The sequence below is a fragment of the Pinus tabuliformis genome, chromosome 9 (genome assembly GCF_031772625.1).
Source record: "Pinus tabuliformis cultivar Carrire ecotype Pingquan chromosome 9, CPIR1, whole genome shotgun sequence".
NCBI classification, from domain to species: domain Eukaryota; kingdom Viridiplantae; phylum Streptophyta; class Pinopsida; order Pinales; family Pinaceae; genus Pinus; species Pinus tabuliformis.
The window spans coordinates 767,943,569-768,087,747 of record NC_142307.1 but is presented as its reverse complement, the minus strand read 5'-3'; the positions used below and the strand labels follow the sequence as shown (position 1 = coordinate 768,087,747).

At 39.1% G+C, this 144,179-nt stretch overlaps 1 protein-coding gene across 4 annotated transcripts; it reads left to right on the top strand.

Moving 5' to 3' along the window:
• The first annotated feature begins 34,005 nt into the window (after positions 1-34,005).
• LOC149150991 (lactoylglutathione lyase family protein / glyoxalase I family protein) lies at positions 34,006-143,872 on the top strand. 4 transcript variants are annotated; one of them, XM_089439638.1, is made up of 8 exons: positions 34,006-34,159; positions 34,476-34,604; positions 34,745-34,806; positions 69,108-69,168; positions 69,318-69,394; positions 69,574-69,644; positions 70,036-70,125; positions 143,495-143,872. In XM_089439638.1, the coding sequence occupies exons 2-8, from the start codon at positions 34,512-34,514 to the stop codon at positions 143,593-143,595; spliced, it is 555 nt and encodes a 184-aa protein (XP_089295764.1). In that variant the 5' UTR covers positions 34,006-34,159; positions 34,476-34,511; the 3' UTR covers positions 143,596-143,872. The 4 variants fall into 4 exon arrangements, with proteins under 4 accessions (XP_089295764.1, XP_089295765.1, XP_089295763.1 ...); XM_089439639.1 differs by having other exon boundaries at positions 34,017-34,159; positions 34,473-34,604; XM_089439637.1 differs by lacking the exon at positions 34,006-34,159 and adding an exon at positions 34,166-34,335.
• Positions 143,873-144,179: the final 307 nt, after the last annotated feature.

Below are 144,179 nucleotides of genomic sequence, written 5' to 3'. Positions count from 1 at the left end.
CGACAGATTATTTCACGAAATGGATCGAGGCAATTCCCACCAGACAAGCTACTGATGCGGTAATCATTTCATTCCTTGAAAATAACATCTTGTCTCGCTTTGTTTGCCCGAATAAGTTAATCACTGATAACGCAACAACTTTCAAATAAAAAAGAATGATAGAGTTTTGTCATAAATATCACATCATTTTGGGTCACTCAACTGCCTATCATCCTCAAGGCAATGGATTGGCGGAATCTTTGAACAAATCATTGGTCAACATCATCAAGAAGCTGCTAGAAATAAATATGAAGAGCTGGCGTAAGAGGTGGGTCAATGCACTTTGGGCAGATCGGGTCAACCAGAAGAAATCCATTGGTACGTCACCATTTGAGCTTGTTTATGGAATTGATACAGTATTTCCTACCTCTCTCGCTGCCCCGGTAGTCAAACTTCTTCAGGAGGCCGGCAGTGAAGAAGATCCGATGCAGAAAAGGTTGAATCAAATGGTCCACTTGCAGTAGACCAGAGAAGAAGTTTTCAAGAACACATCCAAATTGCAAGAGAAAATAAAGAAAATTTATGACAAAAAGGCCAAGGTGGACAAATTTCAGTCGGATGATGTGGTGTTGAAGTGGGATGCAAGGAATGAGGAGAAAAGCAAGCATGGTAAGTTCGAGAACCTTTGGAAAGGTCCCTTTAAAATTGCAGCATATCGGGGTCAGAATGCCTTTCTTCTGAAAGAAATGAACGGGGAAGAGTGTCCAGGAGGGCCGATCAATGGTTGGCTGCTCAAGCGGTACCATTTATGAGTTATTAACATTGCTTCCACTATCATTGTAAATACCATTTTTATTTCAGTTTGGTTTGAGTTTGTCAAGTTAGTCTTCAAGTCATTTCAATGTCGAGTTTGAGTTAATTTTTTAGTCATTTTAGTTTCATAAATGAGTCAGAGTCCTGTGTTGTTTGTCGAAAAAATGACTCCATAGCCCAATGGACGAAGGCACTATCTAGCTCTTCCAGAGATCTGCTGTTCTTGGCACCTCCAAGGAGTTACCATCCCCCATTGGAGCCAATGTTAGAGTCGGTCTGGTCAGCCTTCTGTCAGAGATCAAAACTATTTATGCATTTCATTTTTTTGGAGTCCCGCTCCATTCACTCAGCTGCATTCCGCTAGGGGCATGCCATAATCTGACGGAAAAGGTCATTGCTAGTCATTCCCCCCATGTCTGGCTCCTGCTGGCTTAGGTCTTTTGTCAATGATCACCAAAGTCTATGACAGTCAAGGTCTGGTCCTTTAAAGGACAAAAGTCATTTTCGATAGTTAGATCTAGGGATTAATCAATTTGGTCCCCAATCATGTCTAGTAAATCCATGCAGGCGAGAGTGAGGCCCTTGCACAGTTATGATTTAGAGATTTTCATCGTCATGTGGATGGACTTCGACTCTTCTTCAAAACTCTGTTTTGAAGAAAAGTAAAACAGTGTCATTTGTGATTAAATTTTCAACAACAAAAAAAAATCGTCAGTTGATTTCTTCAGGTGCAGGCATGGTTTCCGTGGCCGAATGTCCTGTCATGCAATCCCTGCAAAAAGTGCCGAAAATTTCATCATTTGAGCTAAAATTTCAAAGGGAAAGTGAAAATCAGTGTTGCTTTAAGTTAGTGAAAAAGTGTCAAAACATAACATTAGAAAAATGGGTTTTTGGAGAAGCAAAAATTTAACCCATGTCTTCCAAGTCTTTATATACAGGTTTTCACCAAAATCATAGGCATTGTGCAAATCAAGTGCATAGGGAGAAATTGCAAAGTGTTTGAGAGGCAAAGTGCGTGTTTGGAGAGAGTTGGAGGTAGTTTCTAGGAGCGCGACGCATATACACAGGGGTGCGGCGCACACAGAGCCATCCCTCAGTGTATTTTTTCAACGGGCGCGACGCACACCCACAAAGGGCCAAAACTGTGCCAAATTTCCTCAAATTTCTTGTGAAGCCACTCAAATTGACAGGTAGGCTCTAAGACATGACTTGTTCATCAAAGTTTATAAATGATATGGTGGTTTATGGCTATGTTTGAATGCAACAAAACTCATAAAATCAACCACAAGAAAACACCAAAGGCCATTGTTGCTAGGGTTGCATAATTGTGGTATTGAGGCCAAGGTTCCATTTTCACCCACCATTTTTCCCTCACCTACCATTTTTCCCTATCCTCCCTTTCTCATTTTTCCTATTATCCTTACCCTAAAAGACTACCAAACCCTATTCTCTTTCCCCTCCTCTTATTTGTCAACATAACACCCCAAAAACCTACCCTATCAAATACCCAAACCCCCTACATATCCCTAAACAAATTTCTCCCCATAACCCCTATTCCCATCACATTACTCCCCTCCTAATACTCCCTTTTGTTTCATTGTTCCCCTTGGTGGCAGATATCACAAAAGCACCCAGCTTCACACCATCATCAAAGGGCAACCCAAGTACAGTACACACAACAGTCATGGCATCTGAGCATTCATCAGAGTATGATATGGAGACACAGAGTGATTCATCCTCGGAAGAACAGGCTCCCCGGAGACATCACAAAAGTGGCAAACATGTTAGGGATGAGCCAACCACCCTCACTGAATTGCAGGTCTGCCCTTTTGCTATGTCATGTTTCCATCATCTATCATGTTTTGAGTTTTGTCAAAGGGTGGCTAATGTTCGAGTTCATCATGAGTTGGCCCGTATTTTTGTGCTTCACCTACATGGAGATCACTCTATCTTGGCCGGGGTCACCTTCACATTGACACCCAAAACTGTCTCATTAGCAACCAGTATACCGAATGTTGGAGAACCATGGCACAAGAAATAGAAAGTTGATCGGCAGCATTATGAGCCTTACATTAAGGCCAGTTGCTTGAGGCACCTCACAAGAGTCTTTCCATTCAGATATTTGAAAGATGAATATGCTCCACTCATGAAGTTGATCATGAAGTACTTCAGCTGTGAGGGGAGGTTCTCTCGTCTATATGCCTATCACATCAGGTTGCTCATGCACTTTACCAGGGTACGGATGATGAACATCCCATTTTTCATTTGCAGGAACATAGAGAGGATGAACACCTTCATGCAGCACAAGACCCCTCAGCAGCAACTTAACAGTGTTTATCACTTTGCTCTTATTAAGATTTTGGTGGTTCATCAACTGGGATTGCAGGGCATTACTTGGGATGATTTCATCTCCCGTGACTTCTTCAGCACTTCACAGGTATTATCAGAGGTTAAGCAAGAGGGTGAACCTTCTCGTCGGTATGAGCGCCATGAGACTGCTAGTGTGCCGGTTTTCATCACATATCAGAAAGGCACCAAGCGTTTGTTTGCAGTGGCAAAGCGAGTGTTATCTCCACCCGGGGTGGAAGGGGCCTCGCTTCCTCCATTAGCATCACAGGAATAGGACAAAGGCAAGGAGCCAATGCAGGATGAGGGGCCTTCAGGTGAGCCATCAGGTGAACGAGAGACCGAATTTGTTCTCCTTCATGATGATGAGACAGATACAGAACCAACAAGTGCACAGCTCAAAGAGATCATCCAGGAGCAGCAATCAGAGATCGAAGCCTTATCCCTTGACTTGGAGAGGGCTAAGTGGAACATGAAATATCTGGAGCAGAGGAACAAACAGCTTGAGGATCAGTAAGCGATCATGGAGCTACACAAAGGAGAAGAGTTGAGCTCACGTCATTGGAGCAAGAGATCAATGAGGATCGGGAGGCCAATCTCGAGAGAGTTAACATGCACTTGGAGAGGCTACTGGACAAGGCCGACAAGGACCATGCATTGCTGAGACACATGGCTTTCCACTACATGGCGCGAAACAAAGTGTGCAAGGCCCGAATCAGGAATTTGAAGGCGAAATTGAGGAAGGAAATCAAGAAGCAAAAGAGGCAAAGGGAGCTCGATCGACTTCAGATATTGGCTGAAGCCTCTTTGGCCCAACATAACACTTGATAAGGAAGCTCCAGCCCAAATTTCAAGAAATTTGGGGCAATTTTGGTCACATGGCAAATTTTTGGTCACAACACAGGTTTTTTCTCCCTGTGCGCCGCGCCACTGGCACGACGCTTAGGATTGGGAGCTCCAAATCACAAATGTTTGCATTTTTGGATTCATCATGGAAAATCACGACTACTGGAGCTTGGACAAGAAATTTGGGCATGATTTGAGTCTCCAAGAGGTCAAAAACACTCAAAAAATGACCTCTCTGCCCCTATTTTGACACAGAGGAAGCAGTCTTGGGAGAATGAAGATTTGGAGGGGCAAATGAGCACCAAATTCATAAATTCCACTTGGGTTAGAAAGTAAACAGGCCAGGCTTTCCAACAAGCACACTTGGGCACAATTTGGACTCCTACAGGTACCTCGAAATTGCCTCCAAAGTGGCGCGGCGCGTATAGATTTGGGCGCGGCGCATATAGAGAAAAAGGCCAAAATCGCGCCCGTTTCGCGAAATTTCGATTCGTGACTTTCTCCAAGTGGGCCCACTCATCTACATTTCACTTTTTCGACACCTAAGGTGGCATTTAAAGTATTTTCACTCCAGATTGGCTTCCATTTAAATGGCAAAGGAAGGCAAACAGTCACCCAAGCCATTTGTCATGTTTGTAACGTTGCACCTGTAGCTAATGGTTGGCTTTTCCACCTCCATTTTGTAATGATTCGAGTAACTCCCCAACCCTTGGGCGTTTTATCTCTTCATGGCACATTCTATATATTGTATGCAAACCATTTGCAAAGGGTTGGTTTGCTTGTAATTTCTGGGAGACTGTGGGAGAGAAACTCAGTTCTTCGTTGTATATTTTGATAGTGGATTAATGAAAGGCAGTGGCTCTGTTTCATGAGATTCATGTGGTTGTGAGTGTAGCAAATGTGTCTCTTATGTTTCATATGCATTTCGTAATGTTTCACAGTTCATTTCATATTCATTTCCAGTGAAATTTTCTAAGTTAGATAAGGTAGAATTCATTTTTATTGCTCTGCTTGTGGGAAAATTTCATGTTCAGTGTTCTTCTTCTGTTGAAAAGGATTCATGTACTTATGCCCTTTTCACCCTCCTAAGCAATTCCTCCATTCCGCATTATTTCAAACTAAATTGCTAGACTTTCCGCCTGTCTTGCCTCACGAAGTAATCTGTGCCTTTGTATTAAATTCTCTGCTCATTGTTGTCCGTTGGTCCCATACCATCCAAGAAACTCAGTCATTCATAAAAAAATTGCTTCTTGTATCCATATTTACTTACTAACCTAAGATCAATATTTCATTGTTAGTCATCTCACACCATTCCGTTTACTTATTCGCTGAGCGTGACTCGGAGAGTGCCCTCTCCTGTTCTGGTAGGGCTAGCTACCAGACTGAGCGTGGTTTGTGGTTACCCTGAATTTTGCCTTCCTTCAGCCTAAGGCAGATTTAGGTGCTAACACCACCTACGCCACTGGAAGATAATCTTCGAGCGATGTTGAAAGTACGGGATATAGCTTAATCCCAAGAAGAGCCTTTTTGAAGTGTCTAAGGGTAATCTCTTGGGCCATATTATCACGAAAAATGGGATTAAGGTAAACCCAGAAAGGGTCAAAACTATTATGCAAATTCCCTTCCCAATGAATAAGAAATCTACGCAATCCTTAATAGCTAAGATCAAATTTCTCTGCAAATTCATCTCTGATTACGTTCAAATTGTCAAACCTATGCAGGAGATGGTAAGGAAGGACACAATATATAAATGAGACAATAAGGAAAATAATGTGTTTTCCCACATCAAGCAAGCAATCACAGAAGCACCAACCTTGTACAACCTATCTTTCAATAAATATTTTATGCTCTACACCTTCGCTTCTGATACTTCTCTCGTCGTCATGCTTACATAGAAAGGTGATCAAAAAAATGAGCAGTTAAAATCTTTTATGAGTGCCAACCTACAAGGACCCCGAGCTTAATTATCTTGCCATTGATAAACAAGCATATGCAGTCTATAAGGCGGTAAAGCACTTTCGAGCTATCTCCTAAAGAACCATTGCATTATCTTTGTTCTGCACCCAGTACTTAGATCATTGTTTGTCCAACAAGAGCTAGGTGAGAGAAGAGAAAATTGTATGATTGGTCTGCAAGAGTATGACTTAGAATTCAAACCAGTTCACACCATCAAGGGCCATAGTTTATGCCAACTAGCAACAAAATTAGTGGATGCAAAAGAAGATGATCCGTCTAGTTGGGAGCAAGAAATCGAAATGTATAATGTTGAGCGAGCCTCCCTGACTTCTATTTATAACTCTTGGTATGTGGATGTGTGGTGGTATCTCGAGGATGGCACTTTTCCCTCTCCCTTATTCATATGACAAAAGAGATAAGTTAGATTAAAAGCATTGTCTTACCAGTTGGTGCATGGGGTGATTTTAAGAAAGCACCATAATGGAGTATTGATCGGATGCTTAGAAGCGCAGGATTCAGAGAAAGTATTGCATAATCTCCACGATGGACCAGTCAAGGGACACTTTATCGGTGACACAACAATGCACAAGGTTATGTAGGTTGGTTTTTATTGGCCCACATTATTCAAATATGCTCACGCATATGCCCACAAGTGTCTGGTCTGTCAGAAAAGTGTCGGTCGAGGAAAGAAGTCAGTTGCCCCATTGCAACCTATCATTGTGGAAGAACCATTTCATTAATGGGGCATAAATGTTATCTGTGAAATATTTTTGCACTCATCAAAGCAACATCGCTACATTCTCATTGCCACAAACTAATTCACACAATGGAAAGAAGCAGTGTCACTCAAGCAGGTGAATGATCAGGAAGTCATCAATTTCCTTTAGCAAAATATCATTTCCATATTTGGCGTTCTGACTTCACTTGTTTTTGACAATGCAACATACTTTTCATCGTTAAGATTATATGATTTTGCATTTGAAAATGGAATTGTATTGAAACATTAAGCTAATTACTATCTATAGGGAAATGGTCTTGTTTGGTCCACAAATAAGAACCTTATTTTCATTATGAAGAAGATTGTTTTCTCTGAACAGAGGAACTGACACTCTACTTTGGTGAATGCCTTATGGGATGATCGAGTCATGCCAAAACCTTCTCTGAATATGTCTCCTTACTTCCTAATGTATGGAAAAGAATTCATCCTACCCAGAACATATATTTGTCTGCCCTTAAACTTTCACAAGAATCTAAGCGCAATCCATGCTTATTGGTCCACAGTAGGATAAACACTCTCTTCAGCTTCTTTGTGTGTGGTTGAGTTGAAAAGAGTCTTGTGACACTACAACATTTGGCTAACCTTTGGTCCTGCTTCTTTGTGTTGGTTATATATTTTGGTCGATGATGTTCTAACGAAAAATACCATCTGTCTATAAGGAGAGTTTTGTGTCGAACCATGACACCTATATCTATTCTGGAAACCTTATTCTCTTACTCAATTTCTTATGTTTCAGTGTTTTCACGCGTATCCAATTAGTAGAGGAGGAAAAGGGGGTAAACTCAAATGAGAAAACCTAAATCAGAGGTCTCTATATGCTTCTCTAAAGGAACAACCTCTTTTGCTCTCAATAAGTCGGGATCCCTCTTACATCCATAAAATGAATAAGTGCCTATGCACAATCCTATTTAAATGTATAAATAAAGGCGAAAGAAGAGAAAGGCTTCCTACACAGAGAAGTGAAGCAAGCAAATCTATCGGGATACTGTCCAAGCTCGCTGGCAGTGGATAAATGTTTGTGTTCCTGTAGTGACTCCATCAGGGTACTGTCCAAGCCAGTTGGCAACAGAGCAACACTAGAGATGAAAAAATATACTCTCAAAATCTAAAGCTCGCGAACTACACTACCCTTTCTGATTTGAAACATTGCGATATTTCTTAATATTATGTTTGTGTTTAATCAAGAAGGCACAAAGGGGACCATGTTTATTTGCGGGCTCAGTGGGGAGGAAAATATGATTTGCGTGATAAATCAATACTCCCTGAATAACTGAGACCCTACACAAAAGAGTCAACCCAGACATAGAAGCTAGATTTCAACTATAGTGTCGCCATGTGTTATCACTACTACAACACCCTCCAAAATTTTGGCCTACACCCAAATTTTGGAGCCCACCATGATCTTGCATACTCTCGTCGCAAACATTGAGACTTATCGCATGTGTTTTCTCTAAGTGTTTTGCTCCCATTCGCAAGAAACTCAAAGTGTCGTCTTTTCACATGTTAAGTGTCGCACAATGTACAAAATCTTGTTTTGTTGGTTTAAAGGGCCAATATTTGTGTAAATGAGTTTATCTTATCATGTAAATATTTTTTGCACTCATTTCCAAAGTTTTAAGCACTGTCGCACAAGTGTCATCACGACTGTCGCAAAGTGTATCTTCGGTGTCACACTTGTCATAAGTCGTCTCAAAGTTGTCACACTAAGGGAAGTATGTTGTTCATGTGTCCTGTATGATATATTTTGTTGTGTCGTCAAGTATTCGAAGTGTGTGACACATTAAAGTCTTATCATTGTTCACATCAGCTTAACATATCCCACACTTAGTCAAATTCCAGAAACTCTCCGACCAAGCAACTTAGCCTCATCTAGCCCTCCTGAACTGCACTTCGCGCAATATCATCCCTTTAGCTACAACCCTACCTCTTGACACTGCACAATGTGCAGTTCCTAGCTCTTAGGACTGCACACTACGTAGTTTCAGTGCTCATGCCCGAACCTTGACCTCCAAAACTACACAATTCAACCCTCCAACCTGGCCTCAACTGTGCATTACGTTGTCTCTAGCCTCAAGCCTAGCCCTTGAGCTCCTGAGTTGCGCAATCACTCGACCTGCTCTGCCTCCTAGACCTGAGCAGTAGGCAAAATCAGTGTTCAACCCCTCAGCCTGGCTCACTTATCTCCCAAACTGCACAATCTGCTTGCTCAACCCAACCTAAACTGCGCATTGCGTAGTCTTAAGGCTAAGCTCCACCCCTAACTTCTTGAGTTGTGTAATTTCACAGTCACCAAGCCTCTCCCTCAGCCTGCCACCTGGTTCCGGCTCACTCAATGGATCAACATCAACATCTTAGACTAGGGGTTTTATCGGAATGATGTCATCTTATTATGAGTGAATTGCATATGCATGTACTCTATCATACCATGACAGGATGATGAAGAAGGAGATGAAGAAGGGAATCATGTTGGAAAACATATTTGTAGTTGATTATGCAAAATGATCAATCAAGAGAAAGAAAAGGGACACTAGTTTGCGACCGCAATTCAAGACTTGATATCACTGAAGACTCCTTACCTCTAAGCCATATGGGGGTGGAAAAAAGAGTATTCTCAAGAATACACATAACAAGGAGAAACAAGAATGGCTTGACATTACCATGTCATCATGTAGTCCATGTCAGCAGTGTCATGTCATGTCATGTCATGAGTCATCATATGCCACATCATTCTTGTGGATTATGTAATTTCTTATTCGAAAATGTATTGTAAAGTGGAATTCCAAAGGACATATACAAAATATGAAGAGTTATGTAAAGTTAAAAAGTCATAGGAAGTCAAAAAATCATAAGGGTAGTCAGAGAGTCAGAAGGGAGGTGAAACATTACCCCATTGTTTATATATACACCCTGATTGTATGAGCAAAGGGCTTTTCACCTTGGCTCCTCGCGCAAGGCATCAGATAGACAAAACAGTTTTTTTTGGGAGCCAATAGTGGCTCCAACGCTCCACCATTGTAGTTAGTGGTGTTTGTTGTATACATGTGTCTTGGGACTTTTACTTAAGATATGAAGCCTGATGGCCAACCCATTCTTCATGCATGGATTATGGATGTTTTTAAGACTGTCCTGTGAATGTTTATGATTCATGTTTATTTTCACCTGTTCTAAAGTAGTTGAACTATTTCAGTTATTTTAGTGCTTATCATATTGAGAATGTGTTATTGCGGTTGCAACGTCCGTCACATCTCTGTGGACTATTCCGTTGGATGTTAGGAAAATATCTCTTGTTTGTGTGTGTGTTTCTACCAGCGCGGTATTATTACCTCTCTCTTAGAGCCTCACCTTCTTTTCCCTCCGCAGCAGAAGAACATTGACACACCTACAACTGAACACTCACCAGGCACAGTTACTTGCTTTTCGAAGGCACATATGTGTTCCTCTCTCTTGCTGACAGTGAGAGCGAAGGGAAATCTTTAAGAAAATCGTAATTGGGTCATATTTCTGATGGGGCTTCTATCCCAAACGATGGGACCACATATCGGGGAGACCCCTTGAATGTTGGCAGGTCTAGCACTCTCAACATCATACTAACGTAATAATTAGGAAATAGCTATTATTAATAAATATTAATCATATTATTATCAGTAATAACTATATTAATTATTAGTCATGATGTTATTGTTCAGGAATATTGTCATGGTTGGTCATATGGATGTTACTAGATGGATTTTGTGGGATCATAATATTAACAGTGGTAAGGCTAATGGATTATTTATGATTGGATTTGTTGATTAGGCATTGAGTTAGTGATTATTGTGGTGACGTTTATTGTGCTATGGAAACTCTATAGCAGTAGCATAAAAATGATAAATACCATGAATATCAAACCTAGAAAAGGAGATTTTGGAGAAATTTCGAAAGATGAAATTTACTTGTGAAAGACCAAAATGTGTCTATGTTATTACAAAGAAAGCTCATTGTGTGGAGTGCGAAGGACCTCCACAAAATGAACTCACTCCTTACCTCTGCACAATTATCTTTGTTGACGCCAACTGTGCCTTTAAATTGCATAATAGCAATATGAAATTGCACTTAATTTAAACCTTTTTATAGCACAATTGTCACAAGAGTTGTCGTGGCTATATAGAACTAGGTGACTAAGAGTGTTGTGCGGAAAAGATGGCATGTGCACCAAGTTGACCGACTCAACCACTTAAAACCACATTGAGATCCAACACGTCATGCTTACAACTAATGGAAACTAGGGTACACCAGCCTCACTTGCTTTGCTCCCAACGAAAATTCAGAAGCCATGCTATGAAGCATGTAAAACTAATTGCCAAATTATCTCACATATAATCATCAATTTCTTACCAACTCTTAAAAGTTATTGCAGCAAAATGTGACAAACTAAACATTTATTCTTGATGAAACAGTAACATTTGATATAATAATTTAACAAACACAACTACACGTATAATTATTAGTTTATAATTATTGATTTTTCATTTGTTCTAGATAAAGAAGCAAGTTTTCATTTCTTATTGATCTCCCACCTCAAAGAAGTAGAGGCGTTGAGCGGTGCTGATTAGATTATGCTCATGAGATTGATGGTGGAACCGCTATTGTTTCGGGAGGAGTGGGTTCTACAAATTACACACATGCTTCATGAGAATCCGGACCCAGACGCAAATGAGCACTCTTAAACGAACGCGGATCCAATTCTGTGTATGGAAAAGCCTATGGTAAATGAAAAACAAGAGGTCTACATTCCTCAAATGTTCTCACACAGACCTTACCACCATGGGAAATTGGATAAATATATTGACTCGTCGTGTGGGGGAGGAAAAATTGCAACCGTGGAGGCGTACACAGGGAATTCTACAGCTAAACTCTCCAAGAAGCTGCAGAACTGTGGGAGGCGCTTCAACTCTAGAACTGAATTCATGGAAAAGAACCTACAGTAGATTGAGCATTTCTATTATTGGCCAATTAGTAGTAGTACAAAAGGCGAGTACTCTAAGAACTTCGCTATCATGATAGTCGTAGATTCATCGTTTCTTTTATGTTTGTTGATCAGTTTATCAGACAATGATCAGTCCACGTAACGCGATGACATAATGAGTTTATACTCCTATCTCAAGCACGATATTCTGAAGCTAGAGAATCAAATCTGACTGGCCATGTTGGAGGGAGTTTTTGAGGAAAGGAACATTGTTGCAGACTGCAACTTCCATCAGCTGTTGCAGACGACGTTGGCAGATCTCTCTCCTTTCCCGCCGCACAAAATGGATATTGATGAAGTGGCAAAGGGGGAGAATTTGTTGGGTTTGCATGTATGCATTTATTTAAAAATTTATGGATATACAAACTGGTGAGTGACGCCACCAGAGGAGTGCACCATGGAAAATGTGGAACGACAATGGTTTTGCTACATGGGCCTCTTGTTGTCTTACTATGGTATGAGAGTACGCTTGTCGATGGAATTAGTGTTGAGGGGTGAGGTTAAATTCAAATCATTCTCCACACTGCCCAATAAGATTTGATTTGACAGATACTTCGCCACGCTCTACCTCCCGCAAATCACTATATCATAAATGCACACCGAAGTGGTGTTGATGAACATGGTTTACTTGGAGTTCAACAACCCCACCACTAATCTAAAACCTACGAAAGGGGATTTCAAAGATTTGGGATAAATTTTGGAACACAGGAATACGATTGTCTTGTCTTACTCAAAGTGATAGTTTCGTTCTCCAATTGCTTTACTTCCATATCTCCATGAAATATTGCCTTCTCTAATGGTTATAAGCTACTCAAAGGATCACCGAACTATCTTAGAAAGCATGTATTCAGTTTGATTCCTCTGAGGCCATTGTTTCATTGCGAGGCTTCCATAATGCAAAGCCTTGAAATAAAACTCTATGCATTTTGCAATTCATAATTTTGCAGCAAAAACTCCTCTTTTCCCTTTTTAATTTTGTATATGTAAATGTTTTCCCATGAAATTCGTGTCAAATTTTCATTGCAACATAAAGGTCAGAGATTTGAACCTAGTACCTAATGCATTAAAATACTTTAAGAAACTTACTTGGAGACATATTCATGTGTTCATTGATTTTTTGCATATAAATAGTTTTATCATGTGTCCCAAGGATACATTAATCCATATAAAATATTTATCCATGCAAGGCAATGATCAATAGTTGGTTCAAGTGGATGATCAACCACACTTACACTGACACACGACCCATACTCCTATGGGAGGTAGTAGTGGGGGAATGATAGTCGAACATAGTCTATGGGTGGGCAAAGTTAATTAAGAGTGAGTCGAAGCCTATTAGCTGTGATTTTAGAGTAGGATGCATAAGCAATAATTATTTATGTGGAAATTACTTATTCTCTGATAGTTGGTCTAAGGTTTAAGTAATGTAAATTGGAGGTGGAATGCTATCTCCTCTACCTAATGGATCCATAATGAAAAGGCAGGGATGGGCGATTGGTTCGACTCTAAGACAAGCCCTCAACGAGACCTATGAATTTTGGGTTTGGTACCAAGCCTATTTATCTTAAGCGAGTATCCTGAACAGAAAATATCGATAGTGAGTTGGATTAAATCCTATTCTGATGTGAATTGTGCTAATTAATAGCTTGTTCACTCTATATAATAATATGGAATGATCTGAATTGGATCATTATACTGTTTTTATCCATCTCAATGCATTTGGAGTGGAAAAAGTAGAGGAATAAAGTCACAAGACCGTTTTTACCAGTGGGGCCCAGTTTGGCGAAACAAGGTCTGAAATTTGGGGGCAAAAATTTGCCACTTTATCGTGACACTTTTTTATGCTATTCTACACACATATACCTTTCCAATGATGCATTAATCAGAGTCCATATGCAAAAGTTATTCCACTCAGAAGTTGACCTACTTGTATTCACACCTATAGTTCAGGAGGATGTCGCGTCAGCCTCCATTATTCATGGAAAACGGTATAGCCATGTGTTTGTGATATAAAAGACCCTAGAAGATTCTATTTTGTAATGCTAGGTAAGAGTTGATGTAGTCAAACTTAACCACTAGTAGGCTATTGGCCTGTGTTATAATCAGGCCACTAGGAGGAAGAGGCATTCCATTCTTTCGAGAACATTTTGTTCCATACTTGAGCAAAGATAGCCATGAGAGATAGGAGATAGAGCACACATAGAGGATTTGTGCACTGTAGTAGCCCACGGGCCACAAGCATTACTTCTTTGTACCTGTGTCCATATTTCTAAACAGAGAAAGAGAGCGAAGCAACCTCACCTTTCAGCTGGGTTTTCTCTCGAAAGGGTTTCCCAGAGATCATATCTTGTGTATCTGCTTATTTTTCATTCTTCACTTTTATGCGTAATTTTCATTCGCATGCATGCACTACTTACAGTAAAATCTATAGATCTAGAAATTAAATAAAACTGTAATAGTGTAGAATCTCATATTTTTAATATAGTATTATCATATATGTTGTGATGAACTGTCCAATGGAATATCCACGACAATTTACGCATCATTTGGTATTAGAGTAGGTTTCTTTGGATATTTGCAGGAAATCTAGGTCGACGGGGTTGAAAATCGTAAAACCCTAATCATGGTCGACAAATCCATAAACGAACCTCATGATCCTGCAAAGGTGAGGTTTTCATGACTTGAACGACAAGTCGCAGATATAAACTGCAATGTAAACCTCATCATGGCATCCCTAAGCAATAAGCTAGGGGTATTTGGAGAGGATGGGGGTTTGAATGTAGAGGACAAATGAGAAGGGGGATCAAGATGACACGAAAAATCAACTGAAGAAAAAACGCAGAAGAGATCAACCTAGTTCGAGTGTCGTGAATCAATCCTTGTTCAAAATAGAAGCAAAATTCCATATCAAGCCGTACCATGACGAGATCAACGCTCTAAAGCCGAACCACTGGTTTCAACAACTGGAAGTTTATTTCAGCGTCCATCAGATCAAGGAAGGGAAAAAGATCTCATTCGTGCAGCTGAAACTAGAGGGCCATGCATTGACTTGGTGGGAGAGCCACACAGAGACCTTAAGGTTGGAGGGAGAACCTCCAATGACTATGTGGGAGGATTTTAAAACCCTCATTAAGTCATAGTTTTATCCCATTTGGTACGTGGAGGACCAGTGGATCCGGTGGCATTACTTCAAGCAAAAGTCGGGCCAAAGCGTGCAGGAGTACACCACAAAATTTAGAAAGATGGATATAATGTTGGGTATCTCTCCAAAGAACCTAGATGTACTCCTCAAGTATTTGGGGGGTCTGCACCGCCATTTTCATGATCAAGTGATGTTGTTCAAGCCCAAATTTGAGGACAAGGCTTGTGTACATGCATAGTACCTGGAGAACATAGGCCTGAAAAGTGCGCAATCAAGTGGATCGAAGCAGAAGGAGCAACATGAAGCTTCTAAGGGGGAGAAGAAGAAGAAAAAGGGGGAAAAGATAAAAATAAGGCAACCATAACACACCAGTGTAAAGATCCTAGCAACCACTGCAACATTGATGGTCGTACAGAGGAGAAGTGCTGGAAGTTGCATCCAAAGCTTAACTCGAAGAACAAGAAGAAAAATATCATGGCCATTGATTTGAGCAACCAAGTTGAAAGTATCTCGGACATGGATGAGAAGATCGTCTGTACATCAGTGCAGAAGGAGGTGAATCTGAGTAGCCTTTAGCAACAGGAAGAGAAAGAAATGACCAAACTCTTCCATATAGAGATACAGGTAAAAAACATAAAGATTGATGCTCTGTTTGACTTAGGATCGCAGGCAAATCTCATTGTAGAAAAGATAGTCAAGATGTTGGGGTTGGAAGTTCGTGACCATCCAAACCCATATCCACTGATATGGGTAAATAAGGATGTAGAGCTGAAGGTAACAAAACTGTGCAAAACTAGGTTTGCTACCAGTGTTGATTTTATTGATGAAGTAGATATGGATGTGGTTCCCCTTTATGTATGTGGAGTTGTGTTTGGGAGTCCATACATGTACATGCGTGATGCAATATGCATGAGGAGAGTTAACCAGTATTGGCTCATCAAGCATGGAAAATTGTTCAGCATCAATGCCCACAAAGGCAAGTCGAAAATTTCACTGGTAAGTGCCAACTAAGCTAAGAAATTGATCAGTTCCAGCGAGAAGTATGTTTTATTGTTTTAAATAGAAAGTCAGTCTGAAGAGGAGTGAATAAGAGGAAAGGCATCCCAGGAGGGGTGTACTAAGAAACAAAAACAACAATTGGAAGAGTTGTTATAGGCATACAAGGATGTTTTCCGAGGGCCTAAAGGGTTACCACCTAAGATAGAAGTGGAGCATTAGATCTAGATATTGCCAGAATCCCCATTGCCAAATATTGGGTTATACAGACAGTCTGTTATAGAAGCAAGCGAGGTGAAGAAACAATTGCAACAGTTGTTGGAACAGGGTGTCATTCGACCGAGTACATCACCATGTGGGTCACCCATCATCATTGTGCCAAAGAAGGATGGGACTTGGCGGATGTGTATAGATTACATGGTGTTGAATAAAATCACACTCACGAACAAACACTTGCTGCCAAGATAGATGATCTGCTAGATCACTTGCAGCAAGCAAAGTATTTCACCAAGATAGACTTGAATTCTGGATATCACCAAGTTCGAGTCAAAGAAGAAGATACATGGAAGACCGCCTTAAAAACCAGAGAAGGTTTATATGAGTGGTTAATTATGCCATTTGGCCTATGTAATGCACCAGCTACGTTTATGAGATTAATGAATGTTCCCTTATTTAGATTCATTTGCTATTGTTTATTTGGATGATATACCAATATATAGTGCTATCTCGGAGGACCATATTTCACATTTGATGCATGTGTTGGAAACATTGAAGAAGCACCAACTGCTAGCAAATCTCAAGAAGCATGAGTTTGCGCAGTAATCCTTGGTGTATTTGGGGTATGTGATCGGTGGAGGAGAGATGAAGATAAATCCTCTGAGGATGGAGGCCATTATGAAATGGACGGTGCCTACTAATGTTTTTGAGGTCAAGATTTTCATTGGGGCAACACAATACCTGAGAAAATTCATAGCCTCGTTTTCAGTAGTAGTAGCACCACTCCATGCCATAACAATAAGTGGAAAGAGTTTCCAGTGGGGTAAAGGTTAGTGGAGGGCTTTCAAGGAGTTAAAGAAGAAGGTCAATCAAGCACCAGTTCCGGAATTACCAAAATTGCCATGACCTTTCAAAGTGGAGACAAATGCGAGTGGGTTTGCTATGGGAGTTGTCTTGATGCAAGGAGGAAGGCCCGTTTGCTACCATTCTGAAGTATTTCATGGGGCATTTCTTAACTACCCTACCTATGATAAGGATATTTGTACCATGCTGCAAGATTTGAAGAAGTGGAAGCATTGTCTGATGGGAAAGGAGACAATAATCCACAAAGATCACCATCCGTTACAGTACTTGCAGGCCCAAAGTAAGCTACATCAGACTAGGCATTACAAATGGATAAGGTTTTTACAACAGTTTCATTTCGTGATCAAGTATAAGAAGGGTAACACAAATAAGTTGGCTGATATGCTTTCAAGTCCACCCAAATCAAAGATTATAGTTTTGGGGACTCTTATACACATGGATCCATTCACTCATGATGCATACAAAGAGGAATATTCAAAATATAAGGACCTTAAGGAGGTGTATAAACATTTGTAGAGTCAGAGTCATGTGCACGATGACGACAACACCATTGACTACCATCTCCAGGATGGGTTACTCTACAGGCTGGATAAGCTATTTGTTCCTAAAGGTGAGTGTTTGCAGTTGATTAGAGAGGCTCACACCTCCAAAGGTATGTGTATTGGCCCAAGATACAAGAGCAGGTATCTAGGTTCATAAGAGGATGCATGCTTTGTTATACCAACAAGCCCAATAACAAGAAGCAGGGTCTGTATAATCCCTTACCTGTACCTACTCGTCCTTGGGAAAGCATTTCCATGGAATTTGTGGGAGGTTTATTGACAACCAAGAAGGGACATGACTATATGTTCGTGGTAGTATACAAGTTCAACAAGATGTGTGTTCTGATGCCCTATAAAAAGATCATCAGTATACAAGAAGCAACAAACTTATTCTTTGGACAGGTCTAGGTGCATTTTAAGATACCAAGGAGCATCATCTCAGACAGGGACACAAGATTTCTCAATGCATTCTGGACTGCATTGTCGGAGAATATGGACACAAAGTTGAAGAGATCTACAACATTCCATCCACAAATAGATGGGCAGACAAAAGTAGTCAACAGGACTTTGGTTGAACTTTTGAGGGGATACAACCAAAAGCATCCGAAGACATGGGATGAAAATCTGGAATATATACAACATTCTGATAATAGAGCAGTCCACACTTCTACAAGAAAGTCCCCATTTGAGACTTATTTTGGATATTTGCCACCTTCACCTTTGGATATTGCATATGGGCAACAAGAAGGAGTGAGGGAAGATCTTACATGAGATGCTTTGAGGGCTGAAATTTTTATAGAGAAGATCATACGTATCCATCTACAGGTACAGGAAACACTGCAAAAGTCAAAGGAGAAGTATAAGGCCAAGCATGATCAACACAAAAGAGAAAAATCATTCAATGTGGGAGAAAAAGTATGACTACAGTTGAACAAGGAGAGGTTGCAGGGGCTAGGTAAGAAAATCAAGGCTCTAAGGTATGGTCCCTTTGAGATAATGGAAAAGGTGGGTGATAATGCCTATCGACTCATTTTACCACCATATATGCGCATTTACTCTGTTGTGAATGTAGAGAAGTTGAAACTCTATGAGCCTTCCATGTTAGATCAGGAAAAGGAACATATCCTATCTTATGTGGAGATTTGGCATCGGACGCTTAGGTAGAGTTGACAGAAGATACTGTTTTGCATAAGAGGTCCAGAACTACAAGGCAGGGTTAGCATGAGCTTTGGCAGATTAGGTTTAAGGGACAACTTCCAAGCAAAGCTAAATTGTACATCAGAGAGAAGGCGGAGGAAAATTTTCCTCACTGCATTAACTAAAAGATTGTGGGGACCAAAAGCCTCCAAAAATGGCGAGGTGTGATCCGAATTGGATCAGTATATTGTTTTTCATCCATATGTATGCATTTGGAGTGGAAAAAGTGGAGGAATCAGCTCATGGGACCGTTTTTACCGGCGGGACCCAGTTTGACGAAACAAGGTTTGAAACCTTTCGAGAGCGTTTTGAGGCATCAAGCGACGTTTTTTGGGGGTAAAACTTTTTGTGGTATTGAAACACCTTTTCATGTTATTCTACACACAAAAACCTTTCCAACGGTGTAAGAAGCGCGTCAATTGGAGTCTGTATGCAAAAGTTATTTCACTGAGAAGTTGACCTTCATGTTTTCACAACTATAGTTCAGGAGGATGCCATGTTACCGCCCATTATTCATGGAAAAGGGGCTAGTCATGTGTTTGTTATGTAAAAGACTATAAAAGAGTATTTTGTAACTCTAGTTAAGAGTTGATGTAGTCAAGCTTAACCACTAGTAGGCTATCAGGTTGTGTTATAAGCGGGTCACTAGGAGGAAGAGGCATTCTATTCTTTCAAGAGAATTTTGTTCCATAGATGAGCAAAGATAGCCAGGAGAGATAGGAGGTAGAGAACACAAAGAGAATTTGTGCACTGTAGCATCCCATAGGCCACAGGCATTACTTCTTTGTACCTGCAACCATATTTCCAGACAAAGAAAGAGAGCAAAGCGACCTCACCTTCCCGCTAGGTTTTATCTCGAAAGGGTTTCCCAAAGAACAAATCTTTTGTCTTGTGTGTGTGTGTGTGCTTATTTTTTCGTTCTCTACTTTTTTTGCATAATTTCCATTCACATGCATGCACTAATTATAGTAAAATCTACAGATCTAGAAATTAAATAAAATTGTAATAATGTAGAATCTCAGATTTTTTATATAGTATTATACGATCTGTTGTGACGAATTATCCAGTGGAATATCCATGGAAGTTTATGGATCATGGAACCTCACTTTATAAACCATTATTGAACACCTTTTGAGTTCTATTGATCTCGTTCAGTTATGCAGTCACATTCCCTGCTCACTCTCATAACTATCTACCTCTCTGGAGCATTGAAATTGAGGCCATTTGTTTGTGTAGTGCTTTCCACATCTTGGGAGGATGCTTGTGCGAGAGGCCACATGTGTGAGAGATATAGTGTGCGGGAGGATGGGAGACAGAGTGTGTGGGAGGATGCATGTGTAGAGCAAAGAACACAAACATCCGCACAAATCTCTTAGCACACAGTGGTAGTGCCTCTTTTACTATGAAATAAATTGCATTATGACTTTCATTATGAAAAATATAAATTGCATTATGACTTTCACTATGAAAACTATTTATTATAAAAAAAGAATATTAAAATATTAGCAAATGTTGTTTATACACCTATATCTAATGATAATTATATGAAACATGCTTTTTATTTCACAAGTAATGCTTCCTTCCCATGACATCTAGGACCCACAATAATTAATAACAACTTCAAATATCAATGACTAATTGAAAGACGTTATTGAGTGTAGAGTTAGTTGTGTGGAGGAGGTGTGTGCCAAGGAAGTTGTGCAGAGGAAGCGTGTGCGGAGATGGTTGTGCGGAAGAAGCGTGTGCGAAGAGCTCTCACTGAGTGGAAAGCTTTGTGCAGGTGGTTGTGTAGAGGAAGTGTGTGTAGAAGAAGCATGCGTGGAGATGAAAATGCAAGTACGTAATCAATTAATTTGCCATAGCGGCAGAGGCAGGGACTATGTCGCATTGCAACTATTATTCTTGTTTTAATTATATTTGTCTTTATTTGTCATTTATGCCATTCTTACCTTTCTATGCTCTTGTACCTACTTTTGCACTACTCTTCTTTCATGTTTTGTTTCATCCTTCCCCTTATTATTTATTTTTTTGTTATAATTTCTTACCTTTTAGTCCCATTTATTTATTTTGCTATTTCTTATCTTCTTCCTCTTCCTTTCCATTATCTTTCTTATTATATTTCTATTTTATCTTGTCTACTTTCTTCATACTATTGTGTTTACTATTTATTTGACCCTCTACTTCCTATCTCCCACTGCTTTTAATATTCTTCATATACCTTTTATTGCGTCGAGAGGCGCATTTCTACAGCGTAGTATGACCTTTATGTGTAAGTATGTCACGTTCTCAAAATATAATAAAATACTTTTCGCTAATGTCAACGAAAACATTCACTTGAATATTAAACTATATATAACTTGAATATTTAGATTATACTGGGCCATTTTTAGTTATTAACTAGTTAACTAAGGGATTAGTGAGTTCACAACAGTCTTAACTACTCAATTGACCTTCAACTGACTCAATTATTGACTAGAGCTCAGTTAATTGAGTTCAACTAATAATAACCCCACTATATTTCTAAATTTTAGCAATCAACCCATACACAACTCTACTTCTAGCCTATAACTTGAATTTACTGACTTGACTAATAGACAAGGCAGTGCCACTCTAGGTAACTGCAATCCAAGTCATCCTGTTGATGTGGAAAATCAAATTTCTCCATTTGACTAAGGCATTAGTCAAATGAAGCGTTTTCTTGCTACAATTTTAACACTCCATCTTAACAAGAAAAGGGTTCTACACAACCCTAATCTCGCTCATGTAGGAATGTACTATAACAAGACTCCCTCTCACTGTTGTTATCGCTATTGCAACAACTGCAACTGAGAAGTATCCTAAATACTTAATCGATTGTGTCTCTAAGCTGCTACTGTCCCTCGAGCACTTTACATTGTCTACTGGGAAAATTGCACTGTGCCTCCTACACTACTATTAATATTGTTTTGTGCTCCTCAAGATCTGATTACAACTAGTCTGCAACTCTCGTTGAAGATATGATTGCATCAACTGACATTGATCCTCCTGATACTAAATATTGTGGGCCCTTGTAGTAAGGGTAATGATCCATGAGAAGAGTATACTGCAATTGCTACTCCTCTCCTATGGACCCTACCCAAATCTTTGCAACTCTGGGCCTAAGGATATACATCGTCCCACCTCACTCTTAGATGTATAACTACATGCATGGCAAAATCTACCTTTAGATTGTAGATATTTTTCACTCTAACTCTAATTTGTTTCACTTGTCCAATAAAAACATGCTTCAGAAATGCTTTTCCCTTACTGAACGCCACATCATAAACTCTGTCCTCCAATACAACTATAGAAATCATTTTTTTCTTCAGCCCAAGCACATACATTACATTTTTCAAGTGAAGATGGGAGCCTGACTCCCTCTTAAAGGTGACAATACCAATTCCTTTGGTATTATACCTCCCATAATCTCTAAATTCTATGTGCAATTTGAGATCCTTCTCCTCTAGGTTACTGTAGAATTCCTTGTTTCCTGTCATATCATATGAGGCACCAAAATCTAGGTACCACTCACTCCCTCTTAATGTGCTTGCCATGCAACCAAAGAGGGTGAAATCTAACTTAAATTGAGATTCCAGAGAATCTTCTTCTGCTCATGTTGTAGTTTCCTTGTTCGATTTCTTGTGCGGACACTTGGTTGCATAGTGTCCATATTCATGGCAGTGCAAACATTGTATTTTGCTAAGGTCCTGTTGATGCCTCGAAAATCGCTGCATCAACATCGGGGATAACCACCCGGTCCGGACCTTAAAGGCAGCTCCTTTTCCGTTTGGTATGGTGGCTCCGACTGGATATAATGGGACCAGTTTCCCAATGATTGGTAAATGGGATGAATAAATGATTGATTTTCTAATATCTAACGATAATGGATGAATGATCTAATTTAAAAGTAAAATATAAACAACTATTCTATCCCGGGAAATTGCTGCTTTTAGTGTAACTTTGGATGGTCTTCATTCACAAACAGGCATATAGATGACCTTTGTTGGTAAGTAAAGATGTTTATTCATATGATAATTACTAAGACCAAATAGTTGAACAAAGCAATCAAGCAAACATTATTACACTATTTCTCATTTATATCATAGACATATACATGAGTAAAAGGATAACAGTCCTCATACATCCAATAGTGAAAAGTACAAGGCTTGTTGTTAAAGCACATATATATATTCAATGATAGAAAAATTTAAACGAATGCAAATTCATATAAAAATGAGAGAAGAGCATAGATAATAGTACCATATGTTTATTCGAGTCACTCCCAATATCAATCGCATTCACATTCCTTTTTCCAACTTAGAAAACACTTCCATAAGAGGCAATAGTGCACAGATTATCAAAGCTTTCTTTGTAAAAAATCAGAATACTGGCCCAGTCTTTATAAAAAATAGATCAGAAGCACAATAGTGTGACTTCCTGATTTGAGTTTATACAAAAACTGAGGACCCTTTCCAATGCATTGAAAGGGCCTATAAATACTAATTAAACTAACTAATTACAAAATAAAACTGCTAATAAATTGGTACAACTATGCTATGAAGATCTCCTCAAAATTGGCTTGTCTTTAGTCGGCAGCATGATTCATTGCTTCGAATGATCTCCCTTCGGCTTGAGCTGGCATATTTCTAACATCGGTTGCAACTCTGGGGGGCGGCTTAGGCGAGAATTCAGTTGAGCTGAGTATGTGGCATCTTGTATCTCGGGGATCATACAACTGATAGCATCAGTTAAACACTTGAGCGCGGCCCTCTGACTGTATGGCTTGATTAGGAAAAACCAAAAGGTATCCCAAGTTAGACTTTGGATGCCAGCGATTAATCTTCCTTTCTTTTCCAGCTCCTGGTTGCCTGTTAGTTCCAAGGCTTTGGCCGATGTTAATTTTCCTGGATTACACTGAGAAATCATATTAGACAAATAAAGAGTGTCGTTGACAAATTCAATTAAATTGCTAGTAGATAACCGACATCTCGAGGTTTCTCTTTCTGCCTTCATTAATTGAGTCTGCCACTCTAGGAACAGGATGTCTTTGTGTGCTTCAATAATTTTGGGCAGATCCGAAGCCTGTCCTTCAAGGGAGTCTTGCCAGGCGAGGAAATTGGTTAAGGTTTCATCGGCCTGTTCCAATTCCTGTCTGGCTTCAACTGATTTATCCACTATAGCTGTAGTAATTTCACAAAGAGGTTCAGCCAAAGAAATTTTATGACATAGCAGTCTCAGTTGTGTAATCAATGCTTTATTGATTTGCAGAGCTTCTATTTTGAATTCTGCTATTTGAGTAAGGCTCCTGAACTTTTCCACTTGTTGCGACAGTTGAGCGATTTGCTCATCCTTAGTCTTGCTCATTTGTTCGTTCATTACCTTTAATTTGGCCACTGCTTCAGACAGTTCCTTCTGTTTCTGCACTGCACTGGAATCTATCCTCTGTTTCTCTTTGTGTAATTGCTCAGTTAATTGGTTGTTGGTCTATCACTGTGCTGCTAGCTGTTGTTCCAATTGATCTATTTTCCGCTGTGCTTCGAACACCTGCAACTGCAATGAATCAACCATTTGATCTTTTTCCTTGAGGAAACTGCTCACTTCCGAAGACTTATCCATTGTGGCTGCTGAATATGCTCCGACATACTGGGAGAGTTTTGTAAGGTCATCGGAAGGGTTCAGTTCCTCCTTCCACACCACGTTAGCCATCTCTGTTTGATCTGGCAAAAGGGAAGATTGATCAAGTCTTTTCCTTTTCCTCTGTCTTTTCACCATAGCCCTGTGTTTAGGGCTGTAAAAGACGTCTAGTGGTGGTATGTCTTCTACCTATAAAACAATTTGATCTGATGGATCTCTGGGGATTATTTCTACATCCTTACTACTGGGTAGGCCGCTGGTTCCTTCCATCAGAACCGTAGTTGTGGTTGTTTCTTGGCTGACTGTCACTTGAGGCTTGCCGAATCCTGGTGGAGTCTCGGGATTATTAATAATAGAGTCAAATTGCTGCCACTCCTGGAGGAGTTTTGGATCAATTTGAGTCTCCAAATCAATAACTTCACTGTCATGCTTCTTCCCTTTTTCCTGCTCCTTTCCTTTCTCCTGCTCTGTTTCTTTTTCAGGAATTTCTTTTGTAGCAGGAGGCTCGTCAGTACTCTTCTGCCCAGGCTCGCTTGACTTAGTTGTTGGTGTAGTGGCCAACAAGTCCAGAGGCAAAGTTTGCAACCTCTGCTCTCTGAGCCTATTGAATTCCACCAGTGCTTCATCATTATATCTCATTCTAGCCAATGTTTTAACCTGAGACAAGGATTCTGCTGAAGAAAATAAATCATCAAATTGATCTTTTTCATGGTCAAACTTGGTGAGTTTGGCCTGTTCGAGCACATTGTAGGCAACCTTCCGGGGATCGAATTGCCTACTAGGGATGGTCGCAAGGTTGAGCACATTAATTTTTCCTACCTCCTTCTCAGCATGTTTCCAATCAAGTATGGTGTAAACACCACATCTTAAAGGGAATACGGGCCATAGCTGCTTTTTGGAAGTCCTAAGAGTTTTGGACGTTCCAGCGGTTGTGATTTGGTAGGCTAATTCACGTGCCAACAGTTTATCGGGCACATATAATGGGAGAACATGGGGTTTTGTGGCACTGCCAAACACCCGTATATACGTGAATTTTTCTTCCCTGAACCAATTCCCCACTGCAGTTAAATCAATTTCGGCCTCCTCGGAAATTCTTGGGGCAGGCATATTAAAGATAGCATAATAAATGGGCAACATAAAACCATTACAGATTTGATATAAGTGGTCTTTGTAATGTGCCTTTCATAACATCTGATGGTAGATGTGAATTGGTTTGGGGTCCTGTGGCGTCCACCTCCACCCGAGTATCGGATATTCATAATTAAAACAAAGCATATCCATGACATAAGCACTGTAATAGAAGGGAGGGACAGTCCGGGTAGTTTTGCGTGAATTGAATCTAAAATAAAGAATTGCAGAGGCTAATTTATCAGACAATATATTGGCCCAATCCATGATATAACTACTAGTTGCTGCTTCCATTAAAGGAACCATTTCGATATCAAATCTTGCAGAATCATGCATCCCCCATATCCTACACATCATCGCCCCAGCGTAATAGTAAGGAGATGCTAAGGAATCCATAGAGTACTTACCCGATGACTCGTGTTTGTGCTTTGCTGGATTCTGTCTCCATTGTCTGATTGGGGCTGATTCCGTCTCATTTTCATCTCCGAATTTCTTTAGAAAAGCTTTGCTGTATTTCTTCTTCGGCTCGGGCAAATGGTACATTTTTCTCAAGTCGCCAGGCTGAAACAAACCGAAAACTCTTCCATCCACCGTGCAAAAAGTCCTGTTAGAAACAGGAATTTGTTCAACCACCCATGTGACCACATCAGTGTAAGGGAGAATTTTCTCCCGAGCTGCTATCCTGTGTAGAAACAAGTTGGCCAAATCCTTTAGCGAAGCTTCTGATTTGTTGGTTGAGTCTGCAGTCGCTTCTTCTTCTGTTTCCTCTGGTTCTTCAGCCTCAATCAGATTATAAATGCTTTGCCAACTGGTATTTCCCAGGCCGAGACATGTAGTGTCTGAAATCAATCCCTTCTTGCTTGGTCCTGGGTCACTGGTGGGCTGGATAGTAACTGCAGGGGCTGCTGCCGCAGCGAACCTCTTAGATTTCTTCCCCATTTGCTTACAACTTGAAACTTCAGTGGAATTCTGCACAAGGAAGGAAGACCAGCGTGATACAAAGAAACAGATAGCAAGAGTCGATATGAAAGAGTATGAATAAAAATCACGATAAAAATTGCCGCAGATAGAATCTAAGTGGAAAATCTTGGCATAACTCCTTCATTAATTGGCCGCTTCATCTGCCAGTCATGATAAGGGAGCTTTTAAATAATCCATCATAACATATATTGATTCAAGCGTGGCTTATATTTTGGCGGTTAATCGCATTTGATGATTGGCGTCGTGAAAAGGAGGATTTACATAATAATCCAAAATATCGTTCAATCACCGAAGGTGATACAATGCATGCCAATCTTTATTATGTTTAGAAATACGCGCCCAGTATTTAATGTATCGTAATCAGGGCAGGGCTTGGGTTCCTTTATTTGTGCCATTGTGAATCGTCGATCGCCAATAGCGATACGCCTCATCACGTCGGGGGATTTGAGGGTGGCTCAATTAACGCAACACTTACCAATGCCGATTGCCGATAGCGATGCCTTTATCGCATCGGAGGATTTGAGGGTGGCTCAATTAACGCAACACTTACCAATGCCGATTGCCGATAGCGATGCCTTTATCACATCGGAGGAATGGGGAATGCTTTATAGGTGATGTGCTTTGTCTTTCCCCGATATCCGATAGCGATTTCCCTTTTCGGATCAGAATTATTCAATGTGCCTTTACTTATGTTTCTTTTTTTATTGCGATATGCGATCTTGTGATCGCTTTATCGCAATAATAAAAGCTTTATAATTTGTTTTTTAAAAGGGCGCTTTTCTCATGGTTTTCAAAAGGGAAATCATATTTCAATTGGACTTTTTATGAGGGTTTTTCCTAATAATAAGTAAATACCAATTTATTCACATATTTATGTTTAAAAGGGACCCATTTCCTATTATGATTTCAAAAGAAATTTTTTATGAAATGGGGGGTTGTTGTACAGCACAACAAGTCCTTCATCTTGCCATCTTTCTGGATGGATTTTGCCTTGCCTTGGGCCTTCACCTTCGACCTTCTTTCCTTCGCCAACTAGAGCATAATCTTCTTCCTCATATGCAATGGATGTGACACCATCTCTAGTGTTTCTTTTGATCTCCTTATGCACCAAATCTAACCAAAGTCTCTCTCAGTCTGGTAGCTTGTCTCTTCCATTAATTGAGTCCTGATAGTTGTGCCAGGATTTCGAATTGCCAAGGAGTGTTAAGCTCACAAGTTTAGATGATGGCACATTTTCTCCTACTCCTCCAATTTCATCTCGAACCTGAGTGAGTCTAGAGAGGTAATGCTCCTGAGTTTATCTCTCAATGCCAAGTTCCTAGCATCACTGCTACTCTAAAATAGATCTGTGCGAGTTTTCCACTTTGCAGAATGAGTCTCGTTTCCATGCAAGTTCAAAACCACATTATCTTTGACACCCTCCAGAATAACCCTCTTGGCTCTTGTTGTGTCTTTCTTCCACTAAGAAAGTACTTGTGCATTTGATGTTGCTGGTCTTGGAATATCAATTTATGCATATTCCCTTACTCCATTATCTTTGAGGAAAACTTCCATCCTATCTTTCCAAGCACAAAAATTCAAGGCGCCCTTCAATGCATACTCAAGCCTTAATCCATTGAAAAACATTTTTCCCGCACTGAAGAGAATCTGCACAAAAAACTCTGCAAAGTGAATTTTCTCTTAGAGGAGATCCATAACAAGGTTTCTATATAGTCTTCCGTAGCTCTATACCATGTAGAAATTGCAAGAAATTTTCTACTGCTAATGAAATCGAATTGAAATCAAGAGACATAAATTTCATCTACTATTAATGTCTTGCTTCAACACTAAAGCACATCCTGCACTGCAAAATTGTTCTCTTTCTTCCTGACCTGCTCTGGCCAACACTTAGCCAATTCAAGCCTCAATCAACCTCCTATTTCTGTGCACAATCCTGGAGGAATTAAGCTCTTAAAAAATAGGGAAATTCATTATTTCCTTACGCAAATCCAAGGGGAATTGATCATCTTCTCAGTGAAAAAGCACTGTACACTCAACAATATACAATTATAAATACAAATGTGCCTTTTCCATCGACTCAACTAGGAAATTCGAATTCCATGCATGAATGGGTCTATTTTTAGCTGATTGACTAGTTAACCAAGAGATCAGTGAGTTAACAACAATCTTAACTACTCAACTAACCTTCAATTGAATCAACTAATGACAAGATCTCAGTTAACTTAGTTCAACTAACAATAACTCCACTAGATTGCTAAATTTTAGCAATCAACCCATGCACAACTCTACTTCTAGTCTATAACTCAAATTTATTGACTTAATTATTAGACAATGCCATGTCACTCTAGCTAATTGCAATCCAAGTCATCTTGCTGATGTGGAAAATCAAATTTCTCCATTTAACTAAGGCACTAGTCAAATGAAGCATTTTCTTGCTACTATTTCAACAATAGGTTCTACACCTAAAAGTGACGTTTTCATAATCCAGTGGTTTATGAACTTCTTCGCCCTCACACGTCAGGATAAATTTTTCTAGTAAACCTTCATTGAAATCCACTTCTATGTATATTCAGACAAATGTGATGATCTCTTAAGCCAATATGTTGTTGTATAGTTTAATGAAGCGACCTATTGAATCTTTGATAGCTACTAGGATCTTTGATTGAATCTAATGAAGAGGTGAGTTTGGGAGCCTTACCCAAACTGCAGTGGCCAAAGATTTCATAGTGGTCAGATTAAAATCTAAAAACCATGGCTGAACTGAAAGACCAACTTGGGCCCAAAACCAAGGTCCTTGGTCAAAAACCTTTTGTTGATCTTCCTTATTTTTAAAGCAACGACAAAAAATCACTTCGAATAAAAAACAACTCAACATTTTGGGCCTATTATGGTGAAGCCGATCCCAGAAGGCAAATGACGAGGGCTAAAAACCCTTAAAATGACAAATAATTGCCCTACGTTTGTAATTTGCTACCTTAATATTTGAGAGAATAGTGTTCATTGAAAGCTTTGGTGTGTCCTTAGATTGCTCGATAAAAAAAGATTGACCTAAGAGTTCTTTTAGAATCTGAGAACTAAGATTGAGAATAAGGGCATCCTTAAAGGATTTGAGCGTCAAATTCGAGGCATCCCCTCTGCCCTTGGCACCACTATTTAGACCTGCAACAAGAGACGTGGATGCATATTTCTTGATGCCATAATTTATGAGACAATTCTCCATTTTGAGTTGTCTGCCTTAAAAAAGGAGCCTCATTGACCTCATAGGAGTTATTGTTTGCTTCTGAATGCTGGCAGCGAGCATAAGAACATAACCCTCTTATTTGACCATGATACATAAGGACTCCTCGATAGGGACCTAGAAAAAATGGGGAGTTTTTGAGAAGCCAAAGTCCTAAATCCTTGATTTGTGGGGATTGAGTCTTGAACAACCCCCACAGGAAGAAGAGAAGCCTCAACTGGTTGGAAGGTTTTGTCAAACACTTTGTAGGTAATCTAATAACCACGACGAACATCTTGTTCATGTATTTTCACGAACAATTTGCTGTAATCCATCCTACTCATGCAAAAAGTCCATCTCAAGGAAAGCTTTTTGAAGGATCCCAAATAGACCTGGGGACCAAGTCAGACTGGAACATTATTACAAACATTTTTTATGCCAACCCATTCCTGCCAAGAGAAACTTGGACTGGAATTTCATCAAACATTTTGTAAGTAAACTCCCCACACTTTCATCAACACTCTCCAAGGGCCTTACCAGCACGAAGGCCTTTGAGCTACTAGGAAACTGCCTCTCAACCCACTGAGCACCCCTTCTACCAGGCCCAACACTTCCAACCTGGAGACGTTGGCAAACTACAAGATCTCTTTTGTGATAAATAATATTCCACCATTTTACTATAAATTAGATTTATTTACTTATAACATCTTTGAATTATTTTATAAAAATAAATTTATATAATTAGATAAATGGTTCTTTCAGAATAATCACATTAGTGTTTTCAGGGTCAACGTTTTGAACCATCCATTGTGGTTCATCAACAAGATATAGATGGTGGACTTGATCTAACAAGAGAAATAAATAATGTGGAGATGTTGATCCCAAAAATATTGATGTGATTGTTCCGAGAGAGACATTTATCTAATCATTATGAATCACATTACAGGAGGTGGAGATTGGAATTAAGAAGCTGAAAACAGGAAAGACAAAGGACTTGGTTGAACTTCAAGCAGGGTATCTAAAATGGGGAATGAACACTTTTGCAACACACATAATGGAAATATTCAACAACATCATTCAGCAAGGATTCCCAAGGGACTAGATAACTAGCCTAATAATACCCCTTTTTAAAAGTGGAGACATTAATAATCCTTCCAATTATAGAACCATTATGATAAATCCTTTGTTTGCAAAGCTTTTCGGTAGCATGGTAGAAAATATAATTAGTAAGTGGACAAAAGTAAAAGAAAAGAGGGCAAAAGGATAAGCGGGTTTTAGGCAGAAGCATTCTACGGTGGATCATGGTATGACGTTGAGACACATTATTGAAAAGGTTTGGGAGGACAAAGAAGAAGTATTCTGCTGCTTTGTTGACTTAAAAAAGACATCTGGCACAATCCCTAGAGATAAGTTATGGAATAGGGTGGAAGAACTTGAAATTCCTTTACATTATAGAGTCGTTATCCATAGACTTTATGAAGAGGTGAAAGTCAAAATTAGAACTTCAATGGGTATTTCAGAAAGCTTTAGAAGTGACATTGGAGTCAAGCAAGGTTGCTCTCTATCCCCTACTCTTTTTGGTTTATATATTGATAAACTGGAAGAGTGGCTAAATCTGCAAGGTGGAGACAGTGTTCACTTGGGGGAGTTTGTGATAAAGCTTCTTTTATATGCTGATGATCTTGTATTGATTTCTAAATCAGCCCATGGATTGCAGATGCACCTATATTCCCTTGAGCATTTTTGTAGAGCAGCGGGGATGCAAGTCAATACTAGCAAGACCAAAACAATGATTTTCTCTAATAAAAGGAAGTAGAGATAACATACGTTATTCTTTGAAGGCAACATTCTTGAAGAAGTAACTGAGTACAAAAACCTCGGGATTGATTTCAACAACAAACTTAATTAGGAGGATTGCAAAAAGAAGAGAATTTTAGGAGGGTGGAAAGCATTATATGCTCTTCAAAACAAATGTAGAGAGGCAAAGTTATGGGATTGGAAAATGATTAAAGTGCTTTTTGGACTCCTAGTTTGTCTAGTGATGCTATATGGGTGTGAATTGTGGGCTAGTAGCACCCCCATCTCAAAATGGAAACAAATTGAGAAAATCCAAAAACGCTTGATCATGAGCAAGTTCAAAATAAAAAGTTCAGTACCTTATGAGATAATGTTGAGTGAAATAGGAACAACTCCCATCGAAGCAAATGCTATGGTGCAAATCATAAGATATCTAAAAATAATTGAGCAAATGGGAGTAGGTAGATGGCCTAATGTTATCTGCAATGAAGGCATGAGTGAAAGAAAGAAAACATGGATGAGACAAAACTACACATGGATGTAAAAATGGAATATCTACCTCAATGCTCGTCCCACAAATAACAAGGAGCTAAAGAATTTTGTTATGGAGAAGTTTAGTAAATGGGTATGGGGAAAAGAGTTGATTAGAAAGAAGAAGTATTGCATTGAGGAATTCAACCCTATGTGTGATCTACAAAAAAAAGAGTTCATTGGAGCTAGCATTCCGTAGAGCGAAAAGGTTTTTATTGCTCAATTAAGAACTAACTTGCATCAACTTCGGTGTGAAACAAGATGGTGGAAAAGACCTAAGGAAGTTTGGGAAGCACGAGTGTGTACATTTTGTACGTCTGGGTCAGTGGAATCGAAAAAACATTTCATTTTGGAATGTGATACGTCAAAGACATCAGAGAAAGTTATGCGAATATGTTAGCATACATTTCTTAGCATTGTCTTTTCAGCGAGGGGATTATTGGAAGGTTGGGCCAACTCATGATCAATTTGAATAAGAAAAAGATTGAATTGCAAAAGAAGAAAAACAAGGAACTAATTGTCCCATACTATGTCTCAAGTTTCGTCGAACTTTAACCTTGATGTTCGAATTTTGACGAACCTTAAATTTTTTTTTGAGTCATCGAACCTCATAGCCTTTGACCAAGTCCATAGATAAAAACTCATAACTTCATGTCATAACTCAAGCTTGTAATTTATCCTTGCAGTTTCCATTTCCATGCCATCATTTTTTTTAATGTTCATTTCTTATTATTTTTATCCTATAATTCATTTTAAATTAATATGTGTGTATATATATAACAATGTTTTAAAACTCCAACTCGGGTTCGGAACCGGCTGAGGGTCGACTCTGACTCCAACTTCGATTCGGTATCAACTCAGTTGGTTTGATTTCAATGACTCGGTCGTTGTAAAAAATACATTAAATATTTTTTTATTTATGAAAAACATAATTTTAAAGATTTTCATTCATGTTTCCAAACACAAAGCATTAGAATATAGAGAAAAGATAACATATGATCAAAGTAGGCTCATGAATATATCCCTTATATCAAAATGGCACACAGTGCACTGTCCAATACATACATGATATAGAGTTCAAAACAAAAACACATAACTAAGGAGTGTCTAAATGACCTCTACAACAAAAGTAAAATATCACTAGTCACTAGTCACTAGTAACTACTCGTAATTGTTAGAGAAGCCAACATCATCTGGCTCAGACTCTGAATCAAAGTCAGACAGGGAAACCCATGGCTCGTCCTCTTCATCACCATATCCAATTGCAACTGTAGAAGTAGCAACATAAACATAAAACTTAAAACAAAAAAAAGTAAGTTTGGAGTCCACTTTCCCTCCAAATGCGCTGTTGACCAAGTTTGATTGGCTTGGCCGGTTTAAGTCAGACTCGGCTAAGCTAACCCCTGCCTGGGCTGGCTCAACACAGAAACTGGTTCAATGATCAGTCTGTTATCGAACCGGCTGAGTTGCGGTTAAGTAATAGATCGACCATTGACCGACTCGGCCGGTTCGGTAACAGATCAACCATTGAACCGGTTTTTGTGTCAAGCCGGTCTGCGCAGGGGTTCAAGTTGGTTAGCTCGATCGAATTTTAAAACATTGATATATAGACGAACCTAATGACAAACCTCATCCAAAAATATGAATTCAAACTGAACCTAACCATTGTCGAACTGGAACCATGTAAAGACAAAGACTATTTTTAATCTCATAGACATTAAAATATCATTTCATTTCATTTAAACTTAAATTCAAAAAATTATATAATTTTTAATTCACTTAAATTAATGAGTTCATTTAACATATAATTTTTTTTATCTATTTTTTAATTCGCTTAAAGTACTATCCCATTGTTTTTAAGGAGATCACTTCCATCCATAGAAAATATATCAAAACCCTCACAAACAAATTGGTAGAAAATAACTTTTCACGATTTTTGACCATAATTTTAAACTACAAAAAATTAAATCATGAACCGAAAACCGAAAAATGTAATGACGTCTAACACATATATGCTATGATATGCACATACCACCAACCAATATAGGTATTCAATCAGCAACTTCCTCATTGAGAACTGAATAATAACGTTGAATAATATTTTGCTTCAGTATCCATCCCTCAAGAATTTGACACTTGCATTGTGTGGGCAATAGTTTTATCACGATCAATTGTAAGTTTCCTAATCTAATGGCTATGGCTATCTCCGCAGCTCGGCTCCTTCCAATCCGTCATTCTCGTCTCCTGCTTTCTACCTGCCCTCCCGCTGCCTTTGCTATTTCATCCGCCGATGCCAGTTCCAATTTCGGACATGCTTTCCTTGCCCCTAAATTCATTACATTTTTCAATGTGACCACCTCAAACTCTGAGCTTGCATGCATCTACAATGTTTGAACAGTTGTTCATTGTTTATATCACTTGATTGCAGATTTTTTCCCGCCTTGTTTCTTTCTGCTGAATTAAGAGTCGCATTTTGACTTGTGAAGCAGCAAAAACAACAGCATAGATTGAAAACGTTTGCCACCATGGCCAGCCAAGGTAAAGAGATTTCTGCCAACAATCCAGGGCTTAGTGACAAGCCAGACGAAGCTACAAAAGGGTATTTTTTGCAGCAGACGGTAAGCAAATTCGTGAAGTAATTATTCTCTAATTAACTTTAGGCATCTGAAACTTGGGTATTTGCTCCTTTCGCTTCTCCGATTATATGTTCCGTTGAATTCCTAAATTAGAGTTGTTTTTTTGGGTTTCTGGATTTCAGATGCTCAGGGTCAAAGACCCGAAGGTCAGCTTGGATTTCTATTCGCGAGTCTTGGGCATGAAGTAAAATACTCGCAAGGCCTTCCACTTTTCATTTTCCATGTCTGTTATTTCTTTGATCTTTTTTCTATGTAATTACAAGGCAAACTGGGTTTGGATTGCTGGTTACCTACTAACCTAGACGCTTTGTATGTCCATTTAATGATCACTTTAGTTCCCTTGAAGCCACCAGATGCTCTCCTATAGAAATAGAAATCAAAATTAAAATTGGAAATTTGTCACTGTCCATGAAATGGCAAAGATAGGTCAATGGACACAACATGAAGGAATAGGTAAAAAGAGAGTGCATAGCACATCCCCAGCAAAGAGAACAGTAGTCTAAATAAGAGTGAGTGATAGCTAGCAAAAGGGTGGAGCAAAGCAGATAGCCCCTCAACAAAGAAGGGCAGCTAATTGTTTTCATCCTCTGAACTAGTCAATAGAGATGCCAACACCAAGAGATGGCTGAATAATGCCCTCGGGTGAGACGCCCAGGCTAATGGGTCCCTGTCCCCTGCCCCTGGGGTATAATACTTGTAGGCCTCAACCTTCCTGCTGGTGCTCCAGAAAAATGTCAAAGAAGAAGCAGAGACAGCCCTAGCATCCATGATGTGGAATATATCCGCTTCTCTTGGCTGTTCTCCAAATAATTTTATTCGATTCCTGCCAACACCCTGCACAAATGATCAGACACAGGGTTACTTTGCCTCACTCTCTATCGACAGTTTTCCGAGTTTCCTCAAATAATCAGCAGGTATATCAGCAAAAATATTCAAAACGACAGATAGACGGAAGACTTGGGAAAAATCAGAGCAGGAATTTACTGAAGAAGGGCCAAAAATCAGCAAAACACCATTGTATCACATATCAAAAAATTGTAATATACCTTTGGAAGAATTACCCTTAGTGCACAATATTGATCTAGGGTTTTCAATGAGTACAATAGAGAATTGTGTTCCGTAACAGCATTACAACACTCATTAAGCTATGAAACAGTATTGCTCATAATTGGATACATAGTAATATAATGAAGAATTTAGGCAATCAATTGAATCCACAAACCGGGGCTGATTCATTAAGCAATTACAGACTTAGAAATTCCACAGATAACATTATAAGCTTAGCTTACTAGACTGTAACTAACCCTCACAGTTTTAGAGTCCAACTCAACTATGCTGTCGCAAATCATGCCAACAGTCCTCGCTGGTTGCTCCATACTATTGATTGCCCTGGCTGCCTCAGACCCAATCAGCCAGCACCCCCGTAAACTCCTGCAACCCCCTGTTGTGCTCTTTTCTACAACCTGCGGCCTCAGAAATAACCCTTTGATCCTCCACTGTTACAGGGTAGTGGTTCCCGGCTGTTTTCTACCCAAACAGGCCTGTATGGGTCCTCCTGCTGCCTTAGAGATAACGTCCGCTGTAGTCTCCGACCTCGCTGTCAATGGGGTTCCACCCTCGCTGCCTCAAACAATGATTCGCTGACTCAGCTGTGCTGCCCAGGAAAATAACCTTCACATGCCTCAGGATTATCTCACTGACGCAGATGATGCCTCAGAGGTGGTTCGCTGCCACAGATAATAACTTGCTGCCACAGAAAAAGCCTTAGAAACAATTTGCTGCTACAGACACGGCCCTAGAGACAATTCGCTGCCACAGATGATGCCCTAGAGACAATTCATTGCCTAGATAATGCCCTAGAGACAATTTTCTGTCTCAGATGATGCCTCAGAAATGGTTCACTGTCACAGATAATGCCTCAGAAATGGTTCACTGTCACAGATAATGCCTCAGAATGATGCTCCTTCAATAAGAACTTTGGCCTGTAACCAGAAAGGAAAAGGGATTGGCTAGGGTGGAATCTTTTCCCACCGAAACCAATCAGAAAGAGGGGGTTTTAAAATCCTCTAAGAGTCTCTGCCCAAAAATTAGAAATAACAACAATCCATGATGATCACATTGAATCTCCTCTCTCCTTTTAATAGATTCCCTCTGGGGTTTCCTCTCCTAATTTTAATTTTGCGTGGCTAACAAGTTTCTCTCCATTTGCCCCAAATTATTAATGTTACCCAAGTAACATCAAATAATGGGTTCCCCCCTTTACAAAAGACTATAACCCGCGGGGTTAAATAAGCTAATTCGCCCTCCCCTGGAAATTTAATTCGAAGAGGACATATCCCTCCTTCCCGGCATTGCTTGCCCTCAAGCAATTGCAAATTTGAGTGCTGCAAGATCTATTCTCCTTCCCACGTAGCGCCTTATTCAAGCAAATCCTTCCACCTAATGAGATATTCTGAGATCACTCTGCCCTTAATCCCCTCTCTCGGACAACCATGATAGTTTTGAGAATCAATTCTTAGTGCCCTTCCTCGTCCAAAGTGGGTAGCTCAGCTGAAGCAGTGAGCTGTTGATTGGCTACCTTCTTAAGCATGATAAATGGAAGACATTGTGTATTTTGCTTCCCCCCAAGATTGCCTCCTAAAAGAGGATTTGAACATTGATGCAGGAGCATGAGGCTTGAAGACAAAAGACTTCGAATTTTATTCCAAAAATACAAAAAAAGTTTTCAAGCAAAGGAGTGGGATCCTTTAGCTATCACTTTACAAAGCTTTCTAGATAGGATTTGAGCTAGAATTCAGGGATTTGAATTATCTTGTAATTAATTCAAGTATGTAGACTTAGTTGAGATTCGTGAGGAGAATATCATGCACATTAGATATTATCTAGGATTAGGCAGATTTGATCCATTAATTGAGGATCTGATTGTTGTATGTAATGGTATTTATGTAAGTTTTGAATTAGTGTAATGGGATATCGCTGAGGAGAATTTGATTGTAAAATTTGGAATCTCTCTGTATCTTTGTGTATATTGCATGGATGGTCAATCTCGAAGGTATTAATTTCCTTTGAAATATTTTTGAGTTCTGTTGATTTCCAGTTTGGGCCCTTTAGAACTAGATTCTGTATAATCTTGTGTTATCGCGTTTAAATCTTCACTCATTGTGTATTAAATAGTCTGGACATGTTTTAAGAAATATAACTTACAGATAGGGTAAACTTGGCGGAACGAAAAAAACCCCGACAAAATTCGTGGGAACCCCAGGAGAAGATCTAAACCGTCTGATCGACAGGGAACAGATCTAATGGTGAGCGCATGCTAACAAGCATGGGCATTAATTCCAAAAACGGATGCGATAAATTATAAAACTGAGTTAATAGCTCAATTAATCGTGACCGTCCGCTTGAAGGAGTTAGATCTGACGGTGATCGCATCGAAAAATGCACGAGAGTTAATATAAATTTTGGACGCAATATTTTATCGACTGTGGTTTAATCCAGTTGAATTCCGGATCGATCATAGTCGTTCATTAAGAAGGGACGAGATCTGACGTATATCGATTTGGAATATGCATGCGGGTTAGCTTAAATTTCGGACCCGAGAAGGTTATGAACTGCAGTTGTATTTCCTTTTGGTTCTGTGGGAAAGGTGAAGGTTTGCCATATATCGGGTAAATTAACCAGTTCTGCTATTTTAGTAGAATAGCTAAAACTAGAGGTTGATGACTGATTCTCCAAAGGAAACCCGAGAAGAAGTTCCACCCGAGCTTGAGGAGATCATTTTTGGTTTTGAATGATTATCCTTAACACCTGCAACCAACCCACCATTAGTGGTATCAGAGCAGCTTTTTGACACTAAGCAGGATCTCAAAAATCAGAAAAAAGAAATCCAACATGGCTTTCAGAGTTGGAGGAAGACGTGGTGGTGGTCGAAGAAGAGGAAGACTAGTTGCAAATGCTGAAGTGTTGGAAGTTATGCAACAGATGCAAGCTAGATTAGAAGCAGTTGAAATGGGAAATCAAGGAGATGCAGGTACTGGAGATGTCAATGAGCCTAAAGTTGAAGCTGCAGAAGAAGAGGAACCTGCAGAAATTACTCCTGAAATGAGATTTTTTAAATTAGTGTTAGGATCCACATCTAAATCCAGACTTGAGGGTTCAGTTTATACAGGAGGTTTAAACCCTGAAGAGTTGATAGACTGGATTATTGACATGGATAAATTCTTTGATTATGAATAAATGGAAGAAGGAAAGAGAGTGAAATTTGTTGTCACAAAATTGAAAGGACATGTAGCACTTTGGTGGGATGGAGTGCAGGCAAAAAAAAAAAGAAGACTTGGTAAGCAGCCGATTAAAAAGTGGAACAAGATGGTGGCAAAGTTGAGAGGTAAGTTTTTGCCAAGTGATTATCAACTTTCATTATATAGACAGATGTAGAATCTCAGACAGAGGTCTTTGACAGTGAAAGAATACACAAAGGAATTTTACAAAGTGAGCATAAGAGCTGGACAAATTCAAGATATAGATGAGAAGGTTGCAAGATACATAAATGGTCTCAGAATGGAGATCCAAGATGAGATAAGTGTGCTGTTTCCTAAAACAGTAGAAGAAGCTTATCAGATGGTATTGAGGGCTGAAGAAAAACTCATGAGGAAGCAATCTACCAGAAGTAGAGGTACTTTCCGAGGAAGAGGAAGTCAAGGTGGTAGAGGAAGATCTACAACACCTAGAGATGGAGCTAGCAGCAGCTTGAATTAGCATACACCCACAAAAGGTGATGCAAGTGGCAAAAGGAGTTTTTTCAGAGGAAGAAGAGGCAGAGGAAGAGAAATCAGAGGGTACAGATGTAACTGTTGGCATTATGATAAAGGTGTTGTCCTTGATGGCAACTCACTCAGATAAAGGATCATAGTACAACAGGTTAATAGCAAAGAAGTGCAGATCAGACTACACAGAATGAAGAAAGAGAGGTATACGCAGGTTCACCTTGACTAAGTTGCGTATACACGTAGGTTCACTGTATACAAGTCGTGTATACGGACATACGCACTTTCACAGAAGCAAAAATGCGTATATGTTGGAAAACTAAGCTTTTGATCCTTGGTATTTGGTTCAAGGTATTTTGACCCATGGTTTTGGTTCGAGGTATTGACCCTAGGTATTTGGTCCAAGGTATTGGTCCTAAGTGGTTTTGGTCCATGGTATTGAGAAATGCCCAAAACTATAAAAGGAGGAGAAGATCATTAGGCCAAGGGTGCAAGTATCGAATATTTGATGAAGTGTGAGATCTAGTATGTAGGTTATTGGGTTATGGTGCATTGCTAGATCTGAACCAAGGATGAACCTTAGTGGATGATGAGGGATTAGATCTAATGATGGATCGGGATCTTAAGGCGTAAAATGAACTATCATTATGTGTTTTGCTCATGTATATTCTAGATCTGAAGACTAACGCATATATTATTCTGTAAATGTTATGATCTGGGTATAATTGAAGTCTGGTATAGCTGTAAACTTATGAATTAACATTTACAGATGTATACACTAGTTGGCTTTGACAAAAGCGCATACACACGTTGGTTAGACACAGGGAAGTAACGTATACCTTGTGAAGAATGTTTCAGTTGTTTTGTTTGCTGTTACAAAGGTTCTGTTCTGGTGACTGTATTTTGGTGACAGTATTCTGAATGATCAGATTCAGGAGTTTCAGTGATTGGTTTATGTACTTGATGATTGTATTGCAACTATGATGTTGTTGATGGGTCCAGTATGAAAATTGGATGAAACGTGGCCTTCAGATTATGGTGTTGTGTTCCAGGAGTATCCAGTCTGAAAATTTATGAAATGTGGTCCCTGGTAGAAGAGTGGAGTTTCCTGTAGGGTGACACCTACGTACTAGTAAACATATCGGCTAGTACAAGAACTAGGGGGTTGTAGCTCCCTTATCGTAGTAGCTGAAAACGAGAGAAGGTTGCAGCCTTCTACAGGTAGAAGCCTGCGTACTGGTATAAGTCTGCATCAGTACCAAATTTTAAACAGATTTTTCTCATTATTAAAAAAAGATAGAGACGACAGCAGCAGGTGGTTTTTCCCACATTGGGTTTCCACCTTATATCTTGGTGTTCATGTGTGATGCTTATGTGTAATGCTTTATTCTGCTTTTACTGCACTATCTAATTAATATTTGACATACTGGTTAAAGTTCAATGCACGATAAATTGGATAAATCAAAAGTTATCTGCATATATGCTGGTTGCTTTAATAACAGTGGTGTATACACGTTGGTTCACTTAGCTAAAGTAGCATATACAAATTTGCTTATGGAAATGAAATATTATTGATTTACAAATATTGATTCACCCCCCTCTCTCAGTATTATTTCCAACAATTGGTATCAGAGCAAGTCCTTCAGAAGAAGCTTGATCGCTTGAAGGAAGATCCATCATAATGAGTAATCAAGAAAGTGGGGGATCCATCAGACTGCCAATCTTTGACGGGAGTAACTTTGTTTATTGGAAGATAAGAACCACAGCTTATCTTCAATCGCTTGGAACAGATGTCTGCGAAATCATGGAAGGAGGATATACATTTCCATCAACAATTCCTACAAATACGGCAGGTAAAAAGCAATATGAAACCAATGCCAAGGCTGTCAATACATTATTGGGAAGTCTGTCACAATCAGAGTTTGTCAAAGTTATGCAGCTCAAATCAGCCAAAGAAATATGGGACAAAATCATTCTAAGCTATGAAGGAGACTCTCAGGTAAAACGTGCTAAACTGCAAACTCTCAGAATTCAATATGAAACTCTTAAGATGCACAATGATGAAAGTATAGCTAGTTACTTCTTACATATAGATGAGGTTGTTAATTGCATGAAGAATCTGGGTGAAGAGATAAAGGAAGCTACCTTAGTTGAGAAAGTTTTAAGATCCTTGTCTGCTAAATTTGAAACAAAAGTATCTGCCATAGAAGAAAAACAGGACCTACAGACTATTACTATGACACAGCTTCACAGAATCTTAATTGCCTTTGAGATGAGAAAAGGAGGCCCATCGGATATGAGAGAAGCCGCATTTAAAGCTTCAGCAAAAGGAAAAGAACTCAATGAATCATGACATATTTAAGAAGAAGAAGATGAAGTAAACTTTGTCAAGAAGTTTCAACGGGGTTCTGGAAGATTTAGAGGTAAACTACCTTTCAAATGTTTTGCCTGTGGTAGAGTCGGTCATTATGCTGCCAAATGTCCTCATAAAGATAAATATGATAAAGGGAAGGAATCTGCAAAATGGAATAGAAAACAAAGTGTAAGTAAAAAGAGTTACTATACTCATGAAGACAGCGATGGTTTATCAAATAGTGATGAAGATGAAAATAGTAATGACTATAGACTTCTAATGGCTTATGAAGATGATAATTTTTCGGATGCTTTAGAAGAAGATGACCTTCATGAAGAAATCTCTAAACTCAAAATCTTTTTAAAAGAAAAGAATATGATTATAGATACCTTGACATATCAACTTGCTAAAAGAGAAAAACACAATGAAAAACTAGAATGTGAAATTGTGGGTCTAAGAAAGGATTTTGAGAAAACAAAATCTCTCTTAGATTTGCTAAAGGATCAGAAACCTTAAATGAAATTATCAAAGTGCAGCATTCTCCTCTGATAAAGGCAGGTCTTGGATATAATGAAGAAGCATCTCAATCACAGAAGCCGTCAACCTTCACTAAAAGCTATCTTGATGCAGCAAAGAACAGTGAACAGTATGACAATCGTCAGCGAAAGCATAAAACGGATCACCAGGTAAATCAGGTTCAATTTGCTTCAAGGATAAACAGAAGTCACAACCAACTTCAGGTAAATCATACTCAATTTGCTTCAAAGATAAATAGTAATTACAATTATCAGGTAATAGATTCAATAATCGCAGGAACTTCTTTAATGGTCAATGTTTCTCATGTCATAATTTTGGACACAAAGCTGCTCAATGTGTTGCTTACAAAACCATTATGATTAGAGAAGCACGAAATCAAAGGAATGTGACAGGGATCAAGAAAAGTTCCTATAATAACTTTCTCTTCTTGAAAATGAAATTGAATGTTCAATCTGTAACAACTTTGGCCATGAAGAATCTGAATGCAGGGGTAAATTTCGGCAAATATCTCAAAAGGAGTAAACTCCATTAAATCCCAAAATATGGAGAAAGAAAGAACCACAAACAGAAAGATGTGGTATAGCCTTGTATGCAGAAGGACAAGAAAACTAGTGGTACATCGACAATGGATGCTCAAAACACATGACAGGTGATAAAGAAAAACTTCACTCATATAATGCCTTAGAAAATGAAAAGAATGTCTCATTTGGAAACGACACTCCTGCTGTCATAAAAGGTAAAGGCTCTGTTTTCTTAAAAGAAAAGGTTAAAGCTGAGAATGTTATGTATGTTGATGGTCTAAAGCATATCCTGTTGAGTGTCAGTCAAATGTGTGATCAAGGAAATGAAGTGATGTTTCGTTCAAACAGATGTGTTGTTCGTGAGCTTGATACAGGAGAAACCCTGATCAAAGGTACAAGAACTCCAAACAACTTACACATACTCAAGGGAAGACAACAACAATGCTATCTAAGCAAAAATAATGAAAACTGGCTATGGCACAAAGGATTGGGACATTCAAGCTTTTCTCAAATAAGAAAAGCACGCAGATTCCAGGTTGTTTGTGATCTTTTAGATATCAACATTCCTGAAAATACAATATGCAAACCATGTCAATTCGGTAAGCAAACCAGATCTTACTTCATTGAAAACGAAGGGTTAGCTAGTAAGCCTCTTCAACTTGTTCATACTGATTTATGTGGACCATCAAGGAAAAAGTCACCTCGTGGAGAAGAATACTTTATATTGTTCATTGATGATTTTTCCAGAATGTGTTGGATAGGTCTTCTAAAGCATAAAGATAAAGCATTTGAAAAGTTCAACGCCTTCAAAGCCTTGGTTGAAAATGAATCAGATCGCAAAATCAAATGCCTTAGATCTGATCGAGGAGGGGAATTTACCTTAGATGAATTCTTTGATTTTTGTGAACAACATGGAATAAAAAGGTAGTTCTCCAATGCAAGGACTCCTCAGCAAAATGGAGTGGTAGAAAGAATGAACAGAACTGTTCAACAAATGGCTCGAGCTATGCTAGATGAATCTAGAACTCCTGCAACCTTCTGGGGTGAAGCTGCATTCGCTGCCGTCACTATTCTCAACCAAGCAAATGTTCGGGTAAACAACACTCAAACTCCACATGAACTTTGGTATGGTAAGAATCCTACTGTAAAATATTTTAAAGTTTTTGGAAGCAAATGTTACATCAAAAGGACTGATGAAAAACTTGGTAAGTTTGAACGCAGAGCAGATGAAGGTATTCTTCTTGGTTACTCTTCCCGAAGTAAAGGATATAAACGTTATAATAAAGGACTTGGGAAAATTATTGAAAGTATTGATGTTGTGGCTGATGAAGCATGCAAAAATCCAAAAGAGATAAAAACCGAAGATTATGACAATGATGAAGATGAGGATTATTTTCCCACATCAAATCACACTGATTCTGAAGAAGAAATCAATGAAGCACTAGAAGAAGAAATAACGGTAGAAGAAAAGACTCCGTCCAGGTATGTTCAGAAAAATCATTCAAAAACTCAAATTTTAGGGGAAAAAGAGGCATGTGTGCAGACAAGAAGAACTATTACAGAAGTTTCAAGCGATCTAGCATTACTATCTTCCATTGAACCTCAAAATGTAAATGAAGCATGCAAAGATGAATGTTGGGTCAAGGCCATGAATGAAGAACTTGAGCAAATTGAAAAGAATAATACTTGAGAATTAGTTCTTAGACCTCATGATAAGAATATCATAGGAACTAAATGGATATTCAAAAACAAGCTAAATGAAAATGGAGAAGTTATTAGAAACAAGGCTAGACTTGTTTGTAAAGGATATGCTCAATAGGAAGGTATATATTTTGAAGAAACTTTTGCACTTGTTTCTAGACTTGAAGCCATAAGGTTGTTTCTAGCTCTTTCTGGTTTTCAGAAATTCAAAGTATACCAAATGGATGTAAAATCTGCCTTCCGTAATGGAGACTTAGAAGAAGAAGTCTATATTGAACAACCAGAATGATTCATTCTTGGAAATGATGCAAAACTTGTATGCAGACTCAGAAAGACTCTTTATGGTTTAAAACAGGCTCCAAGGGCCTGGTATTACCGTCTTGACAAATATCTCCACCTATAGGGTTTTTTAAAGGGGTCAGCAGATAGCAATCTATATACAAAGATTGACACTGGGAAATTACTAATAATTGTTGTTTATGTTGATGATATCATCTTTGGTAGCAATGAAGAATCCATGAGTCATAATTTTGCTTCAGCAATGCAACAAGAATTTGAAATGTTCTTGCTTGGTGAGCTTACCTATTTTTTTGGTCTACAAGTTCAACAAAATAAAGATGATATTTTTCTTTCACAAACCAAATATCTCAAACAGATCTTGAAAAATTACGGCATGGAAGATTCTAAACCAGTATGTACCCCAATGGTAGTAGGATGCAGTCTCACCTCAAATGATGAATCAACAGCAGTACATCAACCAACTTACAGATCCATGATTGGCAGTCTGTTTTATCTAACAGGTACCCGACCTGACATCGTGCATGCAATAGGAATAGTTGGAAGATTCCAAGCAAATCCAAATGAATCACACCTTCAGGCAGTCGAAAGGATTTTCAAATATCTTTAAGGAACATAGAACTTTGGTTTATGGTATCCTAGAGATACAGATATTACTCTTCATGCATATATAGATGCAGATTGGGCAGGAAGTGTTGATGACAGAAAAAGCACTAGTGGTGGTGCATTCTATATGGTTTTCAGGTTAGTGTCTTGGTTCAGCAAGAAACAAAGTTCAATTGCATTATCTACCGCTGAAGCAAAATACGTGGCTGCTGCATCTTGTTGCACACAACTCCTTTGGATGATGCAAACTTTGCAAGACATTCAGATCACATATACTCCACCCATATCCATCCTATGTGATAATACAAGTGCCATCAGTATTTCAAAGAATCCAGTAATGCACTCCAAGACCGAGCACATACCCATCAAATATCATTTTCTACGTGAACAAGTGCTTGAACAAAAGGTCAAATTGGAGTATGTTCCCTCCAAAGAACAGGTTGCTGATATATTCACTAAACCACTGCCCAGAGACATTTGAATATCTCAGACAAAAGTTGGGAGTAGTTGCTGCATCATCTTGCTGTTAAATCTTATTTTTCAGAGAAAGGTTGTTAGACGCAAGTTTCATGAAGTGTAATCACGGACATACGCGGATTTCTGTCGACACAGTTGCGTATATGTGGGTTTGAAGAAAAGCAGTAGGCTAGACTAAAAAAAGGGGTCTGCTATGGTTCTGTCAATTATCTGCTTTGTTTGATGATGGTTACAATCTGCTGATAACATGTGGAAATATATTGGTCCTCATAAAGTTGTTGATAACTTGATGTATATCTGATTGATGATGATGTTTTGATATCTCTTTCTGACATATGCAGTGATTAGATCTGATAGTGAACAGGTGGAACAGGTTCAGGGGGAGAACATGCTATGCTTCTAATAAAGCATTGTTGGCATTATGTTTAGAAGTCTTTGGTACCTAATCAATGATGATGAGTTCTTACTTTATGATGATAGGATGATACTCACATATGTTGATTATCATGGTTGATGATGTGGGATGTTCCCTAGTGATGATATAATGAAGGTTCTTGTGGAAAAATCATGCAATTCTTGATAATGATGTCTATGGTTTTTCACATACATATGATATGATGTGAATGATTTTGTGCTACCGCTTGGAGATATGACATATGCTTAGTTGATTCATGGAAGGTTATGATAAGGGAACGAAGCAAGTTGATCTTGATGAGATCAAGAGGATGAGTTGATATATGCTGACATACTTTGACATAGGTTGATGATATTTTGGGAACTAATGATGGACATATACAGGTTGCTGGTCTGGATGTTGTTGACAGATGCTGCTGATGGTGCAGATCATATGATAGTTGCTGATGACTATCATGGTCTTGTCTTAGATATTTGGTCTCTGTTATATATGTCATGCATATCATTTAATGTAAAGGTCATGAAACGACCTAATTTGTAACCCCACTATGTATGGGATGGATGATGTAATGTTTCTTGTTTTTATCATGTATCAACAATTGGTATATCCCCACTTGGTTGGGTGGATGAGTCAAATTTGGTATATCCCCACTTGGTTGGGAGATGGATGTATGTATGAGTCATTGGTGACAGGAAGGTCTGTATAGAGTCATGTTATTCTTTAGAAAATCTTTTTGCAGACTTTGCTTGTGCTCAGGGGGAGCATGGACTCGATCATGGGAGCTCAATCACTACACTTCAGCATATTAGAGAATTTAGCATTTACGCAGGGGGAGCATGACCCTTTGCCCTTGATGTCAATGGGGGAGATTGACTTGGTGTTGTTGTTACCATCAAGTCCAAAGGGGGATATTGTTGGCATTATGATAAAGGTGTTGTTCTTGATGGCAACTCACTCAGATGAAAGATCATAGTACAACAGGTTAACAACAAAGAATTGCAGATCAGAATACATAGAATGAAGAAAGAGAGGTATATGCAGGTTCACCTTGACCAAGCTGCATATACACGCAGGTTCACTGTATACAAGTCACGTATACGTACACACGCACTTTCACAGAAGCAAAAGCGTGTATATGTTGGAAAACTAAGCTTTTGGTCCGTGGTATTTGGTCCAAGGTATTTGGTTTGAAGTATTGATCCTAGGTATTTGGTCCAAGGTATTGGTCCTAAGTGGTTTTGGTCCATGGTATTGAGAAAGGCCTAAAACTATAAAAGGAGGAGAAGATCATTAGGCGAAGGGTGCAAGTATCAAATATCTGATGAAATGTGAGATCTAGTATGCAGGTTATTGGGTTATGGTGCATTGCTGGATCTGAACCAAGGATGAACCTTAGCGGATGATGAGGGATTAGATCTAATGATGGATCGGGATCTTAAGGCGTAAAATGAACTATCATTATGTGTTTTGCTCATGTATATTCTAGATCTGAATACTAAGGCATATATTATTTTGTAAATGTTATGATCTGGGTATAATTGAAGTCTGGTATAGCTGTAAAATTATGAATTAACATTTACAGATGTATACGCTGGTTGGCTTTGACAAAAGCGCGTACACACGCTGGTTAGACACAGGGAAGTAGCATATACCTTGTGAAGAATGTTTTAGTTGTTTTGTTTGCTGTTATAGAGATCTGGGTTCTGTTCTGGTGACTGTATTTTGGTGACAGTATTCTGAATGATTAGATTCAGGAGTTTCAGTGATTGGTTTATGTACTTGATGATTGTATTGCAACTATGATGTTGTTGATGGGTCCAATATGAAAATTGGATGAAACGTGGCCTTCAGATTATGGTGTTGTGTTCCAGGAGTATCCAGTCTGAAAATTTATGAAATGTGGTCCCTGGTAAAAGAGTGGAGTTTCTTGAAAGGTGGCACCTACGTACTAGTAAACATATTGGTTAGTACAAGAGCTAGGGGGTTGTAGCTCCCTTCCAGTAGTAGCTGAAAGCGAGAGAAGGTTGCAACCTTTTGCAGGTAGAAGCCTGTGTACTGGTATAAGTCTACACCAGTACAAAATTGTAAATGGATTTTTCTCATTATTAAAAGAAGACAGAGACGACAGCAGCAGGTGCTTTTTACCCACATTGGGTTTCCACTTTCTATCTTGGTGTTCATGTGCGATGCTTATGTGTAATGTTTTATTCTGCTTTTACTGCACTATCTAATTAATATTTGACATACTGGTTAAAGTTCAATACATGATAAATTGGGTAAATCAAAAGTTATCTGCATATACGCTGGTTGCTTTAATAACAGTCACGTATACACGCTGGTTCACTTAGCTAAAGTAGCATATACAAATCTGTTTATGGAAATGAAATATTATTGATTTACAAATACTGATTCACCCGCCCGCTTAGTATTATTTCCAATAGTAACAAGCTGGGACACAGAGCCTATGAGTGTCCAGAAAACGTAGGAACAAATCAGAGAAATGTAATTGTTGCTTAGATTGAAGAGGAAGTAGAAAGGTGCGAGAAGAAGAAAATGTACCAGAGAAAGGGGAATCTTTGGTAGTTAACAAAGTTTGTTAAAGCCAGCAAAGGAAGTTGTTGAACTAGCACAAAAAAAGACTTTGTTCAGGACTGTGTGCAAGGTTCAAGGAAAATGCTGTCAAATGGTAATTGATAGTGGTAGCACTGATAATTTGGTCTCTACAAAAGTGGTGGAAAAGTTGAAATTAAAGACAAAGAAACATCCAACACCTTACAAGGTGTCATGGCTTCAAAAAGGACATCAGTTGTTAGTGAAGGAACAGTGTGAAGTGGAGTTGCAGTTGTGCAGATACAAAGACAAAATTCTGTGTGATGAGATGCCTATGGATGTGTGTCACATATTGCTGGGAAGACATTGGCAGTATGATAGAGGAGCTATGCATGATGGGAAAAAGAACACATACAAATTTGGTAAAGATGGTATTAATCATACATTGTTGCCTATGGAAGAAGAGGATGCATTAAGAAAATCTGATCCAAAGACTATTGCTGAGTGGAAAGGAATACTTGCAGCAGATTGAAGAGGATGAGGTAAATTTTGCATTGATTTGCAAACCCAAGGTAATAATTACTTCCACTAAAATTTCTGATTTGCCAATTGAAATTCAAGGGACGCTGGAAAATTATTGTGATATCATTCTAGATGATTTGCCTAATGAGTTACCACCCATTAGAAAAATCAGTCATCATATAGATTTGATTCCAGGGGCAAATCTGCCAAATAAAGCAGCGTCTAGGATGACTCCCACAAAAAATGAAGAAATCAGAAAATAGGTTCAAGAATTGTTAGATAAAGGACTAGTTAGAGAGAGTTTGAGTCCTTGTGCAGTGCCAATAGTGTTGAGTCCAAAGAAAGATGGAGGCTGGAGAATGTGCACTGATTCAAGAGCAATCAACAAAATAACAATCAGGTACATATTTCCTTTACCTAGAATTGAAGATTTGATGGATTGTTTAAGTGGAGCAAGATATTTTACAAAGCTGGATTTAAAAAGTGGGTATCATCAAATAAGGATTAGAGAAGGTGATGAATGGAAAACTGCTTTTAAAACAAATGAAGGACTGTATGAATGGATGGTAATGCCTTTTGGGTTATCAAATGCTCCTAGTACATTTATGAGGCTTATGAATGAAGTGCTGAAAGAATTTATTGGTAAATTTGTAATAGTATATCTGGATGATATATTAGTTTACAACAGATCTAAAGAGGAACATATGAGACATCTGAGTTATGTCTTACAGAAGCTGAAACAAGAAAAGTAACTGCTAAATTTAAAGAAAATTTCATTCATGAAGGAAGAGTTGGTATATTTGGGCTTTGTTGTTTTTGCTGATGGATTAAAGATGGATTCAGAGAAGATAAAGGCAATCATAGAGTGGCCTTCATCGAAAAGTGTTTTTGAGGTAAGAAGTTTTCATGGTCTTGCTAGTTTTTATAGAAAATTCATAAGGAATTTTAGTAAGATCAATGCTTCTATTATTGACACTATAAAGAAGGATAAACAACGATTTAAATGGATTGTTGAAGTAGAAAAGAACTTTGAGCTGTTGAAAAGAAAGATCACTGAAAAACCTATTTTAATTTTGCCTGATTTTAATAAACCTTTTCAAGTGAAATGTGATGCTAGTGGAGAAGCCATTGGCGCTGTTTTAAGTCAGGAGGACAGACCTGTAGCTTATTTCAGTGAAAAACTGAATGAATCAAAGAAGAAATATTCTTCTTATGGTAAGGAATTTTATGCAGTTGTGCAATCATTGAAAAAGTCGAGACATTACTTGATGTCTAAGGAGTTTATACTTTATTCAGACAATCATGCATTACAGTACATTATGCAACAACCAAAGCTTAATTAGAAGCATGCAAAATGGGTAGAATATCTCCAAAGTTTTAATTTTGTATTGAAACATATAAATGGCCAATCAAACAAAGTAGCAGATGCCTTAAGCAGAAAAAGTATCATAGCTCAGGAAAGTCAAATTCAAGTGTCTGGTTTTGATTTTCTTAAAGAATTGTAGGAGAAAGATTTAGAATTTAAAGAGGCATTTGAAGCTTGTAAAAATCCTGTTTTGTTAGACAGAAGTAAGTGGCTGGATTTTTTCTTGCAAGAAGAATTGTTGTTTAAAAGAAATCAACTGTGCATACCAAATTGGTTTATGAGGGAAAATTTAATCAAGGAGAAACATAGTGGTGGACTTGGAGGACATTTTGGTGCAGACAAGACTTATGAGCAGTTGAATCGGTTTTACTTCTGGCCAACGATGAGATCTGAAGTGGAGAAGTATGTGAAAAATTGTAAACTCTGTCAGTATGCAAAGGGAAGGAGCCAAAACATAGGTTTGTATGTTCTATTACCTATTCCAGATAGACCTTGGGATATGGTAAGTATGGATTTTGTTTTGGGTTTACCAAAAACTCAAAGGGGAAATGATTCAATTTATGTTGTGGTTGACAAATTTTAAAAAATGGCACATTTTATTCCATGCTATAAAACTAGTGATGCTACTCACATTGCTAATCTGTTTTTTAAGGAGATTGTAAGGTCGCATGGATTACCTAAGAGCATTGTTTCAGACAGAGACACCAGATTTGTTGGTCATTTCTGGAGGACATTGTGGAAAAAGCTTGGTACTAAACTGAGTTTCAGTTCAGCTTATCATCCTCAGACTGATGGACAGACTGAAGTTGTAAACAGAAGCTTGGGTAATCTTCTGAGAAGTCTTGCAGGTGAACATCCAAAACAGTGGGATCAAATTTTGGCACAGGCTGAATATGCTTATAATGATTCTCTTAGTAGGAGTACAGGGCAGAGTCCATTCCATATAGTTTATGGAATGCACCCAAGAGGAGTGTCTGAATTGAGAGACTTGGGAAAAGCTGAAACGAGAAGTGCTAAAACAGAAGATTTTGCTTCAGAGATTCAAGCAATACATGAACAGGTAAAACAACAGTTACAGGATAGCAACGTAAAGTACAAGAACAGAGCAGACTTGAAGAAGAGAAGCTAATTTTGAGTTTGGAGATTTGGTTTTAGCACATCTGAGGAAGGAAAGAGTTCCAAAAAGGGAGTATAACAAGTTAAAATTTAAGAAAATTGGACCATGCAGAGTCTTGAGGAAAGTTTCTGCAAATGCATATGAAATTGAATTACCCCTTGACATTGGAATATTTCCAATTTTCAATGTTGCTGATTTGTACAGGTATGAAAGTGGAAATGCAGATGATATAGCAAAAGACAAGGAAGAACAAGAGGTTGATTGGGTAAAACAGTTACCTACAGTAAAGGCATTGCAGCCATAACAGATTTTGGATAAGAGATTGTTTAAGAAGACAAGAGGACAGGAGTATTTTCAGTATTTGTTCAAGTGGAAAGATCAATCAATTGCTGATGCTACTTGGATGACAGATGCCATGCTACAGAAGTTGGGCAGTTCTGTAGAAGATCTTATGGACAGGAGCCCATGAAGAATTTTGTCTTCGGGAGTCTGATGTAGGAGCATGAGGCTTGAAGACAAAAGACTTCGAATTTTATTTCAAAAATACAAAAAAAGTTTATAAGCAAAGGAGTGGAATCCTTTAGTTGTCACTTTACAAAGCTTTCTAGATAGGATTTGAGCTAGAATTCAGGGATTTGAATTATCTTGTAATTAATTCAAGTATGTAGACTTAGTTGAGATTCGTGAGGAGAATATCGTGCAGATTAGATATTATCTAGGATCAGACAAATTTGATCCATTGATTGAGGATTTGATTGTTGTATGTAATGGTATTTATGTAAGTTTTGAATTAGTGTAATGGGATTTGGCTGAGGAGGATTTGATTGTAAAATTTGGTATCTCTCTGTATCTTTGTGTATACTGTACATGAATGGTCAATCTCGGAGGTTTTAATTTCCTTCGAAATATTTCTAAGTTCCGTTGATTTCCAGTTTGGGCCCTTTAGAACTAGATTCTGTATAATCTTGTGTTATCGTGTTTAAATCTTCACTCACTGTGTATTAAACATAGTTTTAAAACTCCGACTCCGACTCCGACTCGGCCGAGGATCAACTCCGACTCCGACTCTGAAACGGTAATGACTCGGCCGGCTCGATTTCAATGACTCAGTCGTTGTAAAAAATACATTAAATATTTTTTTATTTATAAAAAAACATAATTTTAAAGATTTTAAACATAATTTTAAAGATTTTCATTCATGTTTCCAAACACATAGCATTATAATATAGATGGAAGACAACATATGATCAAAGTAGGCTCATGAACCAATCCATTATATCAAAATGGTACCCAATGGCAATACATAGTCAACTGTCATACATGATCAAAGACTCAAAACAAAAAACACATAACCAAGGAGGCTAGAAATGGCCTCTACAACAAAAGTAAACTGTGACCAGACTCTAGTACTAGTACTACAGCTACTGGCTAGTAGCTACTGCCAAAGGAGCCAAGATCATGTCGATTAATCTCTAGATCATCATCAGAGTCAGACAGGGGGCCCCATGGCTCCTCCTCATCATCATCATCTCCAACTGCAGCTGTAGAAGTGGTACCACTAGCAGGTTGTGCAACTGAATCAGATGCAAGCTGAGATAAAGTAGATATGCGGCTGTCTAAGTCACATGACACGAGGACACGAGACACGGAGGACACGTAAATACGAGGTATTCAATACGAAACACAGCGACCTGGAAACAGGACACGGGGGACACATTTTATATATATTTAATAAATATATATATATATATATATATATATATATATATATATACCGAAATATAGTTTTTTATCCATATTAAATTGCAGGTTGCAGCTTATCTAATCAAATTAAAATATAATTACTTCTCAAAGTTCATAGTTCACTTTAAAAAAATAAATAGAATCAAAATTTACAACTTACAAGCACATAAGAAACTAAGTAGTAAGTACTTACTACTAATTAATTATTTGATATTAAATCAATTTAGATTTATTTTAACTCTAGATCTACCAAATTTCTAAAAAGATTAAATTTTCTTTTCAATCTTAAAAAAATTAGACATCAAAAATTTAATCAGTTTCAACACTAAATAATTCTGAAGTTAAAATAAACCTAAACTAATATACATTTTTCCATATTTTATGTGAAAAAAGTTACCATTACACCTTATCAAACCAACTTACCTCCACACCATCATTTTAAACTCAAAATTATAAAAATTTTATTTTAAAAAAGTCACACGTATCAGCATAGTTAAACAATTCTAAATATCGCAAACTGTTCATATTTAAGTTGAAAAATTTTACGACTACAACCAGTGAAACCAACCAACTTCCACATGACCCTAAGGACAAAATCACTTCACTTTGATAAAGCTTTACCATTTTCCGGTTGGACACTATAAAGTTAAAACAACCCTTCCAGTTGAACACACCTCTAAACCTCGTAGCCAATGCCGAATTTGATGCCAATTTGTCGTCCAATGAGAAATCTGTGCAGTTGTTCGACTGATCCATCACCTGCCTCGACAATCCAACTGACTCCCCAGCGGTTTCTGATAAGTACCAAATCACATTTTCAATAGCTCTAGGTATGTACTGTGGTTTTATGATTCTCCATGGGGAATTAGGAGGCCAACCATTGAAGACTACTATTAAAATTTAAGCATTTGGATCCAAAACAGGAGTTGCAGCCCAAAGAATCCGTGGGTCTTTTTTGAATTCAATGAAATGTTCAGTTTGCTAAATTTCATATGTTTTATTTATTTTTAAGGGAATTTTTGCATTATATAAAAAGTTAATTTATTGAGAAGAAATGTCTAAGATGGGAGAATCTATGACAGCTCCAGACAACCGAAAATAACTCGGGGGCCGGAATAGACCAACGCTTACGCTATAAACCATGTTTTTTTTTCAATACGTATTCAAAACATCGAAATACGTTAGGGCAACGTATTTTATGTACGAAATACGCGTATTCAAAATTTATGACACGAATGGAAAACGTCGAATACGTATTCGATTTTTATGACACGTTAAAAATCATATTGGACACGTATTAGGGCCGTTTTCGTGTCCAATACGTAAAATACGGGACACGGGACCCTAGGGGACGTGTCCTGTGACTTAGGCGGCTGTGCTTCTGTCGTGGCTGAGCAAAGGAAGCACCTACAACTGGAGTCCTTGCTAGCTGTGAGACTGAGGCTGGTGGATTGGGATCTGCATTCAACTGAACGACATGTTCAAGTTCAATTGATGTCTCGATATCTAAATCTAAATCAAGATCCTCATTAGGATCAAACTCTGCTGGAAGACTCTCCACTACCCAATCTGATGTTGGATCAATGTCTTCCAACACAATGGGATCTGAATCAGGTCTTTTGTTCAGCAAATGGTTTCGTCTGAGCCGGAGGTTGTATTGGACATAAACTAGATCATTTAACCGTTTTTGATCCAAACAGTTTCTCTTCTTTGTGTTACTTGGGAGTAGGAGCAAAAACGGGAGAGGGAGCGACATTTTCAGAAGCTTCCGGTTTGGGAGTGAATCCCAGAGGAGTTCGACAACCAATGTCACTAACATCAAGGTACATAGAGGGATTGGTGCTCTTGATTAAATATGAGTTCCATACCCTAATACATGACAAAATTCACTGGAAACATTGCAATCCTCCAATCCTGAAATCCTGAAAAACTGATAAGTCTGCTGGATTTTGAATGAAATCTAAAATTCTACTTTCTCCATATGAAATCCAATGAGGTCGAAACCACTCTCAAATATCCTGAGTCATTTCATGGTAATGTTAAAAATTTAAGTAAAAGGATGAAAATGAAGTTTAAGGAGAATGTCACTTTTACTTTAAGAATTTAACATTACCATGAAATTTGAATCGCATATCAATAGTAGAGAGCATTTGAGTGTGTTAAATAGGGTTTGGGAGGGGGAAACAGACCCCAAATAACATTTAGCTAATTCATAAAACACCTTGAAGTCCAAACCAATCGGCAAACCCCTTAAAATTTCATTAAAATAATGTTAAATCGCTGTTTTAGTGGGTTATGGGCCGCTGTTTGTGACTCGGCCTAGTCAGTACGGGAAACGGCCGAGTTGGCCGAGTCAGCCATGACTCGGCCAACTGAGCCGTTTTTTGTACCGAGTCACTCCGGAGGGCAATGGAACGGACCAACTCGGTCGTTTCCGTTTCGAAATGGCCGTTTTTTAAAACTATGGTATTAAATAGTCTGGATATGTTTTAAGAAATATAACTTACAGACAGGCTAAACTTGGCGGAAGTGCAAATTCTTGGCGGAACGAAGAAAACCCCGACAAAATTCGTGAGAACCCGGGAGAAGATTTGAACCGTCTGATTGACAGGCAACAGATCTAATAGTGATTGTGTGCTAACAAGCGCGGACGTTAATTCCAAAAACAGATGCGATAAATTATAAAACTGAGTTAATAGCTCAGTTAATTGTGACCGTCCGCTTGAAGGAGTCAGATCCGACGGTGATTGCATTGAAAAATGCACAGGAGTTAATATAAATTTCGGACGCGATATTTTATCAACTGTGGTTTAATCCAGTTGAATTCCAAATCGATCATAGCCGTTCATTAAGAAGGGACGAGATCCGACAGATATCGCTCCGGAATATGCACGCGGGTTAACTTAAATTTCGGACCTGAGAAGGCTATGAACTGCAGTTGTATTTCCTTTCGGTTCCGTGGGAAAGGTGAAGGTTTGCCATATATCGGGTAAATTAACTAGTTCTGCTATTTTAGTAGAATAGCTAAAAGTGGAGGTTGATGACTGATTCTCCAAAGGAAACCCGAGAAGAAGTTCCACCCGAGCTTGAGGAGATTGTTTCTTGTTTTGAATGATTATCCTTAACACCTGCAACCAGCCCACCAAACATACTATAGAGTTGGAGGAAGGGGCCAAACCCGTAATCACTGAGCCATTTCGGCATCCAAAGGAATTTAAGGACGAGATAGAAAAGACAATCCAAGAATTGTTAGCAATGGGCCATATTAGACCCAACTCAAGTCTGTTCGCTTTGTCAGTGGTTCTGATTAAAAATAAGGATGAAACGTGGAGGATGTGTATTGACTACTGGCTAAGTCACCTGACACGGGGATTAGGGACACGTAGGATTCGGGATTCGTGGTGTGGGATTCGGGACACGCTGACCCCCCGGAACAGGACACGTTAGGACACGTTATATATATATATATATATATATATATTAAAAATTAGATATTATCATATTTCTTACACAAATTTTAATTAATGATACAAATTTATTGATTTCAAACATAGATCTTGATTCTTCATCTATAGCTATGCCTATTAGTAATTACTAATTAGCATGCATAGTACATACAAAATTCAAATAAATGTCAGTGGTACTGGTCACATAAATGATAAATTTATTAAAAATTTAAATCATGATTCATAATTCATAACTGAAAGACAACTTACAACTAGATTTCACCATTTTTTTTAAATGGTGCAACCCTTTCAAAAGAACCAGATAAAAACTGAATCAATCAAGGTGGCACATCATGCTTGTTTGACCTCTAAATATCAACAATAATATTTGACCACTTTTTTCTCTGTAAATAACGTTGTTCCCTCCAAGACCAGATTCAAGATGAAAAGATATAATGTTGTCCAGACTCCAAACCTTAGGGTTATATATCTCACATCTATACTCAGGAAAAACTGAAAGCAACCACTTCGTCAAATGCTTGCTTTGATATTAAAATATTGAACTCCATGCCAAATCTCAAGCAAGGAATCTCAATGAACCAAATCCCATTTATTATAGCAGCATTCCTTTAGCAGCATTTAGCATCTCAGTGAAGCAAGGGTTGTTCAAATTTTGCTCTTGAATATGCAACTACATTCAAGACAGAGGCCATATTTCATTAGAAAATCATCCAATCAATCAAAGAATAAAACCACCATTTCACACAGTTAGGATATGGAAGATACTAGAATAGGCCTTTCTTTTCTGGCAACTTATAATCGATTCATTAATCGCCAATCTTATGAACAGTACAAAAGAATGCTGAAAACTCTGGCTTGACACGTCCCAAAAACAGGGCACGTCCCAAAAATTGCGACACACATTGCAAATTTGGGACACGTTATAGGACACGACGTGTCCTGAAGTTTGGACACGAATCCGCAGAGAATCGTGTCGGATTCGCTGGATTCGCGATTCGACAGGGCTTTTGGACGAATCCGGTATCTTAGACTACTGGGTACTCAACTAGAAGACCATAAAAAATAGGTATCTTATCCCCAAGATCAATGGGTTACTGGATGAGTTACATGGGGCAATTTATTTTTCAAAGATTGACCTATGATTAGGGTCTCATCAAATCTGGGTTCAAGAGCAAGATGTGCCGAAGACAACATTCAAATGCCACTATGGACACTTTGATTTTTCGTCATGCCATTTGGTCTAACCAATGCTCTCACCACATTGCAATATTGCATGAATATCATCTTCAACAAGTAGTTAAGAAAATTTTTTTTAGTATTTTTTTTAGGACCTTCTCATATACAATAGGACATGGGAAGATCACTTGGGGTACTTGGATAAAATTTTGAGCACAATGCAACAACAATCACTCTATGCCAAGGCATCAAAATGTGCATTTGGGATGACGAAGATTCTTTATCTGGGACACATAATTAGCATGAGAGGAGTATAGGTACATCAAGAGAAGATTCAAGCAATGTTGGACTAGCCAACAACCTAAGAATTTGACCTGTTGCGAGGATTTTTTAGAATTTGTAGCTATTACTGACAATTCGTCAAAGGCTTCTCTCAACTAAGCACACCATTAACAAATTTGACAAAGAAAGGAGCATTCAGGTGGACAAAAGAATTAGACAAAACATTCAATAAGCTCAAGGAAGTAATGAGCTCATGTCCAGTACTAGCACTCCCCGACTTCAGTCAACCCTTTGTGTTAGAATGTGATGCATCAGGAGAAGGAATAGGAATAGTTTTAATGTAGAAGGGCCATTTAATTGCATTTGAGAGTCGGAAACTCCAGGACACAAAGAGACTTTACTCCATATATGACAAGGAAATGCTAGCTATTATGCACACCTTGGCAAAGTTCAGGCAATACTTGGTGGGAAACAGGTTCGTAGTGAAGATAGACCACAACAACTTATGCCATTTCTTGGAACAAAAGGACCTGAACGAATGACAATAAAAGTGGGTGAGCAAGGTCCAGGCTTATGATTTTGATATTGAATACGTAAAAGGGAAAAAGAATATTGTAGTCGATGGACTCTCTAGAAAACCAACAACACATTCTTTGATGGAGCTTACAGAATACTGGAGGACTCACCTCTTAGTGGAATATTCCAAGAACAAATTCACTCGTGCTTTGACCTTCTTGATAGGTTTGAAGGAGTCTGTTGACTGCTTCTCCTTTCCTGAACTTGAAAGCTGACTCCGTCTGAGCTGCTCAACCTTCAGAACTTTCTTCTCCTTGTCCTCTATCACTGCTTTTCTTTGTGCCATTGCTCAAATAGGCTGGCCCTTTGGCCTATACATGTTTCTCACTATAACTCCTATGACATGTCCCTCATCACAAATAGATCCATTGGGTCTGATCAATACCTTTTGTTAAAATTATCAACTAGGGCCAACTTCCACCTTAGGACAACTCATATGATTGAGATGCTTATTGCATTGGATTCCTCTTTCGGAGAGGTACAATTTTGATATAAAGATCATCTCATTCTGATAAGTAGAAATGGAATTTTGAATTTATTCTTTCTGATGGAAAAATTTTCAAGGTCGACCTCAGTTAAATGTAGGCTCATGAAGCCCAATGGATGGGTCTCCTCACCCTCAACGAATTGTATAAATAGGAGTGACCCTTCTCTCATTTGGACACTCACTCATCTCATCACATCATCTTCTCTCTCCTCTCTTGATTGGTTTGTACAACTTGGAGGCTCTTTTCTCTTTGCACGTGTGGAAGGAAGACTATTTTTGGAGGCTGAAATTTTCCATGATTAGGGCGGCATTGACTAGTGTTGACTTTAGTACTTTGACACCAATGTTGACTTCTGTTTTGGGCCAGAACTTCGATATTTTTAGGCCGCATTCTTTGGCATGCAAATCGAGGCATTTAGGGACAATTTGACCACGTTGATTGCAACATTGACTTCTTGTTTGACTGCAGAAATTACAGCGAGCATTGTTTGGGTTGACCAAGCTGTTTTGGGTTGACTTTCATCCTCTCTTGAGGCCGTTGTATTCTGCTATTGACCAAGCTAATTTCAGGTTGATTTGGGGCAGCTTTGACCACCGTTGACTTGCTGGTTAGGGCTTCATTGAGTACTGATTTGACATATCTGTTTTGGGCTTGTACTTATGATATTTGTACTCTCTCTCCTTGCTGAACTATTGAAGAATAATAAGAAGAATTGATCAAAGGGTTTCCCCACATTGGGGTGTATCCCTGACATCCGCCACATCTTGTGTCCTCTTGTCTTGACTTGTCGCATATGATTTTATGTTCTATCTGCATTTACTATCAATGATTATACATTAATGTGATTGCTACTGGATATAATTTGAAATTGTCATTGGGCTACTAAAGAAACATCGATGTAAATTTTGCTTAAGCATAGAACATACCATTGCTATCTAAAATTAACACCTTTCCATCTTGGAATGCTACACAAACCTTTTCTTCTCTATCATAGAGATTGAGAGCAAACTCTAGTTGTGTTCTGGCATCCACAACATGTCCTTTACTTCCATCCCGCCTCATGACTCAAGTTTGAATATCATTGTTCCAACCCCGCCTCATTGCATGTTGGTATCAACACCAAACTACACACAGTTTTGAGTCCCACTTGGTTAGGCTGTCAAATTGTTCCCTTGCTCATGTCATATGTCTTCTGGCTTCGTTGTCTAGTACCCATGCACCTACTGGTAATGTGCATGAGGTAAGCTAGGAATCAAGTATGAATTCGATTTCAAACTTCCTTGAAAACTTCTCCCCTTTCCCCCTTTCTTCCTCTCTGGACACTGTGAAGCATAACCTTCTGTCTTATTACAAGCAAAACACTTGACCTTAGTCAAGTCCTTCTTGGGCTGTGAGGTTGACTCCTCACCCATACTACTCTAACATTTGCTCCACATTCCCCAACTGGCAAGAGCAAAACTTTCATCATCCCCACTCTTTTGCTATTCTCTAGATAATGATTCTCCTAGTCCCCTTTCAGGTGAAGTCATCTCACAGTACGTTCCATTCTAGTAGCTTTTCTTGTGCTAGAACGCCTGTCACAAAGGTAGCCCTAAGTTTTTGAGAACCCGCTCAGGGCTATCCTTACAAGCTCATCATCTGGCAAGGCTACCCCAAGAGCTCCAAGCTCATCTCAAACTTGGTGAATCCTTGTGAGGTATGATGCCGTGGTATTTGATTTAGTCATCTTGGTATTCCTGAGCTTCTTCCTTAACACCATTTTCTGATTTTTATTGTCACTCTGATATAGACTCTTCAGCGCAATCCACATGTCATGGGCGCTATTCTTCCCTGATATGTGAGGGATCACGTGATCCTTCACCCCATCTATGATGATACATCTGGTTTTCGCATCTTTCAATTTGTGGGCTGCTAGAGATGTAGCGTTTGAGGACTGACCTATGCCAATGATTATGTGTTTTGATCACACTCATGGGCTCAACCACACCTTTGGCCTGCCTAATTGCCTCAACTAGTCTACTCGATTTGTTGCGTGGTTGGCTTGCTGGTTGTTCTATAACCTCCAACCCACGTGGTGGCCTATCATCCAACTGTCTCCACAATCTGCCTCACCTATGCCTATACTCGATATAGTCTTCCTATCGTGCCTATCGCTGTTTGCATTATAGTTGCTTGACCTACTAATCAACCAACTCTACTGTGACCCCACTTGATCGATGTTTGGCACAAATCTTGCTTGTCACCCTATTGCTGTGAAAATTTCTGAATTTAACAAACCAGAAATACTACTGTAGTAAAATGATTTGCATTACCTACTTGTGTTCTTCATTTTAACAAGTAATTTTCAGAAATATTCAGAAAATATTAATGCAAATACACTGCAGCCTACATCCCTATACAGATCAAGTACTGAAAAATAAATGAGACAACCACACAAAGGACACACTTATTTTTGGACTAAACACCCCCGGAAAAACCCAATGTGGGAAAACCGGTGTAACAGATATGAGGGTTTTATTATTAAGTAGATTTCTAAATACAACTAGGGTGCCAAATCCGACTCACCCAACAAAGGATAAACTCGGTAGAAGTACCTCTATTAAGAGACAAATATTTTGGTGAATCCAACAACTGGATGAACAAACCCCACAGGTGATTGCGCTGTCCCCAGTGTTGTGCAGCGATAGCTACTCCCAACTCTGCGCTGGAACTGCGTCACCTCCTCTAGGAGTTGCGTCACCGTCAGAGTGAGCCTTCCTGGCTCAGAAATCGATCTGTTGAACTGATGCCCGATTTGCCTCACAGAAACCCCAGCGTTGCCTCTAAGTGACTGCGTCAGCTCTCTAGCCTCTGCGTCACCCTTTTTGGAGCTGCGCTATCTCTCCCCGGTGTTGCGCTGCCTCTATACTATGTATTCTCGGCCTTGGACGATAGTCCCTCTGCCGAACTGCCCCTTTCTACACCAGAAGCTCACTTCGGATTTCTCAGCAAACCACGCCCCATAATTTTGATATAGCTCAAGTGTTTCTGTCACTGTGTGTGTTCTCCAACTGACCCCAAGCCTTCCTTTATACTTTTCCTTTTGAGAAATCAACAACTGTGATCTAATCTCTAATCAACAACTAAGATTAAATTAGACTTGATCCTTGTCTCTTAGAAGCTTCTCACCCATATTTACATTAATTCACTTTAATTATTTTACTTTCCTAAGTTTTAACTTAGGCACCATTAAAAATAATTAATTATTTGAATAACATGCACTTGGGGTGGAATTTATCCAAACGATTTCTGGGTCTTGGAGATCTCATGTGTTCTAACCCCTCCACAAAATTTCGGAGCTAGAGCACATCCGATGCTACCCAAAAATCAACACTCCCTTTTAGCGAGGAATGTGCTCTAACAATACTTCCCAATAGAAGTATCACATTGATCCACGACATCGGTCCTTTGTGCTGCTGCAATCTATACTGCTGCCCATGACACTGCCACTGTCACTGTTGCATCTGTACTGCAACTCCCTCTCAATATGCTGCATCATGCTGCCCATAGCATTGCCACTGCTAACTGCTGCACTACAACTCAGTTGCTGAGAAGTAAGCAACTGAAAAGCCACCCAAAAGCTGACATGTTGGTCAGTCTAGATGCCCCTTGACGCTGAAGCTATCTCTACTGCTAATTTGTGCTGACCCTTTGATGCTACTACGCTGCTGTTGTATCTACTTTGTGCCTTCCGCACTGCTGCAACACTCCACTGTGCTGCTTCAGACTTTGGCACTCTAGCTTTGCCACTATTGCTCCATCATCCCTCACACCAACTGACTCCCGTCATTCTACTACTGTCATTAAGGGCTCCCGTAGCCATATGTGATCCAAGAGTTTGGGAACCTCAAGGATCTTGCCCTTTTATGTAGACCTCCCGACTACAGCTCAATATCGCCCCACCTCTTCTCTAGAGGCGCATGAGCACTCATGGCGCGATCCTCATTGTCCTTTTTGTTAGCTTGCGTTGGAGCAACCTTTGAGTCAAACTTCTCTTCTTTGCCCTTCTTCTTTTGAGGGCACTGTGTGGCAAAATGACCCATTTCTCCACATCTGAAGCATCTGACTTTGGATATGTCCTCCTTCCGTTTTTGCTGCCCTTGCTGTCCCACTGATGCGAGAGCTAGATCCTCCTCTTCCTCCTTGAGTCTGATCCCTTTGCTGCTACTTCCTGCCTTGGTTAATCCTTTGATCTCAAACTATCGAAGAGCTGCTCACATCTCCCAACTGGGAAGAGAAGCCCTGCCCAAGACGCTTTGGACAAAGGTTTCCCAGTCTTCAGTGACTGCATTTAGGGTAGTCCTGACCATAAATTCAACATCTGGTGTAGACCCTACGGAAGTTAGCTGGTCACGGATCCTTCGCAACCTGAGAAGGACGGGATCGATTTCTTCTCCCTTCTGCATCGAAAACTGTCTCAGCTGACTGTCAAGCAACATTTTTCGCTGAACCGAAGTTCCTTCTTACAATGTGGTCAAGGCCTCGCACATTTCCCTTGCTGTGTCTTTCTCAACAATATGTGGGATCACATGATCCTTGACCTCGTCCATGATCATGCACTTTGCTTTTGCCCGAGCCTCCTCATACTTCTTGAGAGGATCAACATCAACCGTCCTCAAGGCATAATCCTTGATGCAATTTTTATCCAAAACTGCCAGGATCCTGGCCTTCCAGATGACGAAGTTGGATGCTCCATCCAACCTGTCCTGATCCCTCAGTCCGTTAACAACCATCTCTGCTCAAATGAATGTCGAACTGGTTCTCTTCTCCTTCTTTCGCTGTTGTCCCAACAAAACTCGGATCTGGATTTATTTGGTGCTAGAAATCCTCTAAGGAACAAACTTCCTCTGAATTTCTATTTCCTTCACGAAAATCCTTCTGCCAACCACTGTCGAACCACCCCTCTCTGATCTCTCTTTGCTGTTGCTCAGCATTGGATCTAGATTTCTTGGCAAGAAATCTTTCGAGGAAATGATTCCCTCTACTTTGCTTCTACCCCACTAGGTATTGTTCTGCACCAACAAAATCAACACCCCACTAGCAACTCTAGATGAAATCTGTGCTGCACCTCTAGCCACGACAACTGGAAAAATGAGACTCAAGAGTCATTGCGGTGGCCTAGTAACCATTGCGCTGCCCTCTACAACAACAACGTCACCCAATCAGGCTAACGCAGGCTCTGTGTGAGCCTCCCTTGGTGACTGCGTCACTCCTCTGCTCTCTTGGCTTGAAACTGCGCTGTCTCTTGGGACAACTGTCTTCACTCACAAATTTTTCCTCTGCCCTTTCTCTGATGGCTTCAATCCTCCTTGATCTGTAATTGCTTTGATACCATGTAAAAATTTTTGAATCTAACAAAACATAAATCTTATTGCAGTAAACTGATTTGCATTACCTACTTGTGTTCTTCATTTTAACAAGTTATTTTCAGAAATATTCAGAAAATATTAATGCAAATACATTGCAGCCTACACCCCTATATAGATCAAGTACTGAAAAGATAAATGAGACAACCACACAAAGGACACACTTAATTTTGGACCAAACGTCCCCAGAAAAACCAAATGCAGGAAAATTGGTGCAACAGATATGAGGGTTTTATTTTTAAGCAAATTTCTGAATACAGCTAGGGTGCCAAATCCGGCTCACCCAACAGAGAATAAACCCGACAGAAGTACCTCTATCCGGAGACAGATATTTTGGTGAATCTAGCAACTGGATGAACAAACCCCACAGGTGATTGCGTTGTCCCCATTGCTGTGCAACGATAGTTGCTCCCAGCTTTGCGGTGAAATGCGTCACCCTCCCAGTGAGCCTTCCTGGCTTAGAAAACGATTTGTTGAATTGATGCCCAACCTGCCTCATAGAAACCCCAACATTGCCTCTAAGTGACTGCGTCAACCCTCCAACCTCTGCGTCACCCTTTTTGGAGTTGTGATGTCTCTCCCCGGTGCTGCGCTGCCTCTTTGCTATGTATTCTCGGCCTTGGATGGAAGTCCCTCTGCCGAACTGTCCCTCTCTACACTAGAAGCTCACTTCAGAATTCTCAGCAAACCACGCCCCAAAATTTTGATCTAGCTCAAGTGCTGCTCTCACAGTTTGTGTTCTCCAACTAACCCGAAGGCTTCCTTTATACTTTTCTTGTTGAGAAATCAATGACTGTGATGTAATCTCTAATCAACAGCTAAGATTAAATCAGACTTGATCCTCATCTCTTAGAAGCTTCTCACCCATATTTACATTAATTCACTTTAATTATTTTAATTTCCTAAGTTTTAACTTAGGCACCATTAAAAATAATTAATTATTTAAATAACATGCACTCCGGGTGGAATTTATCCAAGCAATTTCTGGGTCTTGGAGATCTCATGTGTTCTAGCCCCTAAACCAAATTTCGGAGCTAGGGCACATTCGATGCTACCCAAAAATCAACAATTGTTGGCTCACTGTCTTGCCCGTCGCCTTGACCGATCCAGTTGCTGCTTGTGCTACGCTGCCTCTGGGTTCTCTTCTTCAAGCCTCTGATTGTTTTGTTACTGATTAACCCTACCAGGCAGCCGTCGCCTTCTCGACACTCAATCTTGTCGGCTTGCGACTAATCCTTACTGCCACTACCTTGACTTTCTCCCGATCAACTGGGTTGTTTGACAACCCACTTAGGGTTGTCGACCCTTCTTTTTTGCTTGTCACCTTATTGCTGGCTCACTGTCTTGCTCGTTGCCTTACCGATCCAGTTGCTGCTCGCACTACGCTGCCTCTGGTTTCTCTTCTTCATGCCTGTGATCGTTTTGTTACTAATTGACCCTACCAGGCACCTGGTCGCCTTCTCGACACTCAATCCTGTCAACTTGCAGCTAATCCCTACTGCCACTGCCTTGACTTTCCCCTGATCAACTAGGTTGGTTTGACAACCCACTCAGGGTTGTCGACCCTTCCTTTTTTTTAATAACTTTAAAACACAACTCAACCAAAATTGTTTTACGACCCCTTAAACAAAATTTCCTCTTCAGCAATGCAATGGTATTGTACGTTCGATTTCCTTCGGCCTCCCTTTTTATTTTTTCTGCTCGTATGAATGTAGTTGAACCTAGCCTCGACGATGCCATACTAACCTAGCACTTATAATTCAGTGATCAATGCCTCATAGTTTATGCTATGATACTACATTATATTTCCCTACAAAACTAGCATTTGGTATTCAATTCTCAGCAAATTATAGATTCTACTGATTAATTGCACAACTAGGTTCCTAACATTAATAAATTCAACGAAAGCAAAATATACCAATCTCAATCACGAAATATATGACACAACAAATTCAACCTGATCACATTTCTAAGTTTCTTCATTAACTTTTAGAATTTACTTGGGCTCTCGTCCCATGAAAATGGCCCTACTAAGAAAATACATACAACAACTGGATTTGATCCGGTTGATCAAGCTCTCCTTGGTTGATCAACATCTCCTTGTTTCCCCCTTTGTCAGACCCAACACACTAGAGTATCACACTCTTCACTGAGATGCCTCTCTTAGTCTTGTGTTGTTGTGTGGTGTGTCTTTCTCCTCTCCTTAACCTTGTTTTTATAACTTTACATTGAGATAAATCCCTAACCCTAATCTCCAAAGTGATTGACAACTGAGATTAGATCTCGTCTCACTGGAGATCAAGGGCTGAGATTAAAACGTAATCATTAACGTAATTAATTTACTTGTCTTAAGTTTACTTTAGCTCAATAAGCCGACATAATAATTATGTACTTTTCCTAAGTCTAACTTAGGTTAAGTTACAAATGCAACTTGCTCACACTTAGAGCAAGTGTTCTAAGGAGATCTTGGGTGGCTTTTGCACGCCTAAACACTTAGGGCTATGTAGAAGTACTTGCCCGAGCTACAATCATCAATATTTGCTACAATGAATTATTATAGCATGTCGCTGTGATCTTGATGTACTTGTCATGGAGTTTTTTTGCTTGTGTAATATATGAGTTGGGAGACTTAGTGTTAATCTTAAGGTCTTGGTCTGAGCTAGACCTAGGGTTTGTGGGATGAAACTCCAAAGCAAGATTTGAAATGCTAGGGAGGAGAGAGCCTTTGTTACAATGAACCATTCAAGTATGTTCTTGTAATCTTGATGCACTTTTCTTTGTGCTTGTGTCATACAGGACTTGGAGGGATGAAAACTTAGAGCAAGATATGTAATTCTTTGATGCAAGTAGAGTTTGTGTGATGCATGCTTGGTGAATATTCTTGATAGCTTGTGGAATGCAAGTGGGAGATCTAAGGGTGAACTTGTTGTAGAGCCTTTGGTGTGGCTAGATAGCTTTGTGGGATCCCTTGCCAGGCCTTCATATTGTCGGTTAGGGTTCACTGTTGATGTTGGATGCCCTGGCTAGGATTTGGGAAACAATTGGAGAGTCCTTGCTTTAGATGAGGAGGGGACTTGTTGTACCAGCTTGGGATGAATGGAGGTATTGTACTTTATCTTCAATGTAATATATGAAGTATGATATTGCCGTCCTAAATTAATATACTACAGATCTGAAAAATCAGACTTTGGTTTCTCATTGTTATGGTTAGCTTCGTGGCTGTTTTAATGAGCTGATTTGTTGGGACAGTCAGGCTAAAATGTTATATGTTTTAGCATGCCTAGATGAATTTAGAAATCACATTTAGTGCTGTTAGAAATCTGTGATGTATGTGTTGGTTGAAATTGTGCCTTAAGAGCTGTGATATTCATCTCTCCTCCAAGTACTTTTTCATTGTCTATCTTTTTGAACTTGCCTAGTGAAAAGGCTGAACAGAATTAAAGTATTTGCTGCTGTAATAAATATTTCAGATTTAACCCTAAGGTTGAAAGTTTTATGAAATAGATCCAGGGAACCTCAAATAAATGAGGTGAAATTTTTGCAGTGTTTAAAGAACAGATTTTAAAAGTTTCCACGAAACCAATTTGAGGAATCTCTGGTGATATTAGTGAAGTTAGTTAACTATTATACATCTGCTGGAAAATACTTGGTGGTGGTGCTGACTCTGAGTGTGTCTGATCCTTCTCTGAGATCTTGTCACAACACATTCTGATACCTTTGTGGGACATGATGAGGAGCAGTGTGCCTCATTCCTGCCCATCACCTGGTCTGTTCTTTTTCTTTATAGTGAAATTAAGTAGATGCTAATTTCTGTGAGGCAGAACTCTCTAGCTAACTGGAGCTGATGTAATTTAGATTAGATGCATGTGCCAAAGTATTACTGTATATATAAAGTGGTATGTACAGATGGACTGATTTTGCAGGGGCAAAGAGTCATTCTATGATACACAAGCACCTAGGCCAAGCCAATTTGTCTATCCAAAACATGATTTCTATGTTTAATGGATGAAGATGTGTTCTAATCATAGTAGTAGCTAAATTATTTCCAAGTTCAGATTATTGGTTTTCATAGTTTGGTTATTTTTAATTGTATTTGACTTGTCACCTTGTATTATGAATTCAGATTGCTTAAAAGATTGGATTTTCCAGACATGAAGTTTAGTCTCTACTTTTTGGGGTATGAGGTAAAGTATGATCCTATATTTCTGTGATTCTCTGAGAAGATCTGGATTCTGTGTTCAGATAATATGCACATTTCCATCTTCTAATTTCTAAAGAATTTTCTCTGAGTAGTTATTTTGCACTGGCCTGATAATGTTAGTTTTCTGAACAGGATACTGATGCTGCACCTGCAGATCCAGTGGAACGTACTGTCTGGACTTTTCAGAAAGTCGCTATTGAGCTTACACAGTAAATTAGATAGACCCATTTGGTTGATTTAGGTTCAATTATTCATAGCTTTGTGTTTTCAGATAGTAAAGCGTGCAGTAGAATCTAGATGGTTATGTAACACACCATTGTACTTAGGGAGTAAGTTAAATGCTCTTTTGACTGGCTTAATAGCTTCTTTTGATTTAATTGGCTTGCAGTAACTGGGGAACTGAATCTGATCCTGACTTTAAAGGCTATCATAATGGAAACAGTGAACCACGTGGTTTTGGTAAGAGACTTTCACCTACCATTTTTGTCATGTTATTGATTTTTTTTTCCAAATACAGAGAATGGTAGTTTTTTAAAGAAGTCTCTTGTTCAATGTCAGTATTAGACTGGAAAACTAGTCCTTCATCGGGAGCTTCAAAGCTGACTCTTTTGTTTAATTCTAAGATAGAAATGAGAGAAGGCATTCATTCTCATTGGTTGATGTGCTAAACTATGCTTAGATCTACCATCTCTTGTTCAATATCAGTCTTACTCTAGTTATTCACTATGGGCTTCAAAGCTGACTGTATTACTTAATTCCAGGATAGAAATGAGAGAAGGCATTCATTATCATTGGCTGATCATTTGAAACTATGTGTTACAGATACCATTTCTTGTTCATTTTCTTGCAGGACATTTTGGCATTACTGTAGATGATACGTACAAAGCCTGTGAAAGGTTTGCAACACTTGGAGTTGAGTTTGTCAAAAAGCCAGATGATGGTATGTATACTTTTTGGTTTTAGAAGAAAGAGCAAAATGATATGAAATAATATCAATTTGACATTTGAACTATGCATGCACACTATAAACTGTAATATTTTCATGATAATAAATGGCTTTGGAGTTTGAACAGTTCTATTAGTGACAATTACTTATGGTTCCGTATATTATTACAACTTAGTGGAACTTTCTACCACAGATAACTTTAGCAGGGTGTTTTGTAAAGCTTTCTCCAACTTTCATCAAATCACTCATACCATAATATGTTAAATGAAACAGTGATTTTCACAAACATGGTTTTCCTTATTAGAAGAAAGTTTTCTGAAGGCTAGCTTCATTTTGATCTAATTTTTGGTTCTTTTCTGCTAAAGGTTGATAAAATTCCATTCAATTTTTTAGTTAGTGGCAGATGATGTTTTTAATGGCAGGTTAAGAAGTATATCCAGTGCCCTTCTGTGGCAAGGGAACAAATTTGGAAGTAACAAAAATGATAATTCAAAGGAAATTACTATGAAGATATGGTGTTGAAATCAATTGGTGGGTAACCACAGGAACTAACAAAACAAAGCACACATCAAAGAGGGAAACATCTGCAGAAGCAATGGAAAAGCTGTACTACTGCTCAAGAAAGAATGGCCGCATGCAGTACACTACAATCTGTCAAGCAATGTCACACTGGCCTTTAGCTATCATTGACAAATGACTCTCTAGAATCTTTAAATAATGCTGATGGACCAATGAGTTGAAAACATGTGGATCAAGTGTTGTGCATACCAAGAATAGGACTGTTGTATCACCCATGCACAAGACAGAATGCTGACCATTAGATGAAAAAGTACAAAAATATACTAGAAAGCACACTTGACTAGTGCATTAGACCAAGTTATTTTTAGGCAACTTCCTCATGTGAAATATCCTAACATACCCCTTAATGTCAACTTGGTATAGGACGAAGGATTTACATAGTGACAAAAGGAGAAAGGAGGAGGCATTGCACCTATCCCCCTTGATGATTACTTCCTTCACATATAACGTCAACCGAAGATGTAAAAGGATGTGTTGTTAGGGGCTTATTTTGTAGGACACTAAATGCTAAACCTGGATGCTAAGCAATTTGGAGAAGAAAGATGTCCAGAGGATGGCAGTGCTGAAGTTGAAACGATCAAACAATGCTGCATATGAGTTTTCCGAGCAAACAAAGAAGCTGTGTTCCAATCAACACATGTGCTTAGATGACATCCCATTGTAAAGGGCACTTGTACAAATGAAACAAGGTTGCTACCGTCATATTTGAAAGCGATGAACTAAAAGGAAAAAAATGTCAATGATCCACGAAAATACTTCAAACAACCCAAGAATACTGTAGAAGATGAAAGTGATTTTACAAAGCTGTTGCAAGTGTTGAAGATCAAACAGTGCTTCAAGGAATCAAAGAGCACTGTTCTGCCTCTTGGAAAAGTGCTAAAAAAACTCATCAAGTGCTCCTGATAACACATGGGCCAAAATGCATGCACATTGCATAGAAGGAAGCAACACAAATCTGCCATTATAGCACTTGGGAGTTGAATGTGATTTGATGAAGTTGGAGAACAGTGTCAAATATCAACAAGGATGTTCCAATCTATGTCACAGGGTTCGGCGAACCTGAAGGTTCAGGTTCGAAATTCGCCGAACCTGAAAAAAAAATTTGAAATTCGTTCAGGTTCGCCGAACCTGAAAGTCGAACCTGATCGGCGAACCTGAACGAATTCGAACCTAATCGAACCTGATCGAACTTGAAAATCGAACCTGAAAAATCGAATTTGAAGATCGAACCTGAACGTACTTTAAGGCGAATTTCAGCGGTTTTTTTGAGGTTCGATGGTTTTTTTTTGGCAGTTTTGGGTCGCACACCGGTTTTCTTCATCGCTTCCCAGCCTGTTTCTCATTCCGTTTCCAATTATGTGTTAATAATTTCATTGCTGCGGCTGCCTAGCTGTTTAACTGTGCTGGTGTAACTATTTTGGATCCTATAATTAAGTTTTCGATGCACAACCAACTCGAACCCGAAGGAATTCCATGGGACACGAAAGATTCAATAAACTATGTTCCGTGGGAAGCGAGCAATGGAATTACGTACGTCATGCTACTGTTTGTAATGGTGAAGCTATGACCCACTGAATCTACTATGCTGACTTTACTCTGGTTAAAGTTTTATAGTTTAATTAAGCGTGTTGCGTTTTAGAGCCTCGGTGATGTTAGAAAATAACGTTAATTATTATATAAAAAATAATTTATACATATATATCTTAAATTTTGATTTAAATTTTCAAATACAAAATATTGCTAATTTTATTATACGATGACGATGACAAGATGAAAGAATGGTTTACAGCTTTAGAGTTTAGTGTTGAAAAAATATTGTTATAAATATATATATATATATATATAGTGTTGAGAAAATATTGCCATAAAATATAAGTAAATAATTATATATATATATATATATAAAATAATTATATATGAGATAATGTTTCATTCCGTCTTCTCTGGTTATATACCATTTAGTGCCACTGTCTCTAGTCTCTGCTACTCACTGCGGATATTTATTGGGAAGATAGATGGAAGGCATGAATAATATAGGATGGCGGTGGTGTACTTGGATGACGTTACTGCTGTTATTTAATGTAATTTCAATTTCAATTTCAGTTTCACCTTCCGACCATAAGTTATAACAGCATCGTTGAAGTTCAGCTCCATTAAGTTATTGCAAACAGAATAGATTGTTGGCAGATACTCAAGAATAACTTCCCAAAATCCTGACAAATACTGTTTATGGATCGATTTTGAATTTTCTATTATTTTGTCATATATATATATATATATTGAAAAATATGTATAGTCGAACCTAATGCCGAACCTCATTCGAACCTGATCGGAAAATTCGAACCTGAATCGAACCTAATCGTTGTCGAACTCGAATTCGAACTCGAACCGTGTGACATAGGTTCCAATTAATGTGCCGAAGTTGAAGAAGATTTGTTGCAGAGGGACAAAATGACAAAACATTGACAATGATCAAGGCTCCAATCATACAGTGGTGTCAACATAAAAAGGCTGGAAGAGATGGTCGACATGAAATGATCAGATGTAGATGTAAGAGCATCGAAAAGGCAAGAATCTTCCAGTGATCATATAAAGCTAAAAAGATCGTATGCATATGCATGAAAAGGAATAAAAAGTCAGACAATGATAAACACAAGTTCTTTAGGAAGAGGTGCTAGCATTAAAAGGGCTAGACAAGGTGCTACATGAAAAAGAAGCAAACATTTAAGTTGATGAAATGGCTAAAGTGCTAAGTTGATGTGAAAATTTCTAAACTGAAATTCAACTACTGTAGCAACTGATTTATTTCATCTACTTATTATTCACAATAAGTTATTTATGAAATCTCTTTAGTAAATATTAAAATAAATTCTACTGCAGTTATCACACAATTACCTAGAGAAAAATACATGCACAAGAACCAATCACATCAACATAGTTGTTTTTGGACAATTGTCCCCGGAAAAACCCAATGTGGGAAAACCGGTGCAGCAGATGAGGGCTTTATTAATCTTCAACAGCAATTGCTTTTACAAGGAATGATTTTACAGAGAAACTGAAAGAAAACACCTGAGACTTTCCCTTTGAGATCTTCTGACACTTTGGAGACACTGCTCCCACTTCTGCGTTACCCTCGCGTCACTCTGCGTGGCCCAGCGTGGCTCTGAGTGGCTTTGCGTCCCTCTGCATTAGCTTGCGTAGGCTTTGCATCTCTCCTCTGGACTGCGTCTCTCTTTGCGCTGTCTCCCACTGTCCCTGCGTCACCTCCTCCTCTGTCACTGCCTGCTGCTGATGCCCTCCTCTTCCTCCACCCTGCAACTCTCCCTCTGAAATCGATCTCCTCTACTTGAGAATCGATTTTCCTTGAGATACTAAGTATCTGCCGATGTGTCTCCAAATGATCCTCAAGTCTTCTCTTATACTTTTCCTGTTGACGAATCAACGACCGAGATTAAGTCCCTAATCAACGACTAAGATTAAAACAGACTTGATCCTCGTCTCTTAGAAGCTTCTCACCCTTATCTTTATTAATACCCATTAATATTTTTATTTTCTTAAGTTTAGACTTAGGAACCCATTAAAAATATTAATTATTTTAATAACTCCTCATTCGGGTGGAATTTCTCAAAACGATTTCTGGGTCTTGGAGATCTCATGTGCCTTAGCCTCTCCTCCAAATTTCAAGGCTAGAGCACATCCAATGCTACCACAAATCAACAGTTGATATATGTAGAGGCATTGAATGGCAAAACATAGGTCTAGGTTTCTAGCAACAAGTGGTGCTTGATAACCACCAAAAGTGGCTAAATTATAGGAGAAATTTTTTCTCCTAGTGTTCAGCCAGCCAACCAGCAACCCTATGATGGCGTACAAATAGTTTTATGTCAAATCTCTCCACTTATGCTCCATTCAGAGCTATCTCCCATCTGACATACTTCTTGAAGGGAGGTGGGTCATCTATTGGAAGGTGCACTAACCATTTTTGTAATCATGTGCTTTCATTTAATGTTTTGGGGCATAATATTATGGATCACAGGGCAAGCTGGATGATTGACTGCTCTTGATTGTACCATTATTCCCATGCTTCACTTGAGAGGTTATCATTTGCCCCTAGGCTATTGTGACTTCCCATGAGGTCTTTCCTTCAGGAGGGGTACTGATTGAAGTAACATGCTCAAGATAATCCATACTTGCCACATTCCATGTTTCCCTTATTATCCACATCCATTCTTTGGGTTGATTGGCATTTGTCATTGGGACCAACACCTTATATCCACATCTTTGAGTCAGGGCCAGGAAACCTGACCTAAGAGGTTGATGCAAGTGAGAGACAGATAAAAGCATATGAAGCTACAAACAAGAAAATAAGAATGCAAAGGATAGTTGGGACATAGTAAACATGTGGCCGGAAGCCTAACATGAGCTCTATCCCCCTCATTAGCCATCACTCAGTTCCTCAACATTTCATGCTCTATCTAAAAGGAACTCTTGAACCTCTATGAGCGAGAAACTGCTACATCCTTAAGGGTATTGGAAAAGCATAAAGCAAGCTAGGCCTCCCAAGCTATGCTAGAAAGAAAGATAAATCATTAAAATAAAAGGCGCACTAAAGGGGTGGAAAAAGTAGGCTGATGAAAGGGGTAACTCTTGCCTCCATGATTGCTCCCTCTTCTTGTTATAACACTTAGAGATGTTGGACATCCATTAGTTGTTACCATGGTTATGGCCAATCCTTTAGCTGTACCATGGCTATGGCGGCTGGCCCTTTTCTTTGAAGTCTTTCTCACTCCATCACCACCATTATCACATGCAGATATGGATTGATGGGTCTACTTGTGAAATGTCCTTCCACTTAGGGGTTGGAAGCACCTAATACGGTTGAAGGCATAATCATCCCTAACACAAGTGTGGTAACTTTCTTACAAACCTTGAGCTAGAAAGACATTTGAAGGCAAGGTTTATGTGAACTATTTCTCGATCCCTAACATTAAATGTGGTCCATTTTGATACTTTACGGTATTTGTCCCTAATAATGTTGATCTCACTTGATCTTGAGGGTATGTTTCGGGTGGTTCATTATTGATGCAACAAAGATCCTTTGAGGGATGACTTGACACTTATCGAACACTATTAAGAGGACATTTTGCCCAACCTTGAGAGTAGAGATGGCCTTGAAACCCCAATGTTGCCCTCTTGAGATGAATGTTGGGCTTTGAGGAGCCTCCACATGGTTGTATGCCCTTGTCACACTTTTAGATGCTGAAATGCTGAGCCAGGAAGCCAAGACATTGACTTATTTGGTGATGTGCCAAGATGGACCCAAGACACCCCTAGGTTGGCCTTGACCTTGTTTAATAGACTTTGCATTGTTCTAGAGTCCATATGATGATGGAGATCACTAAGGCACATCATGCTAAAAGGTCAACGCCTACCTCAAAGGTTGCCACATAATCCCTACATACCCTAGAAGGGTGATGTGAGCCTCCTTGATGATGACATCATGGTAGAGTAGATGTTACTTGGAGATATATCTATGCTCTTTGATGACTACCTTGGAGTGAGGAGCACTCATGGACCACTTTATCACTAGGTTGATGGGGATTGTCCATTCTGGCAGGATGATGTTGTGTTGGAGAGTAGTTATTCCCACACATGGGAGATTTTGATGTATTTATTATGTTTTAAAGCTATCTTAGGGTCGACTTGTGATCTTTAGGCCTAGTTGAACACCCCAAGCAAACTTTTAGGACTTTCTGTTGCAAAATTATGAACAGTGACTTGGTTTCCATCATATAAATAGAGGGAAGTCACCTTTATTTTGAATCATCATCACATTCAGTCACTTCTCTCTCTCTTAAGAAGTGTGCACTAGCTCTCTTGTACCTTTTGGTGGAATTTAGTAGCCATGGTCGGTAATTTCATCAAGAAATAAAAAGAAAAAAATAAATTTGAATTTATGCCCCCTCAAATGCTCAAGTCGGCTCCTCCAGGATCATGTCAGCCTGCCCCAAGAGACATACCTATTCATATGAATGAACAACTATAAATAGAGCCTATTCGCTTTCCTCCAAGACACACTTTGGATCACACATGAGCTTTGCAGAACCATGTGGTGCTGAGGCAAGATATTTTTGTGGAACCATGCGAGCATCTCTATGGCACTTATGCGAGCTTCTTGTGGCACTATTTTCTGTCTTATGCGAGCATCTTTGTGGCACTTATGCGAGCTTTCTGTGTTACTATTTTCTGTCTTATACGAGCATCTTAGTGGCACTTTGCGAGCTTGCTGTGGCACTATTTTCTGTCTTATGCGAGCATCTCTGTGGCACTTATGCGAGCTTCTTGTGTACTATTATCTGTCTTATACGAGCATCTCTCTGGCACTTATGTGAGCTTCCTATGGCACTATTATAAGTCTTATGTGAGCATCTTTGTGGCACTTATGTGAGCTTCCTGTGGCATTATTCTCTGTCTTAGTCGAGCATCTTCGTGTCACTTATGCAAGCATCTCCATGTCACTTATGCGAGCTTCCCATGGCATATATTTTCTATCTTATGCAAGCATCTATGTGGCACTTATGCAAGCTTCATGTGGCACATATTCTCCATCTTATGTCAACATCTTTGTGGCACTTATGTGAGCTTCTTTGTGGCTCCTTATCTTTGTGGTAAAGCGAAGTTCTATGGTTCTTTATCTCTGTGATTGAGGAAGAGGATGAATTTGTGTCCATACGATCTTATCAAAGATATGTTTTTTTGACTGATCTACAATTGATGAATTGAACTCTCATAAGGAAAGATTGTTGGGTTTTCCACTTGTCGGCTTTGTTGAAAATTTGGCAGCTCAGGGATGCATTTCTAAAAATAGAAAAGTCTAGAAGTAGAATTTCTAAAAATAGAAAGTCTAAAATAGATAGTCTAAAAATAGAAAGTCTAAAAGTAGGACTTTCCAAAAATAGTAAGTCACCTTGCATCAATTGGTAATCAAGTATTGTTGATGGAAAATCCCTTCTGATAATCAATCAATCCTAATAGTTCAATTTCAACTTAATCATCATTATTATCGATGATTATTAATAATATTATTATTATTCTTATGATACTATTATATTATTATTAAAAAAAAATTCAAGTCACTCAATCATGGCTCTCAATAATGTTCTCTTACACTCATTATTGGCATGGCATATTCCTCTTACATTCTCATTAATGCTCTTACACTATCTTACACTCAATAAAAGCTTGTCATAAAAGATTCCCCTTACACTCTCTCACTCTCTCATTAAAGCATGTCATAAAAGATTCCTCTTACACACTCTTTAATGCATATGTTACATTCTCTCCTTTATGGTATAAGTTACTAAGGACTCCCTAATTGGCGTATGTAACTCTCCCTCAAGGCATGCATTTCTCTCCTTAATGGCATGAGTTACACTCCCTAATTGGCGTATGTAAATCTCCCTCAAGGCATGCGAGTTACTCCTCCGTTATGATTCAAACTCCTTGTTCCTCCTATATATATGTGCCTCTCATCCTCTCTTCTTACTACTTGTGCATTGTGAAAGAAGAATTCAAACTTGAGAGAGATTTGGAGAGAGTTGAAGAAGATTGTGAGAGAGAGACTTGGAGAGTAAGAACAAAACTTGGTGAGCCAAGGTTGATTCAGTGCTTCAGTGTTTCAGTGTTGATTCAGTTGAAGGGAAAGTTGATTCAGTGTGTGCATCTGCTGCTACTTCCAGTGATCTTCATGCTACAACCTTTTCAGATTTGGGTGAACTTACTCAATCTCTTGACCTCTCATTGTACTATGTATCTCTGTTGAACAAATGATTTCTAATAGAAGAAGAAGTTGGTTGGGCTTTTCCCTTGTGGGGTTTGCCCTAGTCATTGGACTTAAATTCTCTGTGCCTCATTTTGTTCTTGGCTGCCTTCTATTGTGCATTTGATTTATGTTTTATCTACAATTGCTTATCTAATATTGCAGCATAAAGAAGTTTTGTAATAAGTGATTGTTACAACATAAAACATCATAAATTCAACATGGTATCAAAGCTTTGGTGAAGACAAATTCCATTTGCAACTCTCTTTCTGTTGAAATATCTCTGGTTGTCAGCTCTATTTGCAACTCTCTTTTTGCTGGAATATCTCTTGTTGTCAGCGCTATTTGCAACTCTTTTTCTGGTGGAATATCTCTTGCTGTTTGCTCCATTTGCAACTCTTTTTTAGCTGAAATATCTCTTCTTATCCGCTCCATTTACAACTATTTTTCTGCCGAAATATCTCTTGTTGTTCCTTTTACTTGTTGTTAATTTTCTGTTGAAATTTGTCTTCCTTTTTGCTGCTGAAATATCTTATTTACAGTTGAAATATCTCATTTACAATTGAAATATCTCTTGCTCTCCTTGCCCTGGTCATTGGAATTAAATTCTCTGTGCCTCATTTTGTTCTTGGCTATCTTCTATTGTGCATTTGATTTATGTTTTATCTACAATTGCTTATATAATATTCCAGCATAAATTTTTTTTGTAATAAGTGATTGTTACAAGATAGAACATCAGAAATTCAACATGGTATCAAAGCTTTGGTGAAGACAAACTCCATTTGCAACTCTCTTTCCGCTGGAATATCTCTTGTTTTCAGCTCTATTTGCAACTCTCTTTTTGCTGGAATATCTCTTGTTGTTTGCTCTATTTGCAATTCTCTTTTTGCTGAAATATCTCTTCTTATTCGCTCAATTTACAACCCTTTTTTCTGCCGAAATATCTCTTGTTGTTCCTTCTACTTGTTAATTTTCTGCTGAAATTTCTCTTCCCTTTTGCTGCTGAAATATCTCATTTACAGTTGAAATATCTCATTTACAGCTGAAATATCTCTTGCTGTCATTTTCTTTTTACTGTTGAAATTTTATTGCTGAAATCTTACTGCTGAAATTTTATTGCTGAATTTATACTGCTGAAATTTTATTGCTGAATTTATACTGCTGATATTTTACAGTTGAATTTTACTACTTAAATTTTGCTGCTACCGTTCTTCCAAGATTTCAAGAAACCCAAGATATGATAGTGATTTTAGTAGATAATAATTAAGGTGTTGCATGTGTTTAATAGTTGTGGTTTTGGTACTTATTGATGCATGCAAAAGTAAAGAGTAATTTTACTTCTATTTATGCATGTGCAAGAAAGTGTTGTCTTGAAAAAAGTATAACACATAGAAGGTTATGAAAAAATAACTAATAGAAATTGAATGCTGAAGATGGGGGGATTTTGACTCTTTCACATTATATGAGAAAGATCATAATCTTACGGGTTTTGGTAATTTTGATATTAGAATTTACTAACAATAGCGGTTGTAGGTAAGAATCACGACTTTTGCAAAATATGGAATGATAGTTTTCTAAACCAACCTCTTTTGCAGCGATCAAAGATGGATTATAACAAATATCATTGCAAACAATGAAGTCAATATGTATAATTATTACATGCCTTCACTTTGGGATCAAGATTTGAATTTTTTTATAAAATCAATGGAAGACCTATCCATGCACTGATTCATGATAAATAATTATCAATATAAACTGTGACATCGAAAGTTCACTCATCTTCACTATAAAGCATTACTTCATGTGAGAAAGATGGTTTTTGAAATAGCTGACATTAGTGGATCATGATGGAGTTTCCCAAGTGGTGTTTAAGAAGATGCAGATGACTGATAGACAGTGGTAACTTATAAAGGTCAAATCAAAAGAGAGCTACCAACTTCCTTCAATCCCCATTAAAAAAAATATTTTCAAGTCTTATGTTGTCATTGCTCTGGTTTAGATTTATCTTTATAGATCATTGGTTATTTTTCTTTCATGAATATTGGAATGATTCTTTCACTAAATTCTTGATGAGAATGTGATCAAGAAAAACAGACGCTGAAGATCATGAGGATGCAGAATAGTGCAACAACAATAAACTCCAAGAGGAAGTTGGTGTAGGATAATGAAGGAGCCACTCTCACATCTAGAAAAAAAAAGAAAGACCTGCCTTATCACCAGGTATACTTTTAGTTTGCTACTATTGCTCTTGCTCTTGTTCTGGGATCAACAAGGATATTTGATGAATGTGAAAACCAAGTCCTTTGTATCGAGATTGAGGAAGATGTCGAGCCATTCCATGACTTGAGTGGACATGAAGTGGACAAGAGCTCAAAACTTCTGCAAATAAGTTGGAATTAGGAAAGAGACCACAGTACTGTATAACCCAGAACAAAATGGCGTGACTGAGAGAAGCAATAGAACTATCATGGAAGCAATCAAAGCTATGTTGCATGATTAGAAACTACCAAAGTTTCTACGGGGAGAAGTTGTGAACACAACTGTCTATGTTCAAAATAGATCTCCTCACCGTGCTCTAAACAACAAGACTCCCGAAGAAGTCTTCACTAGCGAAAAGCCCGAAGTTGGGCACTTGAGGATCTTTGGCTGCCCTGTCTACTTCCATGTCCCAAAAGAGAAGAGGAACACGTTGGAAGCTTCAAGTAAGAAATGTACGTTTTTCGGTTATTGTGATAATTCTAAAGCTTACAAAATATATGTATCAGGACAAAGAAATATAGAGTTTAGCAGAGATGTAACATTTGATGAAGATGCAGCTCTTGGAAAGGCAAGAGACATTCCTCTTCCTCTTGCTAATGTTGATAGTCAAAATGATACTTTTGAGATACTAGAAAATCCCAAGTCGAAACTGATCTTGCTAATGAACCCATGGAGCCCATGGATCCTCCTGTTAAGAGGAGACCTTTATGGCTTCATGACATGCTTCAAGATGCTGCTCCCAGAGGAACCTTCAGAGAAAGCAAGAAACCATGCTGGTTCCAAGGATATGTTGTAGCCATGAGCAACATTATTCAAGCTGAACCATGCACTTTTGAAGAAGCTGTGAAGGCTCAAGTGTGGAAAGATGCAATGGTTGAAGAATATGAGTCCATTGTTTATAATGATGTATGGGAAGTAGTTCTGAGACCCAAAGGTAAATCTGTTGTGTCTTTTAAATGGTTGTATAAAATTAAACATGGTGCTAATGGCAATATTGAAAAATATAAAGCTAGATTTGTGGCCAGAGGTTTCTCTCAGAAAGAGGGAAAAGACTATGCTGAGATATTTTCACCGGTTCTCTGCTATACAACCATTCGATCCATTGTGGCGCTAGCTGCAAGCCAATGATGGTCTCTTCACCAAATGGATGTGAAGACTGCTTTTTTGCATGACTTGCTCAAGGGAGAAGTATTTGTGGAGCAACCACAAGGCTTTGAAGTACATGATTGGAAAACTCATGTGTGTAGACTGAAGAAAGCCCTCTATGGTTTGAAGTAAGCTCCAAGAGCTTAGCATTCTCGCATTGATAACTTCTTGATGAAGATTGGTTTTACTAGAAGTAATTCTGATCCAAATCTTTTCAAGACGGTCCAAGGTATGCCTTTTGATTTTGGTATTATACGTTGATGATTTGTTTATGATTGGTGGTGAACCTCTTATCCTCTAGTGTAAGAGGGAGTTAGCTTCTGAATTTGAAATGAAAGATCTTCATTTGATGCACTACTTTCTGGGTCTTGAAGTATGGTAGAAACCTGGTGAGATTTTCCTTTCTCAAAGAAAATATGTTATCACGCTGCTATAAAGATTTGGTCTGACAGAATGTAAATGCATGAATGCTCCAATGGAGATGAACTTCAAGAAGTTGTGTGGTAAAGCTGCAGGTCCTGATTTGGCAAATCCTTTTGAGTATCGACAACTAATTAGGGCATTGATGTTCTTAGTGAACACTAGACCAATGATATGTTTTGTGGTTAATACTCTGAGCCAATATACGATTAAGCCATCACATGCACATTGTATTGTTGCAAAGCATGTGTTGAGACCTGCATGGGACCATCAATCTTGGATTGAGATATACTATTGAAGATGTAAGACTACATGGGTACTTTGATGCTGATTAGGTTGCTAACTCTGCTGACAGAAAAAACACATATGGATGTTGCTTTAGCTTGGGATCTGCCATGATATCTTGGATGAGCAGGAAGCAAAAGTCTGTAGCCCTCAGCATAGCTAAAGCTGAGTACATTGTTGCTAGCATGGATAACTGTGAGGCAGTATGGCTGAGGAAGATCTTTGGACAATTGTTTGAGCATGTTCTGGACACAATAATAATTTACTACGACAATAAGAGTATGGCTGAGGAAGATCTTTGGACAATTGTTTGAGCATGTTCTGGACACAATAATAATTTACTACGACAATAAGAGTGGGATTTGACTTGCAAAAAATCTCGTTTTCCATGACAAGTCCAAGCATATTGAGATCAAATATCACTATATCCAGGATATGGTGCAGAGAAGAGTAGTAAGACTCCATTATATAGTGATTGATGACCAGATCGCCAACATTCTTACCAAGCCTTTGCTGAAAGGAAAGTTCTTGGCTTTCAGAGAACAACTTGGATTGACGGATGTGACCCTTCCTAGAGAGGGTGGTCATGGGTGATGAGTCTTGGATGTGCGAGATCCTTGTCATGTGTTGATAAGTGGATCTCCCCCAAGCAATAATGAGCCTTGGATGTGCGAGATCCTTGTCGTATGTTGACAAGTGGATCCCCCCAAGCAGTGATGAGCCTTGGATGTGCGAGATCCTTGTCTTGTGCTAACAAGTGGATCCCCCCAAGTAGTGATGAGCTTTGGATTTGCGAGATCCTTGTCCTGTGTTGACAAGTGGACCCCCGAAAAAAAAGATGTGACTTGGTTGTGCGAGATCCTTGTCATATGTTGGCAAGTGGCAATCCCCCCAAGTGGAATATAGGGTGATGGATGAATCTCCCCTTTGATGATTCTTCTTCATTGGACTGAGAAATCATTGTTCCAGATGACACAGAGCAGAGATGAACAAAGATGAGTAGAGGAAGCAAAGATCTTTTGTTGCAAAAAGAAATTCCTCCCTAGCTGAGAGGGAGTGTTGAAAATTTGGTAGTCAGGGATACATTTCTAAAAATGGAAAGTTTAAAAATAGAATTTCTAAAAATGGAAAGTTTAAAAATAGAATTTTTAAAAATAAAAGGTCTAAAAATAGAAAGTCTATAAGTATGATAGTAAATAACCTTCTAAGTCACCTGACACGGGGATTCGGGACACGTAGGATTCGGGATTCGTGGTGTCGGATTCGGGACACGCTGACCCCCGGAACATGACACGTTAGGACACGTTATATATTATTTTATTAAAAATATATATATATATATATATATATATATATATATATATCTATATATATATATATATATATATATATATATATTAAAAATTAGTTATTAGCATATTTCTTACACAAATTTTAATTAATGATACAAATTTATTGATTTCAAACATAGATCTTCATCCATCTATAGCTATTAGCATGCATAGTACATAGTCATACAAAAGTCAAATAAATGTCAGTGGTACTGGTCACATAAATGATAAATCATAAATCTATTAAAAATTTAAATCATGATTCATAATTCATAACTTAAAGACAACTTACAACTACAAGATACTAGATAGTAAGATAAACACACTGACAACTGTAGTTTTCTCATTAAGTCATCAAATCAAAATCTGTTACATAGGTAGTGTTGGTGCAATGCCAATGGCAAATAGAAATAGAAAATATAAAACAACTATAGGTATACAAGCCTCAAGGCATCAATCAGCATCAGAATCAGCATCACTGTCCCCATCATCATGGTCCCCACTGCTCTCCTCTGCATCCTCCTCCTCCCCTGTATCCATAGTCGCCTCTGCATCTGCTGGTATGGAGGTTGACCCCTCTAAGTCATCAAAACTAATAGGGTCTAGCACTGGATCACCGAGATCCATGTTGGCCAATGCCAACTCAACAGTGGCGTCCAGACCCATATCTTCAGGAAAGACATCCCACATCTTTGTCTTTCCCCTCAACCACTCTTCCCTCTGCCTGTAAATAAGACGAAGGTTGGTGTGCACATACACCATTGTCTCTGCCCTGGACTGCTCAAGCCTGTTCTTCTTCACAGTATGCAAATTCCCATATGTGCTCCAATTCCTCTCGCAACAAGAGGATGAAGTCACCTGAGAGAGGAGCCTCATGGCTAACTGCTGAAGAGGAGGGCTTGTTGCCCCATGATTTTCCCACCAAGAGTAGGGCTTCTTAAGCCTCCTGTCTCTAATCACATCATAACCTCCAAATCGACCAGTGCCAGTGGAAAACTCTGCAAAGGCATCCTCCACCTCAGCAAGCAATGCACTATCCTGATAAATCCGCTTCAATGCCTCTTTCCTCCCCTGTGAGATTTCACCATCCATGTGAGGAGGGAATCTGCGGGAAGGTCCACCATTCAGCCACTCATGGCTGTAGTATTTGGGGTTCAATGAGTGAGCCAAACAATGTAAAGGTGTACAATTCTTGTCCCATCTGCGGACAAGAATATCATGTATGGTATCGCAGAAGGCCTCTGGTGATGTCTCATACGGGGGGCACTCACTCTGTAGAATAATGCTCCTCACAGACTCAATCATGGAATCCCATCCCTCATAAACCTCTCCTAGGATGGGTTTGTCTGTATCTGCAACTCGAAGCAAAGAGATGATAGGGTCCATGATCCGAATAATTAGATCTACCCTCTCCCACCAAGCATCATCTAGTACCGTGTCCTTCACTCTTTTAGAGGCTGCCTAATCTGTCTTTCTCCAAAAAGACCAAAACTCAGAAATAACCATGGACCCAAGAGCAGTCTTGACCTCCCTCAACCTCTTCAACATCATGAATGAAGATGCAAACCGTGTATCAACAATCTTCAACAATGATAGATTGCTGTACTCCTTGTAGATAGTGAGGGCATTTGTATGATTTTGCACAAAGTTACGTATATGTCTTGCATCCTCAATAATGCTTCCAATCCAAAGCACATCAGAAGCAATGGATTTCAGTGCTAAGTTCAATGAATGGACAATGCAAGGTGTCCAAAACACTTGTGGATATTTAGCTTCCACAATCATGCCAGCCGCCTTGCAAACAGGTGCATTATCTGTAATGATTTGCACACAAGAATCAACACCTACCTCTTCAACAACTCTAATAAATAACTCACCCATAAATTGTGCATCCTTGTATTCGCCAAGTGTATCCACTGCTTTTAGGAAAACTGGACCATTCAAGAAAGACACCATGAAGTTGATGATTGGGTGTCGTGCTGGATCTGTCCATCCATCAGAAACAATGCTAACCCCAGATGTTGGCCATGATGCCCTAATAGGCTCGAGCATTTTTTGCACCTCTTTTTTTGCCTTCGTCAACAATGTGGTTCTCAACTTCTCTGACCCAGGAGGCACATACCCTGCTGGATCCCCTTGAGTTAGAGCTCGGCACATCTCAACAAATAAAGGTGAACGTGTAACATTAAATGATATGAAGTTTTGATAGAAGAAGAAGGCAATGGTGAGATCAAGCTCTTCCCGTCTCTCTTTTTGGAAAATCCTGTCCATTGGACCAAGTGATCTTCTTTTTAATGCTTGTCCCCCAGTAGAAGTAGAACTCTCAAATAGAAATTTGGTGGTGGCTTTCCTCAAAAATGGAAGGGGGTCTTCATTCTTGCCCTTGGGTGCTTTTGATTTTGAAGCCAGTGCCACATGTTCCATACCAACATTGGCCTCCTTTTCCAATTCTTTTCTCTGTTGTGAAGTAATAACTTTACAAGATCCAATCCCACAACCAGGTATAGCCAACAAATGTGATTTCACACGGTAATACGTGCTTTTGAAAGAAATGTTACAATAGTTGCATTTCCATTGCACATTGCCTCCTCCCTTTCCCTTGTTGTTTGGCCCATCCTCTCTTGTGACATTTTCACAATGGATATTTTTCATTGTCTTTAAGTCCTCTTCCCTCAACATTACTTGCAGCAGACTCTGATGATATTGGGGGAGGAAGAGCATCTCTACCCATGACATTCTTGCCCTTCCTTGCTGCCCCTGCCTTTAATTGAGCCATGTTACCTCAACCTGTAAAAAAAATGAACAAACTGCTGTTAGATCACAGAATATGGGCAATGGGGCATTGTTAAACTTTGTACAAAAGTTTTCAACTTTTCAGCCTTCTGTATCCACAGCAGATCCGGATTCATTTATATTTGTTTGGACACTATTGCTACTGCTACATGATACATCTATAGTAATTTAATTTACAATTAGAAGAATAGATTTCCTGTTGCCGCAATTAGTATAAATTATCAATTTATCACAGTATGCTGCTGCAGATCTTCAAATGACAAATAGACTTTTATTACTGCTTTCTTGCTTCAAATAGTCTCTGGATGAGTTCTCAAAGGATTCTTTTTAATTTGGTGTTCTTTGATAATAGATTTGCCATAAATTACAATTTTTTTGATCTTTTATCTAGTGACTGCATTCCTCTGGTTAGGGCTTTTCATAGTCACTGCAAAGGCCATTAAACCTAGGGCCTAGGCCTATAATGTGTTTATTCACTGCGACTTCTCTTCTCCTTTAAGGTAACTACTTTGTTTGTTTTAGGGACTGATTCTAGACCAGTGGTTATTAATCACTCTACTAAAATTAGACAAAGACGAAAACTGAGAAAAGTTAAAACATTATCGTGTTCTTTGAGATAAAAATCAAACAGAAGTCTACAACTATCCTTCCGTTATGTGAGACTGAGAATAAATTATAGTAAAGCTTGGCGTGCATGATGATCAACTTAAAATTTAAATCAGTTGGGCAACAAACATCATGTCACGACTCACTGTGAAGCAGTTTTTGTCAAAAAGCAGCATCAGCGGAATAGGTGGACCGTGGATGCTATGGGTTCCGACTTTCAAGTAAAGCTATAGCCAATGACAATTCTTTCATTACGATGGTAGTCTTTCCGGTAGTTTATTGAAAAATTTGGAAGGTATTTGAGTTGTCAGTGTGTCACTAATTCATTTGAACAGAAAATACAGGGTGCTGTTACGCTGTATTTTGAATCCCGAGTGACGGACAATATTATTCGCGTTGGTTAGGAACAATTTAACAAACGATGCTTGTGCAGTGTGCGACTTACCTGCAGTTTAACAATGCGTCGTCGATGCTTGGCGTTGGGTGCCGGTGGACTGTGGTCGTTCGCGGTCCGCTCCTCGTGCAGCAACAAAACAACAAATACGCTAAGAGGGACGCCCTTTTTAACGTTGCAGAACCCTAAAACGAATCGAAAACCCTCAAATCGAATCGCAAAACCAGGACTCGTTATTCCAAATCGAGACACGATTTGCAAACTGGGGCACGTTACGGGACATGACGTGCCAGAATAGGACACGACGTGCCCTCCAATCCTGACACAAATCGGCACAGAATCGTGTCCGATTCGACCGATTCGCGATTCGTCCATGGTTTTGAGCGAATCCGGTTTCGTAGATAACCTTACATCAATTGCTAATCAAGTATTGTTGATGGAAAATCCCTTCTAATCATCAATCAATCCTAATAGTTCAATTTCAACTTAATCATCAATATTATCATTAATCATATTATTATTATTCTTATGATACTATTATATTATTATTAAAAAGAAATTCAAGTCACTCAATCATGGCTCTCAATAATGTTTTCTTACACTCTCATTATTGGCATGGAATATTCCTCTTACACTCATTAATGCTCCTACACTCACTTACATTCAATAAAAGCTCGTCAAAAAAGATTCCCCTTACACTCTATTACGCATGGCATGAAAGATTCCTCTTACACACTCTTTAATGCATATGTTACATTCTCACCTTTATGACATAAGTTACTAAGACATGCATTTCTCTCCTTAATGGCGTGAGTTACACTCCCTAATTGGCATATGTAACTCTCTCTCAAGGCATGCGAGTTACTCCTCCTTTATGATTCAAACTCCTTGCTCCTCCTATATACATGTGCCTCTCATCCTCTCTTCTTACTACTTGTGCATTGTGAAAGAAGAATTTGAACTTGAGAGAGAGTTGGAGAGAGTTGAAGAAGATTGTGAGAGGGACTTGGAGAGTAAGAACAGAACTTGGTGAGCCAAGGTTGATTCAGTGCTTTAGTGTTGATTTAGTTGAAGGGAAGGTTGATTCAGTATGTGCATCTGCTATTGCTACCAACGATCTTCACGCTACAACTTGTTCAGATTTGGGTGAACTTACTCCGATGTTACACGAAACTTTTAGAAACCCGACGTTTTGGGCTGTATTCGTACCCGAAACTCCAAAACTTGGCCGGAACTCGACCATCATGTAATCATCTATGAGAGTTAATATAGACTTGGTTTTCCTTCTAAATTGTCATCTATGGGTCTTAGCCGTACCCGTACTCGAAACTCTGAAACTTGGCTGAAACTTGACCATCATGTAATCATCTATGACAGTTAATATAGACTTGGTTTTATTTCTAAATTGTCATCTATGGGTCTTATTCCCTTTGTCCTTGCAAGATAATGTGTTATTCATTTATTTATAAATTTCTTTATATATATATATGACATTTCGACTGACGTTTCTGTTTTTGGGAGGTAATGTTTCTAAACATACTCGTTTCGGAAACTCTGAAACGTTTCGGTGCTTCGTGCAACTTAGACTTACTCATTCTCTTAACCTCTCATTGTATTTCGTATCTCTGTTGAACAAATGAATTCTAATAGGAGAAGAATCTGGTCTGGTTTTCCCCTTTCGGGTTTTGGGCCTAAATTCTCCCTTTGTCATTTTGTTCTTGGTTGTCTTCTATTGTGCATTTGATTTATGTTCTATCTACAATTGCTTATCTAATATTGCAACATAAAGAAGTTTTGTAATAAGTGATTGTTACAACATAGAACATCATAATTTCAACAGGGTTTGCCCTGACTATTGGCCTAAATTTTAGTGTCTCTTGTCTCCTGTCTCATTGCTTACTGTGATCTCTATTGCTCTACCGTAGAATCGAATGGTTGAAAATTTTCATGTATAACTACTTGATGATTGGAATGCTCTAAAATTTTGTATCATTGGAAGTAGTTATCAGTTTGAAAAATTGCACTAGTTTTGATTGCACCAGAAAACCAACATGGGATCAGAGCTATGGTGGAAGAAAAGAGCATGAGATCTCTTTTGAAGAGACTCTACTCTACATTTGGAAATAAGATTGCTCATCTACACTTGAGGCAACCCTGAAAATAGAATCATTCTTGGTTACCTTGGAATCCCTAATACACTCCAAAATTTGAGCTCTTTGATTGAAAACCTCAGGGTAATGTTGCAGAAAAATCGAAGTTTGTATTTGTGAAAAATCTATGTTTTCTGTGAAGAAGATTCTAAAGTCTGAGCTCCATTTTTGTGGCATCCAAGTTGCTTCTGTAAGAAACTCAAAGTGAGATCTCTGTATTGTTCTAAGTATATGCAAGTTTATCTATGATAAGTGTAAAGTTCTGTGGTCCAAGCTCCTTATTAATGATCCAAGTGCATATTCAAAGCATGATCCAAATCAAGACTGAGCTTGTTTATCTCTGTGGAAGGAGTCAGGACCGAGCAACTTTGAAAGATCCATGTTCTATACATAGTGAAGGAGACCTGGATAAAGAGCTGACCTGGGATTTCCTTGAAGAAGAAAGTTGGAAGAAATTTGAAGCAGACCTCTGTACTGAAATAAAATCTTAAGTCTGACATGAGAGGTATGTATCGTAAGGTCTCAATGATTCTTTTCTTGACTCAGTCTTAGATGAGGTCAGACTTAGATGAATTGATATGACAAATTAAAATAAGATGATGTTGTCTTATGACATGTTGAGGAAAAGTCACTCAGTTTTTTTCTTCTTAAGAGATCACTGTCACTAAAATTCCAAATCCATGACAACCAAGTTTTAGTTGTATTGTTCAAATCTAGTGTTAACTTTGGAAATCCGAAATCTGTGTTCTGAAGTTTGTGGTAATCCGAGCTCTTTGTCATGATCATATGTGGTATCCGAATGGCATCCGAATTATCTCTGTAAGTATGAGCTATCTCATGGCATCTGAGTTTCTCTTCTTTGTGGAAAAATGACAAGATTGAATTTGGAATCTAATCTGAGAGACTAGTCTGAAATGGTACCTCTGTGAAATAAGTCCAAGAAGTCTAAGATTCATCTCTATATAATCTGAGATAGTATTCCAAAGACTTAAGAAAGTGTGCCATTGTTATTTAAGGAGTTCAGAGACAGTATAACCTAAGAAGCAAACAAAGGCAGATAATGTTTGCAAAAGAAAATAATTTATAAAGTCCAAGACCATGTCACCTGTTAAGTCACGCTCCTCAGAAAGTCTCCAAGAATAAAATAAGGATTGTTGTAATAGATTCACAAATAACCTCACTCCATGATCATTTTAGGTGAAGAAATTATGTGACCCCTATTCATTTGATAACAAACTTGAGTAGGGCATTACCTTGAAGTCTCATGAATTGAACAAGGAAGATTCCAAGCTGCTTCTAGATTGTAAAATGTCATATCATTGAAAGATAGGATCTGATAAATCTGAAGATGTCTCTTGATGGATTCCTAAATGACTAATAGTTTGCATGAATATTTGAGTATAAGCCTAATACTTGAATGATGGAATTTATTGCAAGAACAGATTCTGCTGTTACAATAACTTTGTGATAAAAGAGATCATTACAAGCATATGTAGGCCTGGACATTGGAAACAAATGCAAGAATGTCAAGGTTACATCATTTGCTAAGTAAGGTAGATATGATAAGAGGTTGAAGCTCCTCTTCAAAACTTCAGGTGTGATCGAATTATTGCTGAGGAACTGAGACTTGAAGAGATTGCAAAATCTAAAGGTTTGGAGGACTGAATGTCTTGACCAGATTCTAGGGATGTTTTGAGTTTGTAAACCCTAGCAAGGGTTTGAATAAGAAAACCCTATGATTGATCATTCATAATAATGATATTAAAAATGAGAATGATGAAGTTGGGAAAGAATGCAAGGATGAGTGGGTTTGTAAACCCTAGACTAAACTTGAAGAATTATTAGGGTTTGGAGTCAAAACCCTAGCTAATCAATTGATAACCCTATCTAATCAATCAAGGTTGGAAAAGAAAGCCTTGGGCTTATGAATTGATTGCTTCTGCTTGAAAGAAGAAACCCTAGCTCCAAGAAGGAATGGCATCATGATGATGATGTGGACAAAGTTGATTTGCAAGAAGACTAAAGATCAAGAGGGAGTCAACATGTTCTCAAAAGATAAGTATCTTGTATCTCTCTTATTTTAAATCATTATTGTTGTTATTATTCTTCTTCTTGTGTATCTTGTTTGGTTGTATTTGTTCTTCCATGGCCTCCTAGTGAGGATTGCAGGTACATTGTGAAGACTGTTGGCGGTGGCAATTGATGGAAGAACAAATTGACAAGAACACTGAACTTAGAGGGAGCAGACAAGATTAGCCTGATTGAGGCATGTTTTGATCCATGATGAAAAGGAGTCAGTTGTGATTTCTAAGATGAAGATGGCTAAGAAGACTTGAAGAAAAATACTGATCCGAAGTGGTTGAAGGTGAGCCCTTGATTTTGCTACTATATGTAGATGATTTGTTTATGACAGGGGATGAAGTTTTCATTGTCCAATGTAAGAGGGAGCTGATTTCCGATGAAGGATCTTGGTCTTCTGCATTACTATTTGGGATTGGAAATTTGGCATGATGGATTGCAAGTCCATGGACACTCCCATGGTGACAAATTTGAAGAAGATACAAGATTGTGATTATGATATGATTGATCCCTCTATGTATTGCAAATTAATTGGCTCGTTGAACTATTTGGTGAACACCAGACTTGATATTTGCTATGTTGTGAACACATTGAGCCAATTCTTGGTTGAGCCTTGACATATGCATTGGGTTGCAACAAATCATATATTGAGATATCAGATATTTGCGTGGCACCATTGATTATGTTTTGTGATATGTTTCTAATGGAAAACGACAACTGCATTATTTTATTGATGATGATTGGGCTAGATGCCTTGATGATAAAAAGAGTGCTTCTGGTTTCTATTTTTGGCTTGGGCTTTGCTATGATTATCAAGTAAGAAGCAAACTTCTATTGCTCTTAGTACGACTAAGGCTGAACACATTGTTACCTCTTCAGCCTATTTTGAAGCTGTGTGGCTTCGAAGCTGTTTTCTGGTTTGTTTGATCAAGTGTTGGAGTCTACCATTGTATATTGTAATAATTAATGTCGTGTAAAGCTTTTTGAGAACTCAATTTTTCATTTTAGGTCGAAGCACATTGAGATCAAGTATCACTATATATCCAGTATGTTATCTTATGTGGAGTTTTGATGCTTGAATACATTTCTATTGATGAGCAGGTTGCCGATGTTTTGTGAGAAGCCTGGAATGGTTGAGAATCCCTTTTGGAGAGGGAGCATTAATTGATAGCATCGTGAGAATCTTCCTTGGGTTGTAGCTGAGAGACCATAGATTATGGTCGGGAAGATTGTCACTCCCTTAGGTCAATTGACTGAGAGGCCAGTGAGTCTGGTTGGGGAGCTAGGTTTTGAGGCATGAAGTGATCCATTGGGTCAGTTGACTGAGAGACCAATGAGTTTTGTTGGGGACATTGATTTTGTGATCTCTCCCTTAGGCAATTGTTGAGAGACCTATGGATTGGTCGGGGAGATTGATCTTGAGTTCCCTTCCTTAGGTCGTTGACTGAGAGGCCAATGAGTTTGGTCGAGAAGGATGAGTGCTCTCGCTTGGGCCATGGATCAAGAGACTTATGACCAATATGGATTGGTCAGGGAGATGGACCTTGTGTTTGACTGAGAAACCATTGCTTATGGTTGAAGAGTTTGGCCTCATGAACGGTATTGATTGATGGGATGTATTTGATGCTTTGTATCTTTCCTTATGATGAGACTTGTACATCTGATCTCTCCCTTGGGCAGTTGCTGAGAGACCTATAGATTGGGTGGGGTGATTGATCTTGAAAGAGAGAGACTTGTACATTTGATCTCTCCCTTGTGCTGTTGTTACGAGACCTATGGATCGGTTGGGGAGATTGATTTTGAGAGAGAATGAAAAGTACCTCCTTGACTAACAGAGAGTGTTGGAATTAGCCATGGTCGGTATTTTCATCAAGAAATAAAAAGAAAAATTAAATTTGAATTTATGCACCCTCTAATGCTCAAGTAGGCCCCTCTAAGATCATGTTGAACTGCCCCAAGAGACACATGTATTCACATGAACGAACAACTATAAATAGAGCCTTTTCGCTCTCCTCGAAGACACACTTCGGATCACACATGAGCTCTATGAAACCATGCGAACTTGAGGCAAGATATTTCTGTGGAAACATGTGAGCATCTTTGTGGCACTTATGCGAGCTTCCTATGGCACTATTCTCTGTCTTATGCTAGCATCTCTATGGCACTTATGCGAGCTTCCTATGGCACTGTTCTCTGTCTTATGTGAGCATCTTTGTGGCACTCATGCGAGCTTCCTGTGGCACTATTCTTTGTCTTATGCGAGCATCTCTATGGCACTTATGTGAGCTTCCTGTGGCACTATTCTTTGTCTTATGTGAGAATCTTTGTGGCACCTATGCGAGCTTCCCATGGCACATATTCTTTGTCTTATGCGAGCATCTTTGTGGCACTTATGCGAGCTTCCTATGGCACTATTCTCTATCTTATGCGATCTTCTTTGTGGCACTTATGCGAGCTTGTTTGTGGCTTCTTATCTATGTGGTAAAGCGAAGTTTTGTGGCTGAGGAAGAGGATGAAGTTGTGTCCATATGATCTTATCAAAGATATGTTATTTTGATTGATGTACAATTGATGAACTGAACTCTCTCTTATAAGAAAAGATAATTGGGTTTCCCCTTGTGGGTTTTGCCTTAGCTGTTGGCCTAAATTGTGGTGTCTCTTGTCTCCTGTCTCATTGCTTACTGGGATCTCTATTGCCCTACTGTAGAAGTGAATGGTTGAAATATTTCATGTATAATTGCTTAATGATTGGAATGCTCTAAACTAATATTGTATCATTGGAAGTAGTTATTAGTTTGAAAAATTGCAGCAGTCTTGATTGCACTAGAAAATCAACACCATTCTCTTTGACACAATGCACATCTAATGGAGTGAATTGTCTTGCGGGGGATATTTTGCATGGAGAGACTTGTGTGGGATTGATGAAGTGATTCTTGTTGGAATTGTGTAAGTTTATTGTCAGTATCTTCCATTTTGCATTCTATATTTCTAAAATTAGGGTTTCTATTTGTTCCATATTAAAAAGTGCAATATCATTCTTGAAATCTTGATTATTTATGGTATGCATTTGTCTTGCAATAATCCATCAAAGGAACTTGGTTTATGCAATAATCTCCCATCTAGAGATGTAGCTAGGGTTTCTAAGTGAAGAAATTATGTCTTCATCCCTTTTCATCTATATGCCTTTATCATAGACCTTGCCCTAATTGGCTCCTTTGCCTAGTCGAGAGAAGCTTTTGTGGTGGTCATCCTAAATTTCTATTTCTTTCCTAATTTCTTGGTACCTAGAGTTAGGATTTGGCTTTATTTTGCATATTATGGTAATTTTGTATCTATATGTCATTATTTTATTGATAAAAATTGCATTTAATAAATTTAAAAGTCAAAATCTAACATTTATTGCATCTTTATCCCCAAAGTGGGATTGACGTCTAGGCTTGTTTTAGGATTTGGTTTTATTTTGCATGTTATGGTAATTTCGTATCTATATGTCATTATTTTGCTGATAAAAATTGCATTTAATAAATAAAAAAAAGCAGAATATAGCATTTATTGCATCTTTATTCCTAAAGTAGGATTGACATCTAGGCTTGTTTGATGTTTTATGCATGTTTAAAAAATCTAAAAGTTTCCTCTTCCTTGGCTTACCCCTTGATAGCCTTTAATACTTTATTGAATCCATCTTTTAGAGGCTATTTCTTAGCTACTATATGCTTTTGCATGCTGTAAACTTGAATATCAATAAAACACTAGTTTATAGCAACTTTCTTTTAGTCCATTGGGGTTGGTGGAAAGTGTGCTTGATTGCTTGTATCCTTTATCACGACCATCAAGGCGTTGTTAGTACCTTCCTCTATAACCATTAGACTTTATAACACCCTTGAGCCCTTGTTTGTTGAAGATTTTGTCGGGTGATTTCTTTGGGGAAGCCTCCCTTGTGGGGATAACATCCACCACTAAATAGTTGGACAGAGGCCACTGAGGTGGCAATGGTGGCAAATCTTTTTGTTGCCATAAGAGCTAGGTTGCCCAGTGAGTCTTTGCACTAGGTCTGCTAGATTTTGTGGTAACAATGCCAACGTAAAAAGGTTGGAAGAAAACACTGATGCTCTCACGATGGCTAATGTGCTGAAGTTGAAGAAGATTGGAAGCAAATGCTCTAATTGTTGGAAAATGTAACTAGTTTCGGTCTTTGTAATTGTCAATGTACTCAATTCATTATGTATATCTTATGTTACAAGAAAAAGAAGAAAGACAAATATTTTTTTAAGCATGGGTTTCATGCTCCATTTTGATGGTCATCTAGGTAAAGCATGTTCTTCATGCTTCTAGGGTTTGTTCATGTCAAAATCATATTTTTCTTGAGTCAAGAAAGTCCCTGTCATTTTTCTAAGACCTTATTGGGCAAGTTGTAACATGTAAAAGATATTACTTATGGGTCTAGTAAGTTCTATGAGCCTCCAAACACAAGTCGGCCCTGCCAGTGTCAAGTCGGCTTAAAAGAGGCTGTTCGACCTCATGGAAAGGCTTTAAATACAATCAACTTCAACCTCATTTGGCACCAATTCGATCTCTTAAGCAAGAAGTTTGATATGAAGCCGAGAAAGAGAAGGAAGCAAGAGAAAAGGTCTACAAGAGGAAAACATCTCAAGAAGAAATCAAAATCTGAGTTTTGTAACTATCTTTTTCTCACACGTGCGAGGTTTTAGGGTTTTTGCTACTGCTGCAAAGGCCGAGATTTCAGATCTAGTTGCATGTTCGAAAGTTTGTGCAAGAAGGTTAAGATTTGAAGCCAAAGAAGACTAGAAACAAAGGAGGAGACCTTAGTGAAGGAAAGAGACAAAAACTTGAACTTTTCCTATTCACGCGTGCGAAGTAAACTAGGGTTTCTGTGTTGCTGTAGGACTGAAGTATTGTAGGTCGAGTTGCAGACCGAAGTTGCAGGGATGAGAGTTGAATTAGGGCTGATTTGAAGGACTTTGACTTTGGAAGACTTTGACCTATTGCAAGGGCTTTCTTGGAGGGCTGACTTGGTGCTTGGAGGGGGACTTGGTCTAGGGTTTTGCGTCTTGGTTTTCTCATTTGAAGCATATTCTATAGGAAGAGAAGAGATTATTTATGGGTTTTCCCATTAGAGGGGTTTTGCCCTGACTCGGAGCGTAATACTTGTGTCCATTGTCTTTACTGTTTTATCTCTTGATAATTGTTTGATGAAAAGATCTAATAAAGAAACATAAGAAGATAAATAAAGTTCACAAGCAATTATTAAGGTTAAGGGGAAATTGAATTAATAGCTGCTCTACTACATTTTCTAACACTAAAAGGCAAAAATTTGTCCCGAACCAATGAAAGTCCTCTAAGCAGAAATGGTGCTAGCATAGAAAGATCTAATAAAGAAACATAAGAAGATAAATAAAGTTCACAAGCAATTATTAAGGTTAAGGGGAAATTGAATTAATAGCTGCTCTACTACATTTTCTAACACTAAAAGGCAAAAATTTGTCCCGAACCAATGAAAGTCCTCTAAGCAGAAATGGTGCTAGCATAGAAGGCTAGATGACATGGTAGACGATGTGCTTCATGAAAAGGAAAAGAAAACACCAAAACAATGCCTCTAGGTATTATGATGACCATGAGATGAACCTCTTGTTGATGTTTGTAGCATCAGATAGGAACTTCCGCACAAGTCTAGTGTGAAATGTGTGGAAGTTGTCAAAAGATGTCCTTTCTATTTTATAATTCACTTTAATTAAAGTTAATTATAAAAGTGAAGAGTCTTTTATTAGTGAGTTGATTAATCTCTAATAAAATGTAAGCATTTATATTAGTGACTTCGATGTAATCTCGATTGTTGATAGGGATTCAATCTCAATCGTTAATCTCATTGGGAGATTAGGGCCATGGAGACATGGTCATCTAACTCAATGTCATAAAAGAAAGACAAAGTGAAAGCAAAAGGACATAGAGAGTGTGATATACAGAGTGTGTTAGAAAAACAGAAATGAGAGAATGATAAAGGATTTTTATCTAGTGTGCAAGTCTAGAGGAGAAAAGAGGAAACAATGTGAGCAGCAAAAGGAGATTAACCTGTCTCTCAGAAATGGAAGGGGTTGTATGCAACAGGTGCAAAGGCAACTTTAGGCGGTTGTACAACTCAACAGAAGAGAAGGGTGGTTGTACAAATTTCTGGGACATATTTCAACAACATCGTAAGGGTTTTTAAAGTAGGTTTTGGTAGAGTCGCATAGGCTGTAAGGTGCAACAAAACAACAATTTTTTCAGTGGGCTATTTTCCCAGTTTGGGAGCCTTTGTAAGCTTGGAGTAATTTTAATGAAAAGTTAATATATACAAGGCATAAATTTCTGTGTATTTTGGAAATTGTAAAGTTTTCTATACTTCCACTAATTTTTTTATTTCCATTTAAATTTATAGTGAGTGTATTTTATTTTGAGTTCAAGAATTCAATCTAAATTAATTTTTCATTAAGGAAATCTTATGGAAGTAATTATCTAGGTTGTTGGAATAAAGATTTTAATATGGTATCAAAGCCTGATCTCTTGTAGAACTCGATTAACACATAATAGTTACAACAGATTTGAAGGTTATAACATTAGATTTGAAGGTCACTGCAATAGATCAGAAGGTTACACCAATAAATCTGAAGGCTACAACTGCAGATTTGAGTTTCCAACAGATAGATCTAGTGCAGATCTGGGTATATAGCAAGTAGATCTTGCAGATTTGAGTGACCAATAGTCTAGTGCAGTTTTGGGTATACAACAAGTAGATCTTGTAGATCTGAGTGACTAGTAGACAGATATAGTGTAAATCCTTATTGTAACAAGCAGATCTTGCAAATCTGAGGGATCAACAAACAGTTCTAGTGTAGATTTGGTTATACAAAATGTAGATCTAGCATATTTTGGGACCAACAATGATTTTTCACCGGGTGTTTGAAGAACTAATCACATTTATAAGGCAATTTTGTTTAGATTTGAAAGATGGCAACAACTAGTCTCATGTTTGAAGATAAATTGGACGGAGCTTCACACTTCTTGCCTTGGAAAGTTAGAGTTACTTTGCTTTTGAAGGAAAATGATCTTTTGAGAATCCGTTGACAAAGTAGTTCCTTCACCAACAAATCTACAACAATTTGCAGCTCGTGAGAAGGAGGAGATCAGAGCCATTTGGGTAATCCTAGATGTAGTGAAGGATCACTTGACTCTTCACCTATCTGAGAAGAAGGCAAAGAAGGAGATGTTTGATGCCCAAGTAAGTCTCTACTAGACCGAGAACATAAACAAGAAGATGTATTAAGGAACAAGCTTAGATTTATGCAGATGTCCATGTTACTGCTCAATTTAGTAGGGGTCCTAGGAGGGGTTCCAAAGGGACTACTACTAGATCAAGTGGCAATAGGGGGACAAGGATCCACTATTACCTTAGTCGATGGTCCTTGCTCTTTACAGATTTTCACTGATGGGAGGAGTCCTGGTATAAGGAAATCACCAAGAATGATGAGTCAAAGATAGGATATGTAGTGATTTCTAGAGCCCATTCACAAGAGAAACTCAAGTAATAGGGCTTGCTTGCTTTAGAAGCAAGGTGAAGGGCTCTCTAAGAAAGGCTTGGAGGAAGCCTAGACCTAGGGTTTATAGGTGTTCCTTGATAAGGGATGCCATAAACCTAAGATTCCTTGGGAATGGAAGGACATCCCTTGTAGGATCTTGTGAAATGATAAGCATATAAGGGTTTGGGACCACATGAGAGACCTAGGGGATCCAAGCAAGGCCTAGGGTTTTGGGATGGTTGTCAACAATATGACTAGGCCAGGCAAGGATAAGAGGAAGGGGGTCAAGAGAGATTAACTTCTTTTGAGTTTTCAAGCACAATAGAACCCTTGGAATACCACTAACCTAGAATTTTCCAAGCACAATGTTCCATACGTTAGACATAAAACATAAAAAAATTTGCAAAAGAGAGCACTTTCATGACAAAAATATTATCTCCATCCATTATATTTGCAACAATGAAGCTCCAAGATAAGATAACAATTATTTAAACATCTAAATGCATCAATGAAACTCCAATTCATCCATCAATTGCAGGTCCAAATTCTTTTAGATAGAATAAATCCAATCCAAGTGACGATGAGAGATGAAATGAACCTTTCATCAATTTATATGATCTTCTAAGGAATTCAAATTGCCTAATTAGGCCTAATGATGCCCCTAACAAAAAAATAATGTGCAAATAACAACACCTTAGCGACAAGCCCACCAAAGAGCTCCATAATAAGAATAATTAGCCCTCTCAAGAGGGTCAAAATGACAGACAAGTAGCTAGTAGGGTTGTTGGAAGGCCAAATGATGTCCAACATGTGCCAAAATGAATAGAAGGGCTCCAAAAATAGTGATGAAGGGGATGGCCCCTTGATCTCCAACCAAATAACCTATGGCACCCCCAAGTGGCTGTGGGGAAACAAAATCATCCTCATGGGTCTCCAACTAAATCGAACAAGGTTGTATCACATTTGCAAAGGGCGAGGGCAATGATGCAAGCCCTCCCTTGTCTCCCATGGTTAGACAAAACCCTATCTGGGCCCTGGATAAACTGCTAAGTGTGTAGCTGGTTGGGCAAGGTGGTCTAGGTGCATCATCATCATCAAATAAGTGGAATATGGGTGAGCAATGCTGAAGGATCCCATGGCATGACAATGTGCTCTTTGCTATAGTGGAGGCCCGTGTCTCTCAACACACACCCTACAAATGTTATTAAGACCTTCTGAAGGGCTTGGACCTCGTATAGGGAGACCAAACCCCAAGATGAAGACCCACCTGCAATCCTGTATAAGATCCAATGCGTCTCCTCACATTCCTCTACAACAATTCATTAGTGTAATTGAGCAAATGAGCTTACAAATCATGGAACCAAGTGGGTACTTCATGATGGCATGCCCTTCCATACTGGGCTTTAGAGTGTACATGTGTCTCCAAGTTCAAGAAGGAGGCTAATCAAGGACCATATTAGGTGGTTTCAACCTCTAAGGGAGTGACAAGTCCATGGTATATCCATCATATGGCAAGTGTCATATGATATAATGATGGAACAAAGTGGGGTATCAGGGGAAGGCTCTAAGCCACATACTGTGGTACAAGGGTAGCTATGATGAGGGAAGCCCACACTTAGGTATATAGATGTGGGAGGGAGCAATCGTGGTTAATGAGTTACCTCGACCTTTGTTTTTCCACCCTTCTTCATATGCCTTTTGCTTTTTTATCGATGTTTCTTTTATAATTGCATCACTAAGGAACCCATGATTGTCCCAACCCTTGGTGGGCAATGAACCACCCAACCTTAAAGGGATATCACTGATTTTGAGAGCATGATGTGAATGATATAATAGTGATATCCCCTTTAAGGTTGGGCGTTTCATCGCCCACCAGGGGTTGGGACAATCATGGGTTCCTTAGTGATGCAGGGGGCCAATATAAGGGTGATGGCCATAATGATAGGGGGTAGAGCTCATGTTGGCTTTTGCCAACGTGCTAAATTTGTATGTCCCAACCATCTTTTGCATTTTATGGTACATTTCCTGTTGAGAGTGGCTAAATTATGCTTTTTACTTTCTTTTCAGCTACATCAACCTCCGGGGCATCATTCCAGGGCCGAACCAAAGTGTAAACAAGGGTGGGGGGCTAACTCCGTGTTGACCCAATGGAGAAATGTGGACCCAGATGGGAAATATGTGAAAAGGGGTTATAATGAGTGAAGGGGAGTGATGTATGTGGTGTCGGGAAGCGGGACCATGCAACCAAATATGGAATTTCCCATGTAGTGCCACTCCTAAAGCTAGTAGCTAATAAAGGAGATCCCACGAGACTAGGATACAAGGTCAACTGCCAAGTTGGACAAGGGGACAAGAGTACAAACCAAGCCCATTATTTCTGCCGAATCCCCCCCACTAATCCATGCTCAAAAGTGTCCATTATAAGTAAGCAAAAATACATAACTACATAATGAATGCCATACCTTCAGGGTTGGAAAGCCCATCTTCAAACATACGATCATAACAGATGGGTGAGGGTGCATAATGGATGGCTTAGGTGGTGGAGATGGTGGCACATTGAGCTATCTGGGGGTTGCAAGGGGCTACTGGTTGAAGACAATCTAGGAGAAAAAATTCTCTTATGGGTGTGACCCACAGGTGGTAGGTAACATCTGGCTCCAACTAGGACATGATCTCTCAGTAGAGTGCATGGATGTACTCAAACGAGAAGTCATGAGAACACCAACCATCTCTGGGGACCATAGACCCGCTTCTAGTACATCAAAGACTAAGCACACGGGGCAACATGTTTTTGCAGTGTTTTATGATCACCCATGCTTATGTTAGGCCATAAAAACCAACAAGAAATAAAATTATTCTAAATGCAACTTTAATCTAAATGAGCATGCAATGTATCCTACCCTAACATGCATGATTATGTTGTGCAAATGTTAAGTGTAATCATAAAGCCGATGCAATCAACATGTCATCCAATCAATGTGAGAATACTCACCCCTAGAATTTCCCATGTGATGACAAAAATAAGAACAATCACAGATAGAGTTGCGGGGATGGGAGGTGGGTGAATGAAATGACGAGGCATTAAGGATCTTAGATGAGGAGGGAAAAGAAGAATGGAATGTGCACCTTTCTTGCAACTAGAAGATGGATATATCGACAATCAGGGCCATAAATCTTCGGTGAGTAACAAGTTCAGGCATATCATCTTCGCTATGATCCTTCTTGACGGTGTCATGCTTCATGATTGCTTTAAGGTCATGATGGGAAGGATGAAGGTGGCACGAGGGGTTAGAGTCTATGGGATGCTCCCCCAAACGACTTGGGAAAGGAAATGGGATCACCGATGGTTTCTTGACAAGGAGAGAGAGAAGGATCAATTGATGATTCAGGTCTTCCTTTTGGATCATAGGGAAAAATAGGGGCCTTAGTGGTATCATTGACATCATAGATAAGGTTCCTTTCATAAGAATGATCCCTCATCTCCCGTATCCCCTCTTCAATAGAGGAGTGGGCAGAGATGTCCAAAGGGGAAATGTGAGGATCCTCCTTAAGGGTTTTATCATATGTAAGGAGAGGAGAACTATCCTCAAGGAGCAAAGGAACATTAGTAGCTTCACCTTTCAAGGTATATTCTTCATTGATATTGTCATCAAGATCCCTTGAAGATTACCTGTTTCATCACTTGATTCATGTTGAAAGGGTTCTTCTTGACTTTCAAGAAGGGGAGTTACCTCCTCTTGGTCACAAGGGCCACTTTCTTCAAATGGGATGTTGCTCCATCTTCTTAAGAAGATATCTTCAAATCTATCATAATTAGTGATACTTTCAAGAGGGAGACTAGCATACCAATCCTTAGCTTGACCTTCAAGTGAAAAAGCAAATAACATCATAATTGTGTCATCATCCTCAACTCCCAACAGGGTAAGCATCCAAAATAAGTTATCTATGTGGATACAAGCATCTTGATCGAGACTCCCTTTGAACTTGGGACAAAAATGCCCAATGCATTGTTTTAGTCTTTGTGCCCTTTCTTCAGGATCGAAGTTATCAAAGGAAAATGTAGGGGAAGTGTCCTTTTGATTATAAGCCATATTTCATGTTTCTGTATACAAAACAAATGTGGAGTCGCCAGGGTGAATTTTAATGCCTCGATAGATTCTTGCTTCACCTTACAAGCACTAACTTTTAAGTTCAATGAAGAACTAGGGCTTTGTTCTTCCAATGGAGTCGCCACAAATGATATACTAATATTGTCGTATGGGGAACAAGGCACATGTCTCATATCCTTGATAAGGGATGCCCTAGACCTAAGATTCCTTGGGAATGGAAGGACCTCCCTTGTAAGATCCTGTGAAATGATAAGCATATAAGGGCTTGGGACCACAAGAGAGACCTAGGGGATCGAACCAAGGCCTAGGGTTTTGAGATGGTCGTCAACAATATGACTAGGCCAGGCAAGGATAAGAGGAAGGGGGTCAAGAGAGATTAACTTCCTTTGAGTTTTCAAGCATAATAGACCCCTTGGAATGCCACTAACCTAGAAAGACCTAAATCCAAACGATTTTGGAGCTAGGGCTTGGTGTTTCTCACAAACCGACCGTGGGATTGCCTTCAAAATTGGAGGGCCAGTGGGAGACACCCCAATGCAGTTCCTTGCTAACTCGTTTTGGAAATTGATGGCTTAAATGGAATTCGTTGGATGCCCTAGCTAGGCCGTCTAGGGTTAGGGCAAAAAATTTGGAGAAAGGAAAAGATTCAGGGTGATCACCAAGGATTTAGACTAGTGCCCAGCCAATTGTGGAGAATGGAGTCAAAGTGAAATTGATTTAAGGATTCTTTCCCTACCAAGGAGTCTTATTGCAACTTTACATGCCCTATAGGAGTAGCTACAAAGTCACAAGAAGGATTTCTACTTCGCTTTGCAAAATTATGGAGTTTCAAGGTGAAAGATATTGACCCACCCATAGGAATAGTTTGATCTTTTTGTCGAAATGAGTAACATGTACAACGAGCCAAGATTACATGTGTTCATGAATTTGCATCAATAATTAGGGCACAAAAAATAATGAAAACATAACATTCCATACATTAGACATAAAACATAAAAAAAATTGCATAAGAGAGCACGTACATGATAAAAAGATTATATCCATCCATTATATTTGCGACAATGAAGCTCCAAGATAAGATATCAATTATCCAAACATCAAAATGCATCAATGAAACTCCAATTCATCCATCAATTGCAAGTCCAAATTCTTTTAGAGAGAATAAATCCAATCCAAGTGACGATGACAGATGAAATGAACCTCTCAATTCGAATCTCCTAATTATGCCTAATGATGCCCCTAACAATAAAATAATGTGCAAATAACAACACCTTAGTGACAAGCCCACCAAATAGCTCCATAATAAGAATAATTAGCCTCTCAAGAGGGCCAAAATGATAGACAAGTAGCTAGGAGGGCCATTGGAAGGCCAAATGAAATCCAACATGTGCCAAAATCAATAGAAGGGCTCCAAAAATAGTGATGAAAGGGGTGGCCCCTTGATCTCCAAACAAATAACCTGTGGCGCTCCCAAGTGGCTATGGGGGCACAAAAGCATCCTCATCGGTCTCCAACTGAATCAAACAAGCTTGTATCCCATCTGCAAAGGGCTGGAGCAATGATGCAAGCCCTCCCTTGTCTCCCATGGTGAGACAAAGCCCCATCTGTGCCTTGGATCGACTGCCAAGTGTGTGGTGCAAGTGTGTAGCCAATTGGGCAAGGTGGTCTAGGTGCATCATCATCATCAAATAAGTGGACTACAAGTGAGCAACGAATGGTGCTGAAGGATCCCATGGCATGGCAATCTGCTCTTTGCTATAGTGGAGGCCCATGGCTCTGAACGCACACACTACAAATCCTATTAAGGCCCTCTCTGAAGGGCTTGGACCTCATATAGGGAGACCAAACCCCAAGATGAAGACCCACTTGCAATCCTGTATAAGATCCAATGTGTCTCCTAACCTTCCTGTACAACAATTCATTTAGTGCAATTGAGCTTACAAATCATGGAACCAAGTGGGCACTTCATAGTGGCATGCACTTCCATAATAGGCTTTAGAGTGTACGGTTGTCTCTATGTTCAAGAAGGAGGTTAATCAAGGACCCTATTAGGTGGTTTCAACCTCTAAGGGAGTGACAAGTCCATGGTATATTCGTCATATGGCAGGTGTCATGTGTTATAATGATGGAACAAAGTGGTGTATCGGGGGAAGACTCCAAGCCACATGCCATGGTACAAGGTTAGCTATGATGAGGGAAGTCCACACTTTTGTGTATAGATGTAGGCGGGAGGAATCGTGGTTCATGAGTTACTTCGACCTTTGTTTTTCCACGCTTCTTCATATGCCTTTTTCCTTTTTATTGATTTTTCTTTTATCACTGCTTGGGGCTCCAGGGGATGACAACATGATTTGAATGATATAACAGTGATACCCCCTTTAAGGTTGGGCAGTTCATCACTCACCAGGGGTTGGGACAAGCATGGGTTCCTTAGTGATTCAAGAGGCCAATATAAGGAGCCCTAGGAACCAAGGTGATGGCCATAACGATAGGGGGTGGAGCTCCTGTTGGCTTTTGCCCACGTGCTAAGTTTGTATGTCCTGACTATCTTTTGCATTTTATGGTACTTTTCCTGTTGAGATTGGTCAAATTATGCTTTTTTACTTTCTTTTCAGTTGCACCAACATTTGAGGCATCGTTCTAGGCCCGACACAAAGTGTGGACAAGGGGAGGGAGAGGCTAACTCCTTGTGGACCCAATGGACAAATGTGGACTTGGATGGGAAATATGTGGAAAGGGGTTATAATGAGCGGAGGGGAGTGATGTATGTGGTGTCGGGAAGTGGGACCACGCAACCAAAATCGGGATTTCCCATGTAGTGTCACTCCTAAAGCTAGTAGCCAATAAAGGAGATCCCATGGGACTAGGATACAAGGTTAACCACCAAGTTGGACAAGGGGACAAGAGTACAAACCAAGCCCATTCTTTCTGCCGAATCCCCCAATAATCCATGCCCAGAAGTGTCCATGATAAGTAAACAAAAATACCCAACTACATAATGAAAGCCATACCTCAAGGGTTGGAAGGCCCATCTTCAATCATACGAGCATGACAGATGGGCGAGGGTGCATAACCTGTGGCGCTCCCAAGTGGCTATGGGGGCACAAAAGCATCCTCATCGGTCTCCAACTGAATCAAACAAGCTTGTATCCCATCTGCAAAGGGCTGGAGCAATGATGCAAGCCCTCCCTTGTCTCCCATGGTGAGACAAAGCCCCATCTGTGCCTTGGATCGACTGCCAAGTGTGTGGTGCAAGTGTGTAGCCAATTGGGCAAGGTGGTCTAGGTGCATCATCATCATCATCAAATAAGTGGACTACAAGTGAGCAACGAATGGTGCTGAAGGATCCCATGGCATGGCAATCTGCTCTTTGCTATAGTGGAGGCCCATGGCTCTGAACGCACACACTGCAAATCCTATTAAGGCCCTCTCTGAAGGGCTTGGACCTCATATAGGGAGACCAAACTCCAAGATGAAGACCCACTTGCAATCCTGTATAAGATCCAATGTGTCTCCTAACCTTCCTGTACAACAATTCATTTAGTGCAATTGAGCTTACAAATCATGGAACCAAGTGGGCACTTCATAGTGGCATGCACTTCCATAATAGGCTTTAGAGTGTACGGTTGTCTCTATGTTCAAGAAGGAGGTTAATCAAGGACCCTATTAGGTGGTTTCAACCTCTAAGGGAGTGACAAGTCCATGGTATATTCGTCATATGGCAGGTGTCATGTGTTATAATGATGGAACAAAGTGGTGTATCGGGGGAAGACTCCAAGCCACATGCCATGGTACAAGGTTAGCTATGATGAGGGAAGTCCACACTTTTGTGTATAGATGTAGGAGGGAGGAATCGTGGTTCATGAGTTACTTCGGCCTTTGTTTTTCCACGCTTCTTCATATGCCTTTTGCCTTTTTATTGATTTTTCTTTTATCACTGCTTGGGGCTCCAGGGGATGACAACATGATTTGAATGATATAACAGTGATACCCCCTTTAAGGTTGGGCAGTTCATCACTCACCAGGGGTTGGGACAAGCGTGGGTTCCTTAGTGATGCAAGAGGCCAATATAAGGAGCCCTAGGAACCAAGGTGATGGCCATAACGATAGGGGGTGGAGCTCCTGTTGGCTTTTGCCCACGTGCTAAGTTTGTATGTCCTGACTATCTTTTGCATTTTATGGTACTTTTCCTGTTGAGATTGGTCAAATTATGCTTTTTACTTTCTTTTCAGCTGCACCAACATTTGAGGCATCGTTCTAGGCCCGACACAAAATGTGGACAAGGGGAGGGAGAGGCTAACTCCTTGTGGACCCAATGGACAAATGTGGACTTGTATGGGAAATATGTGGAAAGGGGTTATAATGAGCGGAGGGGAGTGATGTATGTGGTGTCGGGAAGTGGGACCAAGCAATCAAAGTCGGGATTTCCCATGTAGTGTCACTCCTAAAGCTAGTAGCCAATAAAGGAGATCCCATGGGACTAGGATACAAGGTTAACCGCCAAGTTGGACAAGGGGACAAGAGTACAAACCAAGCCCATTCTTTCTGCCGAATCCACCAATAATCCATGCCCAGAAGTGTCCCTGATAAGTAAACAAAAATACCCAACTACATAATGAAAGCCATACCTCCAGGGTTGGAAGGCCCATCTTCAATCATACGAGCATGACAGATGGGCAAGGGTGCATAATGGTTGGCTCAGGTGGCAGAGATGGTGGCATATTGGGCTATCTGGTGGCTGCAAGGGGTTACTGGCTGTCCACTGAAGACAATATAGGAGAAACAAATTCTCTTATGGGTGTCACCCATAGGTGGTGGGTAACAATCCAGATCAAATTTAGTTATTAGTTACCTCTTGAAGATCACTTAGATATGTGATTAACTTGCAACAATTGGGGAGAAGGTGATCAATGCAGAATTGGTAAATACGACAATGAATGGATTCTTAAAGCCTTGGGAACCATTTGGAAAGGGTGTCTATTTACGGGAGAACCTTTTCCACTTTTGATAATCTTTGGGACAATTATGTCTAGAAAGAGACACGGGGGGGAGTCTAAAGCCAACTTGAAGGAAGGTGACAAGAACTTGGCCCTTTTCAGTTAGACAAGGGAAACGAAAAGGGTTTCGATGAAGGAAAGCCTGAGGATTCAACGTCACAATTGGGGAAGAAGAATGCCTTCAATAAAATCAAGTGTTTCATATGTCGCAAGTATGGTCACTATGCATCATAGTGTCCATAGAGGAAGAAAGGTAGAGGGAAGTCATAGTAGGAGGTAGTAGCCTCATCCAAAACTTAGATGAGTGAATTTGTTGCAAATTTGAGAGAGATTTCTCATTTGTTTCTTGCGTTTCTACTAGCACAATTTCTAGGAGTGCATGGTACGTGGATAGATTGCATCTTTCCATATGGCACCAATAGGGGAGTTGTTTGCTAGTTTTACAAAGCAGGACTTAGGAGGACATGTGGAGCTTGGTAATGTTGCCAAATATGTAATAAAAGGAGTTGGGACATTTTCGTTTTAGCTCGAGTTAGGTAGCTCATTAGAAGTGTAGGATATGCTGTATGTTCCAGGGTTCAAGAAGAACTCACTTTCAGTTTTAGTTGTGGAAGACAAAAGTTTTTCCATGGATTTCTAGAAGGGGAAATCATTTATTAGATTGGAAGGATAGAGCCTTGACATAACTTAGGGTATTAGGGTTAGAGTGAGCAATTTGTACAGGTTACGGGGTGGGCTTGTTTGAGCCTTAGTTCATAGCAATTATAACTCCAGTAAGTTGTGGCACAAGAGGATGGTGCTACCTGCATTATAGGGAATTGTTGATTTGGAGGAAGACTCTCACTGGTCTTACATATTTCAATATTGAACAACAGGGGGTGTGCAAAGGGTGCACGCTTGACAAGCGTGCCAAGGCTACTTTCACAAGCAATGAGTCTACTTCCAAGGAGATTTTGGATTTATCATTTGAGACATTCGGATGTATGTGAGTCAATGTCAGTAGCATTTGTACAAGGAGGCATGTATTATGTGTTTTTCATTGGTAACTTCTCTAGGAAGGCATGGATCTACTTCATGAAGACAAAGTATGGGGTTTTTAATCAATTTTCGGAGTTCAAGATTCTTGTGGAGAACCCTACAGGGAAGAAGATCAAGGTTGTAAGGTTTGACAATAGGTGTGAGTATACCTCTAAAGACTTTAAGGATTTTTGCAAGGAAGCAAGAATTAAGAGGGTGTCGACAGTGTTTACAACACATCATAATGGGGTTGTGGAGAGAAAGAACGAGTCAATCATAGGGGCTATTAGAACCATGAGCCATGATCAAGATTTTACCATGTACCTTTGGGAAAAGGCATGCAATACGATGCCCTACTTCTAGGAAATAATCCTCATAACATTTTGGAGGACAAGATACTAGAGGAAGCATTCACTGGTGTGAGGCTAGAGGTGAGCCACTTATGGATATTTGGTTTTCTAGTATATATACACGTACCAGAAGAGAAGAGGACAAAGATTGAGCCCTCCATCGTAAAGGGCATGTTTTCGGGATACAATGAAACTTCAAAGGCTTACAAGGTTTTCATTCTAGCACAACGAAGGACTGTGGTGAGCTAAGATGTGAATTTCGAGGACCTTGCATCCATGAAGTCACATGAGACCCTACCAATGATAGAGGACAAGGAGTAGGAAGCTCCAAAGTTTGAGTCTAGATCAACGACTCCCAATTCAGGAAGTCAACCTTCAAATGAGGAGGAGACATGAGCTCCTTGTTTTATCAAGTGACCTCAATGGTTCACGTAGATATTGAGAGATGGTCTAGAGCATGTGGAGGGTTCTAGGAGCAAGGTGAGGGAGAAACCTTAGAAGAAGTTTCCAAATTGTCATCATTGAATAAGCAAAAGGGCAATAGGTTTGGGGGAATGCCATGGTGGGGGATGATGCGTGGGACATTGTGCCAAGACCAGAGGGAATGCTAATCCCACATGGCTCTCCAAGAAGTTCCTTCCTCGCTAAGAGGGAGTGTTGATGTTTGTAGCATCAAATAGGAGTTTTTGTAGAGGAATAGTGTTAGATGTGTGGAAATCATCCAAAGAGTCCCTTCTATTTTTTAATTCATTTTAATTTAAAGTTAATTATTAAAGTGAAATCTTTTATTAGTGAGTTGATTAATGTCTAATAAAATGTAAAGTATTTACATTAGTGATTTAGATGTAATCTCCACTGTCGATTGGGATATAATCTAAACTGTTAATCTCATTGGGAGAGTAAGGTTATGGAGACTTGGTCATAAACTCAATATTATTAAAGAAATACAAAGTGAAAAGAAAAGACACTGAGAATGTTAAAAAATCACAAGTGAGAGAGTGATAAAGGAGACTAACCCAACTCTCAAAAATTGAAGGGGCCATACACAACAAGTGTAGAGGAAACTTTTGGAGGTTGTACAACCTAGCAAAAGAGAAGGGCGACCATACAAATTTCTGGACATATTTCAACAAAAACAAGAGGATTTTTACAACAGGTTTTGTTAGGGATGTATAGGTTGTATGGTGCACCAGAGCAACCAGTTTTTTCTATAATTTTTTCATGTTTTCTCAATGAGCTATTTTCCAAGTTTTGGAGCCCTTGTAAGCTTGGAGTAATTTTAATGAAAAGTGATATTTGAAGGGCAGAAATTCCTGTGCGTATTTTTGAAATTGGTTTCTTGTGCTTCTTGTTAAATTTCCGTTGAATCTATCACCTGACATTTTATTAACCTAGCAGATTACAGATCTGCTGAATAAATGCACAACTAGGTTCTGAGCACACAATTAACGGAAGCAAAATTACACCATTCTCAATAACAAGTGACATAAACATATTCTACCCAACCAATAGTTCTTCATTATTAATTGATAGTCTACTTGGGTTCTCATCTTAGGATAATGGCCCAACTAAAGAAAATACACCTACAACACACCTTGGATCTGGTCCACCTGATCAGGCCCTAGATCTCCTTGGCTGATCTGGATCTCCAATGTTGCACCCTTGCACTTTCCTCAGACCCGAGACACTGGAATGGAAGTCCTTCACTAACCACTAAGATGCTTGTCTCAATGTCTTGTGTTGTTGTATGGTTTGTCTTTCTCCTCTTGTTAACCTTGCTTTGATAACTTTAGATTGAGCTAAATCTCTAACCCTAATCTCTAAAGCAATTGACGGTCGAGATTAGATCTCGCCTGACTTGAGATCAACAATTGAGATTGAAACATAATCATTAAAGTTCATACTTTACTTTCCTAAGTTTCTTTAGCTCAATAGGCAGCATAATTAATTATGTGATTTTCCTAAGTTAAATTTACCCTAAGTTACATGAGCAACTTTCTCACACTTGAGCAAGTGTTCTAAGGAGACTTTGGGTGACTTCTGCAAGCCTAAACACTTAAGTCTCTGCAGAAATACCCGCCCGAGCTACAAACATTAACACTTCCACTTCCAGTGAAATTTCCAACGAGTGTATTTTATCCTATGAACTGGAGAATTCAATCTAAATTAATTTTTCAGTAAGGAAATCATAGGGAAGTAATTTGCCTAGGTTGCTGGAATAGAGATTTTAACACTTCTCAATATGGGACCGGGTCTAAGAAAAATTAACTTGGTTAGGTACCCATTTACAATCCAGGAATGCATCACACAGTATCTCCTTGTAATGCTAATTTGAGGTGTAGATAAGATAGTGAACATATAGAAAATATTAATGCAGCCATAACAAGGTGCAAGACAATGATTGAATTAGAGATTGGCTAAATGATAGGTTCTAAGAAACCAAAACTGCATTCCACAAATTGGTGAAGCTAATAAGGGTTTCCACTGGTAAGCATAAGCACAACTGATCAAGAATGCGAGCGAATACCCATAAACTAGTTAAGGAATGATCTCCAAAATATGATGGACAAGATGACAAAGAGCATGCTGAAGTGAAAGCAGATCTCAGTACAAAGAGCATGTTGAAGCGAAAGCAGGTCTCAGTCTGATGCTCAATGTAGAATATCTATTAAAGATCAACATAGGTGCTTTAATCATGCAAACCAAAGAATCAACAAGAATGCAATAAAAAAATTTCAAATGAAGAAATTGGATAATGGTCAATCTAAAAGAGAAAATGATGGTGAAGTCAACCTTGTGTCAAATGGTGTATCAATATTTCGAAGATGAAGTTGGAGAATTTCAGAAATTGACATGCCAATGAGTCCATGAACCCTGTTGTTTTTGTCATCTTTCACGACTTTCTTTATGGCATCCAAAGGTGCAATATCTGTACTGAGAATCATGAACAAGCCCATACTTCCATGCCGAACTTCATGAAAAACATTTAGAGCTAGATAAGCATATCACTTTCAGATTAGAGATAATCAATAAAAAATGAAATGACTATAAAATAAAATATTACTGCACCTATGCAAAGTGCACATAAAATAACATACTCTTAAAAAATGATATTCAGAAAGGTGCTTGAATGATCAAGATATGCCCTCTAGAAAATGAGTTTCGGAGAAACCCGATGAACAACAAGCACCAAACAATGAAATCTATAGAAATCAATCGCAATTTGCACCAGTGCATAGAGCATTCTCTACATAAATCAGCTTTGAAAATGGTCTTAGTATAACAAAGTTATGCACATTTAAAAATGACATTCAAAAACTGAAAGTGCAAAGCATGAACTTCCCTGAAAATGATGATGTGGTAGTGTCTAGAGGGTTTTATAAATTTTTGAAAACCAACAATTTTAGAAATTTCACTTCTTTCCTAGAATTTTCTGGATCTTAACTCTGTATTTTCAGCTTTAGCACTGATTTGAATTATGCATAAAATAACAGCAATAATGGACAATAATTCTCTCTTTCATAACCCCATATACGGTTCACCCAGGCAATTCAAGAGAAAAGATACCAATCTACTGCTAGTAAATTTTCAGCCCTTTAAGCAATCTTATTATGCATGAATCAGATCTGAAATTTACTTCTACGATAGCAGTAAAGTCTGTCCTGTTGTCTTCAGTATCTATGTTAAAAGCTTTAACATATGTCAAATCATCAAGACATATAAGAGCTGGAAATTACAAAATCAAGAAGATAATGATTGCTGAAAATTAAATCTACAAATAGATGATTTTTGACAAAGGAAAACTTCACACACATACACACATGTATGTCAAGATGAAGTACATGTACATACTATAGCCTCATCCCAAGGCAAATACATTGCTTTGGCTCTCCATAGTCCAAATCCCTCGATAATGAAAACCATGAAAAATCCAAGCTCCATCAAAGATCCTCTGGAAAGTAGTATCACACTAGCAAGATGTAGTCTCCAAGCAAGACATATCCCTTCTCCTCTTCTTCTATAAGAAGAGTAAAGTTCTTCCTTGCGGTTTCCTACAAGCCCTAGCTCCTTGGTCTTCTTAGGGTGAAACCCTAGCTTTGGCACATTCAAAGATACACTAAAAACCCTAGATCCCTAAGATCAAAAGAGAAAATACAAGGAAGAATCCACAAGAGAGAGACTAAATCTCTCTTCTCCTCACATCTCTAAAATACAAGATAATTAAGATGATTAATGAAAGGACTCTCTCCCTCTCTCTCTCTCTCTATATATATATATATATATAGAGAGAGAGAGAGAGAGAGAGAGAGAGAGAGTGAGAGAGAGAGAGAGAGAGAGAGGAGTGGGCCTAGACCCTTCCAAGCAACCTTTTACAAACAAGTATGCCCACACATGTTGAGCGTTCCTCTACAAGTGACACATATCAAGTTCTGAGGTGATGATGGTTGGAGTATTGTTAAATTATGGTATGTTCTATGCTTAGAGCAATTTACTTCTTTTCTTCTTATTAGCCACAGATTAGCAATCATATATACATTAAGTAAAGTGCAGATAGAACATTAAATGATTAACAGAAAACAAGCCAAGACAAGAGACACAAGATGTGGCGGCTAGCCAGGGACAAACCCCAATGCGGGGAAACCCTTTGATCAAATCTTCTTTTATCTTCAATAGTTAAGCAAAGAGAAATAGTACAAAATCAGAATTATGTAATTTTATATCAGCAGCAACAAACCCTAGATCAGCAAAGTCAAACTTGGTCAAACGGGTTGAAATTGACCTCCAATATGCTTGGTCAATTTCCAGTGAACTAGCCCTCGAATAGCCTGAAGAAATAGCCCTTGAACAACCCCAAAAACATAGTCAAACTGTTGTTGACTGAAGTCAACCTGCTGCCCAAAACTAGGGTTGTCAATGTTGGTCAAACCTGTGGACGGATTGCCTCGATTTTTGTGCCAAAATTTGCGGCCTGCCTAGGAGAGTCAGCCACACCAAAACCACACCTTTGATGAGTCAACGCTTGGTCAATGTAGGTCAAAGAGACCTTCAACAGCTTCTGCGTCCTCCTTTCAGCGTCCTTGCCCTAATGCATCCTCCTCCTTCCAATGTGTGAGATGCTCCTTGTATAACCCAAAGCTAAGGAGAGAGAGAGAGAGAGAGAGAGAAGAATGAGTGAGATGGGATGATGAGAAAATGAATCAACCTCTCTTGTATTTGTATGATTCACTGGGCATGTGTGCCACATATTTAACTATTGGGCGACCTCATATCTCCATAAATACTTGTGGGAATCGGATGATCTTTAGATCAATCCTACACCTTTCGATAAGAGGAATCTAGGAAAAACATCAGCTGCCATAAATGAGGTGACGCACATGGAGTTTGGCCCTTGTTGCCAATTTTAACACTCCCTCTCAACTGGGGAGAACTCCATCTGCAATCTGTCTGACCGTCGCTACTATCCCAACCATCAAATGCATTGCCTTGCACTGCTTGGCCCTGCTTTGCTCTGCTCTACTCGAACTATGAATAAGAAGAAATGATCGAGGATGTATCATATCATCCTCCACTGACCTGAGGTCAGTCTCAGAGTTTGTCATACCACTCACACTGATCCTAGATTAGTATCATTGATCCCAGATCAGTGGAGGTCATCCTAGCATCGGGAGTACGGTAGATACAATGATGCGTCCATCGATAGTACTACTAATGGTCCCTAATCCCATTTCCCTACTCATTGATCAGATGAGAGGTACTTCCCATGAGTCCAAGATTGCATGGGTAGGATGCCTCGACAGGGGAACTAATCATCCTGTCCACAGGAGAACAAATCATCCTGTCCAATAGTCGCCACAGGAGAACTAATCATCCTGTTCCATAGTCGCCACAGATAACTAATCATCTTGGCCTACAGTCGCCATGGGGTGTCACAAGGGAAGGTTGAACCTTTCACCTTGTACATAGTGCACCACCAGGGGATGGTCAGTTGCCCTGTGGTCGCATGTCGCTCCAAGAAGTACCCCGCGCCCCCCTGGAGCTCCTAGAGCTCAATACATCATACTCGACCCTCATAAGAGGGTCTCTGAACAACACCAAGTCGTTCTCGGAAAGTCAAGAATTTTACTTTTCCCAGGGGCTTTGTCAAAATGTTAGCGACCTGTTCATCTGTACCGATATGTTGGAGTCTTATTGCTCCCCGCTGCACCATATCCCCAATATAGTGGTACTTGATATCGATATGCTTGGAGCGATCATGAAATATGGGATTCTCTGATAAACGAATCCTACTCTGGTTGTCACACAGGATCACGATGGTATCCAATGTAAATCCAAACAACTCACTGAAGAGCTTTCGCAACCAGACCGCCTCACAAGAGGCCATACTAGCAGTAATGTACTCTGCCTTGGCGGTGCTCAAAGCCACCGACTTCTGCTTCCTGCTCATCCAGGATATCGAGGCAGATCCTAAAGAGAAACAACACCTAGAAGTGCTCTTTCGGTACACCACATTGCCTGCCCAATCAACATCGGTATATTTAAGTAGTTTCACATCTTCGGCAGTGTATGATTGTATCTCAACCCATGAGTGATTGTGCCATGAAGATATCTCAACAGATTCTTGGCACCAATCGAATGTGTGTGGTGAGGCTCAACCATATGTTGACTCCACGTTTTGACTACAAAGCATATATCCGAACGAGAGTTCACCAAGAACATCAATGCTCTGACAAGTTGACGATACTCGGTAGCATTTCGTAAAACAGGTCCAACAGCACTACCGCTTAACTTCTTGAAGTCAAGCTGCATCGGGGTAGTCACGGGCTTGCAGTCCACCATACCGAATCTCTCCAATATTTTTCACCACGTATTTTCCTTGAGATAGAAAAATCCCACTTGGTTTCTGCCAGATGTCCAGTCCTAGGAAATAGTGCACCAATCCTAGGTCTTTCATCTCGAACTCGGAAACTAACTCCTTCTTACATTTGAGAATGAGAGGGTTTGCACCTGTTAGAAAGAGGTCGTCAACGTGTAGCACCAGTGTGAGAGGTTTGTCATCTTCAACCTTAAAGTAAAGGTTAGGGTCGGCTTCACTCCTAGTGAATCCCAACTTCATCAGGTAGCTATCGATCCTCTCATACCACACTCGAGGTGCCTGCTTTAGCCCATAGAGGGCTTTCTTCAACCTGCACACGTGAGATTCTCGATCATGAATCTCAAATTCTTCGGGTTGGTCCACATAGACCTCCTCTTTGATCGAACCATGCAAGAACATGGTCTTGATATCCATCTGATGTAGGTTCCATCCTTGCAAAGTAGCAAGGGCTGTGATCAAGCAGATGGTGGTATATCGAGCAACAGGTGCAAATATCTCATCATAGTGTATACCTTCCTTCTGAGAGAAGCCACAAGCGACAAAACGAGCCATATACTTTTCCGCACTTCCATCAACTGCATGCTTTATATTGTAAAGCCATTTCGAAGTGACAACTGCTTTGTCCTGGGGTCTGGGGACCACATCCCAGACATTGTTTTTCATGATGGACTCATGTTCCTCAGTGATAGCATTCTTCCATACTTGATGCTTGACAGCTTCTGCGAATGACAAAGGCTCATTTTGGATGATCGTGCTCATGATGGTCAAGTATCCTTGATACCTGGTCGACTTCTTACTTTCCCGGAAGGTTCCCGTGGGTGCAACGTGCCCTTCAGCATCATCAAGTGTCCCCCTTAGCCATGAAGGCCTCTTGATCCAAAAATGGATCCTGGATAAACCTTTAAGTCTAAAAGACTTCATGCAAGAGGTAAAAGGTGCCAAATGGCACAAATCCTTTGTAAATCAGAGGAAAATGAAAGTCGCAAGCTGCTCTCAGAAATAGTCTCATCGTAGAGATCTCCTCATTTTGAATCCAACGCAACTTGAATGGGCGAGAACGGACTCCGGATGAAGGAGTTATTGTAAAATGAAAATTGCCAATATCCTTAGGAAAGGAGGCAATTTCATTAAATTCTGAACTATATCGAAAATTTTGATTTTAGTATAGGCTCACGGGCCAATCCATAGCTGACACGTGGCAGGCCGGGATTGGGCCACGTGGCCTTGTTTGATTGGGCTAAGAGAAAATATCGCATTGCAATTATTTATAAGGAAGGGACCTTAGGTCATCGATGATTGCGATAAGCAGTTGCCGCTTTATCGCATTGCATAGATTCATGGGAGGACTTAACAAAAGGCCGAAGGACGCAACGATTTGCGATTGCGATTATCGCATTGCAATATCACATCACACATAACCCAAGGGGAAGGACCCATAGCATTGATAAGGGCCGATGCGACATACAACTGCGATCGCTGATCCCAAAGGAGAAGGACTCCGGGTCATGCGACTTGCGACGACGATCAGAACCGGACCCGAATGGGTTCCGAAACATAAATACATAATATTTCACATCCGGACCAAAGCCATTTCCACGGGTTTTTGCGATATTTGCCATGATTTAAATGTATTTTCAAAATACAAAGGGATGGGCCATTTCGACACGCGATGGCGACTTGCAAGCGGACTCGATAAGAGAATAAGGTGGATTTAAGGACTTTCTGAAGTCCGATACATTGAGTTTGGCGGATTTTCTCTGTTTAAAATACATTTTCCTGTGTAAAATAGAAGGCAACTGCGTTTGGGATTCTGAAGGATTCCAAGAGGCCCGAGGCACTCTTACGTTACAGAAATGGTGACCACCTCCCCTTGGCATTAAGCAATGATTGTATAACGCCTGGAAGAGGAATCTGAAACGAACAGGCAACGCAACTTTGGCTTTGAAGCCACAGACAGAGAGCCAAAAAAGGGGGCAGCGCTGAGACAGAACGGAGATAACGAGAAGCAAAAGGAGGCGTGGAAATTCGCAGAGGCTGAGAGGAAACACCGAGAGCACAATTGATTCATTCGCTTGGAGGTCGAGCGAAGCACTGATAACATAGAGAGTGGTGAATTCTCATTCGTGGAGGCAACATGATGCTCAGGAGAAGTTCCGAGAAGCTCATGGAGGCCCGTAATGCTCAGTGAATGTGTGGGCAGAGTTGGAGCGCTGAGGAACCCATTGGGAGGCTCGGTGTGCCAGAGCGCTTAATAGAGCGAAGCCACCAGAGGTTGGAGGCAGCGCATAAATACTTCAGTGAAGTATCAGACAGCAAAGAGACCGAATGCTCGAGCTATTGCTGGTGTTGTCTGAGTTGAAGACACAAGAAGGATTCCAGAGACAGTAAACAATTCTGAGGGAGTCAGAGAAGCCAGAAGCTCAAAGGAGCTTAGAGCACTGACTGAAAGAATTAGTCCAGAGAAGCCTAGAACTGTTTGCAGCTAAAGGACAGCCAGGGGTAAGATGGTATTCTGAGCCCATTGGTTCATTTGTAAACCATATGGAGTTGAGTCAAGGACTTGTAAAAAGAATTCAACCATAATCCCAAAGAGTCTAATTGAGTTGATTAGAGCTCAAGGAGACGTAGCCCAAGATATCAGGGTGAACTCCATATTACATTGTTGTCTTATGTGTTTGCTTCTTTGCTGCATTATTCACTGTTATATGCATTTATGTATGTGTTCAGGAGCACATTAAATATCAGCATACACAACAGATTTTAAAGTACATCATAGCGAACAATAAAAACAAGCATATGCTTATATTTTCAAGCATTTCTTAATTCCGCATTGGTTAATCAAATAGACTTGGGAAAATTCAAGCTTTGGAAGTGGGAGAGGTTCTTGTAAGCTAGACAAGAAGCCTAAGTGCCCCATTTTTAGATCAGGTGGTATCAGAGTTTAAGATTGATTAACCACACCTTTAGGAAGGTTATATCAAAATGCTTGATTGACAAAGCAAAGACTGTTTGTCTGAAAGGTGTTGAACAACGAAACGCTGATTGTATGCTTGTTTGCAGACTGACTATTGTTTGAGTTTGCAGAGGTGAAGGGAAAGCTATTGATAGCTCAGTCCAGGAAGGACAAGAAGGAGAAGGGCTGAAGGCATTCTTCTATCCCAAAGGACCTCAAGGCAATCTTTGGAGCACAAGAGGTTTGTTGCAAGAGGTTGCTTAAATAAGCCCTTTATTTATCTTGTTGAAGTTTTTTTTTGTTCATTGGCATAATGACAACTTCTACAAGTGGGTCCTCAAATTCTGCTCTCTTCACAAGACTCTTTGATGAAGACATGAAGCAAGAATTATCCACCATGATGGATATGGTGAGAGAAATGTATGAGGATGGAAGGAAGAGCAACATACTTAGAAAGCAGCTGAATTCCATGAAGGAAGAGAAGCAATTGCTTGCTGACAAATTGTAGGAAATGGAGAGGCAACTTCATATTGCAAATATGAACCTGAAAAGGATGCATGAGTTGGAGTCACAACTCTTTGTTGCCCAAGAAGCCTTAGTCAAGTATCAGCTTGAAGAAGAGGTAAGCCATTCCAGTTTGTCTTCAAATTCTTCTGAGAATGCTTATATTGGTTCTTTTGAAAAACATACTAGAGGCATAGGTTCCAAGCTAATGTCCAAGATGGGCTATGAAGGAAAGGGCTTGGGAAAGCATGCACAAGGTATTATTGAACCAATAATGGTTGAGGAAAGGCCAAAGTATTTGGGTCTTGGCTATGGACAATCTTATGGAGAGAGTTCCAAAGCTGCCATGAAAGCCATTGAAACCATTCCAAGGAGTTTCATTGCAAGTCCTCTATCTCAAGAGTGTGAAGATTGTGTTCAGGAGGAATGCAATGGCTTGAAACATCATTTGCAGGGTGTAGGTGTTCAAAAGCACACCCTTGAACCAGAGAGTTGTGGAAACTCTAACAGCCTTGAAGAGATTGATGGGATTCCAAAGGGAGCCACTTCTTCATTTGCTTCACCTCCTTATGAAGACAATAAAGGTGAAAGAGGCAGGTATAAATCTGGTTCTAACCATAGTCCTTTTGATTTTGCAAAGCATGATAAATTTCCACATAGATATGGGAAAAGAATTGCATGTTCCTTTTGTGGTTTGGATAACCATCATGTTTCTAGATGTTGGAAGAGAATGGCCACATACAGGAAACTTTTGAAGGAAAAGAAGCAAGCAGCCAAAGGTCCATTAGACAAGGCAAATGATGCTGTCAAGAGGATGCATATGTGTTTCACTTATTGCCATAAGCAAGGGCATCCTGCTGAAAGGTGTTGGACTCTTAATCCGACAATGCTTCCACAAAAGCTGAAGGAGAAGGTGGAAAGAGAAGATGGCAGAGATGGAAAGGAAGATTCCATGACTGATGTGTCTCAGAATGATTCACATATTGATGCTGATGTGCAGACAAAGGAAGGACCTTTGAAATGGATTGGTAAGAAATGGTTAGAGTTCTTATCCAATTAAAGATGCATGTCTATTGATGCATCTGTTTGCATTTCTTTGTTAATGGAATGCAAGTTGTAGGTTTATACAAAAATGGTGAATGGAGAAAGTTGAGTAGGAGGCTCACTTTGTTGCTGCAACATTATATTTTATTTTAGCTTCGAAAGTACAATGTGCTTAAGCGAAAGTTGAAGGATGAAATGTATGCATGAACATAGGGATGTTGATGTTTTCCTTGTTTTCAGAACATGTGTGTGTTGATTGCTTTAAAAACATGTTTTATGGGCTTGTTATCTAGTCCATCATTTGTATGCAGATGTAAGACATGGAGGTGTTCACAAGATGTGAAAATCTATTTCTTTTGTTGAAGCAGGAGTTTAGTCCATCCAGATGTTCTCTGTATGCCTGTTGTTGTTAACAGTTGTTGTTGGCAGCTTGTCAAACAGGTACAAATGAAAGTTTTGTGGAGTAGATGTACTTCACATTTGTTGAGCCACCTTGGATCAATGATCAAGGCAAAGAAGCTCAAACTACCTTCTATGACCATTTTAAAGCACATGATAGCCAACAATAAAAACAAGCATATGTCTATATTTTCAAGCATTTCTTAATTTTGCATTGGTTAGTCAAATAGACTTGGGAAAATTCAAGCCTTGGAAGTGGGAGAGGTTCTTGTAAGCTAGACAAGAAGCCTAAGTGCCATTTTCAGATCACCTCTTCCTAAAAGAGGAAGGCTCTTGCGGAGGGGGATCAATAGGATCCATAGGTTCTTCCACATCGGGCATCGTCTAATCTTCCTTTTCCTTTGGTTCCCTGGTGTCAGCTTCTTTAGATCCCCTTTGAGTAGGAAGATTGTCAACTTTGCTAAGAGCCATATCTTTGTCAAAGGTGACATCATGGCTAATCTCGATTTCCCTTTGACTAGCCACAAAGATTCTATAGCCCTTAGTGTTTTCGCTATAGCCCACGAAGATTCCTTTCTTTCCAGATGCACCCAATTTATTCCTCTTCTCCTTCGTCACATGAAAATATACTGGACTTCCAAAAATTCTAAAATGAGATATGTCAGGTTTCTTACCAGTGAACATCTCTTTGGGAGTCTTGGAACCCAATGCTTGATGAGGGCATTGGTTTTGCACATATACGGCGGTATTCGCAGCTTCGGCCCATAGAAACTTCAGAAGTCTTTGATCGTGAAGCATAGCACAGACAACTTCCACAATCGTACGATTCTTCCTTTCCGCCACACCATTATGCTCAGGAGTATATGGTGTTGTAGTCTCCCTCTTAATGCCAAATTTTTTGCAAAATTGATGGAACTCATTGGATTCATACTCAGTCCCATTATCAGTCCTTAAAATCTTGATTTTCTTTTCGGTTTTCTCGATCAAGGCTTTGAAGTGATGAAACCAAGTGAACACTTAATCCTTCTTTTTCAAGAAGTATATCCAAGTCTTGCGAGAATAGTCATATGTAAAAGTGAGGTAATATAAATATCCTCCCAAGGAGTTCACAGGCATCATACCAGATATGTCTGAGTGAACCAACTGCAATATATTGGAGGTCTTGCTTTGGCTTGAGGGGAATGGTCCCCTTTTGAGCTTCCCTTTGGCACATCCCGGACATACACCTTCTTGCTCTACTCGAAAATCTGGCATCCCTGTCACCATCTGTCTTGCATTGGGTGGAGCTTTATAATGAAGGTGAGCAAACCTCCGATGCCATAGTTCGGATTGAAGTGATGTGTCACAAGACATGACACCTAGCGGACTTCCTCCGACGTGATATAATGAATCAACTCGAAACCCAAGAGTGAAAGCTTCTTTAAAATTCTTTTTCCATACATGTACGTTGCCATCGATGAAGGTTACCTTGTAGCCTTTGTCTTCCATTGCCGAAACAGACACCAAGTTCTTTTTGAGATCAGGTACATATAGGACTTCTTGCAAATGAATTGTATTACCCTGATTCAATTGAAGAGTGACATTCCCTATGCCTTTCACGGGATATTTTGCATTGTCCCCAAGAACAATTTCCAGGTTGGTCTCCTTCTCTATCAGATTAGAGAGAGCTTCTTTGAAACCAGTGAAGTGCCTTGAAGCACCACTATCAATAAGCCAATTTCCCAGCGTGTACGGGGGAGCAGTACTAGAGAGGGCTGCTGGTAGTTAATATTCATCTTACTTATTGTTAACAACGTTAGATTCATACCTGGAGTTTCTTGCCTTCTTGAAGGGTTGTCCTCTTCCTTGATTTTCGACATTTCTTTTACCTCTGCCATTGGACCTGCCTTTCCTTTGATTTCCTTGAGAGTGATTTTGGTCATCGTCATGGTGTGAGTCCCTTTTATCAGGGCACTCCCTCGCATAGTGGCCCATTTTGTTGCAATTGTAACATCATCCTTTTCTTCCACCCTTAGGTCCGGCCTTTCCTTTGGATTTAGCCCTAGAATTGTTTGTTCTTTTAGTATGAGAAGAAAAGGCGGAGGGATGGCCTTTAAGTGCGGGCATTTCTTGCTCTTCCATCCTTGTCTCTTCTTAAATACATCTAGCCATCAATTCCTCAAATCCTGGGATGATATTATTGTTGAGAAGAGTAGTCCTGAATATATACCATTCAAGTGGCAGTCCTCCAAGAGTTGTGGTAGTCATTTCCCTGTCAGGAACTACTTCCCCAATAGATAGGAGATCATTCTTGATCTCGGTGATCCTTAAGAAATATGCTTGCATACTCTCATCTTTGCCCTTCTTAATTTCCTTCAGCTTATTTCTAAGGAGTGGAACCTGATTTGCATCATTAACTTTAAATGAACTCACTAGTCTATCGTAGATTTCCTTGGAGGTTGTCAGCTCGGAAACATAAGCCACCAGGCGCTTGTCGATAGAGTCTCGGATGATCTTCCTTGCTTTGACTTCTCTCTTGGAACACTTGCTTTTGGAAACAGCGGATGCATTTGATGGAGGCGCAACAGTATTGCCGCTCGCATGGTCCAACACTTCCTGATCTTCTTGTTGACCTCTACTGGTCAACCACCCATGCAGTGCACCCCGTTTTTCTTGACAGAAAGAAGCAGCACCTGATCAGCATGTCCGTGCCATCCTGCGATAATCAGCAGCTTGATCTTTTTGATTGTAAACCCAGTCTGCATGTATTAATTGTAAATAATCTTAGCAGACATGAGCCATGTATGTATTTTGCCTAGGTGGACCTAACTTTCTGATGATAATCTTCGTCCCGGAAGGTTTTTCGTCTCAACGATCCACGGATCGGCAGAGTTTTCCTTCAAACCTGACCCCAAAGCCGGGATTGATTTTGTCATCAGAACTTTAGGAGAATCCTAGTGTGTTGATCTGCTAGATTATCGTGGTGTCGCAGAGCTGGGTGATTTATGAGGGTCTGTATTAAGTGGGCTTGTCCCCTTGAGATGTAAATTGTACAAGTCATGATGTAATGTGTCCTGAGGGTCGAGAAATGTTTTAAATCCCCTCATGAGTCCTAAGTCCTAGGTCCTAGGTGATGTTTCCGAAAGCTTAGTTCAGTGATCCATGTTAAATGAATTAAAAAATTAAAAAATGAATAAAAATAATAAAATAATAAAAAATAATAAAAAATTAAAAAATGAAGCAAAAACCCTAACTAATAAAATAATAATATTTTAAGTTAATAAATCGACGGATGAGATCAAGAGATGTCTTGATCCTCATCAACGGTCGAGATCATTTCTACATGGATCACTCGAACTAGCCGTTAGGATCATTTCCTTTATATAGTGTCTTAGGGGGTCATTTCAATCATCCGATCTGTGAGTCTGTACTGAAAGCTCTCTTGTAAACTGATTTCTGATTAATAAAAGAAGACTTTGGGGTTCAAAACTGGCTGGTGTTACTCTCTGGAATTGCTGTGAGATGTTTGTTTTTTTTTTTTTCTGCATATTTCAGTTTTCAGCAGTAAATAGTAGCTGGTTTTCAGAGTATTGTGAGTACAGGTATCTTGCTCACGTGCTAGGGTTTGAATGTTGTAGGGTTTCTGGAATAATGGCAGGTATCTCCATTATTCCTTGAAATCTAGCAGCATTTCTTGCCCTCTTTACTGATGTTTGCTTGAGGTGTGCAGGAGATCTTTAGGTAAAAGGTACAGGTGGGCGTTTGGGGAAGTTCTAGGCTGAACCAGCCGACTCCCACTGGCTTTTTTGTGCAGAGCCCAGCTGATTGTTCCCTGGGTTAATCATTCAAAGTTTTTTTTTTCTCTGTTTTACATTGAGAGATTTTCCTTCTGTTCACAGTGAAGTTCAAAATTTCTGATATATTGAAAATATTTCTGCTCTTATTGTTAAATCTGGCTGTGTAGGGGCCAAAATCTGTACATTAATTAGCTGTTCTAGGGTTTCAAGTTTATTTTTTGGCAGTTTTCATTAGGGTTTTCTGCTGAAGATTTGATTAGGGTTTTCTGTTTTCCTTTAAGGCGTATATCATTTCTTGGGTGGTTCTGTCCATTGCAGATACAAGGTTATCTTTTCAGGGGCAGAGGTTTTTCTGTAGCTTTCAAGTACATGCAATCTGTCTTCTGTCTGCCGCCACAAGGAAAAACATTTTTCTGGAAAATCAGTGGCTATATTTCTTTGGATTTCAGCTACAACATCGAGCGTTACTGGGCGATCTATTTATCGGTGTGCCGGCTGAGCAACTTCTGTGCTAAAGCTGTCAGCAGAGGAAGGCCAGAACCTGCAAAACTTTTCATCCTGCGTGCTATTCCATCTGCGTTTCCGCCGACCTGTACGTGCCCAGACATATCATAAAAATGATGCAATGCAGGTTTGTTCAACGAATTTTCTCAGCGAGCCGGTTTGCCTGAGCCCTCATTCGACCCTTGGCATTCATCAAGCTGTGTTTAGCTTCAGCATTTCAGCACTTTTAATATCCGGTGGCCAGCGTGAAATAAACTCCAGGTTGATGGTAATTTTGATGTGTGGCGTGGATCATTCAAACATTCAGTGCAGCGAATTGATTCAGGTCAGCGCAGGTTTTCCTTTGAACATTCGATCTTGCATCTAAATTTTTTTTTTATGAACCTGTCTGCGTGATTCCCTGGAGGGCATTTGCGTGGTTATCTCTGGTGTTAATTTTAATATGGTTCGGTTTATACATCTGCGTAATGAAACCAATGAAACCGTATATCTGTCTGGTTGATCTTTTTATGCCGAACCTGTCATCGCACAGATTTTTCTTTGGTTTACGCCTCAATGTATCATGCTTTGCAGTCTTTTTCGATTTAGGGTTTCCACGCCATACTTGTGCCCAGTCTTGATGCGTTCTGAGGTTTTCCGCCTTGGTAGTCACAGTTGCGTTTTTCGCTGTCGATTTGTATCTATGCGTAATGGTTTCTTCAGTTCCAGTTCCGCTTCAGACTTTAAAACCCTCTCACGCTCGTCCATCCACGCTGCTATTCTACCGTCTGCCAAACCTGCGTACGTCCCTTTCTCTGAACTCGGCAAACAACAAATGCAAACGTGACTCTTCTGCCCCTGCGTCTTTCGCTGTCTACCATCGAGTTTTCCAGGTGCAACGATAGACAAAATTTCATTTTCAAAATTTTTTTTGCATGTGGTAGATTCGAAAAATTTGAAAAATACGCAGGGAAGATTGTGTTATGTAGCTGCGATTTTCAGTTTGACGGCTAGGGTTTTCCTTATGTTATTCGTTGCCTCTTATTATTCTAAATTTTTGATGCGTTTTGATTTTCTTTTTTTTTATTTACGTAGTTTAATTTCTTTCAGTTTTGATTTTGTTTTTCTTCTCATCAATTTTGATAAAAAAAAAAAAAATGTTAATTATTGTTTTGAATTAACGTAGATTTAAATTAGATTTAGATTTAAAAATTTTCATAGTTTTTATTTGATTAGATTTTAATTAGATTTTTAGATTTTGGTTTTATTTTTGTTTGAAAATATAAAAAAAAAATAAAATAATTTTTTTTTTTTAGATTTTAGATTTAGTTTTAAATTTTCATAGTTTAGATTTTTTTTAGTTTTAATATAAAAAAAAATAAATAAATTTGGATCTAGTTTCAGTTGTCTATCATGTTATATTTTTCATGCTGAATTTTCAAGTCGAGATGCGAAGTCGATATCTGGTGAATGATTTACGATTCTCGTGGTGGTTTAAAGCATTTATCTTTTCAAATTTCTCAGTTGCTGGATATCATTTTTGTCATTCTAAGAGCATTGTGATTTAGCTGATTCTAGCTGATGATAGATGATCGCTGTTCATGGTCCATGTTTTTTATATCATTTAACAAGTAATCGTCTTATCCGCAATCTCTTAAGGCACTGGTCTGCTCAATTAATTAAATCTTTTTTAGTGCTTATCCTAATCGTGTCTCGTGTCTCCCAACCAACTGGTCGACAGTTGGCCTCATCATCTCACAGGGACTACCCCCCTTAGCCGCGGGAGACAGGCTCAAACGGAGAGACCGGGGATCAGAGTGACAGCCCCCGGTCTGAGCGTTGTCGTGCCAATCTGCGCGACAACATTTTTTGGCGCCGTTGTCGGGGACAGAGTTTTTCTGTTCTTGGGGTTTCATCGACATTCAGCTTCTCATCTTCTCATCTCTCATTTGAGCTGGCAGATTCAAATATTTTGGCATCTTTTCATCACATATCAGCAACATCTCTTCGGTTTTGTTTCTTGTTTGGGTGGCGACTCCATTTTTCTCATTTTTCCCAGACAAGAAGCTTTCCTCATATCTGCTTGTGTTTACTTTTTGGATCCTAGAATCAGATTCGTTGTTCAAGTGGCGACTCCACTTCTCTCATCTCTTAATTTTCTTGAGCAGAAATCTCTTTCTATCATCCATTTGATCCCCTGTTGTTCATCATGGATTATTCATGTAAACCATGTCATTTTACTAATAATCTTCATGATCTTCCGAAAGAGGCCATTTCTAAATTATTTAAGTTCTCGGGTGATGATCCGGTCGCTGTTAAACATCATTTAAACATGTTTACTTGTGTAAAGATCTTATATTATAGATTTCCTCAATATAATCATGAAGATTTCAAGATGCGTCTATTTGTCCATTCTTTAGAGGGTGATGCCTTGAATTGGTTTAGTAATTTTCCTAATGATTTTTTCACTTCTTTACAAGACATTCTCGATGCTTTTAAAGATAGATATGATAGTCCAAACAGCTTGCCTTCTACCTCTAAAATTGTGCAAAAAGAAGAAAGTAATCATATTAAAGGTCAAGCTGTTGAAGAAAGAGTTCAAGATCAGAATATGTCATCAGCCGGAACTATTGCAGATCAAGTTCATGATAGTGAAAAATCAGGGATAAATGACAATGAAAAGGAGGAGCAAAAGCAAATAATACAAGATTTAAAGATGATGGTGAAAAATATGGAAAGCAACCAAACTAATCTTATCAATGATGTTAAAACTTTACGCACCCATCTGGAAAAACGTAATAAGGAGATTGAGGACACGCAAAATCAGCGTGCTAAGGAAATTGAGGCCATGAAAATTAAGTATGAAACAGAAATTAGAAGCATGCAAAGCAAGATGTCAGTCTTAGAGGAAAATATGGTGACCATGAAAGCTGATCATGATAGGGAAATTGACTCTATGACATTCAATCATAACAATCAGTTGGCTGACATGCAAGCGAATCATAAAGAAGAGATAAATTTCATGCAACATTGCTTGATGGACATAGAGGAAAAGAATGATAAGGTAATAAAACACATGCAAGAAAACCATGCCATGCAAATCAGCGCTATAAGGGATGAATGCTCTAGTCAGATGGATGCCATTAGAATACAAGTTCAAAAGATTCAACAATGGTCAGATGATAAGAGAAACCAGGAGCCTTCTCATTTGCCGCAACAAGTTCCATCTTACTATGAGGAGGTCATTAAGTGGATAATTGAAGGTGATCCAGATAAGCTTAAAAACGATAAAAATCAGATGCAAGACACAAAAAGACTTAGCATGCATATCTTACACACTTCATCTGATAGTTTCGAAACAGAAAGTTCCAGATCATCAGTAATTCATCCTGCCAGAAAGAAGAAGCGCAAGAGGAAGAAGATTAGACGAAGATTTGATGCATCAGACGGCCGTGAGCAGCTTGATTTTCGGATAGGAAAGAGTCCTACCATATGCAAAATTGGACATGGCACATCCGACAAGCAGCCGACAGATTTGCCTGAAAGCAGGCAAATGCTCAGTATGCACTACATTGAACACATCTGATGCTGTAGGGCATCCTTTTGTATCGTATTTCTAACCCTACTCCTTGTTTTTTCGCATTTTCATTTCTGTTTTAGATAGTTAATAAATGAAGAGTTTTTTTCTTTTCTGGTGCTTAATGTATACGCTGATTTTTGGATGGACGCTACTTATTTTTGTGTTGTATGGATGCAGATTCTGGATTCTCACATTCCTGCAAGCAGCAACGTGTCCCCAAGTAGAGCCAGATGTTGACCTCTACTGGTCAACCACCCATGCAGTGCACCCCGTTTTTCTTGACAGAAAGAAGCAGCACCTGATCAGCATGTTCGTGCCATCCTGCCATCATCAACAGCTTCATCTTTTTGATTGTAAACCCAGTCTGCATGTATTAATTGTAAATAATCTTAGCAGACATGAGCCATGTATGTATTTTGCCTAGGTGGACCTAACTTTCTGATGATAATCTTCGTCCCGGAAGGTTTTACGTCTCACCGATCCACGGATCGGCAGAGTTTTCCTTCAAACCTGACCCCAAAGCCGGGATTGATTTTGTCATCAGAACTTTAGGAGAATCCTAGTGTGTTGATCTGCTAGATTATCGTGGTGTCGCAGAGCTGGGTGATTTATGAGGGTCTGTATTAAGTGGGCTTGTCCCCTTGAGATGTAAATTGTACAAGTCATGATGTAATGTGTCCTGAGGGTCGAGAAATGTTTTAAATCCCCTCATGAGTCCTAAGTCCTAGGTCCTAGGTGATGTTTCCGAAAACTTAGTTCAGTGATCCATGTTAAATGAATTAAAAAATTAAAAAATGAATAAAAATAATAAAATAATAAAAAATAATAAAAAATTAAAAAATGAAGCAAAAACCCTAACTAATAAAATAATAATATTTTAAGTTAATAAATCGACGGATGAGATCAAGAGATGTCTCGATCCTCATCAACGGTCGAGATCATTTCTACATGGATCACTCGAACTAGCCGTTAGGATCATTTCCTTTATATAGGGTCTTAGGGGGTCATTTCAATCATCGGATCTGTGAGTCTGTACTGAAAGCTCTCTTGTAAACTGATTTCTGATTAATAAAAGAAGACTTTGGGGTTCAAAACTGGCTGGTGTTACTCTCTGGAATTGCTGTGAGATGTTTGTTTTTTTTTTTTTCTGCATATTTCAGTTTTCAGCAGTAAATAGTAGCTGGTTTTCAGAGTATTGTGAGTACAGGTATCTTGCTCACGTGCTAGGGTTTGAATGTTGTAGGGTTTCTGGAATAATGGCAGGTATCTCCATTATTCCTTGAAATCTAGCAGCATTTCTTGCCCTCTTTACTGATGTTTGCTTGAGGTGTGCAGGAGATCTTTAGGTAAAAGGTACAGGTGGGCGTTTGGGGAAGTTCTAGGCTGAACCAGCCGACTCCCACTGGCTTTTCTGTGCAGAGCCCAGCTGATTGTTCCCTGGGTTAATCATTGGCTGAACCAGCCGACTCCCACTGGCTTTTCTGTGCAGAGCCCAGCTGATTGTTCCCTGGGTTAATCATTCAAAGTTTTTTTTTTCTCTGTTTTACATTGAGAGATTTTCCTTCTGTTCACAGTGAAGTTCAAAATTTCTGATATATTGAAAATATTTCTGCTCTTATTGTTAAATCTGGCTGTGTAGGGGCCAAAATCTGTACATTAATTAGCTGTTCTAGGGTTTCAAGTTTATTTTTTGGCAGTTTTCATTAGGGTTTTCTTCTGAAGATTTGATTAGGGTTTTCCGTTTTCCTTTAAGGCGTATATCATTTCTTGGGTGGTTCTGTCCATTGCAGATACAAGGTTATCTTTTCAGGGGCAGAGGTTTTTCTGTAGCTTTCAAGTACATGCAATCTGTCTTCTGTCTGCCGCCACAAGGAAAAACATTTTTCCGGAAAATCAGCGGCTATATTTCTTTGGATTTCAGCTACAAAATCGAGCGTTACTGGGCGATCTATTTATCGGTGGCTGGCTGAGCAACTTCTGTGCTAAAACTGTCAGCAGAGGAAGGCCAGAACCTGCAAAACTTTTCATCCTGCGTGCTATTCCATCTGCGTTCCCGCCGACCTGTACGTGCCCAGACATATCATAAAATGATGCAAATGCAGTTTTGTTCAACGAATTTTCTCAGCGAGCCGGTTTGCCTGAGACCCTTGGCATCATCAAGCTGTGTTTAGCTTCAGCGTTTCAACACTTTTTTAATATCCGGTGGCCAGCGTGAAATAAACTCCAGGTTGATGGTAATTTTGATGTGTGGCGTGGATCATTCAAACATCCAGTGCAGCAAATTGATTCAGGTCAGCGCAGGTTTTCCTTTGAACATTCGATCTTGCATCTGAAATTTTTTTTTATGAACCTGTCTGCGTGATTCCCTGGAGGGCATTTGCGTGGTTATCTCTAGCGTTAATTTTAATATAGTTCGATTTATACATCTGCGTAATGAAACCGTATGTCTGTCTGGCTGATCCTTTTTACGCCGAACCCGTCATCGCACAGAATTTTCTTTGGTTTACGCCTTAATGTATCATGCTTTGCAGTCTTTTTCGATTTAGGGTTTCCACGCCATACTCGTGCCCAGTTTTGATGCGTTCTGAGGTTTTCCGCCGTCGTAGTCACAGTTACGTTTTTCTTTCTTGAATTCGCTTTCGATTTGTATCTATGCGTAATGGTTTCTTCAGTTCCAGTTCCGCTTCAGACTTTAAAACCCTCTCACGCTCGTCCATCCACACTGCTATTCTACCGTCTGCCAAACCTGCGTACGTCCCTTTCTCTGAACTCGGCAAACAACAAATGCAAACGTGACTCTTCTGCCCCTGCGTCTTTCGCTGTCTACCATCGAGTTTTCCAGGTGCAACGATAGACAAAATTTCATTTTCAAAGTTTTTTTTGCATGTGGTAGATTTGAAAAATACGCAGGGAAGATTGTGTTATGTAGCTGCGATTTTCAGTTTGACGGCTAGGGTTTTCCTTATGTTATTCGTTGCCTCTTATTATTCTAAATTTTTGATGCGTTTTGATTTTCTTTTTATTTATTTACGTAGTTTAATTTCTTTCAGTTTTGATTTTGTTTTTCTTCTCATCAATTTTGATAAAAAATAAAAAAATGTTAATTATTGTTTTGAATTAACGTAGATTTAAATTAGATTTAGATTTAAAAATTTTCATAGTTTTTATTTGATTAGATTTTAATTAGATTTTTAGATTTTGGTTTTATTTTTGTTTTAAAATATAAAAAAAAATAAAAATAAAAATTTCTTTAGATTTTAGATTTAGTTTTAAATTTTCATAGTTTAGATTTTTTTTAGTTTTAATATAAAAAGAATAAAAAATTTGGATCTAGTTTCAGTTGTCTATCATGTTATATTTTTCATGCTGAATTTTCAAGTCGAGATGCGAAGTCGATATCTGGTGAATGATTTACGATTCTCGTGGTGGTTTAAAGCATTTATCTTTTCAAATTTCTCAGTTGCTGGATATCATTTTTGTCATTCTAAGAGCATTGTGATTTAGCTGATTCTAGCTGATGATAGATGATCGCTGTTCATGGTCCATGTTTTTTATATCATTTAACAAGTAATCGTCTTATCCGCAATCTCTTAAGGCACTTGTCTGCTCAATTAATTAAATCTTTTTTAGTGCTTATCCTAATCGTGTCTCGTGTCTCCCAACCAACTGGTCGACAGTTGGCCTCATCATCTCACAGGGACTACCCCCCTTAGCCGTGGGAGACAGGCTCAAACGGAGAGACCGGGGATCAGAGTGACAGCCCCCGGTCTGAGCGTTGTCGTGCCAATCTGCGCGACAACACTTCTAAAGTCAGATTGAGAGACATCTTCCATCTGTGATAGTCAAACTTCTCACGGAGCTTGTCTTCGGCGGGGAAGAGTGTTGAGGACCCCATGAAGTTTTTAGGATAGCCTTGCCAACCTTCTCTTCGGTGATTGCTCTTCCTCTTGCTCTTGCTTGGGATTTGTCTTCACCTCAGCTCTGATACCATGTTAAATTATGGTAAATTCTATGCTTAGAGCAGTTTACTTCTTTTCTTCTTATTAGCCACAGATTAGCAATCATATATACATTAAGTAAAGTACATATAGAACATTAAATGATGAACAGAAAACAAGCTAAGACAAGAGACACAAGATGTGGCGGCTAGCCAGGGACAAACCCCAATGCGAGGAAAACCATTGATCAAATCTTCTTTTATCTTCAATAGTTAAGCAGAGAGAAATAGTACAAAATCAGAATTATGTAATTTTATATCAGCAGCAGGAAACCCTAGATCAACAAAGTCAAACTTGGTCAAACAAGCTGAAAATGACCTCCAATATGCTTGGTCAATTTCTAGTCATCTAGCCCTCAAACAACCTGAAGAAACAACCCTTGAACAACCCCAAAAACACACTCAAACTGTTGTTGACCGAAGTCAACTTGCTTCCCAAAACTAGGGCAGTCAACGCTGGTCAAACCCGTGGATGAATTGCCTTGATTTTTGTGCCAAAATCTGCGGCTTGCCTAGGAGAGGCAGCCACACCAAAACCGCACCTTTGATGAGTCAATGCTTGGTCATCGCAAGTCAAAGAGACCTTCAACAGCTTCTGTGTCCTGCTTGCCCTTTTGCATACTCCTTCCCACGTGTGAGCTGCTCCTTGTATAACCCAAAGCTAAGGAGAGAGAGAGAAGAGTGAGTGAGATGAGATGATGAGAAAATGAATCAACCTCTCTTGTATTTATATGATTCACTGGGCATGTGTGCCACACATTTAACTACTGGGTGACCTTGACAATTTGTCAAGTAAATACAAATAAATTCATATCTCCATAAATACTTGTCGGAATCGGATGATCTTTAGATCAATCCTACACCTCTCGACAAGAGGAATCTAGGAAAAATATCAGTTGCCATAAATGAGGTGACCCACATGGAGTTTGGCCCTTGTTGCCAATTTTAACAAGTATGCAATGTTCGATGACAAGGCATCTAATTTTCCAAGTGAAAACATCCTCCAAGTGCTTCAATGCCCCATTGCATCCCCAAAGTGATGTGCCATCTTTGGTCCATATAGCTACAAGTCCATTCCCTAAACCCAATCTAACATAACTCAAGTATAAGCTTCCTTGTAAGTGATCCAAGCAACCTCATGTTGTCTAGGGCTCAATGCAGTGTCTACAATGGCCAATACTTCTCTAGGGCAAGGCTTCCTATGCCAACTACATGAAGTAGTCATCATGTTGTCACAAGGTCTCCAATTCTCCAAGAAAAAATATCAATCAAGCATCCATACGAGGTCGTCAAGTAATCAATGAGCAAGCGATGTCCAATGTGCAGGTCCATCATGGGACAAACAAGGCCTCATCCATACATAATTCATCTCGCATCACATGAAGCAACCTTGATGTAAATTCTCTTGGAGTAACCTTGAAAGCTAACAAGGGTGACATGTGGGTGGATGACTTGCACTCTCAGTAACATGTTTGTTGCAAGGCTTGACTTCTTGTTTGCATGGTGGTTATGTGGCAGGGTCTCTTCTTTCAACGGAAGTATCCAAGGTGGTTGCATGATGGAGTTCTCCATGTAATCGCCAATCAGAGTTATGAACATGTGGGGATGATGGAACTTCCAAGCTAGGTGGCTGTGGCCTTGAGTAACGCCATCCTCGCAGATTGTCCAAGGTGTCCACTACTCTAACAAAGGTTGTAAGAAGTGACGATAGTCAAAAGGGAATTACCACTAAAAAAAGGCTTAGTAGGAAGGGTTGTTACCATGATGGTATAATGGATAGTGTGGCCCACGTTGGTTCAATGATCAAGTGCCAAAAAGGGAGCTTGCTGGATAGTGTACAAAGGGGCCACAACATAGAAAATGTTAAATTGTTAATCAACAAGAAGCATTGAGGAGAGTAAGGCATTGAAAAGAGATGCACTTACCAAAGAAAAAGGAGGCTTTCCAACATGTAAATTTGGTTAGGAGCATAGAGTCCTTTTGCACGGGGTTTGAGTTGAGGGTATAAAGCCAAATATTGAGGTGCCCATGGGCGTTGGTGATAAGAAAAAGGACGTTGGGTAGGGGGTTGTTAGCAATTGCATTAGAGGGAACATACACAACCAAAAACTCTTGTGATTACTCGCTGGGGTCAAAAGGTGAGGGGAAGTTACTGAGTGTTGAGATTTGTAGCTTGGGAGGCACTCCAAACCCTAGGGTTCAAGGTTGTGGAGGAATTGGCACCACAAAAGGGCGTTGTGGGCTAAGAACCGAACATGTGGGCTTTGCACCCAAGCTTGTGGGTGTGAAGCCAAGGAGGATTTTGGACACTTGGCAGTTGGAGATGATAGAGCACCCTTTAGGAGCTAGATGCTGCTTGTGGCACCAAGAGAGGCCTTGTAGATTATGAGATAATAATTTTTGAATGCTTTGTGTGGGCTTGTGGCACAAAAAGCAAGTCGGCCTTGACTTAGGACATGCCCTTAAGGGCTAGACATTGCCACAAGAGGAAGATACAAATAGAAGAGAGGAGAAAACTCATTTGGCACATCCAATGAGCAAGCATCAGAGGTAGATATACCTTTGAGGCAGGCAAGACCTAAGAAGACTTGCGAAGGGAGGAGGAGGAGTCTGTTTTAGGTTAAATCTATTGTGATTGCAGGTCGAAGATAGGAGGAACAACCAACGAGGAAAGAAGCCAAGATAGGGCAGTTCTGTCCCTAGTTTGAGGGTTGTTCTTCTCAAGGAATAGGTCCGAAACTTCAGACTGTTCCCTAGTTGCAGGCTGAGTCCTATAGGGCTTGTTTTGAGGGTTGAAAAGAAGCATTATATGTGGTTGTAAGAGGGTCAAAAGATCAACAAGTGTAGGATCTTGTAGAGGAGAAGAGGCCGCAACATTCAGAGCAGTTTTATCCTTAATTGTGGTGCTGTGATTTAGTTACATTCGACGCTAATCAGAGGGCTGAGATTGCAAAGGAAAGGCACAAAACTCGAGGACAATAAGGACAACATAACATTGTTAAACAAGGTATGCTTGTTCTCTTGTATTGGTGCTTTTGCTAGTGGATAAATAGTCCAGTTTGGACAAAATTTGTTGGGCATCTTGTGGCTATTTGGAGGGCAACAAGTAGGTGTTTAGAAGTGCCCTAAGTGCAGACCTTGAAGGACTATAGGTCTGTTAGGGGAGGTAGAAAGACATCTTACAGTGATAGAGGGCAGCCCTCTGTGCCCTAAGTTTGCCTCGTGGGAGCGTCACAAGAAGGCAATAGAGGGAAGAAGTCCCTAAGAGTTGACGAGCAACAGTGGGCAATCAAGGAGTTGTTCACAAACGAAGTTGTGAACAACTTGTAAGAAGACCCTATGTGTTGATTCGTTGATGGACTAATAATCAACGAGAGGGTAGATTTGAGAGCCATGTTCAATGACCTAAAGGAGTAGGATCCATTGATAGAGCCAGAGTTGTAGATTGGGAGCAGAAGGACCAACAGACGTGTTCAGGATACGACCAAGTGGAGTTGTGATGGTGCACTACATCAGCTAGTTGGTTAGTTGTATCTTGTTTAGGGTAGATTTGTTGTCATAGTTGTTGACACCAAACCCTAGTACATTCTTGTGTCAGTGATTGTATGAGGGCCATGATCCTTGGTATGAGAGCCTTAGGCATGTGTATTATAGATTGATAATATAAGGAAGTTGGGTTATTGAAAAATTGTAAGAAGTTTTATATTTGTGCATGTGTTGATTTATTGCTTTATTTATTTTGTTGTGTAAAGTAGTTTGATGTGGCGTTTGATTTGGTAGTGTCAGAGATTCTAAGATCCTAACTTAGATTCTCTAGTGCCATGGAAAAACAACACTGAGGATGAGCTTAACACGCGGGTTGAAGCAACAAATTGCTAGGCAAGAAGCGGGTGCTAAGAAAAGAATGGGGCAATGAAGTCTCAATATGTCAGTATGAAAGAGGCCAAAATAAAGGCCACAAAAATTTGGACAATTTGTTGGAAAACCACAAAGCGTAGAACGTAAGCTTCCCAAAATTAGAACAATAGTTGGAAAAATGATGAAATCACCAAGAACTTTGCCAAAACCACAAATGGGGCCTCAAAATTCCACATAAAACACCACACAAAGCACCAAACAAGAAAGGTTGTGCTAAAAAAGTCTCCAAAAGATCGCAATAAGGTGCCAAAAAATCAAATAAAGTTGCTAGAGTAATTTAAATAATAAGAACAAAATCTACGAAAGCAATGTTCTTCTACCTCTTTTAAATCAACGACCACAAAGGGAGTAGGAGAGAGAAATCTTTAGATTTGAGGTAAACAATGGCCTTTTTCGGCTAAACAAAAGGAAAATTTGACTAAAAGTACTGATGTGGATGTTATGGAACAATCAAAATTCTTCCATGATGCACAATTGTTGCCAAATTGTTAGCCCCCCACATCTAGGGGTAAATAGAGGAGTTTTTTTTCTTCGATGACCCATATCATAGACAATGTCCCCGATGATGACATTTAGGTTTCTCCATAGATAGTTTCCCACAGATGCCTCTCACATTATGTGCAGCTCACTAATTTGATGATTATGATGGTTGATACACGTGGTGGATTTGTTCATTGCTTCATTTTAAGTGTCAATGCCTTATTATTTGACATGAAACTAGTGATCATGGTTTGAATTGAATAATGGATCATGATGCTTTTGAACTTGTTTCTCTTGCCTTGTTTCACCTTGGTGGTGATCATCTCCTAGTCAGTTGTTGTCACTCTTGGTAGAATTGTACTAATGGATCTTTGATAGGGGTAATGTGTCCATATCCCAATCCATACAATAACATGCTTCATCCTTCTAATTTTCCTTGTTCCACCTTTTGGGTTGATTGACATCTGTCACACACATAGGTTCATGCTTCATAATTCCATGAGAAGGAGGAGCTTGAAGGCTTGAGGTTGATGCGGCTTTATGAATAAAAAAAGGGAAGGAGCAAAATGAAAACTTAAAATTCAAGCATAAGCGAAGTTAAGAACCAAGGAAGATAAAGCATGAGCAATGCCTCCCCGCTAAGAGATCATCACCCAAGTCCTGTTCAATGAATTCATATTTTAAAATGACTAAATGAGGTATAACAAACGTCAAATCGAAAAAAGGTTTAATAAATAATGAAAAAGACAAGAAGGGGTTTGGAGAGACATAGGGCTAAGGAAAGGGCATCTCATTGCCTAAGTGCCCCGTCATACAATGGTGCTCACGTGGATGAATATCTTACTTAACCATATGGGGTATCTCTGGTTTACGGGCTGTTGGATAAACTCTTTGTGTTATAGTGGTAGTTGCTAGGTTTGATCTCGGGCCTCACTCAGATTACTCCAACAAGTTATCGATTCACCATGGTAAAAAAAAAAATATCATACATAACCTTGCATGACTATGCCACTATCTATGAAGTAAACCTAAAAATGTACCATATGTTATTACACATACTCCTTGATGGGGTTTGTAGGAAATACTATTATTTTTGGGCACTGGAACATCTAATAGTGGTTAATGATGATGCTCCCATACTTGGCAAATTGTATCACTTTATGAGCTAGTTTGAAGTTTGAAGATGATGCTTAATGTGATCTACCTAATGGCTTTTACAATTGACATGACTTTATTTCTATGTTGCATGTACAGACCTCATATTGATGGATACATTTGGTTGCAGGGGCCCTCCTTGGCCGTTGTACTTTGCATGGATTTTGACTTGAATTGAGCCTCAAGGTCCTTTGAAGGACCTTGAGGGGCTACTTGTAAATTTGATGGAGGTTGTCCCACCTTTTGGAGAGGACGTTCTACTTCCTTTTGAGGATGTTGGGCATTTTGATGACAGTACACCCTTGATGAGATGTCTTGGTACCATCTTGCAGATGATGTGGCACCTTTTAATGAGATGTTGCACTTTTGGAGATGATATCCTAATGTATTGGGTGCAATGTTATTCCAACCAATTGAAATGGATTGGAAAGAATAGGTTTGGATTGTTTTTGGGCATTTCTGGTTGAAACTAGTCGAATTTCTTGTTTTGATAAAACTGAACAAAACCAATTGGTCTTGTATTAGTGCAACACCCCCCCTGCAGAAATGAAAGAAAGAAAAGAAATGCCTAGGACTACCTTAGAACCCACCTTTCATTTTTTTAATGATGCTCCCTTACCTTAGATCAATGTCACATGGTTCGTGTTCGAATTCGGATTCAATTACAATTAAGTTCGATTCGAGTTCGAATTTTTAGATGAGGTTTGTATGAGGTTCGCCATTAGGTTCGTTCATGTATATAATTTTAAAATTATATATAAAATAATTAAAATTACATAAATCTTTTATATTCATTGATAATTAATATATATTTATAATTTTTATCATATACTGTATCAATAAATTTATAATTTTCCATAAATATAAGTTATATTAATTTATAATATTTAAAATAACAATACCCTAATTTCGTTAATGTAATATAATTTAAAATATATTAAAAATAATTCTTGTAAAAATATATAATTTTTAAATTATGTTAACTTATCTTTGCACATAGTAATTTTATAATTACGATATGGTAATATTTGAACTGTTCATAGCATTATTACTTATAAATTATAAATTTCACCCTGCCTATATTTTATACCTGTAACCCTCATTTTAACATTTCAACTAAGTCTACCAAATCGGGACTTTGAAGAAAAGGTATTTTTGTGAGTATTGATAGGAGAATCTGAAAACACTTTTTGAAACATTATTGGCGTTACTTATTAATCATTCCGAACACCACTGCGCAAGTTCGGGACGTTTCCGCAATGAAATGTGCACAATCAGCGTTGTTGTCGTTGCTGCCAGAGATGGAAATCATTTGACCCGATCATTACACCCGTGTATTTGAAATTTCCAAACACAGAAATAAACAAAGTCATCCCCCCTGCAAGAGACGAAGGTAATTTGCCCCGACACTTCCACCCATTTATCTGTCATTCGTTGTTATGTAACCTCAACGCAACAGGAACTAAGATAAAGTTGAACCTTTTCGAACCTAAACGAACTTTAAGATTTTTTTTTGAAATTCGCCGAATTTCGGACCTCAACGTTTAGGTTCGACGAACCCTGTGACACTGCCTTAGATGGAGTTGTATTAGATTCCATTACCATAGGATACAAACATTGGGATTAGACTTTCATATTGAGAATATCAATGCAAAGAACGTAGAGGATCTAGATTTGTGTGATTATTTAGTTTGATTTGATTGTAACTTTAGTATGATTATTTTTGGCTCTCAAGGCTACTAAGAGGTTCAATGTCAAGGCATTTTGGTTCACGTATGTATTATACTCGGTGCCATTTTAGTGACATGAAAATGATATGCCAATGTTTAGCTGAATGGATACTACTTGATGAGTCACTGGATTGGCTCTCTTTTTGTTCACTAAACTATCCATTTTGCCCCAATTGACCTCTTTTTTTCTGATCTCTGGTCATTGTATATGCCCTCTATTGCTCTTACGCACACACAAACAGATATATATATATATATATATATACTTGCTAATTTCTTTATTTCCTTGTTATAATTAGAATAAAGGGATGTTGAAGAAGTATCAAAGTGTAGGTGTCATGTAACGCAGTATATAGATATATGTTTAAAGTTTGGTGAGCATATAATAAAATGACGGACTAATTACAATACTGAAAGGTTTTCTTAAGTTACAAGGTTGGCTATCAACAACAATGTCAGTTTTGGTCAAGCACCAAGGAAATCATTCTAGTTGAAGGACCCTATTATTTTGATCGAGAATCAGGGACTTTTGTTGCTACGGGCTATACTGTTGTTTTGCAACCAAACCTGGAAAGGAACCCCGATTACCTTGCAACCATGAGGATCAACCTTGCAGAGACAACTGAACAGATTATAGATGCACACTGGCACCAAGTATCACAGTTCAGTGGGTTAATTTGCATAAAAGCATATTTGCTCCAATGCTGTGGGCCATCATAAGTCGCTGGGAAGTTGATACCCTATGCATGTGGTATTTTGCCAATATCGACCAACTCGTGGCATCTCAGAAGTTCTAACAAAATAGTGAAATTGTGCCCTAAGTTTTCCTTAACAACTAGGTTTTTTCAACCAAATTCTTCTTTTGTTCAGAAAATAATATGACTATTCCAGCATAACTGTAACCTTTAATAAATAGTTCTGATATGACAAACCATATAGTGAAAATTTAACCAATCAATATTTGACGCATACAATTATAGACTGAATCCAACTATTCAGATAAATTCAACCAGTTCCAGTGTAATTCCAAACAAATTTAATACAGAGTTAGACATAGTTTGATAACTAAACACTGTACCCTATTAACTGATCCCAATTACACTATTCTGTTTTATGTGATTTTGACCAGAGACGCTTACAGGATGAAACCCTCGACTTGCTACAAGTAATTGTCTGCAATGTTGCCTTAACTCAGGAAGGGGATGCGATATATCTCAGGTGGATAGCGAAGAAGATGGAAGGATAATCGAGCTTTGGTCATTGTTTAGAACATCTCCATAGGATCTATCTCCAGGTCTCCTGGGTTTCCATTAGAAACTTCAGCACTCTGTGAGGGTTCGGTTTGGCTTGAAAGGCCTTGCTTCTCACTGGTAAACTTTGCTGGATCACAGAAAGGCTGTCACAGATCGGTCCCACAATCTCAGCCAGAAATTTTTTCCAAAAGAATTCCGTCACACTTCAGAGGGGTTTCTTCTCTGCCATAAGGTGACCTTGCATGGGTTAAAACTTTCATGTCAATAGTCAACAGATTGATGATGAAAACATCTTATACTCTGGAAATACTTACAAGTGACAAATATCTAGGAGGAAAAAAAAGGAAACTTGAAACCCTATTCTTGGTATCCTTGGCAAGATATAAAATATTTAGTCTTAGATTGTTTCGTATGAATCTTAAGAAGCACTGTGATTTGCGGTTTACTAGAATGACCTGAAAATTTTGACCCATCTTCCTCTGAAAAGTTTGATGAAATCCACTCAATGTTTTCTTCTGGTTTTAGGAATTTTAAAATTTAGTAAATATTATTTTTGAAAAAATGTGTGGACTTAAAAAATTCCTCACCTTTTTCTCCTGAGAAAATTGAAATTTTGTGGACTATATTGGACTCTCTCGGAAAATTAGTTTCAGTTGATAAATAATTTCATTAGAGCAAATTAGGAATATGCTGTGCTTTCCCTTCTTTACAAAATGCCCAAAATTTTGACAGCATTCGGCTCAAATCAAATATGGATTTGGATTTTTCAAGTTCATGTTAATGGTACATGCTACTGCATACTGAATGGGTGCTTAACTGTTATATCCTCTCAGTGGAGTAAATAGATTGAAATCCTTCACGAAGGCTTGAGTGCCAAAGAGGGGCAGACTCTTGAAAAAGATCTTTAAAAAGAATAATTTTGTCAACTCAAAAGATTTTTCCACAATGATGTTCCCATTAGTTTTCAGACAGAATTTCAGATGACAACACACGCATGGAAAGGGGGACCCCAGATTCATTTCTCAACTTACTTGAAACAGGAATCTGCCCCCTTTTACCTCCAGACAAAGAACTTGCACAATATAAGCTGAGGCCAAGACTTACCACCTATAATGGTGGGGTCCTCACTATCAGTGAAATCAAGGGAGGGGACTTCTTCAGACGTTTATCATAGTAAATACCTAACAAGAAGGCTGGAGTATATATATATATAGCTTTGATACTACATATAGATATATTCTAATGGGTTTATCATACTGATTTCATATCCGACAGTTTTCTGCCTTTCTTAAAAGTTGTTGCTCCTGTGCAGGGAAGATGAAGGGTTTGGCTTTCATCAAGGATCCTGATGGTTATTGGATTGAAATCTTTGATTTGAAAAGAATTGGTCAAATAACTTCTAGTGCAGCTTGAAGTGCAATCACATTAAGAGCTCGTTTGGAATGTTATAATACACTGAGAAGGTCGAGTCTTTCTTGGGGAATTCTACTATTTATAGAGGTTTGACTTTAAGCATCATGGCTTCTGCAAATAGAGATAAGTGTCAGAGTTGAACGTAATTAGAGAACTTGTTATTGAAACTATGCAGTCAAATTCTGGATGCTTTTTTTCCCATCTTTGACCTTTTGTGTTGATTTGTGAGAGTGATCATTTATAATAAATTTTTCAGTTGATCAAAGTTTCTTCTTCAGATACCTGATTTGTGAATGTGAATTTTTTATCATACAGAAACTCGAGTAATACTCACGGCCAGAGTTTGATGGCATCTCAATGTTGGACTGGAAAAATAAAATAAAATAAATATTGGTTTGCATGAACAAACACCTAAAATGATTGCCATTAGCTTTTCTCTACACACCTCTCAAGGTCCTCGAGAACTGGTGTTTATGCCGCTTTAATAAATGTTTGGTATTCAATTCTGAAACTACTGAATTTTATTGCACTAAATTGGCAGAGAATTCTGGACTATATAATGTTTCCATGTTGGTTTACAAAAT

What these genes read in the sequence shown, in the direction of transcription:
- LOC149150991 (XM_089439635.1), top strand. Translation starts at nt 34,177, where the DNA reads ATGGCTATGGCTATCTCCGCAGCTCGGCTCCTTCCAATCCGTCATTCT. An exon ending in AATTCATTACATTTTTCAAT is followed by an intron (nt 34,336 to 34,472) that starts GTGACCACCTCA and finishes TGACTTGTGAAG; the next exon opens with CAGCAAAAACAACAGCATAG. An exon ending in TCGCGAGTCTTGGGCATGAA is followed by an intron (nt 34,807 to 69,107) that starts GTAAAATACTCG and finishes TTATGAATTCAG; the next exon opens with ATTGCTTAAAAGATTGGATT.